General features: G+C 41.7%; 4 protein-coding genes and 1 long non-coding RNA gene across 9 annotated transcripts; 2 read left to right on the forward strand and 3 right to left on the reverse strand.

The window, feature by feature from the left end:
* Nucleotides 1-37094: 37094 nt before the first annotated feature.
* On the reverse strand, nt 37095-49065 carry Cckbr (cholecystokinin B receptor). 2 transcript variants are annotated; one of them, XM_046438167.2, is made up of 5 exons: nt 48814-49065; nt 40286-40537; nt 39891-40140; nt 39430-39602; nt 37095-39267 (listed from the first exon to the last, which is right to left on the reverse strand). In XM_046438167.2, exons 1-5 carry the CDS (start codon nt 48962-48964, stop codon nt 38729-38731), a joined length of 1365 nt encoding a protein of 454 aa, XP_046294123.1. In that variant the 5' UTR covers nt 48965-49065; the 3' UTR covers nt 37095-38728. The 2 variants fall into 2 exon arrangements, with proteins under 2 accessions (XP_046294123.1, XP_058432925.1); XM_058576942.1 differs by lacking the exon at nt 48814-49065 and adding an exon at nt 40697-40815.
* A 23-nt stretch (nt 49066-49088) lies between these two features.
* On the forward strand, nt 49089-62435 carry LOC124088620 (uncharacterized). Its single transcript, XR_006850393.2, has 5 exons — nt 49089-49181; nt 55799-55850; nt 55976-56091; nt 60571-60645; nt 62336-62435. It is a non-coding gene; the product is annotated as an uncharacterized LOC124088620 (long non-coding RNA).
* Nucleotides 62436-63723: 1288 nt separating this feature from the next.
* Cnga4 (cyclic nucleotide gated channel subunit alpha 4) lies at nt 63724-72562 on the reverse strand. The gene is made up of 7 exons (XM_046438226.2): nt 72451-72562; nt 68094-68280; nt 67867-67968; nt 67563-67669; nt 66660-67305; nt 65575-65924; nt 63724-64724 (listed from the first exon to the last, which is right to left on the reverse strand). Exons 2-7 carry the CDS (start codon nt 68153-68155, stop codon nt 64264-64266), a joined length of 1728 nt encoding a protein of 575 aa, XP_046294182.1. The 5' UTR covers nt 68156-68280; nt 72451-72562; the 3' UTR covers nt 63724-64263.
* A 131-nt stretch (nt 72563-72693) lies between these two features.
* On the forward strand, nt 72694-98140 carry Fhip1b (FHF complex subunit HOOK interacting protein 1B). Of its 4 annotated transcripts, none has more exons than XM_046438088.2 (12): nt 72694-72816; nt 82185-82513; nt 82640-83278; nt 83664-83822; nt 83981-84067; nt 84283-84450; nt 90498-90577; nt 90773-90978; nt 91405-92196; nt 94561-94739; nt 94896-95058; nt 97621-98140. In XM_046438088.2, the coding sequence occupies exons 2-12, from the start codon at nt 82376-82378 to the stop codon at nt 97977-97979; spliced, it is 2970 nt and encodes a 989-aa protein (XP_046294044.1). In that variant the 5' UTR covers nt 72694-72816; nt 82185-82375; the 3' UTR covers nt 97980-98140. The 4 variants fall into 4 exon arrangements, with proteins under 4 accessions (XP_046294044.1, XP_046294047.1, XP_046294045.1 ...); XM_046438091.2 differs by having other exon boundaries at nt 91405-91602; XM_046438089.2 differs by having other exon boundaries at nt 91561-92196.
* Nucleotides 98141-98462: 322 nt separating this feature from the next.
* CUNH11orf42 (chromosome unknown C11orf42 homolog) lies at nt 98463-102512 on the reverse strand. The gene is made up of 3 exons (XM_046438093.1): nt 102441-102512; nt 98861-99664; nt 98463-98591 (listed from the first exon to the last, which is right to left on the reverse strand). The coding sequence occupies exons 1-3, from the start codon at nt 102510-102512 to the stop codon at nt 98463-98465; spliced, it is 1005 nt and encodes a 334-aa protein (XP_046294049.1).
* Between the last annotated feature and the right edge of the window lie 3720 nt (nt 102513-106232).

Consider the following 106232-nt stretch of genomic DNA (forward strand, 5'->3'; position numbering starts at 1 on the left):
CCTTGAGAGAATCTCTGCAATGTGGTAGGCACTTAATTGACTTTTCAGTACCTCTTAAAGGATCAGCCATGTAGATTCATGGTGTAATTAGAGTTATATTATAATATATTGTTCCATATCCCCTGATCAGAGCTGACTGGCCCAGGACTATGCTGTCCACCCAAGGTACGTCAATTACAGTCCCTTCTCTAGAACCAGTTTTGTTTCTCTCTCTCTCTCTCTCTCTCTCTCTCTCTCTCTCTCTCTCTCTCTCTGGCACTGGGGATTAAACTCAGGGCTTCACACATGGCAAGCAAGGGCTCTACCACTGAGTTGACTCCCCTGTCCTCCACCAGTGTTCTCCACTGAAGGTAAGTTGGTCCCCCAAGTATGTTTGGAAATGTCTGGAGACATTTTTGTGTCACAACTGGCACCTAGTTGGTGGAGGTCAGGATGCTACTAAGTATGTTACAGTGCACAAGGTGGTCTCCCACAACAAAGAATTGGTCTTTCCAAAATGTCAATAATGCAGAGGTTGATAGCCTTCATACTTGGTTGATACCCTGTGAGACTTACACAGACTGTTTTTTACTTGGGTTTCTATAGCTAAGAATCAGGTGAAAAATGTTTTCCTGTCATGCAGTGAAGGGCTCAATGGGGGAGCTTTATGTTTTACTTATTCTTTTGATCTGAGGGAGGACATTGCTTAGAATTTACAGAAATACTATAATAAAACAGGTTGTAATTTAGATAAATTATTTGATGAAGGCAGAATTGGTTTATTATTACTTATTATCTTAGCTAACAAATATACTTATCCTATGCCTCTTTCTTTATAGCTCTCAATATAAAAGACTATTAATTTAATAATATTGAGTGTCAGTTAAAATGAATCTCCCTCAATCTGGTGTCCTATAATACAGAACCAGATATTTCAGTTGTGAAGACTGTAATCCATGCCTCTGCATTGGGTGCATAAGGAAAAAAATGAAAACTTAATTTAGGGTGATCCTTTTATACCACCAATGATATTGTATCAGAAAACCTCCAGGAACATGGGGAAGTATTTTCATAAGGATATGAATGAATTTTATTCTTCATATTATTTTCAGAAATGTTAGTACCAATTATCAGGACACCAGCCTGTGACTGTATTATAATGGAACAGGGTTTGGAGTGTTTCCTCCAAAGGCACCAATGTATAATATACAATACCAGATCTACCAGCAAAGCAAAATAAAATTAAGTGAAACCATGTACAATTATTTGCTGAAGTGATTTTTGGGGCAAGAGACCAAAGAATAGGACTATGTATATATGTGTATGTATTTTTCAGACATATTTTAAAAATTAGTTCAATATATTATCTTCTGTGACTTAAGTATGATTATTCAGAATGGGGGGAAGAGACAGTATGAATCCAGTGTGGATACATATTATTACCACAGCAGGGAATTTAAAAGGGACTTAACCATGTGAAGAAGGGCATTCAGTCCAGTGTTCGATGACCATTCTTGTCAGCAGTTAGTCTGAAACTAACAAGGAGGATTTTAAGTCAAAGCCTCATGGCTGCTGGAGAGTTGAGCATCTCATGTTGCTATGATGTGAAGGCCACCTGTAAAGCCTGTCATGGCAGCAAGTTGCTGTCCCTAGTGTCTGGTTCGTGGATTGTTCAGCTCAGCCAGGATGGATGTAAGAAGCAGGGAGGGTTTCTGAGATAGGGGAAAGTACTGAAATGCTTAAAGGAAGCTCAGTAGTACTTGGGCCTCCTCAGAGTAATGTCAGGAGGTATTTAGAGTTTTGGAAAATATCAAACACTGGAAAAGGCTTATGATACACATTGGGGCTACTGCATATTTCCATAAATTTTGTTTCTTTTAATTTAACAACAAAGAAGGTATCCAAGAATGGTATCCAGAGATTCCTGAGTAAAACCCAGAAGTAAATGAGTCCTGAATATTGCATTTAGGTTCAGTGGGTTGGAGAGGGTTCAAACAGATTGTTACTCCCCTGATGTGGATGGCAGTTGAGTTATATGTGAGAACTTTCCCAGTGTACATTTCAAATATATAGCAGAAATTTGGAACTTGCTGTGAATGTTTTACCAAAGTAAATAGAGACTGTTAGAAAGAATAGGTGTGAATGGAAGGCAGAGAAAGTTATTGTTTTCTTTACTTTTAATTTTAAAGATCTTCCTCAACTGCCTATAGAGACATTGTTTTAGTATTCCAAGCTCGCTCTCCCTTTCTTTCTTTCTTTTAATAAAGAAAGCAAGAATTGATTTAAATAAAAACAAAATCTGCTGGTCATGGTGGCACATTCTTGTAATCTTACAGGCTTGAGAAGCTGTGGTAGTAGGATGCAAGTTCAAGGCCACTCTCATTATTTTGCCTCAAAATAAATAATAATAATAATAATAATAATAATAATAATAATAATAAAATGTCTGGGGATGTGGCTCAGTGCTTGCTTAACATGCAGAATTCCTTAGGTTCTATGCCCAGATCTGTGTGGGCACTCCAGCAACATACACACAAATATGGAAAATAAGAAATTGCTTTTAAAATCTAGAGGTAAATAAGTGAGAGAGGGTTTAGGGGTGGGGTGTGGCGCTGCTGAGATTTGCTGCATCCTAAATCACTAATGTAGTATGCAGAGAAGAGGTACTAATTAAACAACCTTAGTTTCCTAGCTCCATCATCAAAAGGTACTAAAGAGTATGTCAGCTCTCCTTGAAGAAAATATGACTGCCATTTGAACATAAGCATGGAGCTTTACCTGGCCTTGATTTAACATGTGGCAGAGTTTCAGCAATCATCAAGTTTGCCTTTGAGAGTTATTAAGAATATGAGGGATTTAAATCTCTATTTTTCTCCTGAAGTATATCTTTTGGGGCATATATAACCCGTTAAGAGCAGCAGAATGACCAGGACAATGTCTTCCAAGAAGAATAGAAAAAACACCAAGTAGCCTCAGAACAGAGTGGTTACTATAAAGTTTCTAGAAAGTGCCCATGCTGTTTCTGGGGAAAATCACCAAAAGTTTCTTAGAAATGGTTGTCTTAAAGTCTCTAGTTCCTCCGTGGCTGAGGCAGAGACAGGGTATACACTATGAGCCATTAGATGGTGATTTAGTTCTAAGTAGGTGTTAAACAATATTTTTTTCCAGAGATAGGCAAAACCATGACTCTCATACAAATATAAGAATAAACACGCTGGATGTGGCTGGCAGGGCACACTTACAATCCCAGCTACTTGGGAGGCTGAGGCAGAAAGATGGCAAGTTAGGAAGGCCCTAAGCAACTTGGTGAAACTCTGTCTTAAAATATAAAAGTAAAAAGGGCTGGGGATGTGACTCAGTGATAAAGCACCCCTGGGTTAAACTCTCAGTACCAAAAGTGTTAAAACCTGGTCAATGAAGAATCCCAAGAATAGATACATTTATAGAACTGGAACATTGAAATGAATGTGCAAATAGAGCCCAAGTGAGGTTTTTTGATTGTTTTTCCACTGGACAGAATTCATTTGCATTTCTATGGATAAGAATTAGCATTGCTGGCAGTTATTCACAATTCACAGAATCAGAATCAGACAGTCCAGGTGTGCTCTAGAATGACAACACATAATTTTCCATTTAAGCACAAATTTTTCCTTACGGTTTCCCCACTTTTGACAAAAAGTGTCTCTGAGATTCTTGATCACAAAATGAGTCTGGTCTGATTAAGTTTGGCCTGGTTATTTGCATAGGTGCAGCAAGAATGTTAATTTACCACTTGGGCCTTCTTCAAGTTTGCTCTGCTGGAAGTTTCTCTGCCACAGTCTGGCTGGGCACAAATGCCGCAGTCTGGCTGGGCACACAATCACGAGCCACCACACAGCTTGTAGATTCAAACAGCAACTCTTTATTCCCGAACTCACACCAGCCGTCTACAATCACGTTCTGGGGAAATCCAAGTTCTCTGCCCAAATCCACCTTCTCTCCCAAATTCACCTCCACTGGGCTTCTATCTCCAAAATATACTGTCTGAATCCCGTGAGAACTCAAGGGGAACTCAGGCAGCAGGATACGCCCTATTCCCAGCAGGAATAATCTTAAACCTTAAACCTGGAACCTAAACTGGGAACGCCCTAAACAAGATTATCTTAAAACCGGGAACACCCTAATCTGCCTTGGTCCTTGAGCAAGGTCACTTACATTCAATGTCACTGCAACATGTCAGCAACATGGGGTACGCTGGCAAGGAAATTGTCATACCTACTTGGCTAATGGCTCCCAGCATTTCTCTAAGGAATCTCAGCTTGGACTTCTAAGCAAAGGGATGAATATTTTTGTTTTTATCTATTCTTTTTAATGTGTGTGTGTGTGTGTGTGTGTGTTGCTAGATAAGGAACCCAGGGCCTCAAGAGGAATGCTAAGCATAAGCTCTATCACTGAATTCCCTGCCCTTCAACTTGGACTTCTAAAAGCCTCTATTAATTTGCTGTCCTGAGGTTAGAAGCCAAGTCCAAGGAACTTTCTCCATAAGATTTCCTCTGCAGTTGGAAACCATTGTATATACCTGTACCAGTGACTCAGAGGCTAAGGCAGGAAGATCACAAGTTTGAGGCAGTCTGGGCAACTTAGTGAGACCTTATTTAAAACAAAACAAAACCAAGCCAAAAATCTGCAATACCTATATTTTGAGTACATTCTCCTCTTCTTGAATTTTTCAGAACATCCCAAGGATCCTGGCCTTCTGTGAAAGTGACAGCCCCACCCCCACTTATCACTTCTAAGACTGGACTCTAAGTGGTGTACAAGGCCAGTTTTCCTCCAAGGGCTTTATCTGTACTGGCTCCATAAACTCAACCTTAGTTTCCTAGTTCAATCAGGTGCTGGCTACAGCTTCCCCAGCCTGACAGAGAACCCCTTCGGTGGCATAGGGGGATCTGGTGAAGAAGGCATCAAGGACAGCCTGTCCTCTAAAGAGCTGCTGCCTGGCAGCTACAGAGGCCAAAAACCATGGACTTAAGCAGCTGGCACTGGGGTCAGAGGCAGATGTGCTCTTGCCTTGGCCAAAGGACAGGGGAGGGGAGGGGGGCTTGATTTCTCTCACCTTAGCCTGAACTATAGGGAGGCAAACACTGCTGGAGTGCCTGCCGCCTGCCTCTGGTTATCTGAAATCTTTTCCAAAAAATGCAAAAGGAACTCAGCTCAGTTGTTCCTAGTGCTTCTGGTTGGAAAGTACTGTATTGGGTAAAGTCCCTCAGGGAGAGAAACTTTAGGAAACTTCCAAAAATCATTCAGCAGAAATGCCAAGTACAAGCAGGGAAGACCTGTAAACCACCACTTCCATCATTTTTTTTTAAATTTTTATTGTTGGTTGTTCAAAACATTACATAGTTCTTGATATATCATATTTCACACTTTGATTCAAGTGGGTTATGAACTCCCATTTTTACCCCGTATACAGATTGCAGACTCACATCAGTTACACATCCATTGATTTACATATTGCCATACTAGTGTCTGTTGTATTCTGCTGCCTTTCCTATCCTCTACTATCCCCCCTCCCCTCCCCTCCCCTCCCCTCCCCTCTTATCTCTCTACCCCCTCTACTGTAATTCATTTCTCCCCCTTGTATTATTTTTCCTTTTCCCCTCACTTCCTCTTGTATGTAATTTTGTATAACACTGAGGGTCTCCTTCCATTTCCATGCAATTTCCCTTCTCTCTCCCTTTCCCTCCCACCTCTCATCCCTGTTTAATGTTAATCTTCTTCTCATGCTCTTCGACCCTACTCTGTTCTTAGTTACTCTCCTTATATCAAAGAAGACATTTGGCATTTGTTTTTTAGGGATTGGCTAGCTTCACTTAGCATAATCTGCTCTAATGCCATCCATTTCCCTGCAAATTCTATGATTTTGTCATTTTTTAATGCAGAGTAATACTCCATTGTGTATAAATGCCACATTTTTTAAATCCATTCGTGTATTGAAGGGCATCTAGGTTGGTTCCACAGTCTTGCTATTGTGAATTGTGCTGCTATGAACATCGATGTAGCAGTGTCCCTGTAGCATGCTCTTTTTAGGTCTTTAGGGAATAGACGGAGAAGGGGAATAGCTGGGTCAAATGGTGGTTCCATTCCCAGCTTTCCAAGAAATCTCCATACTGCTTTCCAAATTGGCTGCACCAATTTGCAGTCCCACCAGCAATGTACAAGTGTACCCTTTTCCCCACATCCTCGCCAGCACTTGTTGTTGTTTGACTTCATAATGGCTGCCAATCTTACTGGAGTGAGATGGTATCTTAGGGTGGTTTTGATTGGCATTTCTCTGACTGCTAGAGATGGTGAGCCTTTTTTCATGTACTTGTTGATTGATTGTATGTCCTCCTCTGAGAAGTGTCTGTTCAGGTCCTTGGCCCATTTGTTGATTGGGTTATTTGTTATCTTATTGTCTAATTTTTTGAGTTCTTTGTATACTCTGGATATTAGGGCTCTATCTGAAGTGTGAGGAGTAAAGATTTGTTCCCAGGATGTAGGCTCCCTATTTACCTCTCTTATTGTTTCTCTTGCTGAGAAAAAACTTTTTAGTTTGAGTAAGTGCCATTTGTTGATTCTTGTTATTAACTCTTGGGCTATGGGTTTCCTATTGAGGAATTTGGAGCCCGACCCCACAGTATGTAGATCGTAGCCAACTTTTTCTTCTATTAGACGCGGTGTCTCTGATTTGATATCAAGCTCCTTGATCCATTTTGAGTTAACTTTTGTGCATGGCGAGAGGAGGGGATTCAGTTTCATTTTGTTGCATGTGGATTTCCAGTTTTCCCAGCACCATTTGTTGAAGATGCTATCCTTCCTCCATTGCATGCTTTTAGCCACTTTATCAAATATAAGATAGTTGTAGTTTTGTGGATTGGTTTCTGTGTCCTCTATTCTGTACCATTGGTCCACCCGCCTGTTTTGGTACCAGTACCATGCTGTTTTTGTTACTATTGCTCTGTAGTATAGTTTGAAGTCTGGTATTGCTATACCGCCTGATTCACACTTCCTGCTTAGAGTTGTTTTTGCTATTCTGGGTCTTTTATTTTTCCATATGAATTTCATAATTGCTTTATCTATTTCTACAAGAAATGCCGTTGGGATTTTGATTGGCATTGCATTAAACCTATAGAGAACTTTTGGTAATATCGCCATTTTGATGATGTTAGTTCTGCCTATTCATGAACAGGGTATATTTTTTCATCTTCTAAGATCTTCTTCTATTTCTCTCTTTAGGGTTCTGTAGTTTTCATTGTATAAGTCTTTCACCTCTTTTGTTAGGTTGATTCACAAGTATTTTATTTTTTTTGAGGATATTGTGAATGGAGTGGTTGTCCTCATTTCCATTTCAGAGGATTTTTCGCTGATATACAGGAATGCCTTTGATTTATGCGTGTTGATTTTATATCCTGCCACTTTGCTGAATTCATTTATTAGCTCTAATAGTTTTTTGGTAGACCCTTTTGGGTCTGCTAGGTATAGAATCATGTCACCTGCAAATAGTGATAATTTAAGTTCTTCTTTTCCTATTTTTATGCCTTTAATTTCTTTCGTCTGTCTAATTGCTCTGGCCAGTGTTTCGAGAACTATATTGAACAGAAGTGGTGATAGAGGTCATCTCTGTCTTGTTCCAGATTTTAGAGGGAATGCCTTCAATTTTTCTCCATTCAGAATGATGCTAGCCTGAGGCTTAGCATAGATTGCTTTTACAATATTGAGGTATGTTCCTGTTATCTCTAGTTTTTCTAGAGTTTTGAACATAAAGGGATGCTGTACTTTGTTGAATGCCTTTTCTGCATCTATCGAGATGATCATATGGTTCTTATTTTTAAGTCTATTGATGTGGTGAATAACATTTATTGATTTCCGTATATTGAACCAGCCTTGCATCCCAGGGATGAATCCTACTTGATCATGGTGCACAATTTTTTTGATATGTTTTTGTATCCGATTCATCAGAATTTTATTGAGGATATTTGCATCTAGGTTCATTAGAGATATTGGTCTGTAGTTTTTTTTCTTTGAAGTGTCTTTGTCTGGTTTAAGAATCAGGGTGATGTTGGCCTCGTAGAATGAATTTGGAAGTTCTCCCTCTTTTTCTACTTCCTGAAATAGCTTGAAAAGTATTGGTATTAGTTCCTCTTTAAAGGTTTTGTAAAACTCTGCTGTATACCCATCCGATCCTGGGCTTTTCTTAGTTGGTAGTCTTTTGATGGTTTCTTCTATTTCCTTAAATGATATTGGTCTGTTTAGGTTGTCTATACCCTCCTGACTCAATCTGGGCAGATCATATGACTTAAGAAATTTATCGATGCCTTCACTATCTTCTATTTTATTGGAGTATAAGGATTCAAAATAATTTCTGATTATCTTTTGTATTTCTGAAGTGTCTGTTGTGATATTGCCTTTTTCATCCCGTATGCTAGTAATTTGAGTTGTCTCTCTTCTCTTCGTTAGCATGGCTAAGGGTCTGTCAATTTTATTTATTTTTTCAAAGAACCAACTTTTAGTTTTGTCAATTTTTTCAATTGTTTCTTTTGTTTCGATTTCATTAATTTCAGCTCTGATTTTAATTATTTCTTGCCTTCTACTTCTCTGCTGTTGTTTTGCTCTTCTTTTTATAGGATTTTGAGATGAAGGATGAGATCATTTATTTGTTGGTTTTTTCTTTTTTTAAGGAATGAACTCCAGGCAATGAATTTTCCTCTTAGAAGTGCTTTCAATGTGTCCCATAGATTCCGATATGTTGTGTTTGTGTTTTCATTTATCTCTAAGAATTTTTTAATTTCCTCCTTGATGTCTTCTATAACCCATTGATCATTCAGTAACCTATTGTTCATTCTCCAAGTGATGCATGATTTTTCCTTCCTTCTTTTATCGTTGATTTTCAGTTTCATTCCATTATGATCAGATAAGATGCATGGTATTATCTCTACTCCTTTATATTGTCTAAGAGTTGCCCTGTGACATAATATATGATCTATTTTTGAGAAGGATCCATGTGCTGCTGAGAAAAAAGTGTAACTGCTTGATGTTGGGTGGTATATTCTATATATGTCAATTAAGTCTAGGTTATTAATTGTGTTATTGAGTTCTATAGTTTCCTTATTCAACTTTTGTTTGGAAGATCTGTCCAGTGACGAGAGAGGTGTGTTGAAGTCTCCCATGATTATTGTATGGTGGTCTATTAGACTTTTGAACTTGAGAAGAGTTTGTTTGATGAACAAAGCTGCACCATTTTTTGGGGCATATATATTTATGATTGTTATGTCTTGTTGGTGTATGGTTCCCTTGAGCAGTATGTAGTGTCCCTCTTTATCCCTTTTGATTAACTTGGGCTTGAAATCTATTTTATTTGATATGAGTATGGACACTCCTGCTTGTTTCCGAAGTCCATATGAGTGATATGATTTTTCCCAACCTTTCACCTTCAGCCTATGTATGTCTTTTCCTATCAAATGCGTCTCCTGTAGGCAGCATATTGTTGGGTCTTGTTTTGTGATCCAGTCTACTAGCCTGTGTCTCTTAATTGGTGAGTTTAAGCCATTAACATTTAGGGTTATTATTGAGATATGGGTTGTTCTTCCAGCCATATTTGTTTATTTCTGTTACTAAACATGGTTTGTTTTCCTCTTTGATTATTTCCCACCCTCTTTACTGTCCTACCTCCCACTGTTGGTTTTCATTGTTATTTTCCATTTCCTCTTCCTGTAATGTTTTGCCGAGGATGTTTTGAAGAGATGGTTTTCTAGCTGAAAATTCTTTTAACCTTTGTTTATCGTGGAAGGTTTTAATTTCATCTTCCATCCTGAAGCTTAATTTCGCTGGAAACACAATTCTTGGTTGGAACCCATTTTCTTTCAGTGTTTGAAATATGTTATTCCAGGATCTTCTAGCTTTCAGAGTCTGTGTTGAAAGATCAGCTGTTATCCTGATTGGTTTACCCCTAAATGTAATCTGCTTCCTTTCTCTTGTAGCTTTTAAAATTCTCTCCTTATTCTGTATGTTGGGCATCTTCATTATAATGTGTCTAGGTGTGGATCTCTTATGATTTTGGACATTCGGCATCCTGTAGGCTTCTAGGATTTGGAATTCTGTCTCATTCTTCAAGTCTGGGAATTTTTCTCGTATTATTTCATTGAATAAATTGCTCATTCCTTTGGTTTGGACCTCTATACCTTCCTGTATCTCAATGACTCTTAAGTTTGGTCTCTTTATGTTATCCCATATTTCTTCAATGTTCTGCTCATGGTTTCTTAACAGTCTTGCTGAGCTGTCTATGTTCTTTTCAGTTTGAAATACTTTGTCTTCATTGTCTGATGTTCTATCTTCTAAGTGTTCTACTCTGCTGGTAGTATTCTCCATTGCATTTTTAAGTAGGTTTATTGCTTCCTGCATTTCTAGGATTTCTGTTTGTTTGTTTTTTATAACCTCTATCTCCCTGTATAGTTGATGTTTTGCTTCCTGGGTTTGTTTATGTAATTCATTGTCGAAGTGATCTTTCATTGTCTGATTTTGCTGTCTAATGTCTTCCTTGAGACTCCAGATCATCTGAAGCATGTATATCCTGAATTCTTTATCTGATATTCCATCTGCTGCAGCTATTACCTCTTCTAAAGTTGAGTTGAACTGCATTGCTTGTGGTCCTTTCTTTCCTTGTCTTTTCATACTGCTCGCGTTTCTTTCTGCTTGGTGAAACTGTTGTGTTTTTGAAATTTTCCCCCTATATATTTATATTGCTCTTGTATAGTTGAAAAGTCTCCCTTGCAGGGGCGGGCGGCGGCTGTGCTCCTCCTCCCATTGGGGTGATCTGTCTACCACGCTGATGGGCCGCTGGGCCTGTTCTGCTGGTCGGTTGCAGGTCTGCCTACCTTGCAGGTGCGGGCGTCGGCTCTGCTCTGCCCTTATTCCAATTGGGGTGACGTGTCTACCACGCCGGCGGGTCGCTGGGCCTGTTCCGGGCGCGGGAGGCGGCTCTGCTCTGCCCCTACTTCAATTGGGGTGACGTGACTACCACGCCGGAGGGTCGCTGGGCCTGTTCCGGGCGCAGGCGGTGGCTCTGCTCTGCTCCTACTCCAATAGGGGTGATGTGTCTACCATGCCGGCAGGCCATTGGGCCTGTTCTGCCGGTCGGTCACAGGTCTGCCTACCTTGCGGGCACGGGCGGAGGCTCTGCTCTGCCCCTACTCCAAATGGGGTGACGTACCTGCCGCGGCGGCAGGCTGCTGGGCCTGTTCTGGGCGCTGGCGAAGGCTCTGCTCTGCCCCTCCTCCAATTGGTGTGACGTGTCTACCACGCCCGCAGACCTCTGGGCCTGTTCTGCCGTTCGGTCGCAGGTCTGCCTACCTTGCAGGTGCGGGTGGCGGCTCTGCTCTGCCCCTACTCCAATTGGGGTGACGTGACTACCACGCCGGCGGGTCGCTGGGCCTGTTCCGGGCGCGGGCGGCGGCTCTGCTCTACCCCTCTGGCTTGATGACAAAGTGAGAGAGACTCGGGTGTTTGTGACTCACTTTCTTTACCAGGAGACCAACTGTTTCTGTCGCCGCTGGTATCGATGAAGTTCTCTCCTCCGCCGCTTTCTGATGACATCAGATCTCTGCCATGTTGGTATCCCATGCGAATGGCAGCATTTCGTTCCCTCCACAGTATTCTGCAGGACCCGGACTGAGAAGCAGTTTCCGCGGGTTCTTTAGCCCTGGGCCAGAGCAGTTCTGGGAGCCGGAATGCGGCCGCTCTGGGCTCGGTGTATGTTCTGATAGGAGCAGGTTCCAAGAAGTAGTTTCTGCGGGTTCTTTAGCACTGAGCCTGAGTAATTTGTCTGCGAGACGCAGGTGAATGGCAGCCTGAAATTACCTGTTCTATAGCTGTATGAGCTGCTATCAGTCGAAAACAGGGATGGCGATGTCAGCTCTCCAAGATGGTGTCTGCTGGCTTCCTCTGTGGTCTGACCGGTGTGGAGAACCAAATTGAACCACTTCCTTCCCCCGTCTCAAACCCAGAATTCAGCACTGAGCACGGTGATTGCACAGCTGGAAGGAGCCCGCAGAATCCGCAGCGCTGTATCTTTGCGTTGCTATCTCGTCGTTTCCTAGCGCGCTCTGCAGACTCTAGCCGCAGGGCGATTTGCTGAATAAGCAGCGTGATCCTCCGTGCGGGCAAATCGCTCGCATTTGAGCCCCCGTAGCTGATCCTCGTGCGATGGAAATCCTTCCTCTAGGTTTTGGAGCACCCCAATTTTGCTGGAAATTCCTAACAAGATAGCTTTTAGCCGTTCTAACTTGTCATTCTCCCACACAGTGACGCGGTACACGGGGGTGATGCACTCCCTTCGCCGCCATCTTCTCTGTCCCCCACTTCCATCATTTTTACATAAGAATTTTGAATTTGAGAATTTTGTTGTTGTTGTTTTTACCACTAATCTGATTATTAAGCATGGCCCTTCTTGTGATTGTTTACTACTTTTGTGTTATGCTTAAGAAAACTTTTCCCACTCCAAGGAAATCTTTCTGCCCAATCTGTGGAAGAAGTTTTAAGTAACTAACAAGAAACTTGGACTGTGACTCAGAAATCAGAAATCAAAGCAGTCCATGAAGAGAAGAGAAAGAACTAAAGAAAAAGGTAATTTAACCAGGAAGAAAATATTGAAAATTCAATGGCTATTCGGACCAGTGAAATACTGCCCATTTGGGAAATAATGCATAGCAGGAGAAAAGGTGGAAGATTGTGCAGGGGATGCCCCCTGGCATTCTTGGGTAAGTTTGTAGTCTCCAGTAAATAAAAGAAGTATATTCCTGATCTTTAAGAAGCATTCCTCTAGAGAGGAAAAGAATTCTGAAGAAGCTTTGGTGAAATAACTTCTCTTTTGAATATATATCACTGTTTATGATACAGAAAGTGTATCCATGATTTATCTGGGTGCCAGTCGGGGATTAAGGTAAAAAAAAATTATGCATTTCCAAGTTGCTACATCTTTCAGGAGGGTGGCACTTTTCATGATGTTTTACAGGGTATTTTAGGAGCATATTTATGTTAAAGTCCTGATATTCATTATGTCTAAGGGGTGTCCATCATTACAGGAGTGTTCGTTCTCAATTTGGAATAGACAGACGCCTTCATCACATTTGCAAAAATCTCCTAAATATGCCGTGCCAGTTGGCCTTTTTCTATGTGGATCACAGCAATATGTTGAAATTGCTTGCAACATTTGAAGTATTCTTTGATGAAAATCACCCCAAAGTGTTTCTTCATGTCAAGTCTAATTGTCTTCCACCAGACACATACTTAGATTGGATCTTTATACTGCATTACAAATCATTAACTCTTCATGATCTGGCCTATCTAGTCCAGCTTGAATTTTGTAGAAATGAGGAGACGTTTTTATTTAGAACTGGATTAGGAATCCTCCAACTATATGGGCTTTACTCAGACAGCACAATTTCTAACTAAATTGACAGAGGATATCATGTCAGACGAGCTATTCATCTGCATTGCAGACACTTGGCTGCAGAAGCACACTAGAAAATAGACTTAGGTCTTTGTGTCTATAATAAAGGATGTTAAAGAAAGATACAAGAATAATACCACTGCTCTGAATAACCATTCTAAATAATTAATATACTAATTGAAATGTAAAAAAGTGTTTTTGATGAAAGCTTTTTGTCCCCTGTGTAAGAAATGTGAAGGAAAGTCAGAGAAATCCAAAAGAATCAGGAGATGAAAAATGATTGATTTCAATTTTTATGTCTGCAGTAAATGAAATGAAAATCTATTGACACTATTATTTATAAAGTATCCTATAGGGAGGGCCATTATATGAAGGACAAAGTGTAAATGGCTAGCTTATACTCCATAATTTAGGGTAAATAGTTAAATTCAAGAATACTTTAAAATATTTTTGTTGAGAGCCACAGTTTATTCGGAATGACGCCTGGCATTTTGCTAAAGGGAATGGTTGAAAGGTGACCCTGCTCTGGGATTAGAGCAGCTTCGGGATTAGGGCAGATCCTGCTGCCTCGGGGGCCCGCCACTTTGGAGTTCCCGTTGAATTCTCCAGGGGTGAGAATTGGCCTCACGGAGCCCCATGGAGGGAGTGTGTTCCCGGAAGTGTGTGTAGAGTGCGGGTGAGAGTTCGGGAATAAAGGTTGCTGTTTGAACCTACAAGGCTTTGTGGCGGCTTGGTTATTTTGTGCCCAGACAGACTGCGGCATTTTTAGTGAAATTAGTGACCAGGCTGTAATTAATTAAATAAGTTGCATTCTGAAATTTGATGCTGAAGATTGGTTTGGTTATGCAAGGCACTGGTTATATAACCATTTTCCCAATTATATCTACTGAAAATGACAGTAGATTCTCATTGAACCTATACAATAACTCTTCCATTAAAAGTAAAAATGATCAAATTTCCAAATTTTGTGGGAAACAAAGAGAAAAAGATGTCACCTAGAAACTGTTTCATTTCAGTTTAAAAAAGCAGAATCTACTAAATTTTATGGGTTTGGGCTGGGGATGTAGCTCAGAGGTAGAGTGTCTGCTTAGCGTATGCAAGACCCTGGGCTCAATTTCCAGCACAGGGGGGTGGGGTGAGGGTGAGGGGCGGGTAGGTGTTTAAATTGTTATAGATTATAGATAACTTGGTTAAAAAGAAAAAGAAAAAGTTTCTTATATATCTGGAAAATAAGACATTAAAACCTCAACAATATTCTAAACAAACCACTATAATCATCTCTCATTAGTTCATTCAGTCCTATGTAATTAATTCTTTTTCTGCTGAATCTTGGGTTAGCAATTTCATGAACCCATCTGTTTCTTGGCTAAGAAGACTTCTGGAAATCCTGACTCAGCACATGGGTACTGTTCTGAAGTGCTTTAAGCAATGACTTCAGAAGCCTGTACCCAAGATGTATTCATTAACGTGCCAATCGTTTGAAGAGCCTGGTAGGGACCTTTCTGCAGGCTGTGAAACCATCATTCTTTGTTGAAGACAAGAAGAGTCAGAGCCTGTAGCTGATTGCACAGCCTTTGGGGAAGAATTTGAGTAAAAAACAAAACAAGAACAACAATAAAAAAAACTATCTGTTGATGTCAGAGACTTCAAATGGTTGTAGTTAATGACTGACAATTTTTTTAAGAGGAGAGGTCTGATGAGAGTTCTTTATGAGAATAATGCAACTGACAAGTAAACGTGGTTGTTTCTGTGGTATATAAAATAAAGCTAATCTTTTTTTCCCCAAAGCTTTGGACAACAAGTCTGCACATTTAATGATTCAGGATATTTTCAAAGAACACAATGAATATTATGCTTGATTTATAAAAGTAGACAAACATAATTTTTTCCTCTCTCTCTCTCTCTCTCCCTCTCTCTCTTTCCCCCTCTTTCTTTCCTCTCCCCACAGCCCCCATTTCTTTTCTTGCTTTCTTGTACTAGATATTAACCCAGGGGCACTCTGCCATTGAGCTACATCCCCAGCCCTCTTTTTATTTTTAATTTTGAGACAAAAGCTTGATAAGTCTTCCCCAGACTTGCTTCAAACTTGTGATCCTCCAACCTCAACCTCCTGAGTAGTTGGGATTACAGACACAAGTCAAACAGAAATTTTACAGAAGAAAATTCTTGAGATATAACATATATAATTCTTGAATCATAATATATATAAAAGAATATGTTGCTATATTTATAATAATAATAATATATCAAGAATGTACAAATAGCATCAAGTAAGGAAATATGGAATAGGTCCCAAACATCCATGTTTTGATAAAACTCCATAGGTAAGTCTGACGTTCATCCCCACATGAAAACCACTGAACTAGAAGATGCTGGATTCAAACTAAAGAAGTAAGGTTTCAATCAAGTAAATATTTTAAATAACAACTAAAAGTATAACTGATAACATTATACTATTGTTGTTTAACATCAGACAAATCATCATCAAGACTCTGATAAATTGAAATATTGCAAATCTCTAACTTCCCATGAAGGATTCAATTTCTAAAATATTTATATTAATAATATTTTACCTATACAAATTTAACCTAGGGAAGTCTGAGTATTTTTTTCTGATTTGACAAAATTCTTCTCCTGGAACTCATCAATAGTAAGACAAACAGGAAGATCTTAAGTTTGAAGCCAGTCTGGGCAACCTAGAGAGACACTGTCTCAAAATAAAATTCAAAAAAGGGCTGTGGGTTTAGCACCATGCTTGCCTAGTATGTGTAAGGTTCTTGGTTCAATATCCAGTAACATATGCATATCCCCCCCACACACACACACCCTGCAATCAAGAAGTGTTGGGATGGGATGGGATCATGGGGATGCCTAATACGTAACATGACTGTGAAGAACCTTAGTTCTTTCATTAATGAGAAAGTGTTGTTTGATTTTTATAAGTAATCAAGAACATAAAAAAGTTAAAATAAAGCATAGAAGATTATTCTGGTAAAATGTTGAATCTCGTAACTAGACAGGTTATACAGAAAAAAATAACTTTTCATATTGTAGGTGAAGGCAATAAACAGTAAACCAGGGAAAGAAGACTGTCAAAATGGAATAAACTTTATTAATATCTCAACACATATCATAGCTTTTCAGACTCAGGTATTACAAAAATTATAAAACTTATTTATAGATAGTAGAATAGTAGTTAGCAGGGACTAGGGCAGGTATCAGTAGTTATTGTTTCTTGGTACAGCTTTAATTTGGGATGACAGAAAAGTCCTGAGGAAGGATGATGGTGATGGCTGCACAACAATCCAAAGGTTAATGTCATTGAACCACACACTCAAAAATAATTAAGGGCAGAGCATGGTGGTGCATGCCTGTAATACCAGAGGCTCAGGAGGCTGAGGCAGGAGGATCACAGGTCTGAAGCCAGCCTCAGCAACTTATTGAGGCTGTATGTGACTCAGCATGACCCTGTTTCAAAAAATAAAAAGGGCTAGGATGTGGCTCAGTTGGTTAAGTGCCCTTGGGTTCAATCTCAGGTACCCTGCTCCCCCCAAAAAAGTTAGGATGGTAAATTTTATATTGTGTATATTTTACCATGTAAAAATATTTCTAAGTTTTGTTCTTCATCATGTTCTTTTATATTCTGGAACAAATTTACACTTAATTTTACACTTTCTTTTAGGACCAATTCTTATACTATCTGCAATGTAAGAACTAATTTCATAATATTAAGATGTTTTTAATTTGTGATATATCTGTCATTGTCATCTTAAAATGATTCAGTAAATAAAATTTTAAATGCTTCCCACATTCAACTTCCAATATGGTAAACATTGACAGTTATTCTCTACTGCTCTAATCCCCAAACACAACACACACAACACAATTTAAAGTCTTTGATACACTCAAAGAATGCAGAGAGTTTGGAGAGAGGAGGAAACAAACATAAAATCTTGAGAACTGTTGCTTTAGGACAAAACTGCTCTCTTCTCTTGAAAAACAGAAGCATACACACAGGTGTGTTTCTTTGAAACTTTTGCCTTCAAATATGATCTCAATGACTAACATAAATTATAACTTAAAATTTTTTTATTTGTTCTAATTATTTATACCTGATAGTAGAATGAATTTTGAGACATCATACATAAATGGAGTATAACTTCTTGTTGGTCTGGTTGTAAGTGATGAGTTCCACAGGCCATGTAATCATATATGCCCATAAAGTAATAATGTCCAATTCTTCCTACTATCATTCCTACCACAAATTATAACTTTTAACCAAAGTAACTTATTCTGTTTCACAGAGAAAACTGAAGGGGGGGGGTGTCAGTGGACAACTGTGAACTATGTATCATACACCAGCTTTTTAATAGACCAATAGTTCATAAAAATATATATAACACAACTATCGATAATGACATATATCCCTTATACTTTCATTTAATAAAGTGGAAAAAAGAATACATTCTTTAGCAGACCCAAAGATATAGCCTCTCTGTAGCATATAAGAATTGAAGGGGCTGGGATTGTGGCTCAGCCGTAGAGCACTTGCCTGGCATGGGCGGGACCTGGGTTCAATTCTCGGCACCACATAAAAATAAAGGCATTGTGTTATGTCTATCTACACCTAAAAAAATAAATATTAAAAAAATTGAAAACTTCACAAAAGCTTAAAATTATGCTTGATAATCAATACTGCAATAATCTTATCTTCGTAGGAATGATCTTGGTACCCAAATGATTACCCATTAATTAACTCAATTTCAATTCATTAATAGGGTTTTAAGTGACCTAAAATTCTTGGACATCATCTTTAAGTGGACATAGTACAAAATTACTGTTGAAATAAAAAAATTGTAGGAATAATTATTTGATTTAGTTAATCACCATATAGTTTTTATAATCTTAAACATTAGGAGTAATATTAGCTTATTGCCAGTAAAACTGTAAAAGTTTAGAAAAAACACATTCAAGTAGAACATTGTTACTATTATACTTGACACTAATAAGTCAGAGAAAATGTTTTTTTTTAGTCCTAAATATTAAAATAGACTCCTTTTCGAAAGATTAACCTAAATTTTTGAACTTAAAATATTGCTTTAATTTCTTTTTTCTTTTCTTTGTGCCACCCCCTTCTTTTTTGTTTTTGGTGGTACCAGGGATTGAACCCAGGAAAGGGGCCCTTAACCACTGAGCCACATCCCAACTCTTTTTACTTTATTTTGAGACAGGGTCTCTCTAAATTGCTAAGGCTGGCTTTGAACTTGGGATCCTCCAGCCTCAGCCTCCTGAGTCACTGGGATTACAGGTATGTGCCACTGCATCTGGCTGCCTTAGTTTCTTTCTTTCTAATTTAATTTTATTTTATATATTTTTATTTGTTCTTATTAGTTATACATGACAGTAGAATACATTTTGACATGTTATGCTGCCTTAATTTCTGTAGGAATAATTTTTGATGAAGAACATTTCAAGTATTAGAAGTTCAATTCTACTATTTTTTTCTGGGTATTTTGGGAATATTCTCTTAGTGTAAGTGTTTATTATCTCCATTAGAAAATCAGAAAACAGCTCCTTCAACACAAGATTTTATAATTGAATTTGTCAATACCCTCCAGGGAGAGGAAAATTTTACAAACACAATGAGAGGTAAAGGCCTTTCTAAATTACAGACACATTGGCATACAGAGACAGATGAAGAGAACTTACAGTTTCAACTTAAAATTGCAGTCATGGCTTAGGGGTAAATACAGTAACTCAAAACCTCACCAGTCCATGTTTGAGGGATCTGTTCTCTTTCATGCAGGGAATCCTGAGCCCAAATCAATCAAGACTCTGTGAGAATGAGATTCTTCACTGATTTGGGCTCAAAAAAAGTAGACAGACAAAAAAGACGAATATTCCAGATTCTCTATTGTTCTTTGCAACAGAGAATAGACCTCCATAAATTATTAATCCATTTCTAGAGATCACCAAGTGGTCATATCACAAAACTAAATTCTCAGTCTTTGTTACCACTCAGGATCATTACCTATGAATCAGCTAAAACCACAACCAGAACACAAAATGAGTAGACAAACATTAATATTAGAAAAAATAGCAAAGATGCATGTGTAAATGGAAACAAAACTGTCTTTTGTGGGGAGAGGTCAAGGGAATGGTGTTTTGCATTGCTATTATCTGTAATTTATAATTATAAGACAGCTCCTACAGAATCAGATTCAGATGGCGGGGTGTGGGGGGCTATTGACAATGCATTGTTTGTTGAAGCTCAAATGTTTCCTTACAAAGGATTATCATTAAGGTTGAGATGCTGATGTCATCTTCTATACCGGAAAGATATGGTCCTATTAGGCCGCTTATAATACAGTCATCCCCAGGCCCTACCTTATTACTCCAGGATTATGTTTATAACTCTCCAAACAGCCCCACTGGTTTCACCCAACCTGGCCAGTAACCCAACCCAGTATCGACAAAATCCCCAGTTAGGCAATGGAAAGAAACAAAAACAACTCTCCTTCCATGTTTCTGAAATCCCAATGTGATTTTTTTGTTGTTTGTTTTTGGTATTTGGGATTGAACCCAGGGGCACTTAATCAATAAGCAACATCCCTAGGCCTTTTATTATTATTTTTGTATTTTGAGATAGTGATAGGGTCTCACTAAATTGCATAGGGCCTCCCTTAGTTGCTGAAGCTGGCCTCAAACTTGTCATCCTCCTGCCTCAACCTCCCAAATTGCTGGGATTACAGGCTTGAGCCACCATGTCAGCTGAAATCCTGAGTGATTTTTCAAAACTTGAATTTGTTTAAAATCTCCCTCACTTCAGCTTCCAATGTAGAAAGAAAATACCTGCAAATCTAAAGGCATTTTTTTCTTTAACTACTTTCAACTTCTGTGCAGCCCCTATATAAAAATTATTTTTGACCCAAGGTCATAAATTGCCCAATCTCATTTCTCATCGGTAAAGGGAAGAAAAAAAGGAATTCTCACACAAACATACAGGGAGAATTACAGAAGGCAGACTATAATTCACATTTAGAATAGTGCTTAAAAATGGCAGAGGTGCTTCCTTCTCCTCTCTGATCTTTAAAATGAAATGTTACTGTGCTCTAGAGAGCATGGCATGGTGTTAAAATGGGCTCTGGCTTGAATATGATTGAAGTCCAGAAGCAAAGGAAAAAAGAGTAGGCTTGATCAAGTCCCCTTACTTCAAGGAGGGGCACTAGGTCACCTGTGCAGGACCAAAAGGTTTTGGGAATCTTTTATTAACACCCACCTCTCCACTCCTCTAGAATTAATGTTGAAGGACTTACAAAGAGACTTTGGGAAAATGGTTGAGGCACAGTGGCATTTTCCCCTCCTACCTTCTCACCCTGGGGTGGGGTTGGGGGAGCTCCTCTGCATCTCAAGGGTTGTGTGATACCAGGCTTTGAGACATCAGCTGGAAAACAGCGTCCCTTAGAACTGAAAGGGCCAGTGTGTCTGGTATTTGAGTGTGTCAGAGAAGATCACAGGCAAAAGATAGTGGCTGGAGCCTGTTTGTCAAGTGAAGAGGAGCATCTAAACCACTAAAAGCAGAACTTACACCTTTTGTGGACCAGCTAGGGAAAGGAAAAAATGAACATGAAGGTTGTTTTCAAGGAGCCCCCACCCAAGTGGGTTTCTGGTTAGAAGAAATGGGTTCTCTGTCTAGGTTGAAGTCTAGAGCATATGGGTGAGAATCAAATACTGAAGTCAGTGGAGCTGGAAGCAAGGCAGGTGTTATAGGCCAGTGTCTTCAGTGGAACCAATTTGGAGGGCCTACATAAGTGCCCCATAGAGATGAAACCCATACTGCATGCCCACCAAGACCATAAAACATCAAAACACCATAAAAAAGCCATGGCATTCCCCCTAAGTGTGAAGAGAACACCTTCACCCTTGCATAGAAGCCCACTCTGTGCCACAGAGATTCAAGATAAGTCAAGTGGTATAATTCTTGAATGGAGATTCTGAAAAGGACTCCTCTGGATCACCAAGCACTCGAGTGCCCTTGAAGGAAGGTCTTTTTTCCAATCACTCTGCCTATCTCCTACCTCCACCCAAACCTTGCAGGATCCACAGGATCCATACTCTACAATGGCTTAATGGGAAAAGAAGCCAGGTGAGCCTGTGCCCTGCTGCCCCCCCACCCCACCATCCCTTCACTACGGTTTTCCAGATGGAATCAGTCTGGGCTGGGAAGGAGAGAAAGGAGAAATATTTGTCTTAAATAAAGTTCAGAGCTTTGACTGTTACATGGGAGTGGACATTTTAACTACTGAAATGAGACTGCTTTATGACTAAAAATGACTGGAGGGCTTATTCTTCTGAGTATTTAGAAAAGCTATGAGAACTCACCTGAGGTTTCATTAAGGGACAAGGAAGAAATTAGCCTTTAATCAGAGGGAGTAGAAAAGGAAATAAAGTCGCTTTATGATTACATTCTTTCAAAGGCCACCCTTTTAACATAATGACCAGGCAAGTTAGCTCCAAAAAAAGGCAGACTCTCTTTCCCAACCTCCAGTAAGCCTGCCACTATTTTACAGGGATTTAAAAATTTCTTTGGGTTTTCCCAAACAGAAAAAGCCCTGCAGGCTCTGAGGAACTGATCAACCACAGCAGTCAACCTGGAAAATATTAATAGGATTTCACTTTTTTTAAAAGGAGGGTATTCTAATAGTGGCTTCAAATACTGAATATTTCATGGTATTCATCAGACAAAAAGTTCTAGGGATAGAGCTTGTTTGTCAGAAAAGAAAAGAAAAAAAAAGGGTTGGCTTATCTGGCTGTCAAAACCATGGAATGATCAAAGATGCAATGAATCTAAAAAACTTACACGGCAGTTCTCTGCATTTTGAGACTAATGTTCCAGGAAGCCTGCCAAAGATCCTCTGAGTTGTGCTCTTTATTTCTAAGCATGGTGAGTGTTTATGTGCATTTTCTAACAAAGTAGGTGCATTACAATAATTTTCTCCTTCACAATATATTGAAATGTTTTGAAACTTATCTGCAGAATAGGGTATTCTGGAGTTATGGATGCAGATGATGTTAATAGTCCTTCAAAATCTGCCAGTTATCATATACGTGTGTGTATGTAAGCCTATATAATATTGTGTATATATAAAAGAATTATCTACAATGAACTGATGTGAGGCTACTTAAATGGAATCCTGTAGCACTACTGTAGCAAACCATACAGACTGGCTAGCTCAGTATCCAAGGATGCTTGCTGAGAGCCATAGCCAAGTAGGAATGACGCATGGCAATTTCCTTGTCAGCCTACCCAATGTTGCTTAGAGGGAGGACTCTCCATTGTGGAAATGGGCTTGCCTTGGACCCAGGTCACTTGCAGTGACATTGCATGAATGTTTGAGAAAGGTGACCCTACTCAAGGACCAGGGCAGATCCAGGGTTAGGGCGGTTCCAGGTTTAGGGTGTGGATCCTGCTGAGAATAGGGTTGTTCCAGGTTTAAGGTGGATCCTGCTGGGAATAGGGCATATCCTGCTGCCTCGGTTGCCCGCTCCTTGAGTTCCTGTTGAGTTCTCGCGGGATTCAGAGAGTATTTGGTATGCAGAGCCCGGTGGAGTGTGTGGATTTTTCCCAGAACGTGCGTGTAGAGTGCCGGTGACAGTTCGAGAATAAAGAGTTGCTGTTTGAATCTACAAGGCTTTTGTGGTGGCTCGGTTATTTTGTGCCCAGCCAGACTGCGGCAGATGCTTACACAATGAAGAACATATGCGAAAAGTGGGGAGATGGAGTTTTGGGTACTAAAAATTAACTTAAATGTGAATAAATGCAGCAGGAAACCCCCAAATTTCTGTCCTGTTATATCAGTATTTCTCAAACTTTCATGTGTATAAGAATTACCTGGGGGTCCTGTGAAAGCACAGGTTCTGATTTTGAAGGTCTGTGGTGGGTCTGAGATCCTTATTTCTAGCAACCTTTCAGGAGATACAGATCCTCCTGGATCACACATTAAAGAAGGGAACACCTTAAAGAAAGGAATGCATAGAGAACGTGGGAGATGGAATGAGGATGTTAAGCCAATACTGTCCCAGGGTCAGGTTCTGGGACCACTTCCAGGAGAGGAATGGCCTTCACCAATCAAGTCTCCCTAGAGGAGTCCTTTTCAGAATCTCCATTCAAGAATTATACCACTTGACTTATCTTGAATCTCTGTGGCACAGAGTGGGCTTCTATGCAAGGGTGAAGGTGTTCTCTTCACACTTAGGGGGAATGCCATGGCTTCAGAGTAGTGAAATCCTGGTAGCAGTATCTTAGGGGAGGCAGTGAAAGGACCCCCAAGAAAGGGACAAAGAAAACAATAGCAGGAGGTGGGAGCTCATAGAGAATGCTCATGATGTGTCACTGGAAATTCCTAGAAATAAATTTCTGGTGGGGGGATATTAACAGGCATAAGAGTTAAGGAAATATTTGACCTTAAAAGAACCAAATATGTGTTCCTGGAGTGCCTGAATTTGGATGCTTGCCTCACAGAGGCCATCATGACAGTCTGTCTGTGTTAGTCAGTGAAAGAGTAACCACTCAGGAGGGAGCTCAAAGTCACCAGTCAAGCAAGAGAACACTTGCTTTTTTGCTTTTCTCTTTCCCTAACACAAAAGGGAGAAACAGTGAAAAAGAAGTCACAGGAGTATCTGAGAACCTGCCCTTTTCCCTCCTCTCTACTTTGATAATACGTATTTAAAAATTATAAGCCTATTTCTTTTTGTGAAGTTTCGTATTTAATATCCTGGCCCACTTTTCTGTTGTGCTTATATTTTCTTATTGATTTTTAAAATTTTTTTTTAGTTGTAGTTGGACACAATACCTTTATTTTATTTATTAATTTTTTTATGTGGTGGTGAGGAGTGAACCCAGTGCCTTGCATGTGCTAGGCGAGTGCACAACCACTGAGCCACAACCCCAGCCCCTTTCTTATTGATTTATAAGAACCTTTTCTATATAAACAAAATGAGGACTTTATTGTGAAAAAAAAAAGCCCAATAGCTTGAATCTTAGAGGTTATCAGTTATTAACAATAATATGTCAATCAGTATTTTCCAGACATTCTATTCGGTATTTTACATGGATTCTCTCATAATCATTTCAGCAATCTCATAAGGTAGGGAATTGTTATCATCTCAGTTTTATAGGAAAAGGACACTGAGATTTGAGCAGTATAGATAATTGATCCATTGGAACAAAGTAAATATTGATTGGCATAAGGATTTGAACCCAGGCATACATTCTAGGAGAGGACAAGGGAAAAAATTGTAAAATCTTGGGACAAAAGGTATGCCAAGGCCTCCAGCTAATGATTGTTAAGGTTATGATTCTTCTTGCCTCTCTTTTTAAAACAAGCATTAATGATTAGAGGGTGACTTGGTTAGGTACCGATTAAAGACTGGCAAGGGCCACAGGGTCATGGGATTTACTGTGAGAAAGGAAGGAGCACAAAAACAAATAAGTATGCAATCTTAAATACTTGTATGTGTTGGAAAGAAAACTAAAAGGAATATAAGAGATAATGGATGGAAGACAACTTAAGGAAGCAGGAAAGGTTTCTTTTAGTAAAACAAATATTTTAACAGAGACCTGAGAAAAAGAATATTTTCGATCAAATGAAGAGAAAGGGAAAACATTTTGGGTAGAAGAAATTACTGATGAAAAAAAGAGACATTGTCTTTTTACTGATTTAGGAACAAATAGGACATCTGAATGAATGAAAAATGCTGGGTCCTTAGGCAAGGGTCAGAACACCCAGAAAGTGTTAAAAATCTCACTGGAGTGGATTATCAAGGATTTGGGCATTTTAGGGCTAATACCTCAGGATTTTCTGGTCCGTTATGGCATCAGAAAGTGACTCTTAAAAGTGAAATGATTGATTGTTCTGAGACAGGAACAAATCTTGGGCTTTCTCTGTCTCAGGGGATCCTAATCTCAGCAGATTTTTCAGGTTTCCACTCCCTTTTCTCATCCATTATCTCCCCTAATGTGATCAAATCTCTGCACTGGGTTTTTCAAACCATCCACTCATTTCTACCTTTCCTTTTATATCTTATAATTTTCTTAGCACAGCACTTTTCCTGCAGGGAAGGAAGAAATAGCTCAATTTCCTTGCTTTTACTCAATTGAAGCTGATATTTTCTGCCTTTCTTCATTTGCTCAAAACTATTTTCCTGTCTTGAAATTCCATTTTCTTTTAATGTTTACTTGCTAGAGCTCTATAGAGTAGTTCAACTCAGAGGGCGCTTCCTTCACAAACATCTCAGATTCCCCACAATCAAAAACTATTTTGCCCATTCAATGCAAGCATATATTCTTGCCTTAAAATATTTCGTGTATACCTATATCTTCTAAAAGTGAGTGAATTAAAGTGAGTGAAGTGAGTTCAGAACATTGTACATCCACCTTCACAGATCTAGCTTGCAATCTCTCCTTCTTTCTGGTAGTGGGAAATATTTGCTCACTCAGATTAATTAGTGGGTATGGCCAGTGTGGTAACCCTTATCTCCTACCTATATTCCCAATATTCCATGAAGGTAAGAGTTATCTGAATGTTTGTTAAAAGTCAGATTTCTGAGTTTTGCCCTAAATCTAAATAATCAGATTGTCCAGGGGAAAAGAACTGAGAAGTGTATAATAATAATAAATGCCCCAGGTAATTCTTACAATGATGGAAATTTTGAAAATATTGCCGAGCACATTTTTAGGTCAGGGAATTATTAGACACACTTCAATTTAGATGTTTGTTCCATTTGCTTTTTTTCCCTGTGGCTGAACAGGTGTTATTGCAAAATAACTACTTTTATTGAAGCTCCCATTCCTTTATTTTTATTTTTGGTATCAGGGATTGATCCCAGGGTGCTTAACCACTGAGCCACATCTCCATCCCTTTTTTCTATTTTATTTAGAGACAGGGTTTCGCTGAGTTGCTTAGGGTCTTGCTAAGTTGCTGAGGCTGACTTTGAACTCATCATCCTTGGGCCTCAGCCTTTAGAGCCACTGGGATTATAGCATGCACCTACCTGCTGGGAGCATGCCTGGCTCCCAGTCCTTTGTGATGGAAACAAGGAAATGTGTTTTAGATGTAAAAATATTTCAAGATACATGTTTGGAGCCATGAAGAATGCCTGGATTACAGACCTAAGTTATAGAGTGAATTTCCATGGAATAGATTAGAAACCCAAATTTGGAACAGAATATGCCTAGAACAGGAGCACATAATATACACTAGGATATTATATTATGCTAGGTTTTATATATAATGCAATACAAATTCAGTTCTCATACTTGTCTTTATTAAAAAAGTTTTTTATTTGCATTTTATAGGTTAAGAGTCTGAGTTTCAAAGAGGTCAAGTGACAGAGATCATAGAGCTAAATAACTCCAAATGTAGTGTTATTGTTTATTCATTTAACAAATACTTACTGAGTATCTCCTATATACCATGTTCTTTTCTTTAAATGTAATCTATCCTCTAGCAGCTTTTAAACTTTTTTTCTTTGATTTTCTACAGTTTCTCTGTGATGTTCTAAGTGTATATTTCTTTTCTTTTTGCTGAGATTCATGGTTTCTTGAATGTGTAGCTTTAATTTCTTGCTAGAAGCTACCTGAATTCCTTGATGTGTAGGTTTCCCTAACTTAGTTGATAACAGCTTATTTCGTCAAAGCCAGCAACAGAGAGAGACTGAGTCTACTAACAAGACCTCATCTTTTATAACATAACCTTCTTGGGAGTGACATCCCATCACTTTGTCACATTCTCTTTGTTGGAAGAAAGTCACAAGTTTCTTCCCCCACACTCCAGGTGGGGACCCTTAGAGCTTAACACAGCCTCCTATTAAACTACCTGCTCCACCAGCCCTTGCTTTGATTTCTGTACGCTGTCAAAACAAAAACTAGCTTTTGCGGAATATGCAAGAGTCTTCATGGCAATAGTGGCTCTGTTGCCTTCTTAATCCTTCAACATATTTGGTACTATTCAAACAGCAAGTGATTTCTTCATGGCTCCCAATTTCTAAATTGATGACTATTCTCAGTAATAACGTGCCTGACATAAGGCTCCACACTGAAGACTTTCAAAGATTCTGTAGAGAGACCTGGAGACCTGAGATCCAGGGTAAGGAGAGCACCTGCCACCTTGAGATTAATGATTGAGGAGGGAATAAGTTTTGACTCTGAGGACATTTTTGTAGGTTCGGCAAGTCATCATCACTGTGTAATCTATCGTTACTTAGTCATTCTGCTATAATTGTTTTTATTCCACACTGGTCAGTACTGGTCAAGGTGTTGTTTCTACTCAGTTATTTACTTGATCTATAACTCTAGGCAGGTCAGTTTATCTGAGTTTTAAATTCTCCCATGAAATGGGGATGACACAACTATCTTATCACTTTACAGGTGTTGCAGGGACCAGATGAGAAAAAGGAAAGCTTTTTGGAAGACTTGAGTATTGACTAAGAGGTAGCACAATTACTGTTCTTTGCATTTTCCAAGCCCGGGCAATGTGACAGGTCCAGCGTCTGCCTGGTCCTGCTAAATGAGAGCCCTGCCTGGTCATCAAAAAAAAAAAAAAAGTCAGAATCAAGGCTTAACCAGGTAGCTACTTCCACAGCAACAGTAATCTTTCCTGTCCTTGATGAGGTCTCCTCTTTGCTATCCTATGTCCTTTCTTCTCCCCAACACAATTTCTATTCCTATATTTAATTTTCTTCTTTCTCTTTCTTTGTCCCTTGTTCCTCCCCTTTCTATTGATTCCAAACTGACTGGCCCTGTCATCCTGGTTCCCTTCCTCTCTTTGTTCCATTCCCTTGCCTCCCACCCTCCTCCCAGCCCAACCCTTCTTCTTTGCATGTTCTCCTCCCCTCTCCCACTACCTCCTAGTTCAGAAAGCATTGTTGACTCTTTCGTGTCAGGCTCTCTCCCCCTCCTTTCAGCCTTCCTGGCTTCGGCCTGTGTTCTTGCTTTGGGTTTTCACTGTCAGATGTTGGAAGCTCTAAGCTCTCAGGAGCTCCCAGAGTGCAGTGAGGTGAGGGCAGGGCTGTGGCACCAGAGAAGTGAGAACATTTGAGAAGGGACAGACCTAGTTTTCCCTGGGGCTCACCTAGGAATGGTGACCTATAGGTCAGTACCCACAGAAACCTGGAGTTTCATGTGTTGCACTGAGCCCCCTCCCTTAGGCACACTTGGCATCTTTGCATCTCCTCCTGAACTGGTTCGGGCTGGTGGCTTTCAAGCCCTGACCTTAAGTCAGCTTTCAAGGAGGAAATCTGACAAAGCAGGCAAGAACTAGCACCCTTCTGTGGGAGGTTTCTGTTCACCGGTGTTCTCTCTGTGAAATAGCTGTACTTATAATTTTTACAATGGTTAAATTATAATGGTTATAATTAAAAGGTTTATTTGAGGAATATACTGACTTTGCTGATAGTGAAATTGTATCCTTGCAAGCACCCACACTGTTTTCTCCCTTAAAAGCTTAAATATAACTCCCAAAGAAGCCCACCTAGTGCTTTATAACTCAAGATAAAAACTAAGCAGAGGCCTAGGGTACTTTCCAGTAAAGATTGCTCTTTGATCACAGGCATAAATTTATTTTCTTTTCCCATTAAAACCAACCATAAAGGAATTTTACCTGCTCTTAAAGCATGTGTTGTAACATGGGTGAAAGTGAAAGGAATTGGAGGAATGGGATTTCTTCATCTGCTCTAGACTGAAATGTGTACTGTGTCCCATCTTCTAGCTTTGTTCCTCCTCTGGCATCATGCTGAGGATAGCCCTGTCTCCTAGCTGGGTTTAAAGGTATTCGTGTGTGTGTGTGTGTGTGTGTGTGTGTGTGTGTTTTGGAACCAAGGGCCTTGTATATGTTAGGCAAGTGCTTTACCACTTAGATACATCTCCATCCCTGGGATTCTTTCTTCCTTCCTTCCTTCCTTTCTTTCTTTAATAATAAATCCTCAGAAATGGTAAACAGGGGATGACAAAATTTTAGAAACTTAAAGACAGATGGGCACAATATTTATTGCCTTAGTAGACCCATATAATCAGAATTCTAATGCTACAGGGTAAGTAAAGAACTGCCACAATTAAATGATAGAACCCTCAAAAGTCCCAGAAATTGGTGGTTCAAAGTATTCTGGAAATGTAACTTTGGTAAAGGGGAAAAATAAAAGAGGATTGCCTGAAAGCTGTTGAGAAGAAAGCAGATTTCTAGATTCCATCCCTAAGTCTCTACTGATTTTCTCAACAGAGTACTAGTGGTTTTCTGCCTGGAGAAGGTAAAACCCAGGGTGGTTCAGGCACAGTTGAAAGCAGGGACACCATATAAGCCAAATGGAAGCCCAAGTGTGTGTGTGTGTGTGTGTGTGCGTGCGCGCGCGCTCGTATGCTAAATGTATTAGGTACCCTTATGCCCTAGGCTGCTTCTCCCACTGGCTTCCCAAATGCCAGAACAAAGCCTTAATTTCTCTACACAGGAACTGAAAATGTTTTCTATGGGAGACCTAACCAGTTCAAGAAAGACCTGAGGGCCCTGGCATCTGGAGTTCCCTAAATACAGCTTAACCTGATCATTCCCATAATAAAACTCCAAGTTGACAAGCTCCTTCTACTGCTCAGAATTACTACTAAGCTTTTAGTCTTCCACTGTTAAACTATCCATTCCACTTTGAATAGGGCTAACCTGAACAACCAACAAAATTTCAAAGTCAACAATAAGGGTATTCTGATCATTCAGCAAAGCAAAGGATCAGAAGTCAAAACTTTGGACCAAAACAACACTTTCAAGACATTGGGGAAAAAATTCCAATCAAGAATTTATACCGAGTCAAAGTATAAATCCAGTGTGAGGGTAAAATTAGACATATTCAGGCATAGAAAATATTAAAAATTTATCTTTCATACATACTTTCTCAGGAATCTTCTAGAATTTGTTAGGACCAGGACTAGAAAAAAAGAATGAGAGGCTTGCCCTGGACATACAATTGGATAGACATTCAAAAACTCAGCAGTCAAGATAAGGAATTTTAATAAATAAATAAATAAATAAATTTATTTTTGTGTTGCTGGGAACTGAACCCAGGGCCTAGCACATTCTAAGCATATACTCTACCCCTGAGCTATACTCCCATCCCTAATAGATATTTTTTAAAATAAAAATTAATTTAAAAATTTAATGTAAACAAAATATGAAAGTGTTAAAGATTGGAGATAGGGCTGGGATTAAAGTTAGGTAAGTGAGGCTAAGTCATGAAAGTATAAGCTGAATCCTGTCTTTATTAAAAATTTTGGGGTTTTGCTGGTTATACAGGTCAGCTCAACTTAAAGTGGGAAGGCACTATCCAGAGACACGTGTACCAGGAGGTAAGAGACAGTCAGTGGGGGTCATCTTGAAGCTTGGTTACTATAACAGCTGCCACAGTCTGGCTGGGCACAAATGCCGCAGTCTGGCTGGGCACACAATCACGAGCCACCACACAGCTTGTAGATTCAAACAGCAACTCTTTATTCCCGAACTCACACCAGCCGTCTACAATCACGTTCTGGGGAAATCCACGTTCTCTGCCCAAATCCACGTTCTCTGCCCAAAATCCCCCTCCACTGGGCTTCTATCTCCAAAATATACTGTCTGAATCCCGTGAGAACTCAAGGGGAACTCAGGCAGCAGGATACGCCCTATTCCCAGCAGGAATAATCTTAAACCTTAAACCTGGAACCTAAACTGGGAACGCCCTAAACACGATTATCTTAAAACCGGGAACACCCTAATCTGCCTTGGTCCTTGAGCAAGGTCACGTACATTCAATGTCACTGCAACATGGGGTACGCTGGCAAGGAAATTGTCATACCTACTTGGCTAATGGCTCCCAGCAAACAGCAAAAGTTACAATATAGTTATATTGGGAGGAGAGTGGGAGTAGGAATGTGTATAGGTGGTAGGCCGGTGACAGAAATGGGGGTTAAGCCTTTATCCTCCTCGGTGGGTAGTCAATAGATGCCACTGCCAAACAGGGAAACTAAGCAGTGATATTAGCAGATAAATACTTTAAAAAATGCATATAAGATTTGATTTTGGGAAGGGGGTTCAGAAAAATAAAGCAAAGCAAGGTAGGGGACTGGGACTGCTATTTGTCTTATGTTGTAGAACAAGTTGACTCTTTATGTGCATATATGACTAATAAACTTGAAACAATGTTTGACATGAAAAAGAGAATGACATACCATTGGGAAGGTAAAAGCATATTGGAATTTACTACATGGATATAATGTTTCAGTGTCATTTTTACTTTGAATTACATAAAAGGGAAAGTGCTAGAATCTTCTTAATACTATGGCCTCTAACAACCTTACTGAGCTTGTGTATTTTCCAAGGGAAACAAGTACTCCATTTTATGTAACCCTCACAACCACATAGAAAGTCATGAAATATCCACAGGTGAGATGCAATGACAGATGAGGGAAACTAAGGCTTAGCAGGGAAAAAGTAGCCAGTTAGAGCTGGTCTTTCCACAGTTAGTGAATGACATTGGAGTAGATTGAACACCAGATCCTTCTGGTGGTCCATGTTCATACCAGGTCATCAGTGTAAGTAAGCTCCCTACACCACAGCTGCATATTGGTGTCCTCTGGCTAGATCCTCACATTTTCTGTCTAGTTCTGTTGACTTATCATTTCAAGTTGGTGGGTGTAGCTGTTTCCCAAAATATGTGAGGACTCTCCACTTCTCTGGCTATAGTAACTAAAAATCCTATGCTCAAAGTCGGTTTCCCTGCCTCAATCATCCTACTTCTCTTGATCTTGCCTTTTCTGAGTTGAATTGAAGATCCACTCTGAAGGCATCTGGGGGGCTGGCTTTCAAAAGCCCTGAAGTGGTACCCCATTTTCAAAGGAGGGCCAATACTGCTAAATTTGGAAAGACTGGAGAGTCATATGTGGTTTGAGGCAAGAGAAGAATATTCCCCCACCCCCCCACCACCCACAAGCTAGGTTCTATCTGGAAGGCTCTGCCTCTGTCTAGGTAAGGCCTTTACACCTCCCCTTCTTGCCCATATTTAGTGTTGTATCCTGTTTCTTGAAATGTACTTGGGATCCTCTGTTCCAGTAGGGAGTGACCTGGGTTTCTACCTCTCCCATGTTTCTCAAAGTCTGCTTGTCTCACCCTGGCATATTGGGCAGACTTATCACTCAAACCAGCCTTATCATTTAAATGTACATTCAAGAGCCCTTCATATCTTATCTGTCACTACTTATATGCCTACCTCTAGTTCTGATGCCCAAAACTGTTTAAGACCAAATGTTATTTCAGTGGGTCTAATTGGTTACCTGTCTCCTACCCTCAAGATGTAGCTCATGGCTGGACTAAAATTCCATTTCCAAAAGTCTGGACCCTGTCCAGAGGAAAGTGCTAATCTTTGAGCATGTTGTTAGTGATAAAACAAGAATGCTTCTTGAGTTTGGGAAGCAGTGACTGAAGCTCAGAGAGCAGGAAGCAGCCAAAGAACAATGTTTAGAATCTGTAATAAAGAATGTGGTTTCCAGAGGGTCCTGCTTCTAGGTATTGTGTCTTAACAACAAAGCTCATACTCTACATGAGACTTATTTTCTTCATCACCTTTTGTTTTCTTCCCTTCCATGTGTCCTCTCCCAGAGATAACTTGAAAGAACAGTCTACAAATTATCCTTTGCTTCCTCCTCTCTATTCTAGACATAACTAGCCAGAGTGTATGGTCATTTAAGACTCTGGCTGGATATGTCTGTGAGAAGAACCAGCATCTGGCCTAATGTCCACCCCATGCATGTTCACTGTGACACCAACTTTTCTCTGGCTTATTCCCATATTATTTGGAGTTTCTAAGATTTAACCACTAAACTGATTTCTTGGAAAATGTGAGGGAGTGAGATTTTCAGAGCTGTTACCCTCTTGTGTTTTGGGGAGGATGATCTATGAGGGCTTTCCTATAGCAATGGTGTTCTAAGCCTACAGAGCTATAGACTTAATATTTGATCTCTACTTTGAGCCCTGGGAAGAGTTCTGAGTGATTTGAATCTCTCCCGAACACATTCTTCTTTATCCCTGAATGATGCCTCTGGGAAATCAGAACCAGGATATGGAGTGGGAAGATTATGAGCTTTGGGTTCAGGCAGACCTGGATTCAAATCCTGACTTGACTTTATAAAATTATCTTATAGCAGGCCCCAAACCTCATCTCAGACACAGGGTTCTGTCCCTTTCAGTTATTCATGACTGTTTATGTTATCCAGCTTTCTATTTTTGTAATAAAATGCCTGAGATAATCAACTTATAAAGAGCACATTTTATTTTTGGCTCATAGTTTTAAAGATTTCATGAATTTGTTGGCTTAGGATCTGATTTCCTGAACAAGACTCCTAAAGTACCAGAAGTAAAATCAAGAATTAATGAATGGGATGGATTCAAACCAAAAAACTTCTTATCAGCAAAGGAATCAATCACTAATGTGAGGAGAGAGCCTGCAGAATGAGAAAAAATCTTTACCACACACACTAGACAGAGCACTAATCTCCAGGATATATAATGAACTCAAAAAACTTAACACCAAGAAAAAAAAAAAAACACCAAATAACCCAATCAATAAATTGGCTAAGGAACTGAACAGACACTTCACAGAAGAAGAAATACAACCAATCAAAGAAATGTTCATCATCTCTAGCAATTAGAGAAGTGCAAATCAAAACTACTCTAAGATTTCATTTCACTGCAGTCAGAATGGCAATTATCCAGAATATAAGCAATAGTAAGTGTTGGCAATGATGTGGGGGAAAACGTACACTCATACTTTGCTGGTGGAACAGCAAATTGCTGCATCCACTATGGAAAGCAGTATGGAGATTCTTCAGAAAACTTGTATGGAACCACCAGTTGACCCAGCTATCCCACCCCTTGGTTTATACCCAAAGGACTTAAAATCAGCATACTACAGTGATGCAGCCACATCAATATTTATAGCAGCTCAATTTACAGTAGCTAAACAATGGAATCAACCTAGATGCCCTTCAACCAATGAATGGATAAAGAAAATGTGTTACACATACACAATGGATGGAATATTACTCAGCCTTAAAGAAGAATTAAATTGGGTTGGGGATGTGGCTCAAGTGGTAGCGCGCTCGCCTGGCATGCGTGTGGCCCGGGTTCGATCCTCAGCACCACATACAAAAACAAAGATGTTGTGTCCGCCAAAAACTAAAAAATAAATATTAAAATTCTCTCTCTCCTCTCTCTCTCTCTTTAAAAAAAAAGACTTAAAAAAAGAAGAATTAAATTATGGCATTTGCAGGTAAATGGATGGAACTGGAGAATATTATGCTAATTGAAATAAGCCAATCCCCCAAAACCAAAAGCTGAATGTTTTCTCTGAAAAGCAGATGCTGATGCATAGTTGGTTGGGGAGATAGGGAAGAACATAGGAACTTTGGTTTGTGTAGAGGGGAGTGAGAGGAGGGATGGGATTGTGGGGATGGGAAGGATGGCAGAATGAGACAGACATTATTACCCTATAAACATGTAGGATTACACTACTAGAGTGACTCTGCAACATATACAGCCAGAGGAATGAGAAGTTGTGATCCATTTGTATACAATATGTCAAAATGCATTCTACTGTAAAATAAATAAATTGATTAATTAAAAAATTTTTCATGAATTTTAGAGGTTCATGATCAAATGACTCCATTGCTTTTGGCTTGTGGAAAGGCAGCACATCATGGTGAAGAGGTGTGGCATGGCAAAGCTCCTCAGTTCATGATGATTGGGAAGTGAAAAGAGAGAAAAGCAGGGGCCAGTTATCCCAATGTCCCCTTCAATGACATGCCTTTGAATGCCCTGAAGATCCACGGACCCAAAGTCCTCCTAATCCCCACCACTTACAGTTTCCGCCTCCTCTCTATTTCACCGAGCTGGGAATTTAGACTTCAACAAATGGGCATTTTGGGGGAATTCAAGACTCAAGCTATAGTTCTAACTATTTGCTGAGGGCTTTATTTTTTTATATTGTTTCTTCTTCTGGGTCTTGAAGCAACTTCAAGTCAACTTTTCTTTTGCTATGTGCCTAGTGCAGTGATAAACACCTTGTGAACATTGTTAGAATTTCCAAAATGGCAGTGTGAAGTTAATGTCACTATTCCTATCGTATAACTCCTATTAAAAGTCACTGAGATAACTAATGCACGAATTCATACAACTTTAAAAAGGTAGGTAGGGACTGGAATCTAGGTCTTCCAGGATTGAAAGAAAGCAACACAATATAATGGAAAAAGTTTTTGGATTCAGATACCCAAGCTCAGTTCTTGGCTCTAATATGGACCTCATATAACTCCCTTAAGCCTTTTCAGCTTCACTTTTTTCACCTCTCAAAAGAGGAGTAATGTTCTGTAGGTGTGTTCTAAGAGTGAAATGAATTAGTGTCTATAAAGTGCCTGTCACATAGTACCATAGCATTAGATTTCACCACCTCCCCCTCCATCACCTGGCTCAGTCATCTTCCCACTACATTATCCTGTTCCCAGCCTAATAGGGGAAATCAGACAGAGACATGAATAACTACAATAAAAGAGGGAAAACAGCAAGTACTGTAAAAACATATATGCTTTTCTAGAGTGACTGGGCAGGAGTTCATGGGGACAGTGGTATGAAATCTAGACCTGATATACTTTATCAGGCTTCAAGAAATGGAAAATTAGATGGGGGAGAAGCCCAAGATTCCACATCTGGTAACTGAACATGGCATGGAGCAGGCTGATGGATATGTTATCCACAGACCAAAGGGCTGACTTTGTCAGACTATGCCTGTGTGCTGGGTTCTAGGCCAGGCCTGAACCACGTTCCACCTTAAACAGGCTGGACCCAGCACTTCCCCACACAGCTCCCGCTGCCTCTGGTGGTCACCAAAAGTCCAAGTTAACAAAGTCCAGAGGAAGGGGCTAACATTGGGGTAGCTGTCAATATCCCTTTATAAGGAAGAGTCAGGTATGCTGGGGAAACTAGAGGCAAGCTGCAGAGAAAAGTTGGCAAGAGAGACTACGGCTCAGTATCTCCCTTCAGCTCCTCAGACCAGCTGGGATTCTATTTTTAACCAGCACTGTCTTAGGTTGACAGCTTGCAACGCCTTCTCCCTCCCTTTTTCCCTTCCTCCTGCCTCTTGCAGCCCAGAGCCCTGTGGAAGGATGGATGGGAGCAATCCCAGCCCTGGTAAACAGAAGACCCACTCTCCTTTTTCACTGTCCTCTCCATCCAGCTCCTCTCCAGAGTAGTTACTGGGTGGACTTGGGAGGTATAGCTACGAAGGTTTAGGTTTCAGGCTCCTCACTTACACAGTCCCTGGGCAATTTGGTATCTGTTATTTTTCTTTTTCCTTTTTTTTTAAAAAAGAACCCAAATTGTGTATACTTTACCTCCTACAAAGCATGGATGTGTCCCTCATGGGTGTGGCTCTTTCCCCATCTCCAGCTCAGTGTCACTATCATCATTGCTATCTTGCTCTAATTTATTGTATGGTCTTGGGCCGCTTTCTTTCCTCTAGGTCTGTTTCCTCTGTTTTAGTCAGTTTTTTTTTTAAATTGCTATGATTAAAAGATCTGACAAGAACAATGTAGTGGAAGAAAAGTTTATTTTCAGCTTGTTGTCTCAGTCCACAGACGGATGACTCAATAGCTCTGGGACTGAGATGAGGCAGAATATCATGGCAGAAGAGCGTGGTGGAGGAAAGCAGCTCAGCACATGTCAACAAGGAAGCAGTGAAAGTGATCTCAGCACACCAGGGACAAAATATAAGTCCCAAAGGCACACTTCCCGTGACCTACCTCCTCCAGTCAGATTCTACCTCCCTATAGTTACCACCCAGTTAATCCATCAGTGGAATACTTCACTGATTAGGTTGCGACTCTCATAATCCAATCATTCACCTCTGAATGTTTTTGCTTTGTCTCACACATGAGCTTTTAGGGGATACCACATATCCAAAACCACAACACCCTTTTATTACTGGAACTTCTCTCATAACACTACCCCTTGATTATCCAGGTATGTCCCTTGGTGAAGTCTTCTGTTCCTGTGTGTGTATAGAGGTGATGTCGCTGGTCTCTGCCTCTCTCTGGGGCTCAATCAGTTTTATAGTCACACCAGAGTCTGGGTTCTCAGACTCCTATTCAGGTACAGTCCCATCAGCCCCCAACCCAGCCAAGCCTCTGCCCTTAGGCCTCTTTGTTATAGCCTGTCAGGGTTCTTTCATTAGGTGGATTTTGGCCAGGCTCTGATGATGGAGGATAGAAAATGTACCATAAAAAAAGGCCCTACTCTTAACTTCTATACACCTGTCATGGTCTGATCCCTGGTGTTTCAGACACTCCTTGAATATGCTGAGTCTTATTATGCAATGCTTCCTCTTTTATCTTTTCATCAGAATTTTAATAAGCATCCATGCTTATAGTACCTTAACAATGGAATCATGACACGTCATGGATATCCTGCCTCCTACATCTACTCCCAGCTACTGTGACACTCAAAGAGAGTAAACCCTGTCCCATCTAGCCTCAAATCAAGGACTTTTGGGCACAGGGGGGTGCAAAGGACTGGGAAGCTATGGAAGGGATTTGACAGGGAGGACTTCACAAAATCCCACACCTCCTCACCTGCCTCTGAAAAAGTCCAGAAAGGAAGTCTAGGAGGAAGCCAAGTTTATTATTATTTTTTAAAAAGAAGTCTGGTGAAGGAGGAGAAGGCAGGTCCACAGTTCTTAACTGGAAAGAGATGAAGTAGTTTTCAGTGCTAAACAGCCTATTGATCAGGGAGATGTGAGATTAGGCCTGTTGGTATTTTCAGTGCTAGTTGAGGAAAGGTTTGTGAGGTCAAACTGGGGACAGCCTAGAACATACAGAGTCACTCCTGTGCCAGGCTCCATAGCCCCTAAAGAATCAGAGCTGTTAATGTATGTGTGTGCAAAGGGCAGGTCAGATCTTGTCAAAGTTCCCACTGACTAGGGATATTTCCCTGCTAGGGATGCTGTCCATGGTCAGTGCCAGATCTCTGGGGATAGGCTCCATCTATAACAGAAGTATGCCTCCTTTTCTGTATAAGCTTGTTTCCTGCTTCCTTTACCTTTTCCTGTGTATAGGGGCTAGTCCATGCTGTTGGGTGTCAGTTTTGGTTTGTATTTATTGTGCATGTGGATGGGATCTTGTGCTTAAGGGCTTGTTTGTTCTGCCTCAGCCCACACTACTGCCACCCCTCAGCCAGGCCCCAGGGTGCTGATGGTGGTGTAGCTCAGCCTGGACAGGGAAGCTATGGAAGGGGTAGGAGGGTCTTCGTCTGGAAGAGGCTTGGGGCGAGCTCGAGGAGGCCTTGGGCAACAGCGGGCACATGTGTCCAAGCAGGCCTGGCGAAAGCGACGGTGCATGAAGCAGTAGACTAGGGGGTTGACACAGGCTGAAGCATAGCTTAGTAAGTGGATGAAAGAGATGGGGGCCCCGGAGAGTGCCCGGTGTGCACCTGGGCCATCAAAGGCACGCCATGTGTTGGCGCTGTACACAGGCAACCAACACAGAAAAAAAAGCACAACGATCACTAGCAACATTCGCACCACGCGCTTCTTGGCCAGCAGCTTGGCCTGGGTGGGCCGGGGGCCAGGTCCTGACCCAGCAGTAGGCGCGGTCAGTGTGGTCAGCTCTAGTGCGGGACGGGAACGTGGAAGTTGCACGTAGCAACCATCGCTGTCTTCACCAGTCAAGCCAGACTCATTTCGGCAACGCCCATTCTGGTGGACAGGACCTGGGCACAGAGGGTAAACTGTCAGAGTGTAAGGCAGAGTCATACTAACCTCCAACCCAATCTCCACTTGCCCAGGCCCTCCATTTAACCTGGCACCTTATAGCCCCACCTACTATAGGCCCCACCCTTTCCAAAGTCCCGCCCCTCTAGGATCTTGCTCACCAGGTCCAGCCCCACCCGGCAGCCCTCCTTGGCTTCGGACACGGTTTTGGCTCTCATTGTCACTGTCTCCATCAAAGCGAAGTCCTAAGTAAAGCTCGCGGGAGATAAGCCCATAGGCCACTGCCATAACCACACCTGGGACGAAGAACAAGAGCAGGAGCAGCAGCACCGACCTAGAAACAGAACACAGTCCAAATATATGGGTTTCTATCAGTTGTTATCACAGAAGAGCCAAGGTTGGTATCTCTAGGGCTGTGGCCAGGTAGCTGATGAAGGAGTAGGGTTTGGGGATGCTGCTGAGAAGGGCAAGATAACTGGGGAGGGGCCCAAAATTAGAATTCCAGGGTGGTAGGTGCAGAATGGGAATTGGCATGATTCTTGAAGCAACTGGAGGACTGTTACGGAGAATGGTCATAAGCATCTGATGAAGGTATTCTAAGAAAGCGTTTGGGCACCCTCACCAGGTCTGGCGCACCCGTGCACTGGGCCAGCGATGCACACATTGTAGCACGCGAGGTCCAACTGGCTGCACAGCAGTGTACACAGGGTAGGGTACCATGAGCAGGCCGGACAGCAGCCACGTGGCTAAGATCACACGAACTGCATGGGAGCGTGTTTGCCACACACGTGCCTGGAGTGGTCGGCAGATGGCGCTGTACCGCTCCAGGGCGATGGCCACAAGGCTTAGCGTGGACACACTCACAGACACTCCTAAGCAAGGGAAAAAGAAGGAATGGCCTCGGAAATTTGCACCACACACTCACCAGTGTTATTTCCTCACCCTCTCCCCCAATTAGAGAAGACCCCTACCTTTGTCAAGGAGAGGATCAAGGGTTAGGGTAGTTGTCTCACTCACCCATGAGGTATGAAACTGCCTTGCAGATGACTGTGCCAAAAATGAATGTGCCCATAAGATTGGGCAGGAGTGTGAAGGGCATGCAAGCCACAGCTAGCAGGAGGTCGCTGACTGCTAGTGAGAGCAAGAAGGCATTGGTGACAGTTCTCAGGCGGCGGCTCAATCCCAGGACCACAATGATGAGCACATTTCCTCCAACACTCATCAGAAAGATCACTGCATAAAGGGTGACTCTAATGGCCAGCTCCAGTTCTGGGCAGAAAAGGGAGAGAGAGCGTCAGGGGTTCTGGCTCCACTCAGCTAGAGCCCCCAACCCAACTTATCCCCAACCTCACCACCCAGCCAGATCCCTACATTCCAAGAACATGCTCTCCCCACCTCCTTAGTAAGAGGTGAACTTAAATCCTTTACCTTTCTAACCCCTTAAGGCTTAGTTAAGTTGGCCTAACTCTACTCTTCCTTAAGAAAGTCTGTATCTTCTCAAGGGTTGTTTCCAAATGCTTCCCTTCTTTTGCAGGCAAACTTCTTTTTTTTTTTTTTTTAAGAGAGAGAGAGAGAGAGAGAGAGAGAGAGAGAGAGAGAGAATTTTCTTTTTTTATATTTATTTTTCAGTTTTCGGCGGACACAACATCTTTGTTTGTATGTGGTGCTGAGGATTGAACCCGGGCCGCACGCATGCCAGGCGAGCGCACTACCGCTTGAGCCACATCCCCAGCCCTGCAGGCAAACTTCTTGAAAGGATTTTATTGTGTCTTCCCAGTCACCCAATCCATTGCTATACAAGGCTCTGTCCCCCATCACTTCTTCTCAAGATCTCTAATATTTTAACTACCAAATCTAAAGGTTCCTTCTTAATCTGTACTATTTGACCTATCTGTATTATTTGACATTGTTGACCACCCATTATCTTTTGAGCCAGATAAGATCAAGTCCTTATTCTCTAAAACAAACAGCCCTTCCAAAACAAAAGATCCTTCACTACTCTGTACTGTCTGCCACCCTTTAGCATGTCATCAGGATGCTCCAAACTGAACCTCCCACTTCCCACCTCCTCCTTGCACTGTATCCACTGAAGCAAAACTGGATGACTCAGTTTCTTGAATGCATCTTATGCACTCGTGACTCCTTCCCTGCTCAAGTTGGCTTCTCAGTCTTTCACCAACCCCCTACTGCTGCCCCTATCACAAACTTATTTTCTGTATCTGGTTAATGCCTACTCACCCCATGTCAAGTCTCAGATTGACTGCCACTTCCTCTATAAGGCCCTTCTGGAAAGGTACTAATCTCCCCTTCTTCTGACCCAGGCATGCTCTTTATGCATCTATTGGAGCCCTTTCTACTTTCTGCCTTATATTTCAGTCATCTCCATACATTCGTTCTCACTCAATAAGCATTTGCAGAGGATTTCCTTTGTGCCAGGTACTGGGGCAAACTCCCTGCCCTCTGAAAGTTCACAGTGGAGACAGAAACTCAAATACTTAAACAGATAATTGCCATGTAGTATGATGAAGAGTGAGGCTGAAGGACGAACAAAGTGCTATGGGAGCTCACAGGAGATATCCCTCACATTGCTGGGTGACTCAGAGGAGACAGGAGAATGGCACTATGCGTTTGTGTCATTGCCTTTTGGGAGGTGGATTCATCTTTGGATCTCCATATCACAGCCATGCAGACCTACACAAAACTGAATTTGAACTGAAGTAGATGGAATCACCTATCCCTATGGCCTCAGCATGAGGGAGACTGGAGCTTGAAGGGAGAGATGTCAGGGGACAGACCTTCCCAGCTACAGAGGGGGTAGCCCTCTCTTCTCCAGCCGCATACATTGGCTGTCTCTTTTCTGAGCTCCCAATGGAATCATTTTATTATAAATATCATCAACCAATTCAGAAGTTTTTGTAGGCATCATGTAAATGTTATTTTTAAGAAATCTCCAAACTGAACTCAGCAGTCACATTACTTGCTCAGGAACACATAGTTGTAAGGAGCTGAATCAGAATAGAGGCTAGGTCTCTGGATCCCTAAAATGCTTGTCTTCCTCTGGCTCCTTCACTGCTCTGTCATTCATAATACTGCCTCCTTCTTCTCCCAAATATCAATTCAAATACTTCTTTCTCCCTTTCTCTATATTCTATCATGACATTTCTTACTCTGTTACAATATTTACTTTTCTGTCTTCCTCACTTGACTATGGACTTCTTGAGGGCAGGGACAATGTTCATCTCTTTTTCTAGGATATTGCTTGCAGTCAGCAAAATGCTTGGCATGTAGAAGGCAGTCAATACATGCTTGTTAATGAACCTGTCTCTCAGGACAAAAAAGCACCTGTCTTCCTCCTCTTTATCCACCCTTCACTTCTGTTAGGTGCTCCAGTATGCCCTCCCTTCTCTACCTTTGACATGAAGACACATGATGGAGGGTGTTTGGGGTCAATGACAGGCTGTGATTTTGGATTCATTACTTTTCCTCTAAGGAAGGATTATGGACAAATTGTGTGTGGGTGTGTATGCGCGTGCACGTGCATACTTATATAGGAGGAAACAATGAACCGTTGGAAAGGGGATTTTGTCAAAGAAGTTCTTGGACCCAGAAAACATAAAAGAGCTAGTGGTCTCTCTTTTACTCTCTGTGTCTCTTCCAAGTCCACTGACTCTCCATCTCTAGCCTGCCTACCTCCTTAATCTGTCTAGTTCCATCACCTCTTTACATCCTCCTCTAGATCTCTCTTCAACTAATTCTCAATGCAATTATTACATCTCAAGTTGGTAGAGCACTCTGAAATGTGAAAAGCATATTTCTCATTCTTTAATCCAGCTGATGTCTATGTCCTTGAGCTTGGCTAATTATAGTAGACCAGAAAGCTTCACCTTATGAACCTAATCTGTTCGAGGATTCCTGAAAGCTAGAAGCCAAAGTCCCAGTAAAAAATGGCCAGAAATTGTACAACACTTTGCTATTTTACTGGGCATTTCTAGCTGTTATCTTATTCCAAGCCATTGCTGTATTTCTAGATCTTTGCTGTTGAACAAATAGTGGACATGAAAAATTCTAATTAAAAGTAATCTTAGAGACAGGGTTTGGAAAGTGAGGGATGACTAGGTGAAACACAAGAGATTTTGTAGGCAGTGAAAGTATTCTGTATGATATTATAACAGTAGATATGCATCATTATACATTTCTTAAAACACATAGAACTGTATAACACAAAAATGAAGTCTAATGTGAAATACAGTGCTTAGTTGTATGTATCGGTATTGGCTGATCAGTTGTGATGAATGTGCCACTCTAACGTAAGATGTTAATAATATAAACTCGATGACTGTTGTATGTGGGAGTAGCAGGAAGAGTATATAGGAAGTTTCTATTTTCTGCTCAATTTTTCTGTGAACTCCAAACTAAAAATAGTCTATTAATTTTAAGAGTCACACACAAAACTAAAATATTAAGGGGTGTGTGTGTGTGTGTGTGTGTGCGCACATGTCACAGTAGATGAGTGGCCACAGTGAACCCAGAGCTAACTTGGGGTGAAAGGAAGGGTGGTAGCAGCTCCTGGGGAACAGATATGAATGCCTTCATAGTTTATCCTTAGGCATAAGCTTCTTGGTAATGAGAGGAAAGTAGAAACCAGACCAGTGCACTCAGAAGACCGGGGCAGTTCAGTTCTTCTGGGGTCTGGAAGATTTGCATTTGTTCTGTCCAGACGTTGGCAGAGAAGTCTGAGCACAAAATTCCAGACAATGTAACATAAAATAAAAACCAGGATTTTCTAAGAAAGTACTCCACAGAACACTAAAGCTACTGATGCCTCTATCCTGGAAGGACTGGTCATCTATGCACATGGACATCAATGTAATATCAGTGTCTCTGTGGTAGGCATGAAAAGCATCTGAATGACGATGGATATTAGTTGGGTTAATGGGAGACATCAGTGGATACGAACCATGGAGCAGAATATACTTGCAAGGATATGTAGGTAATAGAGTAAGCACTGAGTAAGACTTTAGTCTTTGAGATAACATGTGGGAGGGTGAAAGTAAACCTTATTTCCCTGGGTGATATTTGAGGAAAGGTAATATTTGCATATCTGTAAGGCAATATCATATTGAGCATGGGTTAATTTAAATTCAGGGAATAACTAATTAAGTGTTGTGGTATTTGAACAAACAAGGGTAATAACCAAGTCTCTGTAAACAACATTGTATTTTGTAGATAACACCTTCAAGAAGCATAGGTTACATTCATAGATAAGTATGTTAATGGAGGAATAGCCAAGTGATGATGATGAGAGATTAAAAAGTAATATCCAAACGTGGGAAATGTTAACACGTTAACATGAGAAATTAAACTCAATTAAGTATTTGTGTGTGTGTGTGTGTGTGTGTGTGTGTGTGTGAGAGAGAGAGAGAGAGAGAGAGAGAGACTGGGGATAGGTCCTAGATCTTGCATATGCTAGGCAAGCTCTACCACTGAATTACATACCAAACCTCTTTTAAAAATTGTATTTTGAGACTGGATCCCCTAAGTTGTCCAGGGGACCTCAAACTGAGGACTTAGTCTCCTGACTTGCTGGAATTACAGGCAAGTGACACCATGCCCAGCTATTAATCTTATTTGAGTGAAATTATTGAGCTCATGAGTAAATACAGGTAATATTTAGTTTATTTTTCTGATAATATCTGAGCATATAAGAGTAATAACTGTAACTTTATGGGTAATATCTGGAGAAGGGTTACTTAAACAAGCATGGGCAATATGTAGTTGTGTGTGGATAATAATAAAATGAAAGTGAGTAGAGTTTGGTGGATGGGTAACATCTAAGTGACTGTGGGAAACAGTGAATGTGGGTAACATCCGTCTGTGGGTAGTACCTGAGTATACATAAGTGATACGCAATTCTGCAAGTTTGTATAAGAATAAAGTGGGTGCCAGGCATGGTGGTGCATCTCTATAATCCCAGTGGCTCAGGAGGCTGAAGCAGGAGGATCACAAGTTCAAATCCAGCCTCAGCAACTCAGTTAGTGAGGCCATGGGCAACTTAGGGAGACCATGTCTCTAAATAAAACATGAAAAAGGGCCAGAGATGTTACTCAGTGGTTAAGCGCCCTGAGTTCAATCCCTGATACCAAAAAAAAAAAAAAAAGAAAGAAAAAAACAGAACAAAATTTGCAAATTTCTATTGGTAACATAGGAGTGAGCCTGGATAACATCTGAATCTGTGTGGGTAATATCTGAATGAGTCTATGTGTGTAATATCTGACTACCTGGGTAACATTTCAATGTGTGTGAGCAACAATATCTGTTTAAGTGAGGTCTATTATTGCCTCTGTGCTCTGAATCACTTTATATCTTGATTTTTCAGGGATCCTTGCTCTATAGACTTTCTTCTTTCTTATCAGAACCTTCAATCTTCTTTCTTGGCCTTCTTCCATCAAAAAATCTTAAATATCCTATAAGTGACATACACCTGTAGTCCTAGCAATGTGAGAGGCTAGTTAGGTGGGCAGATCATTTGAGACCAGCCTGGGCAACATAGAAAAATCCTGCCTCAAATATAAATTGTTTTAAATGCCCTTATTTCTACCACTACTAATACTACTACTATACATACACACAGGCATATACCAAAACAAACCAACCAACTAACAAATAATTCTTCCTTAACCCAGTCCTATTTCTGGTACTACCCTATTATTTCTCTTTCTCCCCCTCCCGTGAAGTTCTTGGAAGTTTTTGTCAAATACCTTTGTTCATTTTCCCAACCCCATTCCCGCTGGCCCAATCTTAAACTTAACGTAGTCAGACCTTAATACCTACAAGTCTTCCGAAGGATTTCTTGTTACTGAATCCAAAGGATGCTCTTCTAACTGTTTTGTTCTCATCTGACTTGTATTAGCTGCACTGGGTCTCACTTATCACACCCTGCTTAAAACTGTCTTTTTTTTTTTTTTTTTTTGCTTGCTTTCTAGAAGGACATAGCTCCTCTCTCTGGCAGTTCTGTCTGAATCTCCTTCATGGACTTTCATTTTTCTGACATTTATTTATTTATTACTAAGAATTGAACCCAGGGGTGCCTGACTACTGAGCTACATCTCCAGCCCATTTTTACTTTGAAGTAGGGTTTTGCTAGTTGCTGGGGTTGGCTTCAAACACATCATCCTCCTGCTTCAGCCTCCTGAGTAGCTGGGATTATAGGATTATACTTGTGCAAGACCAGTCCAGCTGTCTGGCTTTAAAATATTGATCTTCTGTTGGTAAGTTCCAGAGCCCTGGATTCAACAGTTGATTTGGTAACCCCACTTGGATGTACCACCAGCATTTCAACTTAGTGGGTTTCAAACTGAGTTTATAATTACCTATTCCAAACCTGCTCCTTTGATATATATCTTTCTCATTACATAGTACCAACATTGACTCAACAATCCAAGCCAGAAAACTGGATGTCATCCCTTGACTCCTTCTACCTTCTCCACTTCTACTCAGTTGATTCCATTCCAGAAGGAACTCTCAAATCTATCTACTACTCTCTATGCCCACCGTCAAGACCTCAGTCTAATCTAGCATCATCTTTCACACAGACATGTGTAATATAATATCTTTCGAGAGTATTCCTTTGCATTTTACCTCATCCTCCAGTCCATTCTTTACACTACGCAACTAATTCTGGCACTACTGATAAATCTTTAAGTAGCTCCCAATGTCCTCAGGATAAAAATCCACACTTTTTAGCCAGGCCCCTAAGGCTGTCTGTAATTTCTCTAGGCTGGTCCCCAGCCTGAGTGTTTATTATTTATCTTTAATGATACATGATCCAGCCACTCAGAAACTATATGACATTGAACAGAAGTGCCACGGTTTTAAACTTTGGGCTTTTTAACACATCCTACCCCGCTACTTGAGATGCTTTTTGCATCTTCTGCCTCTTCTTAGCTGGCTTGCTCTCATCTTTTTCATTTTCATTTTTACATAGCACCTCCTCAGGAAGCCAACTTCAATCCCTTGGTTAGGCTAGGCCAGAGTGGCTCCTCCTGTGTGTCCCCATTGTATTCCTTGTCTCTTCCACTTGAGGTTGCCATTCTCTATTTACTTATCTCTCTTCACCACAAAATTCTGAGCTCCATGAAGTAGGAATTATGCCAGTTTTGTTCAACTCATATCCCTGCTGTCTAGCACAATCTCTGGTTCAATAAATATTTGCTGAATGAAAGAATCTAAGTGACAGTGTGTAACCAGTGGGGAAAAAAAGGCATGAATTATTTTGTGTGATAAATAATACTTGGGTTACAATTTATTTCCCTTCTTGATTTTAGAAAAACCTTATTCTGCTTTATCATTGCTCCCTTTTTTAAAGAATCCCATTCATTTTCTTTTTACTGAACTCTAATTTCAAGATGCCAGCTCCCAGGGATCATCCTCTGTGAAGTTCTCAAACCTATCTCCTTTGGGTCCCCTAGTCCAGCCCTTTTGTTCCTTACTGACTGTGATTTTTCCATTGGTCTTTCTCTGCACTTGACTATGGACTGATGAATGTGTACACTGGGTCTAGTTCATCCCTGTGTCCACAGCACCTAACCTAGGGACTAGGATAGAAGGTGTTCGGAGAACAGTCAGGACAGGAAGGGTTCAGAAAGGGAAGAAAATGTATTTTAAGATGTTCATCAAGACAATGAGATGCTAGCTGACAGGAGGAGTAAAAGTCACTCTGAGGACTGGGTGTTTGGAAGCAGTTTAAAGATGGATGGATGGGAAGAGGTGATAGTAACACAAAGGGAGGGGTGATGAAAGGGGCAGCCTGTCTAGCAGGGTGAGACTTAGAGAAGGGCAGAGTGGAGAGAGGATTTGGAAGTGGCTGGGAGACATTATGAGAGGAGGGAGGAAGGGAGAGGGCAAGCAAGAACAGAGCTGGGAAGCACAGAGCCTTGAGAACTCCAACTTGGGAGGCAGAGGGGTTTGAGGATGAGCAAAATAATGCAGTCAGGCAGCTCTAAGGTGGCATCCCCCAGTGTCCAGTCTAATTCAGACTTGAAAATCTTATTTGGGAAGGCTGGTGTTGGGTGGGATACACAGCAGATTACAACTAACTTCCCATTCAGACCTCCCACCGTGCTCCCTCCCTCAACCAGCTCCTTCTTTTTGCCTTCCTTTCTTCCTGCCCTTTCCTATTGTGGTTCTGTGAGCTGGATGTAAAAGGGGGATAGAAAAAGATCTAGAAGGGCCGGCAAGGGGAGGTTCTTGTCCCTTAACTATGTGTGCTGTGTGGTGCTGTTGTTTGGGGGTTACCAAGAGCTCTGGTGTGACCAGGGGCCGGAATGTGAAGGGTTCTGACCAGGTGACGTGAAGCTGTGATGTGGTTTTAAGAGCTGTAGGGACCAAATGTGTGAGGGGGAGCTCTCTGGGGGCTGAGCTAGTTCTATGAGGGGGACGAGGGGGGGGGGTTGTCGCTGCAGTGTAGAAGTCGCGGGGGAAGCTCTATTAGTGTTACGGGGTGCGGTGAAAAGGAGCATGTGGTGGGGGCTTAGGGAGGCACCCACCTCTTGTCCCGGCTCCGCGGATGCGAGGGGGCTCGCAGCTGAGGTTGCCCGCACTGCTGCTGTTGAGGAGGGGCCCACCTGGGCGGCACAGTGAAGCCCCCGGCCCGGGTCCGGGTCCCTGCACGCTCCGGTTTAGCTTAAGCAGCTCCATGGCCCCAGCTGAGCCCGCTGCCTCACTCTGCTCCGCCAGGCGGGTTCCCGCCAAGGCTCCACCTGCTCATGCCGAGATTCTGGCTCAGACTCCCGCCTACCCCACCCCCTGCCCCGCCTGGTCTCCGCCCTCAGCCCTGGCCCCCGGCCCTCAGTTCCTGGGATCGCCCCGCCTAGGCTCTGGTTCCTCCCAGGCTCTGGTCTGCCTCTCCCACCAGGTGACTCTCCGCCTTCCTTCCTCGCTCGCTCTGGAGTTACGCGTCCTCCAGCGTGACTGTCCTCCAGGCTCGCCCCCTCCCTAGATCTCTGGTCTTCTCTTAGAGATGTCTTTCCTGCCCACCTCCCTTTACCAACGCCCCCATGAATTCTGGGGAATTCGTGTGTGATGCGTGTGTGTGTGTGTGTGTGTGTGTGTGTATGCTGGCGCGCGCTAGTGTTGGCGGGGCGGAGGGAGATTGCGGGAGAGGGAGGGCGAGAGGGGGCAGTGTGCAGTTTTTGCCGGGCCAGCATCTTTCTCTGGTGGGTCAGGGGACATGGAGGTGGCGATGGAAAGGTGGGTTTGAATTCAGGGGTCACCCACTGCAGCGCAGGTGCCTTAGCTTGCTTGGCACGGCGTTTATGGTACTGTGCCGCAGTGGCTGCAGTGACCGTCACACTACACTTAAGGTAGTTTCTTAGTTCCTTGCAGCTCCCAACTGTGAGTTGGGGCTGGGGTAGCTTCTGCAAGTGCTTTATGGAACCACCCCATCTCTATCTGATATCCAACACCAGGCTTTTTTACTCAAGGGTTCCAAGGAACCCTCAGAAACTGGGAGGCATGGGGGAGGGCGTTGTTTCTCCACCGGGAAGTCCTGGCAGGGGAAAGGGCTGCCCAAAGAAAGAGTCTTACTAGGGTGCGGAGGTCGGCGGTAGATGGAGGTGAAAAAATGCCTAGGATATACAGGATTGGGTAGTGTTTTAACCACCCACCCTGGACCCAGGCAAAAGAGAGGAGGCCTGGCTGTCTCTTTGGTCTCCAGGCAGCGTCCACCCCCAACCGACACGCTGACGCTCCCTGTTTGCTCTCAGCGCAGGTGGAGCCGCCTGTGTAGAGTGTCAGGTTCCCACGAGCGGGGGCCAAAGGTGGCCTGGCCACTGGATGTAGAGCAGGAAGCTGAAGGGTGCCCCTGCAAGACTGAAGTGGGTTCAGCTTCTTTGGGCAGGATTTGCCTCCTCTACTGTATGAGCCCCGTTCCCTATCCATTGTTTTTCATTCCAAAAAATTCTGGTATGACTGGAAATTCTATTTTCTGGCCCCCAGAATTGGCTGCAAGAGATGGGGGCTTCATTAGACGAGCAGGTTAGAGTGGGGATGGGGTCTGGGTTTATGGGGAATTTAGAGTATGTATCTAATTAATCTTTTGGAGAGGACCTAGTCCTGTCCGTGTTTATAGGGGCTGAGGAATTGGAGGAGAGCTTAAATCTGGGGTGTGTGTGTGGGGGGGTCATCACCTACCTCCACGTCCTTTTCTCCTGGCACTGCCTGCCTTGCTCTTCTGAGAGCTCTGGACCAGAAGAGCTTGATTTGCTATTTGTTCAACTCCAGCACAGGTGGAGCCACAGATAACCTGCTGAACTTTTCCCACATTGGATGGGGACAAAGGAAATGAAGGGAGAGAGGAATGGAAACAGAATTAGATTGCATTCACTTATCCAACAAACCATGTGCCAGATATAGGACCACTGTGCATTGTCTTGCATATATTCTGTCTCTAAGTAGCTCCCGCTCTAATGGAGATTTTTCCAAGTAAACCAGTGATTGCAATACATGTCATAAATGCATCCATCAAGACACATAAATCAGAAATTTAGGAATTATTCTAAATGCCTTCCTCCTTTATGCTCCTTCACCCCTATAATGAAGGCTGTGATGCAAAACCTAGACTCCTCTCCAAAAATGATGGATTTATTCTCCAGCTGCTGAGAGTGCTTCTGGAAGATGGCCTTCAACTGTCAACCTCCTATCAGGAGTTGTCTGAACAGAAGAAAGCCAGCTCATCCAAGGTCATGTACCCTTTCTGAGGCTTCCTGTTTCCATTGACTGCTCAGTGCAGGGATAGAAGGGTTCAGTCCTCCTACTCCAATAAAGGACAACTCTGAAATGTGTTCACAGCCCCAGAGCTCCTCATGGGGTTGACTGAGGCCTTTGTTGGTACTGAATTATTGCTCAGCTTCTCCCTTTGCCCAATCCTATTTTAATTTTCTCTCTTGCACTCCAAGAGCACTCCTTAGTAAACATCCTTTACAGGAATCTCTGTTTTAGAGTTTGCTTCCTGGGGAACATAACTACATCACTCCTGTATTAAATCAATCATGAAGTGCTGCTGATTTTAGCTACTGAGTGTTCTTTGATTCTGCCTGCTTATACATCCATAGACATTACCTTGCACCACTCTCCTAGTTTCCTAAGTGGGCCACTGCATTTTTCTGGTGCCTCTTTGCATCCACCTTCTACCTTATAGCTATAGTGCTGTGTTCAGAATGCCAATTAATTATGCCGCTCTCTGGCCTTTCCTTTTGGGACAGATAAAACCCTTTAACAGGATCTGTGAAACCCTCATGGCCTGACTCCTGCTTACTTCTCTATCTTACTTCTTTCAGGGCACTGTATTTTTTTTTTCTTTCCTCTGTAGACACACTGGTGTTCATTTAGCACCCCCACACACTTTTATTGCTATCCATCCCCCAGTTATATGCCTTTTGCAATGCTCTCTGGAAACTTCTTTCTTCCTTCTTTTCTCATCCATGGGATCTCAGTTTTCAAGCAGCAATTCCTCAGGAAAATGTTTTCCATGGCTTCCTCTCCTGGGACAAATAGAATCACGGGATGACCTGCAAAATGATTACCCTTGTAGAATCTTCTCTTGAACGTGTGTGGACCTTTGAATATAATGAGGTACTACTTCCATGATTATGCTATGTGCCAAAGGGATTTTTCAGATGTCATTCATTTTACTAATCAGTTGACCTCAAGTTAGGAAAATTGTCCAACTAGTCCTAACCACATCACACTAAGTCCTCTTGAAGGACTTTCTCTCTGGCTGCTCACAGCAGCAGAAATCAGAGAGATTTGTAGAATAAGGATTCATCACACTATCAATGGCTTGAAGATAGAAAAGCTCACTTGGAGGAATGCAGGAGGAAGTTGCTAACTGGAGGATGGGAAGCATGTGGGGTAAGTGCCTGAGAGTGGCTTCTCATTGACAGTAGCCCCAAGCCGACAGCCAGCAAAGGAACAGACACTTCAGTCCTCCTCCAAATCTCTAGAAGAAAATTTAGTCTAGATAATACCTTGTGATATGCTGAACAGAGAACCCAGCTACACTGTAGACTTCTGGCCAACAAGTATGTGAACTAATGAGTAGGTATTGTTTAAACCATGAAATTCATGGTAACTTGCTACAGCAGCAATAGAAAAAGGATATACCTTCCATCTCAGGAAGCAGCAAGTGTAGACCCTTATAAACCAAGCAAGAAAGAAATGAAACATTGGGAATTTGTTGAGATTTAGAAAGAAAGATTTGGAAAGATTGCAGTGGCAGTTAGTGTGGAGGGCAATAGGATTCTATGATAGTAATTCTGGTGAGAAATGATGGTGGCTAGAACTAAAGTCATAGAGGCTATAAAGAAATCTGAAGATGACTTTTTAAATTTATTTTTGGTACTGGGGATTCCTGAATCCAGGGGCACTTTGCCACTTTTCCCAGTTCATATTGAGACAGGGTCTCAGTACATTGCTGAGGTACTTGTAATCCTCCTGCTTCAGTCTCTCAAGATTGCAGGCACGTGCTACTACATTCAGACTTGAAGAAGACCATTTAACAAAGCTTGGATAAAGACCAGCCTGCTGGATAGGGAAAGACTATCCAGACCAGGCTGGATAGAGAGAGACTATGACAGAGAAGGTAGGAAGAAAACAAAAGAATGAAGCATTGGGCTGGGGATGTGGCTCAAGCGGTAGCGTGCTCATCTGGCATGCGTGCGTCCCGGGTTCGATCCTCAGCACCACATACAAACAAAGATGTTGTGTCTGCCAAGAACTGAAAAATAAATATTAAAAAATTCTCTCTCTCTCTTTAACAACCAACAATAAAAAATTAAAAAAAAAGAATGAAGCATCATAAAGCTAAAGAAGAAGTGATCTAAGGAGAAAGTGCTGATCTTGTTCAAATGCTTCTCCTGGATTAAAAAAACAAACAAACAAACAAGGATTGAGAAGTGTACTATGAATTTAGTGACTTGGGGATCCTTGGCAACCTTGAAAAGAGCCATTTTGGTGAGATCATTGAGACAGAAGATAGGAGGGTACACTAAAAACTGAATGAAAGGAGGAGGTGGGATGAGTAACATTAGGCAAGTATGATTATTTTTTTAAATTTTTTAACTTGTAGATGAACACACAGTATCTTTATTTATTTTTATGTGGTGCTGAGGATAAAACCCAGTGCCTCACACATGTGAGGCAAATACTTTACCATTGAGCTACAGCTCCAGTCCCACAAGTATGATTATTAAGAAATTGAAAGGGGGCAGAACTAGAGATGGATGTGAAAGGAAAGATTTTTAAGGTGAGAGAACTATAACTTGTTCTCAGATGGAATTACTCCAATATATATAAAAGTCTGAAGATTGATAGATATGTAGAGAATGGCAACACAGAGAATGGCTAATTTTTAAAAATATTTAATTGATTTTATTTTTTAAATACATGACAGCAGAATGCATTACAATTCTTATTATACATATACAGCACAATTTTTCATATCTCTGATTGTATATAAAGTATGTTCACACCAATTCAGATCTTCATACATGTACTTTGGATAATGATGTCTATCACTTCCACCATCATTGCTAACCCCGCTCCCTCCCTTCCCCTCCCATCCCTCTTCACTATCTAGAGTTTGTCTATTCCTCCCATGCTCCCCCTCCTTACCCCATTATGGCTCAGTCACCTTATATCAGAGAAAATATTTGGCATTTGTTTTTTGGGGATTTGCTAACCTCACTTAGCATTATTTTCTCCAATACCATCCATTTACCTGCAAATGCCATGATTTTATTCTCCTTTATTGCTGAAATATTCCATTGTGTATATATGCCACATTTTTTTAATCCATTCATCTACTGAGGGTCATCTAGGTTGGTTCCACAGTTTAGCTATTGTGGAATTGTGCTGCTATAAACATTGATGTGGCTGTGTCCCTGTAGTATGCTGTTTTTAAGTCCTTTGGGTATAGACTGAGGAGATGGATAGCTGGGTCAAATGGTGGTTCCACTCCCAGTTTTCCAAGGAATCTTCCAAAGAATGGCTATTTAATAATGCCAGGTTGCTGAGAGGGAAAGGATGTATAGAATCCAGAGTAGAAGTGGAGATGATGGGAGAATCAATCTCAATTGTAAGAGAAAATTAGTAGAAGAGGATAGTTATAGATGAAACTAAGTCACAGCCAACCACATAACTACTCTATTTCCGTTTTTGTTTTTGCAGCTTTATGACTAGGACAGTGGTTGTAGGTGGAAGTGAAAAGTGAAACATCCAGGTCAGGGTCTTAAAGGAGAGCCACAGACCCACTTACTGCTCTCATTTGCAGGCTGATTGGGGATATGAAGGAAGCCATCTTTGATTAGGCAGGAAGGGTAACTCACTAGGGATGGCAGAATGACATCTCAAATCATTTTATCATTCTTGGTTTTTATGCATGAAAAAGAAGAAAAAACCCTACAATCTTACGTCTCTGTAATTTTTTTTCTCTATTGTCATAGCAACCTAACCAGCATTTTAACTAACACAGTAGATTTATAAATTTGGTAGAAGCTGATGTCTTATAGTTCTGTTATCTCTTTGAAGTTGAAGATTAGGCTATCCATGACTGATGTGTGTTTAAAATTTTAGGAGCCAAGAAAACCATATAATGGGAGAAGGAAAATGGAGACAAGAGGAAAGTAGTAAGACAATAGGAAAATATTGGGGCCCACTGGAGGGTTGATGACCATAAATTTCCAGTGTATCAATTTCTCTAGCAGAGATCAGCTAGTTGGACGCAAACATAAAGAATATTGATGGTTTGCTTTATCCAAAATTGGGATTTTTAAATATCTTTAAAAATGTTTTAGTTATATATGGACCCAATATCTTTATTTTATTTACTTATTTTTTATGTGGTGTTGAGGATTGAACCCAGTGCCTCACATGTGCGAGGCAAGTGCTCTGCCACTGAGCCACAACCCTAGCACTCACAATTGGAATTTTAACACAGTTGTAGGATGGAAAAATAAAGGGACAAGAATGAAATAATGGGCCATGAAATCTCTGCTGGACATGGAGAAGAGAGAGACTATGCAGGAGGTGACAATGCTTAAAGTGAGAAATAGGTGAGTTCCAGAAGATTGGCAGTTGTCAGCAATGAGGAAGAAAAGTTATGAGTTTCAAGGTCTATTGAGAATGAGGAAGCAACACGATGCATGTAAGACCCCAAATCTGATAGATGATGTTGAGAGATGAGAAGTTATCCCTTTCTGCAGGGGATGGTATATCCCCTAAGATATACCATTCTTAGGGGACTGTTAGTTTTAGTACAGGTGTTGGGAGTGCTCAAAGAAGTTGAGAATATAAGAGTTTTAGGCTTTTGTAAAAGAAGTTATAGGGAACAAAATTTATCTGACAAGCTTTTCTTAGTCCCACAAGTCTGGATTAGGTGCCTTCTCTGTGTGCGTATGTAACACCCTGTATCTTTTAATATGGTAATTCCTACAATAACATGCCTTGTAATTGTTTTTTTGCTTGTTATTTCAGGGCTCTGTTTCCTGCCTTTGTGACTGTATTTGGAGATAGAGCCTTGAATGAGGTAATCAAGATTAAATGAGGTCATAAGAGTGGGTTCCTAATCCAATAGAACTGGTGTCCTTATAAAATGAAGAGGAGACCAGAGATCAATCTCTCTCCCTTTGTCTCCCTCTCCACTATACACAGAGGAAAGATCACGTGAGGACACAGTGAGAAGGCAATTGTCTGCAAAACAGGAAGAAAGCTCTCATCAGAAACTGAATCTTCAAGTACCTTGACCTAGGACTTCTAGCTCTGAAATTGTGAGAAAATGTATTTCTGGTGTATAAGCTACCCAGTTTGTGGTATTTTGTTATGGCAGCCTGGGCAGACTAATACGTGCCCCTTTCTTCAATAGTTTATCAAAAGTACTCCCCACACTTCTCATTACTTGTTTTCTGTCTTTTTATCTCACACTCAGATTCTAGCTTCAGCTGAATGTTCATGCTTGACTTCAGGAAACTTGAACTTCAGTTTTCTTGTTTGTTCAATATTATTCATCATCTTTGGACCTTGCTCATATTCTATGCTAGTGGGTAATGGGAAATGAGAGTCAGGAGATGGTGAGTTAGATTGATTTCATGAAGATGGTTTACAAGGATGGCAAAAAAAAAAAAAAAAGAAGAAGAAGATGAAATAGCTATAGTGGAGAAGGGGGAAATACCATGAGCAGAAGAGGGAGAGAGGGGATAAAAATGTAGTGTTAAGAGGGTAGACACTCATATCTCAAAATCAGGAAATTTCATCTATGCCAAGAGTAATCCAGCATATGGAGAGAATGAGATTGCTCAGCTCCAGGAAACAGAGAGGGTTTAGATCTGAGCAAGGAGGGAAATGCAAAGTCAATATGGATAGTCACAGGAAACAATTGCAAGACGTTCTGAAGTAGGCTCAGGGTCAGTCCTGAGTGAAGCTGTCTTTAACTCAAGCCTTGACCTGCGTAGGTTATCTGCTATTTTTTGTTTTCTTTTGTTTTGCTTTGCTCTTTGGAGAGGGATTTTGGACCACCTATCTTCAATTTTATATCTAGAACAATTTATCTCTCCTTTGGGGAAATTTCAGCCATCTGTGCTCCAATATGGGCACATGACCTTTCTTCCAGTATTCTGTAGTACAACTAAGATAAAGGGGAACACTTAATGCTTCAGTAAGTATTCAGGAGAAACAGCCAAAGAAAGGAGAATATAGTTCCTAACACACAGAGAGATAACTTGCTTTATTAGATACTACTATTTCCAACTAGCTTGTAGGTCCAGGAAACGCAGTGTTCATGACCCAGAGTCATGTAATGTGCTCTTCCTTCAGCACCCTGGTTTTAACATCCAGGAAGCTTGGATCCAGTGCTAAGAGTCATAGTTCAGTCCTTGGGGTGCCTGCTTGCCCCTTCCCCCTTTGCTTAGCTTCTCTCTCTGTGTCTGATTAGGTTGCCTCTTCCACACCTTTCAAGGCCTTCTCTTCACTGCATTTCTATGATGTGCAGACGTACTTCTGTGCTGACTCTCTGCCTACGCAACCCCTGCCCACACAGGAGGCTCTTCTCTTGGAATAAACAAGGAGGGAGCAGGCTGAGAAAGCAGGTGGCTGGAACCAGAGCAGGAAGGGATGTTGGGTAAAAGAAAGAAACGAGGGGCAGGACTGGACTTCTACATTCCCGGGGCTTGTGCTGGGAGAGAGCAGAGGCATATCCCCAGAGGCTGACTCTAGCTAGATGGTTATACTTTGCTTTACACACAGGCCTTCATAGGTAGGCTAAGAGAAGTCTGGATCTGCCAAGTCAGGGCTTCACTTGAGGGATAGAAGAGCCAAAGGAAGGTCATTCAGAAAGGGTTTCCATAAATGGCCCCCGAGTTATTAGTCTCCAGGGCCCTATAGGACCTGTTGATGAAGGGAAAGACTGAGGTCAGCAGGCTAAGGTACTGAAAATGGAAAAGCAATAACAGGAAAGGATCTGTGTAATTTAGGGGTGAAAAGTACAGGGAATTTTCATTCATTTCAGTCCTGAATGTTCCCAGCCATTAGTGGTACTACCTTCAACAGAGCTGCTTTAGACGCTGATTTGGGCACAATCTCCTCAGTAATGTCTCTTATCATCACCACTGATGTGCTTTACTCCTTGTGTAAAATATAGGAAGAAGGGTTTTCACAGATCAATTGAGATCACAATTCCCTAACATCATTCCTTGTCCCAAAGATTTCATTTCTCCCTGGGTAATTCTCTCAGCTTTTCAAAAGCAATGCAATCCTGAGGCCTGGGAGGGAGTTCTAAGGAGGGATGGGAAGGAGTTCCTTGCTCCCTCTGCTGGCCAAACCTGGCATTGTCAGCACAGCCCAGAAGCCAGTGGAGGTTTAGCCCAAGCACAGCTGGACAACCATGCCCCAGAATCCTCAAAGTAAAACCACTACCAGAGGGACACGAATAACATCATAGCTGCTATTCATCATTAAGAAATCACTATCTTCCAGAAACTGGCAGGTAGTTTACATTCATTATCTCATTTACATTTTAATTCTATAGCATTTCCTACTAATGATCCTGATAGGTTTTATAGAAGAGATAGTGATGTTTCAGAACCAAAACCTAACTCTGATTGATTCCAAATACATGCTCTTTCTTATATTTTATACTTTAAGGCCAGCTTAACACTTGTCCTGTCTTGGGCCATGACTTTGTTCCCAGCTCTAATCCAACTTGAACATCCATCTCTGATTCTAGTCTCAAGCTAGAATCCACCCACCTCTCCTCCTGCTCCTGGCTCCTAGTGCTTGCTCTAGATCTTTCTCCAGTTGAATGGCCTCTGTCCCTATGAATCTGATTTCCTCCCAAGGTTGATACTTTTATTTTCATCTGGGGTTAGCAGCCAAACACTAAAAAAGAAAAAGGTGGGGTGGGTTGGGCTGAAGAAGCTTTTGTGGGAGAGAAGCTAACTGGGAACACTGAAGAGGGGTGTACCTCCAAAATCTTAGCCCTGCTGAGGTATCCCACAGTAATGACTTAAGGAGAGAAGTGGGTGAGTCCTAAGGTCCTGTGGGAGGCAGAAGAACTAAAACAACAACAACAACAACAACAAAAAAAACACAACAGTTTGTTCTCAGCAGGAGGGCCCTTGAGCAGTCTTGACAGCCCTTTAGAAATTTAGCAGTGACTCCAAAACTCCTTTCTCACAGCTGCATGTGTGCAGGCCTGGCTATTGGCATCCCTTCCCCAGGGCAGCAGGTGGTCCCTTGTTTTTGGCTGCAGTCCTGGTATCACACTTCAGCACATTGGGCAGACTTGCTAGAGATTCACAAGCTTTCCTTTTCACAACTGGATCCTTCTCCCCCGTTACCATGGTTACGGCCTATAACCTTCGTTCCCCAGGAAGCAAGGAGCTTGCCTAGCTCAGGAAGTCCCTTTCTTATCTCCCCATGAAAAAAAGTATGACAAACTTGTATTTCATTCCATGTGACTTAGGAGCCCTGTGAAAGTAGGAAAGCTAGTTCCAGAGCTTCAAAATGAGATGATAGTGGCCTCTTTCTCATATCGTTGTAAGGATTAATTGAAACAATTAATTGGCCTAGGACCTAGCATAAGTAACTCTTCAACAAATCAAATCTAATATTTTTAGTTGCTTTGTGGGCTTCGGTTTCCTGATCAGGAAAAATGAACATAATAATTTAAATTTCCTAATATTATTATAATGACAAAATGAGATAATGTATGTACAGCAGTTTAGAATGATTCAACGACAGTTATAAAAATATACATTTCCTTGATTCTCTAAATCAGGCAATTTGCATTTAAGCTTTTAACCACCTACCTTATGGGGAATTTGATCTCAGATGTGTTTTGTGGTATTCTTTCTGTTCTCTCTTTCCCTAGTTAGGGGCTTGTAAACATCTCTGGGTGTTTTATGTTAGACAGGATATCTGGAACAGGCCTTTGGTCTTCAGGCCATGCTGATTATGCTGGTATGGGTCTTGTTCAAGCCTGTGTACCCTTAGGGGACATGCTCTGAGATTCCAGTGTCTACTCCACCATAGTGACCATTCTCCAATTTCCAGAGTCTTAACTCTGAGTGTTCCCTATTCTGGGTCCTCTGTGGAAGTGGATTCCAGGCTGCTTTCCTCCCCCAGAGACTCTGTGATACACAATTTTGGCTCTATTACCTTTGCCTTCTGGTGTTATTCTTGTGAATATAGCAAAAGGGAATTTGCAGATGGAATTGAGGTTAATAATTAGCTGGCCTTAAAATGGGGAGATTATCTTGGCTTATTCAGATAGACCTAAACTAATCAGATGAACCCTAAAGATCTTTCTCTTGTACTAAAAGGAGAAGTGAAAAAAAAAATGAGAAAGATTTAATATGCCTTTGTTGTCTTGAAGATGAAGGGGACTTGTATCAAGGACACAATCAAAAGGTTCTGAATTCTGCCAGCAGTTTGAATGAGCTTAAAGCAGATTGTTCCCCAGAGCCCCCAGTTAAGGGCTCAACCCAGCTGACACCTTGATTTTGGTCTTGGGAGGCTCTTAGCAAAGCCTGGTTTTCTGACTCAGAATAGCAAGATAATAAATGGGTGGTGTTTTAAGTTGTTAAATTTGTATAATATGTTAAAACAGAAAAAAAGCCTAATATTTAAGAATCCCATTTCTTTTCTCCTCTTATCCATCTTTTCCTTCTTCTTCTTTTGAAGTATTGGAAAATGAATGTAGGAGTTCTCTACCATTGAGCTATATCACTAGTTGTTTAAATTTTTATTTTGAGATGGTCCCAAATTTACGGAGGCTGGACTCAAACTTGGATCTTTCTGCCTCAGTCTTCAGAATAGTGGGATTACAGGTATGTACCACTATGACTGACCCCCATTTCTTTGCTTAGTCTTGGCAAATATTCCCTATTTAGGCCCAGAAGCTTCCATTTCTTCAACTCTAACCCCTTTCAGACTGTGAACAATTTACCTCTAAGTGAATTGTTTGTCAAAACTTAGGATCCCTAGTCATAAAACAGTCTAAGACAGAGTTTCTGACAGTTTCTGTCTTGGACCTTCCCATACCAAAAAAAAAAAAAAAAAAAAAAAAAAAAAAAAAAAAAAAACAAAAAACAAACTTTTAAGTTTAGGTAGGGATATAAAGATTTAGGTAATTTCTTTGAGAGGTGGAGGTATAAAATGTTCAAAGCCCAAAATGACTATTTCAATAAAAATTTCTTGCTACATATGTAAGTACTTAGCCTAGTGCATGATACACATTAATATTCTTTAGACCAGAAAATATTTATTATTTTGTTATTTCAGGAACATAAGATTTTGTTCATTTCTGCCCACCCCGAACTTACTTTATCCAGCTTGATTCCCAAAATATTGTCTTTAACAAAGTGATGGAAACTATTCCTTAACTGGAGGACCCCAGTATGGAATTGCTGACATTCAAGATGTCTTAGGCATAGTGGTTCCACTATGGAGAATCTGATCTTGACAGATGTGGTAGTGCATACCTGTAGTCCCAGCAACTTGGGAGGCTGAGGCAGGAGGATCACTAGTTCAGTTTCAGCAACTTGGTGAGACTCTGTCTCAAAATAAAAAATAAAAAAGACTGGGTATGTGGCTAAGTGGTTAAGCACCCTGGGTTCAATCTTGGGTACCAAAAAAGAAAAAGAAAAATAATAATAAAAAAAGAGGGCTGGGATTGTGGCTCAGTGGCAGAGCACTTGCCTTGTACATGTGAGGCACTGGGTTTGATCCTCAGCATCACATGAAAAATGAATAAATCAAATAAAGATATTGTGTCCATCTACAACTAAAAAAATTCTTTAAAAAATAATAATAAAAAAGAAACAAGAAACTGATCCCCTCATCTGGAATAGCAGAGGCAGAGCAAAATACATATCTGACTCTGGAAGAATTTTGCTTCTGCATCCAAATTATGCCTGGTAGTCAGTTATCACCCCTACTCTACAACAGACCAGGATTCTATAGGGGGGGAGTGATCACTTGTTCTAATAGAGCCTGCACATTGTATTATGTCAACAAAAAGCTTACTCTGAGTTCCCTAATCCATCTGGTACCACCAATATGGTCTTTACTGCATACCCACCCATTCCACTTCAACATGATTTGAGGACAGAGATGGTAGAAAACCCTCTTGAAAGAAGGTCAAAGGTTATGTTTTCTCTCATATATGGAAACTAGAGAAGAAAAAAAGAAAAGATAGATGCGGGCCGGGTGAGGGTTATGGTTTAGACATTAGGAGTGTCCCAAAAGCTCACATGTGAAATGATACAAGAAAGTTTAGAGGTAAAATGATTTGGGTTACAAGAATCTTAATGTAATCAGTGCATTTGTCCCCTGATAGGGATTAACTGGGTAGAAACAATAGGTAGGTAGGGTGTGGCTGGAGGAGATGTTGCTGGGGGTGTGCCTTTGGGGTATATATTTTGTCCTTGTTGAGCAGAGCTCGCTCTCTGCTTCTTGGTCATGTTCTAACCTGTTTTCCTCCACCACACTCTTCTGCCATGTTCTGCTTCATCTCAGGCCTACAGCAATGGAGCCAGCCATCTACGGACTGAGACCTCGGAAACCCTGAGCCCCCAAATAAACTTTTCCTCCTTAAAATTGTTCTTGTAAGGTTTTTTGGTCACAGCAGTGAAAAAGCTGACTAAAACAGGGTTTAAGGATCTCAAGAAAATCAAAAGGAGATCAGTAGAGGAAAGGGACGGGGCGGGGGGGGGGGGGGGGGTGGAAGTAAGGGGAGGAGGGGCAAGTGCTGGAGAGTGATATTGGCCAAATTATATTGTTATATTTTGTGCATGTACAAATATGTAACACAAATCCCATCAATACGTTCAACTATAATGCACCAATAAAAATATGGAAAAACATTAAAATCTCCTAAGAAACTGACACACACCTTCTTCCAATTTTGGACTCTATGTGCTTCAATTCTCTTCACTTTGATTTGCAAATATTTATATACCTATATGCTAGGCATGGTTTGGGCCATGGGAATACAAAGATGAACAAGACAGACCTAGGGCCAGACTTATGAATTTTATTATTTTGTGAAGAAAATCACAAAATACCTGCATATTTTAAAATGATTTGAAGTACAATGACCCTAATAATCTCTCATGATAGTAGAAATTTACTGCTCAGTTATACCTATAAGTCAAGCCCCAGATTCATTTTAATATATCTCCTGGCATAGCTCAAACCTGAAGACTGGCCTATCCTGGAGGAGCTGAAGTGGTGAGCCAGGGTGAATGTGATTCAGAGCTGATATCAGACTTCTCTGTAGACTCAATGCCTTTCCAGCCCCAAACCAGCAGCCCTCCTTCCAAGCACACCAAATTACTCCAAAACTCCCAACACACTCATCTCTAATTTTCCCTATGATGTTCCACTGTACCTAGTCTCTACTCTCTATCCTATATTTGTGAATACCATGCAATGTAGGAGGGTTGGATTTCTGCTGGCTCCAAGGCTGTGTCCCTGGCTATTCCCTATCCAACCAACTGGTTGGATAGGGAATAGCCAGGGACAGGTTCTGGGAACTATTTCCCCCTTGGAAACAGCCCTGAACACAGGGAAGACCTGGATCCAGATTCTAGGATTGGTCCAGAAGAAGGAAAAAACAGAGTTATATGGTCTGGCTCACTAAACTAGATCAAACCCCTTAGAGCTCACAGAGTTGAGGACATACACTATGGTGTGGAATGCAATGACCAGCATATGATATGAATATATCTATGAAAGCATGTGCACACCTGTTAGCAATGTCATGTATAAGATGACTTTTCTTTACCTCAGTACTCTATTCTTTTGAACACACCTGTGCTCCTCACCCCTGTGACTCAGAATTCAGACAGAATTCATCCTGGCCCACCACTGGCTTTGCCTTTTACTTTTAGTCCCATAAATGCTTATGAGGAGGCAAATACTTTATTGAAGTGCAATTTGCAGGGTACATTTGCAAACCACCCATATGGGGAGCATTCAAAGGACATCTTGGAACACCAAGGCTCTGGGTGCACTTTTATGTTTTCACAAGCAATGTACACATCTGTATGCAGTATCTCTGTGTCTGTTGGTGTATGACTGTCAGCATATGTTTAGGGGGTACATGACTGAATGTGCTTATGTGATGTGATATAACATATCTATGCTTATGAAAAAGCATTGTGTGCTCTGAGAATGGGAATTCTAGAGCATATTCTATGGAATATATAATGTTGGGTCAGTGTGTGTGTGTGTGTGTGTGTGTGTGTGTGTGTGCCCGTGCATGCGCACGCATACGCTGCTGAGTTGGGGGATGAATGTGTGTTATACCCCTACATCTCTAGCTGGGCACCTACAAATCAATTCACTCCCGTCTCTGTGAACTAGCAAATAAGATGGCTGTTTTTGCAGGCAGGCTTTCCTACAATTCTTGGAAGGTGGGTATCCAGGGGACAGAGATGGAATCATTCTGGTCCTGAGGGTCTCTCCTGGCTGGCCCTTCCCCCTCTGTCCTTGGAAGTTCCTTCCCCAGGCTCGCCTTCATCATCAGCCTCAGTCAAGTCCTCAGGCATTGGCCACTCTCTGGTCTGCCACTCCAGCCGTTCAATACGGTAAGCAATCTTGAGTGCACTGGATTCCAGCTCAGCCAGTAGGCGAGCAAACTTGGTCTGTAGATCATCAAGTTGTTGATCAAGGTTTCTCAGCCGGGACTCTGTGGCCTCCTGTAGGGCAATCTCAGCTGCCTCAGCATTTACATCCAACTTATTCAGTTTCAGCAGGATCTCACGGCCCTTCTCCTCCATGACAGCCTGGGCTTGTGGATACTCACTCAACACCTCTCGGAGGTCCTCCTTGCTGAGACAGAACAGGTCTGAATAACCGAGGCTCTTAATGTTGGCTGTGCGACGGTTTCCGGACATGTTCCCTGTGGCCCGTGGGTGGACAGAAGGGAGGATAGTTAGCAGGGATGTGGGAAGGTACCATTTCACTCCTGAACTAGGATTCCCCCCTCCAATTCTGCCTAATTCTTTCATTCAATAATGTACTGGGGACCAGACTCTGTGCTGGTTGGGTATCAGTGACATGCCTCAAAATTCATGATCTAGAGGAGAAAGACATTTAATGGGATAGTTATATAACAGTATGGTTGGTGCAGTGTAGACATATGCATTAGGTACTACGGGAAGACAGGCAAAGAGCCCTTGTCAAGCTGTAAGGCAGAGAATTTAAGGAAGCCTGGAGGAAGAAATGCCTGAACTGGGTAGGAGGTAATTAGGGGAAATAGGGAATTGAGTGGGAGGAGAGCAATCTAACCAGAAGGAGGAGCAAGAATAGAGAGATGGGCAAATTACCAAACTTCTCTAAGCTTCAATTTCCTTATCTTCAAAATGAGAGAAGATCAGTTCCTACCTTATACAGCTGTGTGAGAATTTGAACTGATGCATGATAAACACTTAGAGCAGGGGATGTATTAAGTATGAGATAAACTTCATTATTACTATTACCTCCATCATTTTCCAATGGTCTGTTGGTGCCTCAGTCAGTACCCATAAAGTATGCTTACTCTCTCTTCTAAGGACCCACCCTGCCAATTGACCTAGGCTCAGTTTCTTCTCAGTGTCCAGCTTCTCTCCTGAGCCCTGTAGTGACTCAGGAAGGGGTGAAGTTTCCTTCATCTAAATGTGCCCTGAAGTACCATCTTGCTCCAGCACAGAGTTCTGCTATCCCATTCTTTTTCTCAACTTTGTTCCTGGAAAAAATGCTGGGGTACCCACCTTTGATGTTGATGATACTGATCTCCCCAAAGTAGAGCCCTGCACCAAGCACAGCATACTGTGTGACACCATCATCTGCTACGACAGCCAGTTGACCCTCGCGGATGATGTACATCTCTCTGCCAATGTCCCCCTTGCGGCATACATATTCGCCTGGTGAGTAGGTCTGCGGCTGCAGCTTTAGCACAAGTTCCTCCAGCAAGCTGGCCTCACAGTTCTGGAAGATCTGTACCCGGCTCAGAGTAGACAGGTGTACGGACACAGCCACTTCTGCTCGCAGCCGCTCAGGCAAATGCTGTAAGATGGCTACCTCATTGGTCATCTTCTTGTTGATCTGCAGGTGCTGGTACCTGGGAGAAAGGGTAGTGCCATTTCCTCACTAGCCTGTCTCTACCCCTTTCATTAGGGCTTAAATCAGCCAAGATCTCAACCACACTCAGGTCTTGCAGAGGTCATGGAAGAACCTGGTAGTTGGCTAATATCCTTTCTTGGTTATAGATGTGTTTTGGTCTCTTTGACCTCACCCAAGGTACGGATGCCTCCACTACTTGACAATGAGTACCACACTGTTTACTTTCTGTCAGTCTCCATCCCACCCATGATCAATGTTTAGTATCTCCTCCACTGATAGCTACTTCAGTCACCAAGCTCCCATCTTCTCCGAGAGCCTTCTCTCTGACTCACCAATTTTGTGGCACTTATTTTTGTTTAGAACACAGTATGACTTACCACGATACAGTCAATCATCTTGTTGGTCTTCTGCTGGTGAGGGTGGTATTGCCCTTCTCCACTCACTCTTTCTAGAGCCTTTTAAGCCCTACCAGACAGTGGGCAGCTCCCATTCCCTGGTTACCATGTTGTCCTTCTTTTTGCATGAGTTCCTCTTCCTATCAGTCTCTTACCCACCCTCTCTCCAGGTTAGATTCCCTCTGAGGAGGACACTTCTTTCCAAGCCCTCCAGCAGACTTACTAATGAATGACCAATTTAGACCCTCTCAGCTCAGTCAGTGAGTGGCCCCCCACCCCCCACCCTGTTCTGCCAGCACACTCCTCCCTCTACTGGTGTGGAACCCAGGCATTCTCACCAATCTATAACTCGCCGCTCCAGCCGCCGGTTGACATGGTGCAGCTTCATGTACTTCTTCACCAGGGCGTGATCTGGGTAGAAAGCCGCATCTGCGGTGTTCATGTTGTAGATTACAGAGCTCATGCTACCCATGATGGTGGCGAAACCCATGACGGCCAGTAGGAAATCGCCCACCATGAAGAGGTACTCCTCCTCCCGGGCTGGCAGTGGTGTATCGCCCACGGTTGTCAGGATCAGTGTGGAGAAGTAAAAGCTGTAAAGGTACTGGCGCCGCAAACGTTCAAAACCAGGCCGCGCTGGGTCTGGGTACACCCATGCGTCACGCCCGAAACCCAGGTACCGGGATAGTGCAAAGTATAAACAGCTGTTCCAATGGATGACGACAAAAATGTAAAGCATCAACTTGGCGATGCGAAAGGCGTTTGGGTAAGCTGTGCGGGTCTCTGTGCGGTCGAAGGCCTCGAAAAGGCGAGGCACACGAAGAAAGCGGTTGAGCCTCAGCGTGGGTATGTGTGGGCCCAGTTGCACGTAGACAGCATCAGTGGGGATGAGTGAAGCCAGGTCGAACAGGAAGCTCCAGGTGCGGACATAGCGACTCGCAATTCTACCCTTGTCAACCACCAGGATACCCTGTTCTAAGAAGCCTAGGGGAGGGAAGACAGGGATGCACTGAGATCAACCGCAGGTGAGGGTGGGCAGGCCAGGGATACAAACACAGGGACAGGGTGGAGGTGAGCATCACCCTCTTCAAGTTTTCTGGAGTGAGCAAGGAGATATTGTCAAGCACAGAGAGACACATGTGAAAGTGCTACCACTGAGGGGACCCTGTTCTTTCTGCTATGAGGGGCTTTCTTTGGGAAGGGAACATGAAACCAAGGGTCAGTTCTAGGGGCTCACTGACCCGTGTGGAAGCGCACTATGATGTCTAGAAGGTAGAGCAGGTCACTTGTGTAGTCCAGCACGAACCAGGCCAATAAATAACCATGTTGCAAGTCAGGAAAGCAGGCTCTGAGAGGTGGTGCGAAGGGAGGAGAGAGGATTGGCTTAAAGGCCAAGCTGAGTAAGGCGGTTCAAGCCGGGGCCCCTAAATACTATTCTGCCTTGGGCCCTACAATGGGTGCTGCCCCTCCTTTAGGCCCCGCCCAAATGCCCACCGCTCTGCTTCATCCCTACTTAAGGCCTCTGTTTTAGCGCCCCTGCCAAACCTGCACACGATGATGATGAGGTTATACATTACTGGGAAGACCATTGTGTTCAACCACCAGTAGTAGTAATCCCCAGATGGATCCAAGACAGGCAGCTTCTTCCTGTGGGCAAAAAGAGAGATCCTGCCTCATGTGTTCAGCAGACTTTTGATAGTTACTACGAAGAGGAATGAGGTTCATTTGGAGTGAGGTGGATAGATCTGACACAAAGGACCAGAACTCCTCACCTGGTTTTGGATGGGGCAGGTGGGCTGGATTCTGTAGTCTTCACTTTGCTGTCTTGGCTCATGGTTCTGTAGCCTGGTGCTGGCTTGTGCAATATCCAGGGCCTCTCTGCCTGTAGGTGGCTTGTGGAGGAGGGGGCTATTTCCTGACTGTGTGGAAGAGGCTGTCCTTGAGCTCTAGCTGTGACTTCTGCTCTTAGCAACACAATCAGGGCTAACAGTTACTGAAGGGTGGAGGCAGTGTAGCTCCAGCGACCCGCCCTGTCTCCCAGGGTTTAGGCTTACACCTTCCCAGCTAAACACCTTTAATGAGGTCCCTGGAGAAAATGGGTGTGTGTGCCTCAGAAAGAATCCTATACCGTATTTCTTTCTCCTTTGTCTTAACCCCAGGTTGAGCTACATAGGGACTCTCTAGATCAGGAGACCTGGGTTTTTTATTGTAGGTTCATACACTATTTTACCTTGTTAAAATTCTCTGCTTGGGTCTCATTATTTACTTATTTAACAACTATTTGCTGAGTGACTCCTCTGTGTCAGGTGCTATACTAATCTCCAGAGACAAAGAAATGCCTCTCACATCAGTTGTGAGCTCTGCTTTTCTTATCTGTACCCTTTCCTACTGCTACATCTACTTAAGCGCCTTCCTGCTGGATGATGTGATGGGGGCCATCTTATGGGACTCTTTCCCCTGTTCCTTTCCTATTATCTCCAGTGCCTAATGCCACTAGCTTCCAACATTTCTCTTTCTGTGAACATGCTTAAATTTCTCCCATACCAAAATAACAACCCTATTAATTCTCCCTGAACCCGATGTCCCTTTCAGTACTATCATCTTTCTCAGTCAACAAGTCATGATCAGAACTCCTGTTATGTGTCAGGCCAATATTGTGTTAAGTATTGGGGATAAAAAAATGAATGGAACATACTCTCTGTCCTCTAGAAAGTTAAGTGGCTACACACAAAGTTGTTATTGTACATAAGAAAGTTCCTAATTGAGTTGGGTTCTGTAGGATGAATAGGAGTTAGATATAGAGCTGGGAGGGTGAAGAGCACCAAAGCAGAGTACATAAAGTATGCAAAGACATAGAAATATCAAAATCATTGTGACTAGGAGAATACCAATCTAGTGTTTTTATTTTTTTATTTTTTAAAGAGGACCTGTGGGGATAATGGTGAGAGAAGAGACCGAGTAAAGAGGCAGCTCAGGGAGTTTTATCAGACATGTTACAAAGCTTGAATTTTACCCAAAGGCAATGGGTGACCAGGGTCAGATTTGTGTTTTTTTCCTTCATGTATATTTTGAAATCCCTTCTCCCCATAGCTTCTGTAATAGAATAATTTCTTGGTTTTCTGTTTACTTCTCCTTAGTCTATTTCACAAGCTTCTCTGCCCATTTCTTCTAAATTGGTGTTTTTTTAGGACACTGTTCTAGGCCTTCTTCTCTTTCTACTTGCTTTACCATTTCAGGTGGATCTTAGAATTTCCCACAGAATTTCCTTTGACATCTAATGACTCTCAAGAATTCTCCCTGTGCCAGGCAAGGTGGCCCATGCCTATAATCCAGCAACTTGGGAGGCTGAGGCAGGAGGGTTGCAAGTTTGAAGCCATCCTTAGCAACTTGGCAAGACCCAATCTTATCTTATAATAATACTAACAATATTATTATTATTATTATTATTATTATTATTATTATTATTTTGTACCAGGGATTGAAGAAAGGGGCGTTTAAAAATTGAGCCACATCTGTAGCCTTTTTTTTTTTTGTATTTTATTTAGAGACAGGGTCTCACTGAATTGCTTAGGGCCTTGCTAAGTTGTTGAGGCTGGCTTTGAACTTGCAATTCTCCTGCCTCAGCCTCCCGAACTGCTGGGATTACTGGTGTGCGCCACCATAACTGATGGCAAGACCCTATCTTAAAAAAAAGAAAAACAAAAGATGTAACTCAATGATAAAGCACCCTTGGGTTAAAGCATCCCAGTGCAACAAAACAAAACAAACAAAACAAAAAATAAACAAAAATTCTTCCTAAGCTTCAGTTATTTATATAATTAACTACTTACTGAATGTCCTCACTTGGATATATCATAGTCACTTTCAAACTACTGGATCTATAACTGTGTTCATTATCTTTGCCCATTTACTCTTTTCCCTATAATCCCTATCTCTTTGTCCTTTAAGCCAAAGACCTAGAACAATTATTTATTATTACTATTGTAATACATTGTACAAGGGCAGTTGAAAAATGGCCACAAATTCTTTCACAATGCTCTCTGGAGATTATTTCAACTGAGGGAGTATAGCAAGAGTATGGGGTGTGACTTCTGAGGTTAGATAATAAAAAGTCACGTGGCTGCTTTCTGGATCTTTTGAAATACTTGTTGTTTGGTAGCTTCCTCTCAGAAATCTCTCTCTTGGAACCCAATTATCACATTGTAAGAAGCTGTGCTTGATAGTGCCAGTTGAGTTCAGCCTTTGAATTGTCCCAGCCCAGGCATTACACATGTGACTGATAAAAACTCTAGATAATTCCAGCTACCAGCCTCAAGTCAGCTTCAGGCATTCGGACTTCTAGATGAGGCTACAGACAGCATGGAGCAGATACAAGCCATTCCTGCCATGTTTTATTAGAATTCTCAGTTTCTGTAAGCATAATAAAATGGCTACTGTTTTATGACACTAAGTTTTGGGTGGTTCATTTCCCAGCATAATAGCCACAACAAATAAACATATAGAAAAGTGCACATTTCCTAAGGATATAGCTTGATAAGTTTTCACAATGTGAACACAACCACGTAACTAGCACTTAGATCAAGAAACAGAACATCACTAATCTCAGGAGTCATAGTTTGTCCACTTCTAATCAATACTTTTCCAAAGCTATTTATTACCCTACTTTTTATACCTTAGCTAAGTTTTACCTAGTTTTGAATTTATATAAGCTATCAGTATTTAATCCTTCTTCTTTCCTTTCAGATGAACCTAATCATCAACTTGTCTTTTTAAAAAATCTTTTTAGTTGTAGATGGAACACAATACTTTAATTTTATTTGTTTTTTTATGTGGTGCTGAGGACCAGAACCAATGCCTCACATGTGGGAGCAAGCACTCTACCACTGATCCACAACCCTACCCTCTCATCAAGCTTTTCTAATGTCCACATATCCACTACTCTGCATTCTTATCACACTACTTTGGGCCTTATTAGCTCTTGACTGACCTTTTACAAAGATTCCCTTACTATCAATCCGACCATACATAAAACTGTGTTTAATTCTCTATTGTCCCAAGGATAAAAATCAAAATTTCCACAGGGCCTGTAAAACTCTCCTGTACCTCACATTTATTCCTGTCTTTAACCTCATTTAACCTTTCCTCTGCATGTTGCCTAGGCTCTGGACAAACTGTACTGATTGTTCAGAACACCTTCCACTTCTCTATTCTGCCATGCCTGGGTATATGCTGGTCCTTTTGACTGAAACTTCCATTTCTTCTTCTTCTTTTTCTTTTCTTTTGAAAGACCTTTAGTTTTGGACTAATTTCAGAGTTTTAGAAAAGATGCAAAAATAATACAGAACGTTGTAAACTCCTTATCCACATTCCCCTAATGTCATCATCTTACAGAAATCTATAAAAATGATCAAAACCAGATAATTAACATTGGCACAATGTTTTGAACTACAGTCCTGATTTGAAACTTCAGCTTCTCTAAGTTTTTCTTGTTTCCCAAGACTCAGCTTAGTATCTCCTACTGGAAGTCTTCCCTAAGCCCTTTCACCCTTCCTTCCGCCCATCCTCTGCATGCCCAAATCATGATAAGTGCTGTCCCAGATGTTTCTTCGAATATAACACTTTTCGCACTACTTTGCGATAGTTTGTGTCTAGTTAAGGGTCTGAGGTCCTGGAGGGCAGAGATTTATTCTAATGGATCTGGAATCCAGCTTGACATGTAGGCACTTATTTCATGTTCCTTGGCTGACTGAAACAGCACCCAAAGGGTCACCGAGCAACACAATGCATAGGTGTTGTGCGTGACTGGCAGAGGTGGTAAAATGATCTAGCTCCTTTGCATTCAGCATTCTCCAGGGGTCCGCTTTTCACAGGTCCCGCCCACCTACTGACTCCTCCCCCAGGCCTAACCTTTAGGACTAGTCACGCCCTTCCACGCCCACTTGTTCACTCTAAGCACCTCCCAGTATCCGTGGCTACGCTCCTTGGCCCTAGTCTTTTCCAGCCCAGCCCACTCCTAAATCCCGCCTTGCTGGTCTTTTCCCTGCCTCTAAAAGTCCTGTCACTCCTTAGGTCCTGCCTTCTGCCCTCGGGTTCGACCTTTCCTTCCCAGGCTCCGCCCCCGTCCCTCACCTCTCCAGAGGTCTGCCCCTATGATATGCTGGAGTCCTTCTGAGGGGCGGGGTTTACAGTGCGAAGGGGCGGGACCTGGAAGAGAAGCGGCACTCCTTCCTCGGAACGTCGTCTGCCTCCCCGCCCCTGCGTTCGACCGTTGCCAGGAAACAAGAGTCAACGCTCTGTTTTTGGCCGGGCCCAGCCAATGAGCTGGCACGCCATTGCCCAGTTGTGCGTCGCTGGGCGGTTACGTGTGGTGCGCGGGGGCGCGGGATGCGTGTGGCGCGGGGCGGGGCGCGGCTAGTGCGCCTGAGGAACGATGGCGGCGGCCTGAACTCACCTAGTACCGCCGCGACGACAGGGCCTGGCCGGAGTCGGCGTTGTGTGAGTGAAGAGTATACGCAGACCGGAGGGCCCAGAGAGTCGCATGAGGGAATGAGGGACTGGGGAATGGTGGCACCGAATTTGGTGACTGTTGGTTGTGAGGGGACAGGGCGAGGGGTTGGCAGGTGGTGAGGGGCTAATGAGTGGGAAGGCAGGGTAGCAGGGTGAGAAACTAGGGATCAATGGACGAGTAAGAGGCTGGTTATGTGAGAGGAGGGGAAGTTTTATGAAGGGACAAGTTGAAGGAACTCATGAAAACGATTTACTAAGAGGCTGGGTCTCCTGAGGGCAAGGGGGAGGGACAGTCCTGGGACCAGAGTGAGTGGCTAAGGCTTGTGCAAGGAGTAGGAGAGTAAAGGGCGAAGGCGGGACCCTTGGGGATGGCAGTGAATTGACGAGGGAGCTGAAGGCAGGGCAAGGGAGGAGGGAATGAAGGTGATGAGACGTGGATATGGGTGTGAGGTGGTTGGTTCTGTGGCCTCCTTGGATGGACCGTCCTGTCCAGTGAAAACAGTAGTTTGGGATTGAGTAGGACAGCTTGGGTGGAAGTGTTGTGCACTTGTGTCCCATGCTCCCATGGGTTTGGAGGGGGAAAAAAGGCGTCAAGGGCAATAGTAACTATGATAATGAAAGTGATTTTTGAAGTTCTGTCACCAACAGCGTAATCATTGGAGCCCCATTTCCCTCAAGTTCTTCATTTGGACTGCAGACAAGGTGGACTCTTATGAAGTTTTTTTCCCCCCCTCCCTGCCTGCTTCTGAGCAACCTTACTCCACTGTTACTCTTTACATATCGTTGTCATCTATATTGGAATGACCACCTTCAGTTGCTAATTCTACTTTCATGGAAGTCACATATCACATATGACTATATTTAGACTCCCAAATAGGATGGTCTTTCTCTCCTTTTCTTGGAATTAAATTAAAAATTACTTCATTGAGGTAAATTTATGTACAACAACTCATATTTAAAAGGTACATGTGATTAGTTTTGACAAACATACATTTTTACAAAACCATCATTTTGAAGATACTAAATATTTTTACCATCCCCAGAAGCTTTCTTATTCCTTTGCAATTAATTCCTCCTGCCACATTCTTTAATTGACATCACTTTATTAGTATTTTGCAAGTTCCCTTCTTTTCACCAACACAGACACATGAAAATTTTAGAAAGTTTGTTTGTCATTCAGTGATAATCGACACTTTCAGAATACTGAAATTTCCTCTCTGCTAATGATCTGCCATGAGCTGAAGATGTCTTGATATCTCTCTAGTCTAAAACAAAATTGTCCTATCTAGATCATTCCCTGAGAATTAGGAGCAGCATCAGTCCCCATTCTGTTCCAGAGTCTTGGCTTTAGAACCAGCTCTTCTAACTATAGTATATTTTCATTACTTTTCTCTGGAGGCCAATAGGACTCCATACTGGTGGAACCCTTGGCAGCCTGCCCAGACAGCCAGGACCCTATAGGGTTTAGAGTAGTGTTCCTAAACCCTGGGCCAAGGGCTCAGTCCATGATAGTTTTCAGCTGTATGAGATGAAAGGAGAGAAAGAGAGCATAGTGAGTTTTTCATTAAGATAAATTTATTCTGACATTATAATTTTTCTTCCTTTGGTGTTAAAGTGCTTTTTCACCCATGAAATAATGGTGACAGTAGACGGTGAGTTTTTTTTTAAAAAAGATCCTATTTTCCAAAATAAAAAGTAACAACTGTATTTTTAAAAAATTTGTTTCTACTGGTTAACAAAATTCTGAAATTTACAGTGTGATGGTGGCTATTGTTAATGTTGAGGAAGCATATAACATATTAAACAGTGATTCTGTTTAGCTTCTGACATTTGAAGAGCATTCATACTTTCATAGTAATCATTTGCTATGAAGTAAAAATGTCATGCTTTACACAGAAATTTCAAATTTTACTAGATTTACATTGATACCTTGTGTTGTAGGCAAAGGAAATAATTCTTATAAATGAAGAATCACATTCAGAAGCTAGAAGTCACATATGGATAAAGTGGCAAAACTGGACTCAGAACTTGGTTTTAGAGTGAGTGTGACTTGGGGAAAGATTTGTAAATAGAATAAAAGTGATTTGGGACAGAGAATCTAAGACTGACAAAGTTTTTTTTTAAAGATTCGTAATTGTTCTGTTTCCAAAAGAGAGATTAAAGGGGCTTTGAGGGCACAGAGTTGAGGGTTTTGTTTAATACTTTGTCAGTGACATGGTAACAGGTATGCATAGCACTTGGATAACATCAAGATAATGATAGGATAAGCAAAGTTGCATATTAGAGGATTCTTAGGAACTGTCCAGATTCTTAGTTGCACTCGATGGTAAGCTTATTGTATGCTATACTGAACTCTTCATTGAAATAGTAGTTTGTTAAATATAAAAGATTTATGTTCGAGAAGATGAAACAGATGAGGATGATGATGATGTAGACATAGGAACATGTTTGGGGGTGTTGTATGTAGCTGTTTATTTCATATCTGCTATGTGCCAGGCACTCTGCTAAGTGCTGGAACAAAAAACTAATTCCTTTACATATTCATTCATTTATGCACTCAGCAAATACTTCTTGAGCATATTGACTGTTCTCCTGTTGCTTCCATTTTATGGGATAACAAAATAAGTAATGTCCTATGAAATCTCATGGAGTTTGCAGGCACATGAAAAAATAGTTTCAGTTTAAAGAATGTGAAATATAAAAATATACCATAATGAGGTGATTACTTCTCTGTCTAGTCTGTCTCTCACTGTGTTCCAAACATACATATCCAGTGATCTATTTATCTCTACAGGTATCTCAAAATTAACATGTCTAAAACAGAACTTATATTTATATCCTGAAAATGTGATTTTGTAACCTGTCTCACTTTAGACAAGGACTTCATCATTATCCTTCATTCTTTCTGCTCCTTTATCCCCTGAATTCAGTCACTAAAATCTTAATACGTTTTCTTCTCTGTTATCTTTTTTCTATTTATTTCCATTACCATGGCTTCATTATTAAAGCCTTGGTTTAGGTCCTGTTCATCTCTCTTATGATTTTTTTTTTGGGGGGGTGTATTGCCTTAAAACTTGCTCTTTTCTAGTTCATCCCTAGAATGATCTTTCTAAAAATGCAGATTTGATCACAGAACTCATTGGCTGTGTCCTTTAGGACAACATCCAAATTTTTTAACATGGCCTCATTTGGCCTTATTTTACCTCTTCAGCCTCATCTTCTGCCATTCCCTACTTTGTATTCTAGCTTGAATAGAATTGTTCATAGTTCTCTAATGAACACATTACTGTTTTGAGCCTTGAAATCTTTGCAGTAGCTGCTGCTTCTACTCAGAATGCCTTTTCTTTTCTATCCAGTGAACTTTTCTTATTCTTTTAGGATTGGTTTCACCTCCTCTTTGACATCTTTGTCAATGTCAGTTAACAGAAGTAGAGATAACCATGTGTGAGGTGAGGATTTGGTGTTGTAATGGGAATCACTATGTGATAGAGGTGCGCTTCCTGATTATAAGGCTCTGCTGAAGTCCTATGAAAAGATCCTTGTAAGAAGTAGAGATGGTACTGGGGAGAGGGGAGGTGTGAGTTTGGACCATATCCTGACACTCTGTCTGAGGGATGGAAAAGCTGGGAGGTATGTATGAGCTGAGCTCTAGAGGTAGGCTCCTACTGGGTGGTTCCCCCCACCCCTTGCCCTTTTTATTCTTTTGAGGTTTAATCTGGTCTTTCTACTTTCAGTATTTAGGATAAAAGCCCATTCATGCTTCTTATATTGGTAATCAGTCTTCTTGCCTGTGAAGAACCATTGTAGGGAGCGGTAAACCTTAGGACTTTACTGATATGTTCTTGGAAGGTCTTTTTGGTTTCTTCCTGCCTGATGTAGATACTGCAGATGTATCCCTGCCCCCAGCTCTCTCCTGTTTGCCTCTCCCAGGGCAAAGGTTCTTAGGTAAAGCTGAGCCACTTCCTCCCCGGGTCTGCTGTTCTGAGACTGATTGACACTCTTGCTGTATGTACCTATAAAGTTGTATTTTGGACCCAAGGTGAGGGCCTCACCATGGCCATTTGGAAGTCTTGAGAGATCAGCATCTTCTTCCCCTTTTTACTGTGTGAGTGAGCCTGAAGGTAAATCTGGAAAGAGGGGAGTCTACCCTTGTTTTGGACTTTGCTACGGGAGGAAAAGAATGATAAGAGGGTGGTAATTCTGCCACTTTGTCTTGTTCTGAACTGTGCTGAGAATATCAACCTATGGCCTTTTACATTTTTTCAATATATGAACAGGACCTAGATTAAATATTGGATTTTGGATTCTGAGATGCTGATTCCAGTGTGGTTCTTCTCTTTGCAATCTCTAGACAGGGGTGGGGGAGGCTGTAAAGAAAGGTCCTGGAGACCAGACTTCCTTGGGTTTGTGAGCAGTATTCTTTTATGGCTAAGAAATGGAGCAGTAATGGACATCCCAAGTATGTATGTTAAAGTTAGGAGCATTTTGTTAGTCTTTGGAATTGAGTTCCAGAACTGCTGAAGGCAGTTTTTTAGATTTGGACACATTAAAATCTTATTTTGCTGAGATTGGATAGTTGGCTCTTCTTCAGCTTACTGGAGTATGAGTGGGAGGTGGTGAGTATGGACACATCAGAGCAGATTAGATCTCTCCTCTCAGAGTTGTGGGTTCCTTGGTTAAACAAGATCAGAAGAGGAGGAGGAAATAAACATGTAATATACAGAGTACTTGCATTATGTCTGAAGTGCTACATAAGTTATTTAATTCTTAAAGCTAGTAATACTTATTTCACCAGGAATTTATTGATGAGGAAACTGAGTCTCAGATGTGGGAAATGATTTATTTAAGGAAACTGGAAAATGATTGACTGAGGTTCATAACTTTGTTTGAGGGACTACAGAGCTCAAGCTTTACCTATTACTTTGTGTTATTTTTTCCCCATATTTTTATTGGTGAATTATAATTATACATGATGGTGGGATTCGTTGTTACATATCTGTAGATATACATGATATATCAATATAATATGGCCAATATCATTCCCCAATATTTCCTCTCTTCCCTCCCCCTGGTCCTTTACTATACTGATTTCTCTTCAATTTTCATGCACCACCATTCTTTTCTTTTTTTCTTTTCTAAAGCTTCCACATATGAAAGAGATCATATAACCCTTGACTTTCTGAGTTTACTTTTTGTTATTCTTGTGTGATGATAGGGTTTCTATTTGTTTTCAGTCTCAAATGAAATGTAATGAAGAAAGCATTCTGTAAACAGTGATATTCTTACATCAGTCATGCTCCTCTTGTAGGTGACAGATGGCCCAAGCTAGTTTTGAGAAGAGTTTAATAAAGGGTCTATATTTACAAAGGTATGGGCAAGGTTTAAAGAGACCAACAAGGGATGATACAGTATCCTGGGGCTGAAAACAATCAAAAGGGCTGGTAATAGGGGGCAAGTTCTTACCATTTATTTAACTGTTGAAATTCTCTTCCTTAGTCCATGCCTCCTTGGAAAGTAGGTACTTTGGAATATATGTAAGTACTGTTTTCAATGAATCCTTGCTACTCTTAGCTACTAGTCTGTGTGATGACTATGTTCTATGGATTACAGGAAACCATATATGAAAGACTGAGCCTTCATTCTCTGGCTCTTCCATCTCCTCACTCCTCTTTTACTCTCACTTTCCTGGACAAAAGAGAAAAGGAGGGTAGGTTGGAGAAATGGAGGTGGTAAATGTAAACTTCCATCTTTGTTTTCATATTTACTTGAAGGCACCCATCTTTTATTACTATTTTCTTTCTCAGAAAGAGTATTATACCTCTTTCTCATGCTAATCCTATGCTTTATTTTTTTGTCCATTATCTGTATCTTATTTATCTGTAACCTCCCACTTTTTTCAGACTTCTCTTTTATGTTTTTGTAGTACTGGGAATCAAACCCAGTATGCATGCTAGGCAATTTCTATACCACAGAGCTACATTCCTAGCCCCAGGCTTCTTTTTTCTTTTAGGAACACCTTGGAAGCTCCCTATCCAAAATTAAAACATGAAAACTCTCTTGACTTCCCTTTCCACCCCAGTTTCTTTAAGCTTTGCCCTGTTTTCCTCCTTTCCCATATCACTGAATTTCCTGAAAGCGCACCTTAATACTTTTTTGACTCCTATTCATCCTTTAAGCACTTACTTTCCTAAGTTTATAAAAAAAACTTGACTAATAAAACTATTGACCCATTTTCAAATTTCATTCTACTTATTTTTTTTTTTCTATGAAATTATACAGTATGGACAATTTCCAGTTCTTGAAATATCCTTTCCTTGATTTCTAGATAATTATTTCTTGAATTTCTCCATTTCTGATAGCCTCCACAGTGTTTTTCTTCAAAGGCTCCTCTTAGCTTTCCTATATTCTAGTTTTCCTGATTTCACCCTTAGCTCCTGATGATCTCCTTGGATAACTCAATCTGCTTTCATAGCTTCATCTATTACCTATATGCTGGTAACTCTTGAATTGTATTTCTAGTTTTAATTTCACTCTTGAGCTCAAGTATGATTTTTCTACTTGCTTCTGGTTATCATTAACATTCTGGCAAGTGTCTTAAAACTTACCATGTTCAAAAACTGTACTCATCCTCTTTTCTAAAACACAAATCCCCTTGATATATTTCTTAGTCTATTAATGACATCATCATCATCATCATATTTATTATTATTATTTTTACTGATAATCCCTTATTCTCCATTCATTTGTCAGGTTTTGTTGCTTTTACTTTGTGATTAATTTTAATCAAGAGGGAAATTACCTGAATTTTCATCCAAATCCTGCCACTTACTAACTGGCTAACTTTGGGCAATTTGTTTAACCTTTCTGGGCTTTAATTCCTTACATACAACATGGGTATAGTAGTACATAGAGAGTTTTTATTAGGTTTAAATGAGCTACTTCATGTAGTACTTAGAATGGAATCTGGCATGTAGTAAGTATTCAATATTTTTAGCTATTATAATTATCATGAAGTTACCTTCAGTTCCACAAGCATTTTCTAATGCCAGGCACTATTTGGCAGGGATTATAGAGGAGGTTTAATGATATGACTCCTTGTTGGAAGAATAGATACATTATAGTATAAATAATTCATTTGTAGACACATTATAGGTTTGAATAATTTCAGTATTTCATAGGAACATGATAAGATAGAGGTGACCTCAGATTTAGCTTTTTCTTTATTACTTTTAACACCTTAGATCTTGACTTTTGTTTTTTTTTTCCTGTACTGGGGATTGAATTTAGGGCAGGGCCTTGAGTATGCTAGGCAAGTACTTTGCCACTGAGTTACACCTCCAGCCCTTTTTTAAAAAAGAAACTATTACAGCTTCTAATAAATTGCCTTTTGCCATCTGTCTTTTTATCTTATACTGCTATCTCATTATTTTTTTATTATTTTATTTCATATTTTTTAGTATTGAGGATTGAACCAGGGCCATTCCACCACGGAGCTACATACCTAGACCTTTTTATTTTGAGACAGGGTCTTGCTGAGTTGTTAGGATGATAGGCGTGTGCCAGGCTATCTCACATATTTTTAAAAAGGCCAGTCTGATCTTGTCATTTTTCTTGTTTAAAAATCTCCTTTGTTTCCAGGGTGTCAATAGATAAAGCCCAAATTCCTTAGAATGATGTTCAGTGATGTTTATACCTTTACCCATATTTACCTTTCAACTCAATATTGTGCCTCTCTGCTCTGAATAGTTTGTGATTAAGACACAGTGAACTTGCAGCTGTTCTTCAAATCTGTCACGCTCTTTCACAGTGCTGTATTTTTATTTATACTATTTTGAATATGAAGAAAACTTTTCCCTTTGTTCTCTATGTAACCAGTATTCATTATTAAGGACTAAGATATGCTTTGCCTCTTACAGCACTCAAGGTAGAATTAGTTGCTTTCCTTCATGCCCCTGACACTTATAAGTATTTCTATTTATAATTTTGTTGCAGTTTATGTTTATGCCCCACAGCTGTTCTTATCTATATGTATTTCCAGTGCTTACTTAACACAGTGCCTAGTAATATATCAGTGTGGATGTATATTGAATTAATTAATGAGTAATTCCTGTCTGCTGGCCCTTGCCTTTATGATACTGTCACCTGTCTTACAGAAAGGTTCGTTCAGTATAGTTGCTGCCTTCCTTAGTTGAGATCTGGTAATTGTGAGAGAGTATCTGTATGAAAGAGGTGTTGGTTAATATAACTGTAGGGAAGAATGGGGAGCTTGTTTCTATTTTTCTAGATTCTTTCAGAGCCCTTTTTGAGTATAAAGAGGAAAATAACTGAACCACACTTTCTACAAAGTTTTTATGCTTACCAACTGACAAGAGAATGGTGGAAGTGATCACTGGACCATAACTCGGGCCATTAGGCAGTTTGGTATTTCTTATTCATTCATTCATTCATTCATTCACTTAAGCATTCATACATTGAACAAAAATACTTGATACTGCACTAGGCACTGGGGAAAAGACAATAATCATTAAAAAAAAAAAAGGCAGATAAGCCCTACCTTCAAAGAGTTTTTTTGTTTTTAAGTGGGGAAGATAGACAAGCAAATAAATAATTTTAGATATGGAAACTGGAGAAGAGGGAATAGGATTAGGAAGCTATAAAGTGAAGTTGGGAAGATGAGCCATGTGGATAGAATTGTTAAGCAAGGCCTCTGAGATGATGTTTGAAAAAGAATTGAATAATAAAAGTAATATGAAGAGCAGGAGAACATTCTAGGCAGGGAACAGAAAGTACTCAAGAAGGCCTGTGTAACTAAAGTATGAGAGAGGAAGAGAATGATAGGAGGTTGTGCAGATTAGATTATACAGGCTCCTATAGACCAAGGTGTAAGGAATTTGCATTTTTACCAGTGTGTTAGAAAATCATTGAAGGGTATTCATCAGAGGAGAGATGTATGTAATTTAGGTTTTAAAAATATTACTCTGGTTGCTATGTGGAGAATGAATTTTGGATGGCAAGAATGGAAGCATGGAGACCAGATTGGAAGCTGTGAGTCCTTTTACTAATGAATTGGTCTTAGAAGGAAGAGAAACTAGGATGTGGCCAGGCTTTTGGCCTAATCATATGGGTGAATGTTGGTATCATATATAGAGAAGAAAAAGGCTTGGGAAATAACAAATTTGATAGTAAAAATCACAAGTTCTGAGTAAGTTTTAGGTGCTGGCTGTGTGTATGCATGTGTGTATATATATGTATGTATGTGGAGTTTTCAGTGAAGTGGTGATTCTGAGTGCTTCTGCCTGGGGAGTAGAGAGAGATAAGCTTCTGTTTATACTTTTCATTCTCTCTCTTTGAATTAGATTTGTTACTCTGAACTGGGCAGTGACCTCTGAGCTTACTACTTCAATCTGGTGTAATCTCTGGCTCCATGGCCAGCTACTGGCTCATACAGACCGGATGAAGCACACTGGAGACAGAAGTGGAGAAAGCCTCCAGCTGGCAAATCCTTGGAGTGTAGTCCTCTGGCTGCTGGCTCTGTCCAGCCTTCCTCATGGAGAGGATGAACTGGCTGAGCAGACTGGCCTCCAGGGGTCCTGGGCACCGAGTACCTCAAGGGGCCAGTCTGCAGACTCCAGTCATGGCTGACCCTGAGACTTGCCTCATGGTCTTCAAGAATCACTGGTCCCAGGTAAGAAACTATATGCCAAAGTATCTAGTGGCCTCCTGAGTTTTCCTAATTTTGTGTTCACTGTTTTCAACCATTCCATTTAGTTACTTTATCATCTTCGATGCCTTCTGTCTTCTTTTTCCCCAGGTGGTGCGAATCCTGGAGCGGCAAGGCCCTCGGGCAGCTGCTGGAGGTGCAGATGATCTCAGTGCTGTGCGCAACCATACTTACCAAATGTTAACACTTTTGGCAGAGGATCGTGCTGTCCCTTCCGCCCCTACCTGCCCTGGGCCCCTTCTTGAGTTTGCTCTACATGAGGATCTGCTGACCCGTGTGTTGACATGGCAGCTGCAGTGGGATGAGCTTGGGGATGGGGTCGAGGAACGGCGGGCTGAGCAATTGAAACTATTTGAGATGTTGGTGAGCGAAGCTCGTCAGCCCCTATTGCGGCATGGTCCAGTTCGTGAGGCTCTGCTCACCCTACTGGATGCCTGTGGCCGCCCTGTGCCTAGTAGCCCAGCACTGGATGAAGGCTTGGTGCTACTTCTCAGCCAGCTGTGTGTGTGTGTGGCCCGGGAGCCTGCATTGCTTGAATTCTTCCTGCAGCCACCTCCTGAGCCAGGAGCTGCCCCACGTCTTCTACTCTTTTCTCGCCTTGTCCCTTTCGTCCATCGAGAGGGCACTCTGGGGCAGCAGGCCCGTGATGCCCTACTTCTGCTCATGGCTTTGTCAGCTGGGAGCCCTACTGTGGGGCGCTACATCGCGGATCACTCTTACTTCTGCCCGGTTAGAACCCCCTAGGAAGGGGTGGGGTGGGGTACGGCATATGGACATTGTATAGATTGCCTAGGATAGGGGATTTGGTATAACATGTGATCATTGGACAGTACCTTCCTACCAGGAAGTGTGGAAAGGCCTTTTCCTCCAGGAAGGTCCTCAGATTTGAAAGCACATCTGCCCCCCCAAACAGAGTTGGAATGGTGATGAAGCATGGACCTAGGTGGTTAGGGCAAATACTAAGGTTCTTTATGAACCAGTGTTCCAGGTGAGGTCCTGGCACATTGGGTGGCTAAATAATGTGCTTTGGTAATATTCTTACCTCTATTCCTAGGGAAATTTTGGACTAAATCCCAATCTTTATATTGCCTGAGCCTTTGGTAACCTCCCCTAGGTGCTGGCCACAGGGCTAAGTGCCCTGTACTCCTCACTGCCCCGAAAGATTGAGGTTCCAGGGGATGATTGGCACTGCTTGCGACGGGAAGACTGGTTAGGAGTGCCAGCCCTTGCACTATTCATGAGTTCCCTAGAGTTCTGCAATGCAGTCATTCAGGTAGGACTGGGGTTTCCTAGGAGTTGTGGCCCATGGTCATCCTGGGAAGATAGGGTGGGAAGGGTACATTCCCTGGAGTTCTGCTATTCTGTATTATACCATCCTACTCCCTTCCAGTGATGTCATAATACCCTTTCTTTTTTCTTACAACACTATAGGTGGCTCACCCTCTGGTGCAGAAGCAGCTGGTTGATTATATCCATAATGGGTTCCTGGTGCCTGTCATGGGCCCTGCCCTGCACAAGGTGAGAGTCATTGGTGGCAAGAAATATTAGGGTCTAAACTACAGGGTGGTAACCTCAATGTGGGAGGCAGTGGGCAGGGTATTCCTCCTTTTTTTCCCCTCTCTGCTTCTGGTTCTTTCTTAGAACCAGAAGTAACTGAGTTCTAAATATATCAATGAGTTAGTATATGTGCAGGGAAGCCCTGAGTTTCCAAATTTTCCATTCCCTTTGTCCAGACCTCTGTGGAGGAGATGATCGCCAGTACCGCCTATCTGGAACTTTTCCTCCGGAGTATCTCAGAACCTGCCTTGCTCCGTACCTTCCTGCGATTCCTGTTGTTACACCGGCATGACACCCACACCATCCTTGACACCCTCGTTGCCCGTATTGGCAGCAACTCCCGGGTATGGCCTTTACCACTGTTCTTGGCTTAACCTGGGTGAGCCATCTCTCTCTGACCTTTGTTCTCAGAGGGTGTTCTTACTTTTCTTTGGATTTTGTGTCGAACAATCATTTCAAAATTAGGGATTAAACTTTTAATCATTTCGGGTACAGAATTTAATCTTATTTCCTTGTTTTTATTATACATGAATCTAGAACAGTTACCTTTTCTGGATGACTTTGGCTGCTCATTATGGCTATAGGTTTTGCCATTCTTCAGTGTTTATAACATTGCTCTAAGGTTCTGTTAAGGTATTTATAGCTTTGTAGTCTGTTGTGGGTAACTTGAGATCACTTTGGGTTTGTGTCTACATTGATAGATAATCCAGCTGTTACAGTAAGCTTACCTTCTCTCCCCTTTAGATTTACTTCATTGGAATGTTACTTGGGACATGCATTTGTTCATATACCTGCATTCTTTCCATCTACATTTTTTGGTGGGGAGTGGTACCAGGGATTAAACTCAGGGGCACTCTGCCACTGAGCCACATCCCCAGCCCTGTTTTGTATTTGATTTAGAGACAGGGTCTCACTGGGTTGCTTAGCACCTTGCTTTTGCTGAGTCTGGTTTTGAACTCTCAATTCTCCTGCTTTAGCCTCCCAAGCTGCTGGAATTACAGGCATGCACCACCACACCCGGCCCTCCTACATATTTTTATTGAATGTTCATTGTGTGCCATACCATTTGCTGTGCTATAATAATAGACATTGATGACTTCCTGTAGATTATTTTATGGGAAATATAGAGAAGAAAACATAATAATAAAATAATTCAAAAGTGTGGTAAATGTTATGAAAAAACAAACAGGTTACTTAGAAAATAATAGGGTGGTCAAGAAGACTGCTCTGAGGAGGTGACATTGAACTGGACATAAAGTTATTTTCTAAGTAACAAACAGGTTACTTAGAAAATAATAGGGTGGTCAAGAAGACTGCTCCGAGGAGGTGACATTGAACTGGACATAAAGTTGTGAGGAGTTAGCCTGTTAAATATCAATGAAGGAATAGTCTAGGCAAGGGATCAGCATGCAAAGGATATCAGATAGGGTAAGAGCTTATCATACTTTAGGAAATGAAAGACCAGCATGACTGGAGGCGTATGAGATGGGAATGAGATGAAAGTTTAGAGTTAGGTAAAATTCAGATCATGCAAGGCCTTTGTAGACCCAGGTAAGAAGGATTTTAATAAGTAGAAATGTACATGAAGTGGGAGTAAATAGTTCCCAAGTAATAATGACTTAATGTCTTTCTAGGGGAATAAAGTATTAGTTTAGCCATAATTAGTCCATATTAAAGGACTTTGTGACCTCTATTTTGGTTCTGGGACCATCTTTGCTTCCTTTTTTCATTAAAAATAGTTAACGTTTCCTGAATGCTTGTGCTTAAAATAGAATTTTTTTCAAGCATTAAGACTTCTAGAAAACTGTTCTTAAATTAAGGTACCTGGTAGTATGGTTTCAGATCACTGAGATTCCTGGATAGCTATGTTTTATACAGGTGTAGTTTTTAAATAGGTAAGTTAGTGTATGTAAGAAATATTACATACTGGCTCTGATTAGAACAGTTTTTCTGAACCAGATATACAATTCAGGATCATCTGGGGAGCTTTGAGGATGACAACAGTAATCACAGATTCTAAACTCTATCTCAGAACTCTTGCATTGTATAGTCTTATAGTGTGTATGTTTGTATGTATATGTATGTATATTTTTTCCTCCAAATATTTTTTATTGTTGTGTTATAGTTGTACAGAATGGTAGAATTTGTTGTTACATATTTGTACATGCACAGAATATAATAATATAACTTGGCCAGTATCATTCTCCATTCCCTTTCTGTCCCCTCTTCCTTCCTCCAGTCCTTTACCTTTCTCTACTCTTTTGGTTTCCCTTTGATTTTTATGAGATCCCTCTCCTTTCTTTTCCTTTTCCTCTCTAGCTTCCACATATGATAGAAAATATATGACCCTTGCCTTTCTCAGTTTGGCTTATTTTGCTTAACATAATGTTCTCAAGTTCCTTCCATTTTCCTTCAAATGACATAATTTCATGGTTTATAGATAAGTAATACTCCATTCTTTATCCATTAGTGGTCATCTAGGCTTTTTTCATAATTTGACTTTTTGTGTGAATTGTGCTGTTATAAATATGGGTATGCATGTGTCACTATTGTATGTTGACTTTAATTCTTCAGGATAAATACTGAGGAGTGGTATAACTGTATAATATGTGGTTTCATTCCTTGTCTATTGAGGAACCTTCATATTGATTTTCGTAGTGGTTGTACTAATTTATAATCCCACCAGCAGTTTGACTGTGTTCCTTTTTCTCCACATTTTCTCCAGCATTTTTTAGAAGACTCAAAAAACTCCACAGAAGACCTCTAGAACTCATAAATGAATTCAGCAAAGTAGCAGGATATTATTGTTTATAATCTCTTTTTTTTGTTGTTGTTGTTTTTTGTTACTGGGGATTGAACCTAGGGGTGCTCAACTACTGAGCCACATCCCCAGCCCTTTTTATATTTTATTTAGAGACAGGCTGTCACTGAGTTGCTTAGGGCCTTGCTAAATTTCTGAGGCTAGCTTTGAACTTTAGATCTTCCTGCCTCAGCCTCTGAAGCTGCTATGATTATAGGTGTGCGCCACCACGCATATCTTTATTGTTTATATTCTTGATGACTGCCATTCTGCTTGGAATGAAATGAAATCTCAGTTTAGTTTTGATTTTCATTTCTCTAACAGTGTTAAACATTTTTTCATATATCTGTTGGATGTTTGTATTTCTTCTTTTGAGAAGTTTGGTTTATTTGCCCATTTATTATTTGTCCAATTTATTAATTGGGTTATTTAGGCTTGTTTTGGTGTTAGGTTTTTTGAGTTCTTTATGTATTCTAAATTTTAATTTTCTGTTGGAAGAGCAGCTAGCAAAAATTTTCTCTCTTCATATTTGTAATTGTTTTGTTTGCTATGCAGAAACTTTTTTTTCTGTTTTTTTTTTTTTGAACCAGGGATTGAACTAAGAGGCACCCAACCACTGAACCACGTCCTCAGCCCTATTTTGTATTTTATTTAGAGATAGGGTCTCACTGAGTTGCTTAGTTCCTTACTGTTGTTGAGGCTAGGTGATCTTCCCGTCTCAGCCTCCTGAGCTACTGGGATTATAGGCTTGGTGCAGAAGCTTTTTAATTTGATGCCATCCCATTTATTAACTCTTGACATTAACTTCCTGAGCTTTTGGGGTCCTAGTGAGAAAATTATTGCTTTGCTTGTATGTTGGAGAGTTGATCCTATGTTTTCTTCTAGGTTTTGCCTAGTTTCTGGTCTAATTCTTAAGTCTTTGATACATTTTGTGTTGACTTTTATGCAGGGCGAGAGATAAGAATCTAGTCTCATTCATCTACATATAGATGACCAGTTTCCCCAGTATCATTGTATATAAAGGCTACCTTTTCTTCAGTTTACGTTTTCGGAACCTTTGTCAATGGTCAGATAACAATATCTGTATGGATTTATCTCTCTCTTTTTTTTTTTCAATTCTGTACCATTCGTCTATGTGTCTTTTTTTATGCCAGTACCATGCAGTTTTTGTTACTGAGGCTCTCTAGTGTAATTTGAAGTCAAGTATTGTGATGCTGCTAACATTGCGTTTTTGGCTTAGAATTGCTTTGAGAATTGATTTTTGGACTGTTTTTTCTAGTTCTGCTAAGAATGTCATTGATATTTTGATGAGGGTTGCATAGAATCTGTATATTGCTTTTGGTAATGCGGCCGTTTTAACAATATTAATTCTGTAGGGCACGTACATTTTAAAAATGCTCCAAAAAGTAATTATAATATGTGCTTTGGTTTAACATTTATTGATGGAAACCAATAGGGAATAGATGTCAAAAGTTCACTTTTACAAAGATAACAAAGAGGTTTATTTCTCATTATGCCATAGTTAAGTCATGGTCATATTCTGTTTGGCCTCATGTAATGCCCTGTTTATGTTTAGAGACAATTGATTTTCTTCTTCAGGTTCTTTTTCTCTCCCTGTGTTGGGATCTGTCCATTTTCTTTTTGTGATATCTTATCCTAACTTCTTCAATTATTTGTTATTGTCTTTAATCCATGGTAGTTATTTCTGTTAGTCTCCCATTTGATCTTTGATCTTAAGCCTTTTGTGTTCTTAGGGTATTTCTTCTTTGTGTTCCTTGTTCTTGAGATCAAAACTCTTGTGTGATTACAAGATGCCCATGTTAAAAATATAGGTGCTCTCCTTTTCACTATCTTGTTCTTTCAAGCTTGATGTTGTTGAACTGACTTTGTAACTTATATAGCCTGTCTTTTGTGCCTTAAAGTCAGTCAATGTGCCTAATTATCTGAGTTAGTTTCCTATTGCTGTTTTAAAAAATTACCACAAACTCTGTGGCTTAAAACAAATAAAAATTATTTTATAGTTCTGGAGGACATGTTTGGATTGTTGGCAGAATTAATTACCTTGTTTTGAGACAGATCTGTGTTTTCCTGCTGACCACTGAAGACCATTCTTAGCTTGCAAAGCCTACCAGTGTTTCAGCTCTTGATCTCCTTCTTCCATCTTCAGACCAAACAGTGCTGTTTCACTTTTCTTTTTGACCCAGCTGGAAGATTCCCTGCTTTTTTTCTCCCCTGTGGTTTGATCGGACACACCTACATTATGTGGGGTAATCTCCCCATCTCAAATTTCATAATTTTAATTACATCTACAAATTTCCTTCTGCTGTGTAAGCTAAAAATATTTATAGGTTCAGAATATTTACAGGTTCAGATGTGGACATTTTTGAGGAACTGCTTTCCAGTGAGTCTTAATTTTTTATTGCTTGTCAAATTAGTCATTTAGGATAAGCCTCCCGATTATCCATGCTGTCCAAAATGTAAACTGCTATCTCATCTTTTTCCTATTATGTGGTGGCTTTTTTTTTTTTTTTTTTGTGGTACCTGGGATTGAACTCAGGGACACTCGACCACTGAGCCACATCCCCAACCCTATTTTATACTTTTTTATTTAGAGACAGAGTCTCACTGTGTTGCTTAGGGTGCCTCACCATTGCTGAAGCTGGCTTTGAACTTGGAATCCTCCTGTCTCAGCATCCCAAGCCTCTGGGATTACAGGCATGCGCCACTTTACCGGCTTGTGGCTTTTGGTTGGCTTTTAATTCCCCCAGTCACTTAGCAAACAATTAGTACCTAATCTATACAGATAGTGCTCTAGACAAAGAAGGTTCATTTAGTTGTCTTGAGAGAGCTCAAAGTATCTGACATACTTGCCTTGGGAAGTATAGAGTACTATGGGGATTCAGAGAAGTGAGGGAGAGCTTACATAGATTTGGTCTTCTTGCCTAGCCAGAGATGAACAATCCTTCCTTTTCTAAAACAAAAAGTTTCCCTGCTCTGGACCCACCAACTTTTCCTTTTCCTGTCAGCTGTCCTTGAGCTTTTCTTTATCCTGTCTTCTGAGAGGCACTGAAGTTGGAGAGTGACTCAAGACTCCTTGTTCACAGCCCCACCCACTTCCCAGTTGGGATTTTTCCAGGTTCCCTCTGGTTTCTTGTGGGAAGGCTTTTTGCTGTAGTCTCAGCTGACAGTCATTCACTTGGTTACTATATTGCTTTCTTTCCTTTCAGTCACTCGTTCATTCTGTCACAGTATTTCTTAGTGTTTCTTTTTTGGGGCTTTCATTCAAATATTGCTGGAGTTTCAGCTGACAGGTATACCTAGCCAGAGAATCTGCTGATATTTATATGGCCTGTAGAAATTCATTGTGTCTGACACATGGTTCATTTTTATATGTGAACACTGAAGTCTTGCCAGAGATCTTGTGAACATCTAGTTAATACTTGAATAACTATTATGTGCCAGGCCTTGTGCACATTTGTTGCTCTAGAAGTGGTTGGTTGGGCCTGGGGCTGGGGGAAGGCTGTTCTCATTTAGTGAATATTTTGGAGAGTAGAGAGCTCTTATGTTGAGTCCCTCTTTTCTTCCTCCCAGCTCTGCATGGTCTCTCTGAGTCTCTTCAGGACCCTTTTGAACCTCAGCTGTGAGGATGTCCTGTTGCAGTTGGTTCTCAGGTACCTCTGGGGGCAGCGAGGAGGGATGGTGGACCCTTAGGGCCTTGCACATTGCTTGGGTGATGGGCTGTATTGGGATAGCTCATGAGTATCCTTTTGGAGCCTTGCTTAGCCATTTGGTTCCATTGTCCTATTTTTCCAGGCACTCTCTTTCCTTTCTTATCTACCATGTTCCCTTTCTGCTTTCTTTTCCAGGTATCTTGTCCCGTGTAACCACGTGATGCTGAGCCAGAAGCCAGCTGTGCGTGATGTGGATCTTTATGGACGAGCAGCTGACAAGTTTCTCTCCCTAATCCCACGCTGCTGTCGGCACCATGCCTCCAGCCCACCTCATCCAGAGCATGCCTCGTGGGCACGAGGTGGGCCTACCAGAGAGGCAGGGAGAAGGGAGGACATCACAGGTATGGCCTGGATTCTGGGGGAGCCTAGCAAGAATGTGGGGCTAGGGTGAGGGGAGGGAGGTGAACATGAGTGGCATTCCTTTTTTGGGGCGGTCCTGGGATTTGTTATTAGTATATGTTGAGTTGTCTTGCAGGGAGAGGATTCGTGAACTCACCAAAGAAATTTAGAGTGGATTCTTAGGCTAAGCTATTTCTTTCCTTCACTTCAGTCCTTTACTTTTCCTGTTTTCATTCTTTGGTGGTGGTGGTGGTGAAAAGGGGTGGCAGATAAGGGAAAGGTTTGTCTAGAGGTTGGAGAGTCAGCTATATAAATGGGTTCCATGCTTCTGCCTCTTCATTGCTTTCTTTATTAGTCTCCCTTGGTATCTTATATCTTGTATGTCTGTCTCCTTGATTACTCTTATGTTTTCTTTTTCCCCTCTGAAGGCCCTGGAAGCCCAAGTGTTGATTCCTCTTCTGTGGTGACAGTGCCTCGGCCCTCTACACCATCTCGTCTGGCTCTCTTCCTTCGGCAGCAGAGTCTGGGTGGCTCTGAGTCGCCAGGCCCAGCACCTCACTCACCAGGTCTTGCTAAATCCCCAGCTTCCAGCCCTGGCCGACGTCCCAGCCCTGCAGAGGAGCCTGGTGAGCTGGAAGACAATTACCTGGAGTATCTGCGTGAGGCGCGCCGTGGTGTGGACCGCTGTGTCCGAGCCTGCCGTACCTGGTCTGCCCCTTATGATGGCGAGCGGCCCCCTCCTGAGCCCAATCCTCTTGGCTCCCGGACTAAGAAACGCAGCCTACTACCTGAGGAGGACAGGGACAATGGGGGGGAAGGGGAGGAGGAGGAACTCGGGAGTAGGGGGCTGCCTGGGGGCATAGGGGAGGGCCCTGGTCACCTGCCCCCTCCCCAACTCAATGGGGTGCCAGGACCATGGCCTGAGGGGGCCAAGAAGGTTCGTCTGGTGCCGCGTCTGGTGCCACAGGAGGGAGCTGGGGAACTGTTAGAGGGCACCTCTGAGGGCATAGCAGGACTAGAGAGTTTTGGGCAAGAGCTCCGGGAGCTGGAGGTGGCATTGAGCAATGGTGGAGCTGGCTCAGAATCCCCCCTAGAGCCTCCACTACCTCTTGAGGAGGAGGAGGCCTACGAGAGCTTCACCAGTCCCCCTGAACCCCCTGGCCCCTTCCTCAGCAGCCCTTTGCGGACTCTCAACCAGCTGCCGAGCCAGCCCTTCACTGGTAAGCTACTTAGCTTAGGCCTTCCCTTTTGTGTACTTTTTGCATGTTCTCAACATGTTTGTGCTGATTTCTGAGACTTCTTGGCTATGTCATTTCTGTATACTTGCCTACCCCTCATCCATTGTGCTTGGGTCCCTTCCAGATACATATCATGTCATAATTGTGTTTTTGTATATGTCTGTGTCTTCCATGCTTGTGCTGGTTTGAGTATTGACTTATGTTTGAGCCTTGTATGTCTGTCCTTTGTGCATGTTCCTTCTCTTCCCCTAGTCTGGCTGTTTCCTGGGATTTGTTATTAGTATATTTTATGTTTGGTGTTTTCTGGTGAATCATAACAATATTTGAACATATGTGCTGTCCTTTTTGAGAGGCACCTATAAACCTCTGTTCTGTGTCATTCCCACCTGTAATCTGTCTGGGTGTTGAGTCTTCTGTCAGTTCTACTGTGGCCCAAGGTTAGTTCTTCTGTTTTTTTCCTACCCTATTCAGCTCCTTCCTTCCTGTCTCTTCAAATAAGGGATCAGTTCTTCTGTCCACTGCCCTTGGACCTTCTTGGTTGCCTTGACTGTCCAATAAGACTGTTTTATGGATTTATGATTAGTAGTAAGGACAGAAGCAGAAATGGTAAAATACCTCATTGAGGGCAAATGACAAAGCATGGCCCTGAACTCCCAATGAACCCTTCTGGGTTTTCTGGAATGTTCCTGGAGCTAGTCTTGACCTGAGTGGTTGGGCTGACTCCCCTTTGTTTCTGTTAAAGCATGTGTAGCCCTCATCTGTCTCTAATCCTTACTCCATACCCGACTCCAAGAAAAACAAACAAAATCTCTGAAGCTTTGTGATCGTTAAAATTTAGACCACAGACTTTGGTGAGGCATACATTAACATCTCATATTTGCCATTGGTGTGTGTAAATCACTTATTGTAATAATGGCACATTGTGAGAACTCAACAAGTGGTAGCTACTCACTAGAATTATCAACTCTGGGTGCATGACTGATGTAAATTGGGCAGCCACTCATCTTACGGTTGTTTGTAGTCAAGTTGTTATGCCTTGGTTAATTATTGTCATACTGGGCCTGAAATATGCTTCTGTCCTGCCCATGGGACTTCTGCTCTGGAGTCAACTTCCTTGTTTTAGAGACTATAGAAAATATAGTTTTCCATTTATTTAAGCTATGCTTTGCTTCTTGGCTCAGTACCAATAGGAGGTAGTGTGCAGATTTTACCGTAGTCTTGAAATATTAATTGAAGCTTCTTTTTTCTTTTTTGTAAACTCATCTGAGCTTTTTGGATCATCTCTTATAAGAAACTCCCAGGAAATGAGAAGAACAGAAAAACAAAGTGATGAGTTACCTTAGGACCCTGTTAAGCTAGTTAGTTGTCTTTGAGCCAAGGCTAGTTGTGGGAACCTAGATCTTTTTCAGTATTCACCATCTCTTGCCCTTAATTGTAATTTTGGCTCAATTCACAGTACAGTTCTTAGATATACTCTCTTTTCTCCAAAACCCCTGATCAGAAAGACTAATGGATCTAGATCTAGTGCTAGTGATGTGTTTTAGTTGAGACTGTCTCTCTTGCAAATAAAACTGATCCCCTTTTGTTATCTTCTTTTCCTCCAAAGAGTCTGTTTACTATATCCTCGAACTAAACTCTCCTTTTACTGCAGATTTCTATTCTACCTCCTTGGTTCCTGGCTCCTGAAAGACAGAGCTCATGTTTTTTCTGGTCCCCCAAAGATTTCTCCTCTAAATATAATCTGTTTGTCTTGGCTGTACATTTTTCTTGCTTCCTTTCTTACCAGGTTTAATGTTCTTCTGTCTTGTGTGGGACCTGATTCTGAATTTTGGTCCTAATTATTGTCTTTACCTAGTCATTCTTCATCCTCTTGGGTGAAGCTTTTCAAAAACTAAGATTTTTTTTGTGGCTTATGGTTATAATCAAACACATAAAATTTGTCAGATCTTAGACTTAATACTTTACATTGATATCTCTTTGATCCTCTTAATCACCTTATGAGGTAGGTATATTTTCTTATTTTACCAAGTAGGAAACTAAAGTTTGGAGAGTTCTTACTTATTCAGTAATATATAACTAGTAAAGGGTAAAACTAAAATCTGAAATGATATTTCTATGACTCCAGAGCCTAAGATCTGACTCTTGAGAGCTCAGATGTATATAAAGCTGGCATTTGGACTCTTGCGGTCCATGTTGTGTCTGCCACCTTATTTCCTCCAGAATAGGTGGTCATAGGACTGACATACAAATAATTTTCATCCTGTGGGGATCTCTTGTTTTGGGGAGGAATGTGTGCATTATGCATTGTGTTCAGGCCTTGTGTCCTTGTGCCCACCCCTCCCCCAGGCCCCTTCATGGCTGTGCTCTTTGCCAAACTCGAGAATATGCTGCAGAACTCCGTCTATGTCAACTTCCTGCTGACGGGGCTGGTGGCCCAGCTGGCCTGTCACCCCCAGCCCCTGCTCCGCTCTTTCCTGCTCAACACCAACATGGTCTTCCAGCCCAGTGTCAAGTCCCTGCTGCAGGTGTGCGATGCATGCATGCATGGGTGCGTCCAGGCTCCATGGTGGGCCAGGCCCGCAGCTGGAGTGACCCTGGGTGGGCTGGGAATAGGCTCAGTGGGACTAGAAAGGACTGTCAGTCTAGAGCCACCAGAAGTGTCATAAAGTTGTGCTTTATAGGTGCTGGGCTCTGTGAAGAATAAGATTGAGAGCTTTGCGGCCTCCCAGGAGGACTTCCCAGCACTACTGTCCAAAGCCAAGAAGTACCTCATTGCCCGTGGCAAGTTGGACTGGGCTGAGGGTCCCACAGCAGGACCTGCCCCCCGCCGCTCCGATCCCCTAGGTGAGGCCTGTCCCACCACCCCTCTCCCTACCCTTCTTAGATAACCCCTTAGCCCAGGTTAGCTGAGCTCTTATTCAAGGTGAAACCTTGTGCCAGGAACTAGAGAACTGTAGAAAATAGAGCCTTGATGTTTGTCCTCAGGCATTGATTCCGAGGCTACAACATTGGTTTGTCAATTAAGAGCCCAATCAGCAGTATTAGCAAAACCAGCTTTTAAATGGACAGGAAATTTTAAATGGACAGGAAATTTTAAATGGACAGGAAAGCAGACATAGTAGTCCACAGCTTGAGATATTTTGAGACCTTACAAAGGATGTGACATTTAACATAGTCCTTAAGAGACAGTAGGATTTAGGTAGGCAAAGGGGGAGAGTGTCTTTATTGTTTTGTTCAGGAGATATCCTGGACTGTGTATGTGTAGTTGGAGTAGGGGATTTAGAAGGTGATGGAACAGTTGGTGATAAGGCAGGAAATATTTGGCCAGAGCAGAAAGTTCTCCAAGCCGAAATTGGGCTGGTTAGAAGTTGAGAAATGTATTTAAGAAACTGGAGGTTCTTAAATCGGAAGTGGAGAAATGGGTAAGTTAGCAGAGGTGAATTGGAACTAGGAGAAGGAAGTTAGCAAGAAGAGTCAGGAGGCTCTGTCATAATGCAAAAGTGGTCAGCAAGGCTTGAATTAGAATAGTGGAAAAGAAAAGAAACATTTGATAAGGTAGAAATGGAATAGATATGTTGGCAGAATTTGATGAGTGGTTGTGGGGATAAGAAAGGAAGAATTAAATGAGAAAATGGAATTTTAAATAGAGATATTTACTTTAACAAGTATCTGAACACTTGACATATTGCTGATCTTTGTTTTTGGAACAGGGAATTCAGGGCAGTATAAGATATGATCTCTGCCTTCAGAGAGCATACAATATAGACAGTGACTAGAGGAATATAGTAATGGAGCAAGGTTCCAAAGGTGGTAGAAATAATGAAATTGAGCACTCGGAAAAAAAATTAACTTTGGGCTTGAAAAGGTTGGTCCCCCACCTTTTTGGGCAAACGTGAAGAGAAAAATGTGGAAATTACATGTACCAGTGGAGTTGTGAAGTGTGGAGGAAGATGTTAGGGATTTCATGTCATTCTTTTCTAGTGAAATTGGAGGCAAAAATGATACGCTGAGAGCAGAGATGAAATGCAGGCTTAAGGAGAAGCATGTATGAGTTGGGAAGAGGCTATCACAAGGGTTATTGCTCAGCTGTGAAGATCTTGTTGAAATTACTTAGCATGATTTCCTAATGGTCTATTATACTGTGACTATTTCTTACTTTTACAGTTTTAGTACTGGGGTTCCTGGAAGAACCAGGGATGTAAAGGTAGATAAGACAGTCTAAGTTCATAAGCTCAGATTTGTGCATGAGGTAGAAGACATTGAAATAAATTATTAAAGTATGTTCAGATAAGGGCAGTAAAATGGGAAGTCAGTGGAGAGCAAGTCAGAGGAGGTTTCCCAAAGAAGTGGAGAGAGTAAAAGTCAGAAAGGATGAAAATAAAATGAAACATAAGATAGAATAAAATGTAAGAAGACAGAGCTATAAATGCATGTAATGTGTCTGTTGGGTTCCAAGTAGGTAGGTGCAGATGCAAAGGTAAGGTGGGGTATGGAGAGTTTTGAGAATAAACGACAGGAGGTGAGCTTAGTTGTGCTTCTGAATGCCAAATTTAATAGTGTCTCTGAAGATGATATTAGAGATTGGAAATGGAAACTGCTATCATAATCTAGAGGCTAGAGTCCAAGCTAGATAATGATCATGGGTCCAGACCTAGGAATCCTCTAGAAAATTAGAGAGAAGACAGTGTTTTGAAGGTTTGTTTGAGTCTAAACCAACATAAAGTTGTCTGACCACAACCAGTGGGAGGAAGGTTTTTGTGGGTATAGGACAGGGACTGGTGAATGTTGAAATGGTCATACCAGAAAATAGATCTTAGAGGGAGAGTGGTGTATGACAGAAATGAAATAGTCCCTGAACTATGATGGCACATATAAGCCCTGTGAGTATTGATGGAGTAGAGGATGTGTGTCAGGTGTTATAGGTCTGCATAGGAAGGGGAAGTAGTTGACTCTAGTTTTGGAGGGTGATAGAAAGCATGAAGTAAGGGCATGTTATAGACTGAAAATAAATAGTGATTAGAAAGAAGGGGAATCCTTCCTGGTGAAGTGGCATGGGGAAGGAGGAGATCACAGCTGGATATGAAGTGGCTCAGGTGTTGACTAGTTAAGTCTGAGGATGATGGTTGCCTGGATGGGGAAGCTATGTAGAGAATTAAAGGCTTGACAGGTAGCCTTTTGGTGCTAGAATGAGAGAGAATGCCTTCCCTCTAAAGTCCTGGGTCATCTTCAAGGATGGAACAGGAAATGGAATTTGAGGTTCACTTCTGCTCCATCTTGTCCTTCCATTTTCTTAGAACCCTAGTGGAGAAGTCCAGGAACCTGGGGGTTGGGGGCAGGGGAATCTACTCTTTCAGACTAAGATAGGTTTCCTGATACTAGCACCTTGATAACCCTGTTTATTCTCAGTGAAGAGCCGGAGGCCATCCTTGGGGGAGTTACTCCTGCGGCACGCACACAGTCCAACCAGGGCCCGGCAGGCGGCACAGGTCCTTCAGCCTGGGAGAGACGGAGCAGGACTTGGCCTAGGTGGGGGCTCCCCTGGGGCTTCAACTCCAATTCTACTCCCCCGGGGCGGGGCCCCTGAGCGCCAAGGTGAGGCTCTTCGTGTCAAGAATGCTGTCTACTGTGCAGTCATTTTCCCTGAGTTTCTCAAGGAGTTGGCTGCCATCTCCCAGGCCCATGCTGTAACTTCGCCTTTCTTGTTGGATACTTCAGAGGAGGGATCTGGCCCTCCCATCTCAGGCTTTGGACCCCTCAATCCTTAATTTTCTTCCATGGACAATCAGGGCCATAGGTGGCCTAGGCTGAGGCCAAGGCACAGGCTCCTTTTTATGTTTGGAGGCAGTGGCAAAAGAACTTTTTAATTTATTTCAGATAAATGTTTTATGGAGAACTTGTTGCAATATGTATAAAAGGGAAATCTCTATTCTGTGCTCATTCTTCTTTCCCACCCTTTATCTACGGGGCTAGGACCCCAAAAAGGTTGTACATAGATGGGGAGGTGATCAGGGGTATTTTTCTCTGGTGATGACATCGATGCCAGGGTTTCAAGGTATCTCTTATGCCCTTAGCTGGTGAGAGGACTTGAAGCCTAGGGAAAAAGTGGGAAAACTCTCTGTTCTTTGGACCCCGGAATGAAGAAGCAGCATAAGTCCAGGTTCTGGGGAGCAGCAGCTGATGTTTATTGGGAACCAGTATCCCTATGCCAGATCTTGGGGGCCTTGCCCCCTGCATCTCTCGCCTCAGCTTCAGTCGTCGCTGTCGAACTCCGAGGACAGACCCTGCAGCAGGGGCAGGGACATGGAGTGCCGATCGGGATCCCCGGGGCCCCCACCCTGGGCTCCTGGCGGGGGGCTGCGGGGGCTGAAGAGCCAGTTCTCTGCCAGGGTTGGGGATAGTAACAGCTTGACTCATGCCCTGGTCTTTTTGCCTCCCTAGTCCCACCCTCTGGTCCCCCATGCTATTACCACCCCCTCACCAGGGCCATGCTTCCATCTCACCCACCCCTGGCTCCTTCACTCCATTCCCTGCACCAGGGACCTGTGCATAGTCTTGGGTTACCCACATATTCCTGGGCTATACTCCTCAGGTCCCATCCTTCTCCCATCTTGTCCCTCCCACCCATTTCATCTTCACTTCCTTTAGCAGTACCTGACAGCATCTGGGGCCCTCTCCGGAAGGGGTTTCGGCCCTTGTAGGAGAATCTGGTGGGTCTGCCCTCTGGCCCTTCCTGGGGTGGAGGTGTAGCTGGGGCTGGGACAGGTGGGGGCACATCAGCAGCTTCTGGGGGGTCAGCAGGTGCTGATGTGGGGGCCAGAGTTGGTATGAAACTGAGGTTGGGTCTGACCCAGTTGGCTCCATGGGGCAGTGGGTCTTTGATTAGAGGCTTCTGTGGTCCCAGTACACCCTTGGGCTGCAATGAAAACTTGAGGCAGGAGAAGGCAACAGGCAATGACCGCTGTAACCGGAGCAGCTGGGGCTCACGGGCTGTAGGTAACAGCCCTAGCTGCAGCCAGGAGCAGGAGAAGACCTGATAGATGACATAGATGCTGTGGGTGCTTCGGAGCCAGGGAAGAGTCTGCTCTAGGCTCACCTGTCCTGGTGGCAGCAACAGGAAGGCAACCTTCTTACGCAGGCCACCCATATGTAGGCGGATTCGGCAGGGCTGCCCATCCAACAGTCGCATCTCTTCATAGGCTATCTCTGCTCGTCCATTTGGTGAGTATTCCCGAGTGCAGTGGGAAAAGACACCCTCAGACCCTGCCTGTTCTAGGAGGTTTGGTAGTGGTCCCACTGGCTTTAGTGCCCTCCGGCCCTGCCGACCTGGCAAAGCCAGGCGGGAGTGGGCTGAGCGGGACTGTTTCACTAGCACACCCAGTAGGTCATAGCAGGCTGCATCCGACAGGAAAGGTACTGCCACTACATTGGACCCAAAGCGCTCCTCGATGACCTGTAGGTGTCCAGTTTATAAGTGAGTTACTGAGTTAGGGTCAGGAGTTAACTGATAGCCTACTCCAGATTGACCTTCCCACTGTTTCCTGTTCAGTTACATCTCTACATGCCCAGACTTATACCTACTGCTTATCCACCAGTTCTCTCTTGCAGCATGTCTACTATGTGTTAGGTACTAGGATACAGGTAAGAGTGAGACACTGTTCTTGTCCAGTATAGCTCAGTCTAATGAAGGAGACAAGTGTAAGTAGTCAGCTAAGTGAAGTAATAACAAAATATGAAGAAGAGAAGAAGCGACCTAACAACCTTTGTCTTTGCTAGAAAGAGGATCAAAGAAGGTTTCTAGGTGATAATACTTGAATTTTGAAAGAATTAACCAGATAGGAAAATAGTCATTCCAGTAAGAAGGGACAGCCAATGAGAAAAACTCTGAGCTTTTAAACCATGAGGGACGTGTTTAGGAACACATAATTTCATGATACTTACATTTAAAGTATGAGGAGGGATGGGCACACAGAAACTAGATTATGAAAGGCCTTGTGTGCATGCATTTCATAAGGGATTGGAATTTTATACTGAGGGTAATGGGGAGCCACTTGAAGGACTCTGGGTAAGAGGGACAGGGCCAGATAGGTGTTTTAGAAAGCTGATTGTTATAGGAAGGCATAAAATAAGAGATGTCATATAAAGTATTGAAATACTCTAGGCAAAACACGATGAATCCCTGAACTAAAATAATGTGGAGAAAATATTACTATATTTAGGTCATAGGACTAGTAGAATTTGGTCTCAAGTGGTGTGGGAAAAGAAATTTCAAGGATCATTCCTAGGTGATTGGTTACATTAGTCAAGAATGCATGTGCAGAAATAGATTCATAATGTCCATTTTCTGTCTATAAAGTATGTCAAGTACCTCTTAGTAATATACTTTTCACCCTAGTTGTAGAGGATAAGTTGTTTTAGGAAGTTTAATCCTCATCTTTATAATTTTAGTTCCAGCATGCACTTAAGTTCCCTGTTTATTTCCTTTTTGTCTGGGTTTTCTTTTGGGCTTGGTAACCCAGCTATTAGAAAGTATGGCAGACTTCATGACCTATAGGATCCTCTTTAGTAATTGTACTTAGTTGTTGTTATCTTAATCCATTCCAAGTTTTCACTGGCTAAGACTTCTGGCTCTCTATTCAGCTAGAGAGCAAGGGTAGATAAAAATTCCTCTTTTGAGTCTCCTTCATATTTGAGCCCAGTGCTTAAAGTGCTATACTTTATTCCCTATTCCCAGCCCCCAAATCTAACATATCTGTAGAGTCATCATTTGAGACTATTTTTTTTTTTCTGCTACTACTGAACTAAGGTAAAGTACAGACCTTAAAGGGTATAAATTTAGGTTTCCTAGGGCCATCTCAGGAAAGTGATGGTAGAAAATTATCTTCTTAGTTATATTTTGTTTGGAATGCTGAATGGGGAGGAGTTCTTGAGGCACATTCTGTTTAGCCACATATTTTACAAGGTACTCAGTAAATTGTCATCATTTCTGCAGACAAGAAACAAGGTCACTCAAAGGTACCCTACCCTGTTCCTTAAATTTGCCACGTATCACTGGTGACTTAACCTGCACATCTCTACTCTGATCTTCCATTTAAATAGTATAGTGAGGTTTTATTTTATTTTTTTCTTTTCCTACTTAGAGATGGTATAGCATTCTAATAGTGGAATTACCCCTTTTACTTTTACTCTAATTCTGATTAGACTAGTCCAGATTCAGCCTTCTGCCTTGCTGAAATCAGTTACTTTCAAAACTTGGCAAGACCTTGGCACTTTCATTTCCACTTCCCTGATCTTTGTGGTGAGCAGCTTCCCAGGAAATGGTAGCTACCTGCCATTAAGGCTGTTTTGAGTCTGGTAGACATTGCTTTAAGATGGTTTAAGCTTTGCAGACTAGCTTCTATTGAATGCTTTAAATACATTTCCCATCAAATCACATAGCCATAACCTGATTCTCCAAGCTGAGAAAACTGCAGCTATCTATCCTTTAGCTGACAAGTAATCTGGTGGGACTTATTGGACACCTGCATCCCAGACACAGTTATGATCTCTTTTGCTCCTTAAAATTTACACATTTGGCTCAAACCCAAATTTCTCACTTTGTTGGAATTAAGGTGGAGAGAATATTTGTTATGGGGTTTAAGGTAAAGTTCTAGATCACATAGGAAGTTTAAAGGACTTTTCATGATCATCCCCTATACCTCTTTGCCTTCCTTTTCACGACTACTACTTTGCTGTAGAAGACTGCAGATTGCAAATGAGCATTTGACTTCTTTGTGAGGTTGAATAGGGATCCATATGCTTTACCTTTAATTAGTATACTATTCACTCCCCATCCACCTGCACATTAACTCATTCATAATATGTACCTTTTATGTGCCAGCTATTTCTCTTCCTTTTTGTATAAATAATTCTTCTCTAGCCAGAATGTCACTCTCCAGGACACCTTCCTGACCTTCCAAGTTCTATCTTTGACTTCCTGCTTCTCTTCTCTGCTCTCATAGCTCCCTATACATTGCTTTTTGAGGAACTTTTCTTAATAATTTTGCAGTTAGGATTATATGAAATGATTTGTGCAAAGCACTTTACCCCAGAGCCTGACACATAAGCAAGCACTGAGAAAATGTTATTTTACTGTTGTTTTAGACTTATTACCCTTTCCTACTTACAAGCTGCTCAGACCCATCTGGGTCATACTTTGACTTCCTCTTTAGCCTCCTTACTTTACCCACCTTATCCTTGATGAGGGTCCAGGTAGCGTCAGCTTCATCCAGTGTTAGCAGGTGGGGGTTACTAACCAACATGGTGGGGTGTGGGAAGGATTGGGTAGGGCAGTGGCTGCTGCGGAAACCCCAAGCTGCCCCGCAAGGTGAGGACCCAGGCCTTGGGCTCTGACCTATTATTCGTGAGGTCATAGAGGTCCTGCTAGGTGATGGAGTCTTGGATAGGAGAGGACAGTAACTCTCTTAGCTTCACTACAGCCTGTGGTTCATATTCCTGAGTGACCAATTCATCCTCCTGCTTTAAGGGAGGAAAATGTAGGTATCTTTTAGGATATGTTTATGTGTGTAGTTTTTGGTCTTCTAAGGAGACAGGATCAGGGCTTTCCTCCTTTTAGTAGCCTTCCTGAAGCAATTTACTGTCTATTTAGCTGCGTAAGACTTCTTTGTGAGGTTGAATAGGGATCCTGAAGGACATGAAAATATAGCTTCAACTTAGATCCAAGCAATGGTTCTCAACTTTGGTTACACATTGGAATTATCTAGGAATGTTAAAAATTATTGATGTTTGTCTATCTCCTAATTCAAGAGATTCTGATTTAATTGATCTGGGTGTGCCTGGGCACGGTTTCTAAAAGCTTCTTTAACCATTTTAGTATGCAGCCTAGATTGAAACCCATTATTAATGGGTGAGTTATAAGTACAGTGAAAAGCAGGCATGTGTGTAGGTGGGTGGCATGCTGAGCATTGACAATGTGGAGGATAAGACTCTAATTGGGATAATGTTGCCTTAGTAACTGGAGAGAATTTTCAGGAAATCAGAAATGCCCAAGTAAATTTGAGGGAAATTCTTTATGTTCTTCACTCTGTCTTAGGCTGATTTGTGTCTAGTTGCTTCTCTCCCACTCCAACTCTTACCTGTTATCTTTCCTTATGTCTTTGTCCAGAGGTCTCAACCTAGTATCTTACTGGAGAAGATAGAGCCTGGTAACTATTCTCCCACTCCGTACCTTATCTGTCCAAAGAGTTCTCTCAGTCTCTGTGGCAAGTGTCCTTTGTGCACATGAAGACCTCTTGCGTATAGGGAGTGTCCTTCCCTAACTTGATCCAGAGTATAGAGCTATCCCATAAAGTTAGCTGTCTAATGAGCTGGTGGAGGTGATATGAAGGTAGGGCCCAGAGAAGGGTTCTACTGTGGTAGGAAAGAGTGTTGTCAAGAAAAATTTCCCAAAAAAGATGTAACTGGCCTCAGAGGAAAGTATTGCTAAATATGTGGGTATTAGGTCTTTGAGCAAATATTTGACAGTGAGCTTTGTCCTATTTTTCAGGAGGGGAGTTAATATCAAATATATCAAATATTTGTTGAGCTTTTTTATGCTAGAGTCTATGCCAGATACCGTTGATCCTTTGAAGAAAGACCTCAGAAAAGTTGAGTAATTAGCTCAGGGCATACAGTGAGTTAGTGGAATATCTAGAATTCAAATCTAAGTCATCTTGATTCTAACTTAAGCCATTAAACAATAATTCCTTTTGGTGAAGGGAGAAATCAACATGTTCTTCTGTTCACGTTGTGTGGTGGGAGAGATGTATGCTAGATGGAAAGTACATGGTGGCTTAGTTAACAGGAAATGGGCAGGATGGGAGAAAAGCCACAACAGAACAAATCAGAAACCTCAAATTTCATGTTAAGACAAGTGAAACCAAGTCACTTCCTTTTAGTACATTTTTTATTTTCATAAGGAGAGATTATTTAGTGTAGTATAATTGGTACCTCTCTTTTCTTCAGAAAAGAATTCTCAATGAGTAAGACAAAGGTAGAGGGAAAGAGGCATTCACAATGAAAGTAAGCATAAAAGTGATAAAACTTACAGTGCAAGAAGGCAGAGTTGCAGAAGTACAGAGACATCGAGAGTGACTGATAAACAGAGATGGAGAATGGAGTACTTGTAGATGCTGAGGGGAGTCCACAATGAAGTGGGTTGATGAGGTAGAGAAGAGAATAATGGGTTGCTGGTGAAATAGGATGAGGAAGATTTATCTAGGATTTTTGTTCATAGAGATGGGCTCAGGAAAAATTGGGTCCTGAAGAATTGGGTCCTCCTCAGAAGCTTATACCTTCTGTCTTCTTTATCTTGCTTTCTTATCACTGTGAGTCTGTAGGCTTCCCTAAATTTCATACTGCTGTACACTGACATTAAGTAAGTTTCTTTCCTTTTGGCTCATAGTCTGAGACTGAAAGTTATTGAAGGTAAACAGATGTCAACTGAGTCCTGAATGGAGCTGGTAAGCCCAAGAACTGAGTTGTTTGGGCCATATCCTGCTGCCAGGGTTTCTGGGGTCCCCTTGGAAAAGAGGCACAGATCATCTGCAGAATATTGGAGGGTTATCTGAATGGAGAACATGAGGGGAATAAATGGGAAAGTTTATCCAGAGAACATGAGGTTCTTTGCAGGTACCTCTTGGGCACTACAGAATAGTATTGACAGCAAAGACTGTAGAGGAATAAAGAGCCCTAATAAGTCTCTTCACTTCTCTCAGGCTATAAGGATAATCAGATGAGTCCCTAATTTCTTATTTGAAACTTCTTGAGACAGTATGTTTTGGAGTTGGGAATTTGTTGATAAAAAGAAAATACAGCATATATATCATATATTAAGTAATACCCCAGCAGGATTTAGGGCAGTACCCTATAATCAACCTCATAAACATTTCTTCAGTTAAATGTATGAATATTTATACTAAATGAGATAAAGACTATGAATAGGGTCATAATGGTTGAGGTCAAGTTTTGGACCAAAGTTATAAAAAAACTTCTCAGGTTACTATGAGGCATCAGAGAGTGCTAGTAAAGCTTTATAAATACATTACAAGAATGGTATGTATGCAGTCTTAATGCAGAGCAAAGTACAAATGTCCAAGGTTATAGATTTTTGGCTTGAAGAAAGAAATTCCTTACTTTGGACAACATACAGCTTTGGAACCAGCTACTTCGGAGAATTGTACACAACCAGGGATTGAAGGTGCCTTAGAAGAGTCTTCCTGTGGTGGGAGGGTGACAGAATTCAATGCTTATGAATACTGGCTGCATATGATTTCCCTTTTCATGTATCAGAGGGGAATGGTAAGAAATGGTGTGTGTGTATGTATGTGTGACATGAGATAACACACAGGAACTTCTTTATATTTCTTTATAATGTTGTAATAAACATCTTGCTGCATATATGTTTGTTCATATCTCAATTATTTTCTCAGATTTATTAAAGATAAATCTCTTTTAAGAGAAGGACATGGACATGTTAAAGAATTGTAACTCATCAGTATTTTGTCACAGTTATCCACGAAATTATGGCTTAGAGGACTTTTAAACTCAGAACTTCATGAAAAAAAATTAGTCTTGAGAATGACTGAACTAGCAGTTGGGGAGATTGTAGATATGCTCCTCATCCACTTGGGTTCAGTGTGAACATCTGAAAATTATGCAAATCTGAGCTATTTCTTTGGATCTTTGTAAAGGACCTGATGAGATCCCATGTGTCCGTAGAGATGGCATCATTTGCTTTTTCAGTTCTGCAGCTGCTTTGTCTTTGTTGTGTCCTATCTTGCTTGGTCCAGCTGTTGGAGCTGTGTGGGTTGGGTTTTTCCAGGCTCCAGGTCTTCATGGCTATTTCTAGTACCTGTGGTTAGATAGTTTTCTTGGAGAGCTTGAGTTTGCTTGTTGCCTGTGCAGCCTGCAGCTTTCTCTGACCCACACCAGTGACTCCTGGCCTTCTATATAAGATTATCCTCATTTTGAAACCCATGCTG

Source organism: Marmota monax, unplaced genomic scaffold, assembly GCF_021218885.2.
Source record: "Marmota monax isolate L192 unplaced genomic scaffold, Marmota_monax_Labrador192_F-V1.1 WCK01_AAM20220418_F8-fsc00061, whole genome shotgun sequence".
Taxonomy (NCBI): Eukaryota; Metazoa; Chordata; class Mammalia; order Rodentia; family Sciuridae; genus Marmota; species Marmota monax.

Excerpts from the sequence above, each read along its gene's own strand:
- Cckbr (XM_046438167.2), bottom strand. The coding sequence starts at position 48,964 with ATGGAGCTGCTTAAGCTAAACCGGAGCGTGCAGGGACCCGGACCCGGG. Across the intron at positions 40,538-48,813 it reads CCGCGGAGCCGGGACAAGAG|AACTGGAGCTGGCCATTAGA; the intron begins GTGGGTGCCTCC and ends TTTTCTGCCCAG. Across the intron at positions 39,603-39,890 it reads GCACGGGTGCGCCAGACCTG|GTCGGTGCTGCTGCTCCTGC; the intron begins GTGAGGGTGCCC and ends TTCTGTTTCTAG.
- Cnga4 (XM_046438226.2), bottom strand. The coding sequence starts at position 68,155 with ATGAGCCAAGACAGCAAAGTGAAGACTACAGAATCCAGCCCACCTGCC. Across the intron at positions 65,925-66,659 it reads GAGCGGCGAGTTATAGATTG|GTACCAGCACCTGCAGATCA; the intron begins GTGAGAATGCCT and ends CCTTTCTCCCAG. Across the intron at positions 64,725-65,574 it reads CAGTATCATCAACATCAAAG|GGAACATGTCCGGAAACCGT; the intron begins GTGGGTACCCCA and ends CACGGGCCACAG.
- Fhip1b (XM_046438088.2), top strand. The coding sequence starts at position 82,376 with ATGGAGAGGATGAACTGGCTGAGCAGACTGGCCTCCAGGGGTCCTGGG. Across the intron at positions 82,514-82,639 it reads TCAAGAATCACTGGTCCCAG|GTGGTGCGAATCCTGGAGCG; the intron begins GTAAGAAACTAT and ends CTTTTTCCCCAG. Across the intron at positions 83,823-83,980 it reads TCTGCAATGCAGTCATTCAG|GTGGCTCACCCTCTGGTGCA; the intron begins GTAGGACTGGGG and ends ACAACACTATAG.
- CUNH11orf42 (XM_046438093.1), bottom strand. The coding sequence starts at position 102,512 with ATGTTGGTTAGTAACCCCCACCTGCTAACACTGGATGAAGCTGACGCT. Across the intron at positions 99,665-102,440 it reads GGACCCTCATCAAGGATAAG|GTCATCGAGGAGCGCTTTGG; the intron begins GTGGGTAAAGTA and ends GGACACCTACAG. Across the intron at positions 98,592-98,860 it reads CCCAGATGCTGTCAGGTACT|AACTGGCTCTTCAGCCCCCG; the intron begins GCTAAAGGAAGT and ends ACCCTGGCAGAG.